The sequence below is a fragment of the Lichenostomus cassidix genome, chromosome 3 (assembly GCF_008360975.1).
Source record: "Lichenostomus cassidix isolate B80296 chromosome 3, HeHo_3.0, whole genome shotgun sequence".
In the NCBI taxonomy this organism is placed as follows: domain Eukaryota; kingdom Metazoa; phylum Chordata; class Aves; order Passeriformes; family Meliphagidae; genus Lichenostomus; species Lichenostomus cassidix.
The window spans coordinates 21,067,692-21,210,032 of record NC_139483.1 but is presented as its reverse complement, the minus strand read 5'-3'; the positions used below and the strand labels follow the sequence as shown (position 1 = coordinate 21,210,032).

The following is a 142,341-nucleotide window of genomic DNA, read 5'->3' as shown; positions in this document are numbered from 1 at the left end:
TTGGCTTGAGCTCTGGGAATAATGCAGGCTCATGGTTTGGAAGGGCTGTGCAATCCTTTACCTGTTCTGTGATCTTGGAGATGTTAATAAATTAAACCTCTCAGCAGCTTTGAGGACTCTTGCCTGTCAGCTTTATCTGTGCTGAGTAACAGTGTGCTTGCAGGGGGAGCTAATAGGACATGACTTTCTGGTCATTAAGTGAGACAGTGGAATCGGGCAAAATGAGTTTCACTCAGGATGTCTGTGGTGAACTGAGGCTATGGCGTTTCCAGCCATGGGATGAGTCTCCAGCTCTGCCATGTGGTCTTGCACTGCAGCAGCTCCACTGTCTCTGGGGCTGCAATTTCTTGGAAAGAATGATTTAAGGTTAAGGTTTTTCATCTGACTCGTCTCTGAATTTCACTCCCTTTACAAATTCATGGTCTGTAGTGCTGTGTCTGCGTTTCCTCTTGCCATCCATGACCTCCTGCTACAAACCATTGCCTTCTCCTTGCTGCTGTGGATGAATACCAGGAGCTGGAGGGCTGCAGCCTCAATCACAACAGCACTGTGCTTTCCTTTACGTGTGGTATCATGCAGCCCTGACTTCTGCTCTGTGCTGGGTGGGTGCCAGGATCGGTCCTCTTGCAGCTGGGGCAGGTATCAGGGAGGGAAAAATGTTTGGAAGGAGTGGGAGTGGCATGTGGCTCCCCCTGGCCTGGCTGGGGGCATTGTGCGTGTACTGCCTGCCCTGCACTGGAGAGAGGATAGCAGTGCTGTCCTGTGTGGGCTCAGGCTCCTTGCCTGAGATCTGGAGAGGCTTGGGCCTCCTGGTTCAGCAGACCTGCTGAAGTGACTGGAATATGTGCCAGCCAGTGTGAAAACCCTGGTTCTCTTTACCAGTCTGTGCTCTGGTGTCTGACACGATCATCCTCCTTGGATGATGTGATCACCCACCTTGGAGGTGGGGAGCACCTCACCTTGGGGTCCAAACCTGTCCCCTCTGGTGAGGGTGGCCATTGGGTTGCAGGAGGGGCTGTGTCCATTCACACTGGTGCTATCCCTGTGTGGGATGCTATCCTGGGTCCCACAGCTGGGTGAAGGCTGAGAAAAGGATGAAATCCCCACCTCTGAAGCAGTCAGGCTCCTCACTGGCTGGGGTTCCCATTACCTTGATGTGTTGTGTAAGTGCAATGCGTGCACCTAGAGCTTCTGTATCTTTGAAGTGAAGAATTGAATAAATTGGAGCAGAATTGGCCACCCCTGGGAAAGTGTGACAGCCCTACCATAATTCCCTTTGTCAGCTCCTTGCTGCTTCTGAAACTTGAGCCTTTTCTGGTATGTTGAGTCCAGGTCTGCCTCAGTGCTGGAAGGGACAGGTGAATAATTCATCCAGACTGAAGAGGCTAGGTGAGAAAGAAACCTGTGAAACCAAAAAAATGCCTCTAATGAAGAGCTTAGGCATGAAAATCATGATTAAGAAGCGCTAATGAGTCTTGCTCATAACTCCCACTGGTGAGAGGAGAAAGCCCATGTGTTGTGTGCAGGCATGCCTGTGCCTGGGTAGCACTGGGATGGCAGGAGTGAGCTGGAAGCCTTGCCATCTGCTTGCCACTTGCAGTATGTTTCTGTGTGCCAGCAGTGAGGGAGTCTCTGGTTTTGCTTTTCCCCCCCTTCTTTGAAGTGTATTTACTATGTGACTGTAGTAAATGCTGGGTTTTGGTCGCCTTAGGATTACCAGTGTTCACTCTCTGAAAGCAAACACACAATCGTAATGGAGGTGGGATCCAGAGAGGAAAGTCTTTGTGGCAGAGATGGCCCCATACTACCTGATCTTGCAGTTCTTACCTGTAATTTCTGACTTGAAATGTATTTAGAACAGGGATGTGTAATTTTATGACCTTCAAACTATGTTTATGATGATGTGGGCCTACAGATGCTTTTCTTTGCACCTTGTCACAGCTGCCCAAATTGCTCATTCCTGAATTTGAATCTGCATTAATATTCAAATAAAATGTTTTTTCCACTGCATTTGTGAGAATTGTGTTAATTTCTTTTTAGCCATGCTTCCCACTTTAATATCTGCTGACTCCCTATTTTGCATTCTCACCCCGAAATAAGTGGACCTAGGACAAGGATGTGCCCCTTTCCTGCATGGCTGCAGGCTCAGGAGCCAAATAGCTGTGGGGATTAAACATGGATTGAGGGCTCGCCTTCTTAAAATGCTTAGGCACAAGCAGATGTCTTATGAGATTTTGGAAAAATCCCATTATGTTGTCCGTCTATATCTTTAAATGTCTTAATGTCATTAAATATTTGGGTCCCAGGTGGTCTTCTAGGTACCATGCTCTCCCTCCCCAGCAAGCGTGCTGCAGACACATGGCAGATGGGAAATTATGCAGCCCGGGATCCTTGTCTCCTTTTATCTTTCTCTTGTGGTAAAGGAATCCAGAAATTAGATCTGAAATGAATTCCTGGGGGAGGGAGGCCAGTGGAGCCAGTATTGGGACTCTGCTCATCCAAACTGCCCTGTGCTGTGGGGGGGAAAAGGAGAAGCATAGGCTTTCTGTGCTGGACTGCCTGTCTGCATAGGGTGGTGCCTGAGGGATGCTGGCAGCTCTGATCAGCCTGCCATGGCCTCTCTGTGCAGGGACGGCGCTGGCTCTGGTGCTGGGACCGCCCCTGTGGTCAGCAGGATGACTTTGCCTGATGTTGGAGTTCACGTGGGGTTTAAGCCATCTGTGCTGCCGTGTTGTGTTGCACTAAGCACATGCCGCTGCTCGAGTAAATCACTTATCTGCTCTGCGGGGAGCGCTGGCTGTCTAACCTCTTTATCTTTTTTCTTGTGTCCAGCCCTCAGTGCCGCCAGTGCCATACTACAAGATCTCCATGTCAATCCCAGAATGGCTCCAGGCAATACAGACCTACATGAAGATGCTGCAGTATCCTTCTCGAGCGTGTGGTCTCTGGAAAGAAGGCTAACTTGTGCCTGGTGTGAATTAACAGAGCTTTACTGAAGCATTAGCTGGTAGTGAGGGCTTGGGATCATTTGGGGGTAAAAGGACACCTCCAGGGATTTGTGATAGCACCAGCAGCACTGAGCTTGTCATAGCAATCCTCTGGGAGATGTAATTAACTTTAAATGATACTGAAAAATTTAACTGAAGTGATGCTGGTGGGAATAGAAGTGCTTATTTTGAGGTTGAATTATGAGGACATTATGATCGGATCATGATGCCTGGAGAAATAATATGGCATCTTGTCATAAAGCCACTAAGAGAGGGCCAGTGTTGTGGCAAACCCTTTCTCCCTCTGCCTTGGCAGGCCCTGAGGGCTCCCTAAGGATTGTCTGTGTGCTCAGCTTGCAGGGAGTGCTTGTCATTGGGGTGAGTGGCACAAGCAGCTGTCCTGACCCCAAGGTGGGCAGGCTTGCCTGTGACATAGGAACTAACCAAAGGAATCTCCCTTCCAGGTGTCCCACCTTGCCTGGGGAGTTCATCAGGGATCCACATATCTGGCTGGCCTCTCTGCCACTGCCCCGTGCCCAACTGAAGGTTGGGAAGAGAAGGTTGCCGGCCCAGACGCTGCTTCTCCATTTCCCATTTTCCTAAACTCTCCCTTTTTGTGTGCATGTGTACATGTGTGGGGGGAAGCTGTGGGGATGAGGAATGAGTGTGAAGTCCTGGTAAGGATTAAGAAAGGATATGGGTGGCAGCTGGAAGAACATCCAAAAATAGCAGGCGCGGTTGGCCTGCTGGGGAGTTGTGGTTGGGATCAAGGCAGCAGCCAGGCCTGGAGCTGCAGCAGCTGCCGTGGGGAGGGAGGCTGGGGCCTGCCTGCTCTGCAGGGGGACAGGGCATTTCTCTTCTGTATGTCAGCCACTTGGCCAGGACAAGAGGCTTATTGCTTGCTGGAATTGTGCCAGAGAGGATACCATCTCATGCAGAGCTCCAAAAATTACATTTTTCCTCACCTCAGCCCGTAGTGGTTTTGAAATCCTGCACTCTGCTATGCGGCTGGAGCAGGCCTTAGGCACAGGGTTTGGATCTGTGTTCAGAAAAGCTTAGAAGTGGGCTGGGGAGCAGCGTCTGGGCTTCCTTTGAGGGCTGAAGGAGGATGTGTGCTTTGTTCAGAGCACCCTGAAAGGGCCTCATGAATTAGGTTTTGAAGACAGGAGGGAAGTAAAGCCTTGTTTGTGGGGAACTCTGAAGTCTGATTGAAGTCAGTTCAGAGCATCCTGGTGTGAGCTGGAGTTTTTATTTAGGCCATGGTTATACATTCAGCAGCTGTGCTATTTGTGCCTTGCAAGCAACTCTTTGCTTCCATGGGGTCACCTGCTTCTGCCCTGGTATCTGCCTTGGTATTGCCAGTTTTACTGGCATGAGCATTCTAATGGGAATAGAATTTGGGAACTAGGTTAGGAAAGAGATTCAACTGGAAACATCACCTAGCAAAAGTAAGGATAGTTTTTTTTGGTTTTTGGTTTTGTTTTTTTTTACAAAACTTTGTTGGGTTTTTTGTTTTGTTTTTGTTTTTACTGAACAGATTGATTTCCTGGTCTGATTTATTGCATCACTGCTGGAACAGCAATGCTCAAGGGCAGGGAAGAGGCTACTTTTGGTAATGCTGCTGTGTTAGCTTGTGCTTCTAGGCAAGTGCTGTTGAGATTTGGTTGATTGTCAGCTGGCATAATTTGTGATTAACTTTTCTCCCATCCTCACAGTGTTAACTAACGAGCTTGAGTTACAGGTAACTAGTTTTCACTTCAAGTGCATCTTACTGTTTAGAGAATGATTTATATTTCCCAAGTGTAAATGGCTGGACCTGCAATGGTTTTGGTTTACAGGTCATATGTGAGCCATGTGGCTGATCGAGTTAAAAGAATTCTAAAGGAAATAAATTTTTTCAAACCATGAATTATGTTGATTAGTTTGGGTAGGCTATGAAAGGTTTCTCTTGCCCAAGTGGGAGACTTTTGTTCTAACTTTAAACTTAGTAGTGAGTGGGACCTTGAGGAAAAGAGGATTTATAACCTTCAAATGACAAATTTGAGTGTCATTTTAGATGGACAACCTTAATACTTTACTCTGCACCTAGTGCTGGTTAATAGGTTGGATAAAAAGACATATGAAAACATGTGCTTTATTTCACATGCCAGCATTTCATATTTAAGGGTCAATGGCTTTTACTGCTTGTTTTGTGTTTTTGCAGGAGCTCAAAACTGAAATTCACCTTTTGAGCAGTGTTATTTTATTGTTTGACTGTTCGAGTTACTTTCCTTTAACAGACAAAATACAGATACAATCACACAGGAACACAGTTCTTTGAGATCAGAAAAACCAGACCTCTAAGTGGGTAAGTATCACTGGAATTGGTCTAATGCCCTTGTCCCTGATCACCTGGCATTTAAGCACTGCAGCACCATGGTGTGGGAGGGCTATCTCTGTGCCACAGCTCCTCTGGCAGGGCTAAAGCTGCCTGTGTTGCTGCTTTTGTGAGGACAGTCCCAGCTTGCTGCTGGGTGGCAAATGGACCATCGAGAGCCAAGAAGTGGAAGGGCTGGTCTTGCTCAGCAGCTGCGTGGGATCTGCTTGGCTGCAGGCCAGAGCTGCATGCACAGGAGTGGGAAAACTCTGCTTGTTGGTGTTGGGATGGGAGGGCTGGGCTGTTTTTCTGAAAACTGAGGAAGTCCTGATATTCTGGTTGTGCTGTAATGCCCTTCGCGGGTGGTAGGAAGGAATTAGCTGTGCAAAATGCAGCAGGAGTTTTGATATCCTGGGCACAGTCATTTTCCCTGGAGGCTCACAATGGACTGTTTAAGTTGTGTCCATGCTTCTCCCATTGCTGTTCATCTTGCTGTTCCTTCCATGTGGTGGACTTTTGCTGGTTGGTGATGAGTTGTGCAATGCAAGTATGAACATGTGCCCAGGGAGCCTGGCAGCAGAGGACTGGGGTCTCTTGCATGTCAGAACTGCATCATACTTGGGACAGCTCTTTAACAGAACCCAGTAAATTATCAGGTTGGGGCAGGAAGTGGTGTTGACAACATTATGCTTTTATTTTAGGGTGAAATTTAGATAAGCAGAATATAATTACTCCCATAGACTGGCCTGTCTCTAGCTCTTCCCAGCTCTCTGTCATTTATCTAATGATCCCTTACTGTAAAATTCCAGTTCCCATCCCAGCTTTGTGCTTCAGGTTTTCATCTTGCTGACAGCAATCTTTCTCACCTCCTTTATCTAATGTTCACTGCTCTGGTAGAACTAGTTTAAAACAAATCTTGTGCCTTGAATGATAGATGGGTTTACAGAAGCTTAAACCAATTTTCAAGCTGCTCACTCATTTTTAAATTTGTCCCATTACTTTTTTCAAAGGAAGTGAAGGGTGAAAATGAATTATGCTCAGCACTTACCACTTAAAAGGTCGTCATCATCCTGGGCTGGATAAAAGCCTGGCTTATGAGGATGGTGCTCTTTCCTAGAAGGGAACAGATACAGTGCTTGCAGCTGGAGATGTGCCTGTGGCTTTGAATCCTCTCCTAAGTGGAACCATTTCCTCTATTTGTCAGCCTTAGTGTTTGCTTGGGGATGAGTGTTTGACTCCTCTCTTTGCCTTGTTATTGTTACGACTTCCATGCGCAACTTGGAATGGGGTGGCAGGACTTCTGTGGAGTTAAGGAGGGTGCCCCTGGAAATGGTCCAACCCCTCAGGGGCTGCCAGCTTTCCAGGCACAGGTGCCTGAACATGGTGTGTGCTGGACTTGAACAGTGTAATGTCTTAAGGCCTGTGCTGCTTTGCTCCTGGATTGGGTTGATGGGAGTGCGGGGAGGAGTGGAGCTGTCAGGAGCACATGTTGCTGCCCAGATCCTGTTGTACAGCTGAGGGGCTCAAACACTTGCCTGGTCTTGGTTTTCTCCAGTTTTGAGAAGGGGAACACATGCAAGGCTGCCTCAAGTTCCTGTCATTTTTATGAAATCAAAATTCCTGTTGGTTTTATGAAACTTACAGTTTCTGGTTTAAATTTCAGATGTTTTTAAATTTACCTGGCCAAGTGTCAGGAGGATGAGGCCAGACTATTTTCAGTGGTGCCTGGTGACAGAACAAGGAGCAGTGGGCAGAAACTGGAATACAGGAAGTTCCACCTTAGTATGAGTAAAAAAATTTTTACTTTAAGGGTGACAGAGCACTGGAACAGGCTGCCCATAGAGGTTGTGGAGTCTCCTTCTTTGGAGATATTCAAAACCTACCTGTGCAACCTGCTCTAAATGAACCTACCTTAGCAGGAGGGTTGGACAGATGATCTCCAGAGATCCCTTCCATCCCCAGCCATTCTGTGATTCTGTGTGAATAATGCATTGATTGCTCTGTAATGTTGAGGTGTGCCTGCCAGCTTTCCTTTCCTTCATCTGGTGTGCAGGCCAGTTTTCATCAAAGCTGAAAAATTGCCTACACCTGCAAGTTGTTTTTTTTTCTGGGAGGTTTGTTCTACTTTGCAAGAAATCTGCTCCCAGCATGGCAACAACAGGCATCTTGTGCCGAGGTGACAGGCACTGCTCTGAGAAATTTCTGTGGTGTGAAAGGCCTCACTTGCTGCAGCACTAAGTTTGCATTTGCAAGTTGGTTGGACAAGATGCTGAAAGCCTCCAATTGCCACTGGCTCTTAAAATGAGGCTGCTCCCAGAGCTTTATTGACACTAAACATATTGCTGATTTCATAATGTGAGGGCTCAAAGCTAATAAAAGCATTGCGAGATCTTTGGCAGTCTCTCTTCAAGACAGCACTGGCTGGACACAAAGAAGCTGAGTACTAGATGGAAATTGAATATTCATAAATTCATGTGAAAGTGTCCTAAAGCAGCTGGGGCATATTAATGAGTTCTTCTGTTATGGAGGGAGGACTAGATGTTTAGAGATTTACTGCCAGCATCAGTGTGATGTATGACAAAATAAAAATGCATGGCTGAGCGTAGGAAGAAGAGCATAAATTATCTGTAGGAACTCATTAAGGGATATAGTCTTGCTATAACTTAGTATTTACAGTCTCTTTAAGAAAAAGTCACTCTTATTATCCATTTAACTTTTAGAGTGCCAGACACCATGTGGATTTGTCTAGACTGGAGAGAGCAGTTTTGGAAATGTTAGATTTCTGTTGCTGTAGCTGTGTGAATCGGGGTGGCAGAGCTGTGAACCTGTGAACTTTGTGTGCTGTTCTTGTTGTTCAGGCAAGCTGTGTATGAAAATGTGTCTGGTTCTCACCTCGCCTGATTTGGCTGTATTTGCACAAAATCCGAATTTACAGGTGTAGCTACATCCACCATAGGAGTGCTTTGCTAATGGAGCATACAGGTATCCTGACCTAGGACCGTGCCCTTCAAAGGCTTCATGATGTACCTTTTTGTACTAAGTAGGTAAAGAGCACCCTGTCAAGTTCAGCTCTGCTGATCCATGTGTGTATGCATGTGATATGAATGCTTCAGACACCAGTGGGACTGGTTTTGTTTTTCCCATGCAGGACTATGCTGGCTAAACCTATATTACGACTTTTGTTGGTACAACCAGTCTGATAGAAAATGGTACTTTTGACTGACATAGCCATTCCTGAGCTTGGATCATGTAATAGCTTTAGGAAAAAAATGTATGTCTGGCTATCTAGTAGTATCTGTAACTGTGAATTCAATGTCAACAAGCTGTTATTACTGGGTTTACAAGGAGTGATAAGCCCTCTGGAAGCTTCTGTTCTACGATGCAGGCGTGAGGCACAGTGAGAAACAAATCTTTGTCCTCCACAGAGTATTTGGGCAGGTGCAGTATTGCACTGTTCCCTCCAGTTAAGTGCCAGCTGATCGGGGGACCTACAACTGAAGCAGAGACTGATGTTTGGGTAGGTTCTGTCTTGGAGAAATTACAGCCCAGAATCTGCTCTATGAGGAAGGAGGGACATTCAGTGGCTGCAGATATAATGTGTAATCGATTGCAATAAAGGAGTGTGATAGGAGCTGTCACGTGGCAGCGATGCAACCAAATAACAGGGAAGGGGAGATGGGAAATAATACTGCTTCCACACACCATGTTATTAAGGAACACTGATGGGGCTGTGAAGAAAAATGGGCCCATACCATTTGCAGACAATAGACTGCAGAAGGCATTTGAACATCTGCTTCTCTCTCACACAAAGGGGGAATGTTACAGATATGGTGTGGTGTTCAGCGTGTGGTGGAAATGCTTTTGCTGTTGGAACACTGTTTTTGAGAAGATTCATATGATCAGTATCTGCTCTGCTGTTATATCTCCTTTTGCTCCTGTTGGTGCCTTTTGCTTCTCCCTTGGCTTCATTATCATGAATGAAACTGTCGGGAGGCTTAGAAAAACTCAGGAGAGGGGGATTTTACAGACCTCGTGCAAAGTACATGGGTCTGGGGAAGGAGAATTTTGTGAAAAATGTGCTGGAGGATCTCACTAATAAAAAATTTCTTCAGTCTTGTAGGAGTCTTTTTGGTGAAGGTAATGGGGAGCCTCCCCTAAGCATGGTCATCTCTGAAGGGACTCCAGTGTGATGGGTGCTAGCTGGTGAGATCCTCCAGTTTTGGGCATTCTAAAAAGTTTTCAGATTTTTTGAAGATGTATATAAAATTGAGTGTTTGAGTGAAAAATCTTTCAGCAAAAGGAATTCACGGTTCCCATGAGTTGTCTGCAGACACTGCTTTTTAATCAGAAAGCATCCTAAAGAGGCAAAGCCAGCTCCTCTCAGGCCCTCTCTTACTGCACAAAGCAAGGGAGTTAGTCCAGGTGGGCTCCTGAAAACACTGAAAGAAATTTGAATCAATTAACAATGAAATGTCACAATCTGCCAAGGACTAGATCTTGAGGGAGGAACAAGCAGCATGTTCCTGTTGGTTACATTTGTTATAGGCAGAAGTGTTCACTGTGCTCTGGAGTAGAGATCTGCCTGGCACACTTCAGATAGTGGTGTAAATGCTACAAAGAGGAAACTGGAAGGTGCTTGTCTCAGACTGTGGCAGTCTCTATGGAGTTCCTGGAAGAGACAGGCTGCCTGCCGTGCCCATTGGAGTGTGTGGAGAGGGGGACTGGGTGCCAGTTCCAGCTGTCTGATATAAGACTCTGAAGAATGGGCATATATGTGAAATCTTTTCAGGTAGCTGTCAAGATTTAGAGAAAATCCCAGAAGCAAACCCTGCTCAGGCAGGGATTTGAAATGCTTGATGCTATTTTTTAATTCTTTTCCACCTTCCTTAAATCTCCTTTCACAGGTTTGACTGTGCAGACTTTCTGGTCACTGTTAATGGCTGAGACAGCGTGGTGAGAATTTAGGAGTGAAAGAAAACAAAGAAAGGACAAATCAAAGAGCACCCATAATGAGTTATTTTCAAATAAGCTGAATGCTCTGTCATTTGCCATAGGTCATTTCCCACATGTCCCTTAGAGAACTGGCAAGCAGCCTCCAATCATTAATATTTGTGTTAGAGAGCGTGGGGAGGGTGGGCGCTTGGGAAGGCAAAGATAGCAGCCTTTAAAAAGAATAAGGGAAAAGATAAGTCTAGGAACTTTCTGAGTTTATCTGCAGTTCAAGGAAAGGGAAAGGCAACATGAATATTGTTGGGCACAGTTTGCTTCTGAGAATTTCCTTGTGTGAGGGTGTAAGTGCTTTTGTCAGCCGGGGAGAAGACGTGGATGTAATAACTCCTTATTTTAGTGTGGCCACATCTAATCTCTACAGATAAGGTAGGGACCTTGAGCCTAAATAAAACTGTTTAACATAAAGACCCAAGTTGGTGAAAAGCAGCACATAGAAAGTGGCACTTTACCAATCTTGTCTAGCAGAGATTGTCAGTTGAGCTGTGCAGTGTCTGTCCCAGCTCAGATTTTTCCTGAATAGTATGGGTAAAGCTAACTGTTTGCTAATGGATGGTTTGCTGTCCAGGCTGGATGGGGTGACAAGGCTTTGAAAGGTGAAATTGGGATATTCAGAGTGATCTCTTGGGCTGGAACAAACAGGAAATAATTTAGCAAGGGCAAAAGCAGAGGATAGCTGCATTGAGAATAGCCAGCTGTGGAGAACAAAAGGCTAGTTTTGCAAAGAAGAAGCTGAACTTAAAAAAATAAAAGAAACCAAACAAAATTCACCAAAAAAGCCCAACCAAAAAATTCCCACCCCTAACAAAAAAACTCCCAAACGACGCACAAAAAAACCCCACCAAAAAAACCCCTCAAAAAACACCAGAACCCAATTCAGTGTGGGCCAACAGGGAAAAGCCAACAGCACACTGGCTTGGTTACAAATATGTACTGAAAGATGGATTCACAAGGAAATTGGTCTGTTTGTACTGTTGTGGGCTTAGCCAAAGGACTGTGAGAAGTGAGTTGGTTGAAGGGATTCTAAAACTGAAAGAAACAAATATTGTCCTAAAATCATAACCAAAGGGGCAAGCTTTCAGGGGGAGTGAAGGAAGAATTAAATAAAAATTGGTGTCTGCTTTCTCATGTTTACAGAGGGAGAGGGTAGATTACAGTCTTTTGCTTATACAAATGTCTGTGGCAAGAGGAGAGATAATAAATGGTCTCCATGCCTACTGTGGAGAGCAGAAATAGCTCGTGATTTAATTTGCAAAAAGGGAAGGATTTAGTTTAAACATTAGGGGACCTTCTTAGATGCAAGGTTAAGTACAGGATAGATTAGCTGGTGGGTTCCCAGGCTTTTGAGAAGCCAGTTGAAAGTAGACTGAAAAATAATCTGTGAGGAGTGATTTAGATTTGGCTTGTGCTACCTTGGGCAGAGCAGTGGCTTGGGGATTCTCCAGAGGCCCTGCTTCCAATGCAAACACAGGGTTTAAGGCCATGACTCAAGCTTGTTAAAAGTGGAAGAAAAACTCTCAGTGGCTCTTGAACTGGGTCATGCTCACAAACCCTGTGGTCTGTGCTGTAAATGCAGAGAGAAAGCAAACTGTTTGCAGAGGATTTCCCAGGATTCCAGGATGGAAGTGTGTGAGGGCACAGCCTGCCCCGTGGGTGCAGGTGGACACTGCTTTGCTGACCACTGGAGATGCCTCCTGAGCGATGCTCCCCTTGCAGAGCCCCTCATCACTGCCCTGCTCCAGAGGTGTCTCTGAGCTGCCAGGTCCTGCTGCAGCTCCTGGATCCAGGTGCAGGTTACTGTGTGTGCCTGAGGAGGAGATGCTGGCCCTCCCCTGTCCCTCAGACCATGTCAGCCAGGCATAGGTCACACTGTAAATGGCTTGAGATAAATAACTTTACAACTCGATGTTTTACCTTATGATGCACATTCATAACCAGCTGTCTTTTTTTTTTTTTTTTTTTTTTTTTTGTAACTCTCATGTAGTTAAAAGATAGGAAATTCAATGGATTATCTGATTATCTTGTTTATGGATACCTCCCATGCCTCATCTTCACATAACACTTCTGAGACAGAGGCAGGGCTTTGCAGTGGCCACTGCTGTGACCAGCACTGGGGAGCCTCTGTGGGAGATGAAGGAGCCCCATTGTGTGCCCTTGCCGGGGCTGCTCTGTGCTTCCAGCAGTTCTATGGGGTTCTGTGGCTGATTGTGAGTGTGTAGGAGGCAGGCAAACTCTAATTAGTCTTCTGTACTGCAGGCAGAGTGTAAGGGGTGGTTGTTTACAAATGAAAAGATAATTTCTAACTTGGATAAATGGGACATGGAATGGCTGTGACAGGCTGTAATAGCAGTGGAAGCTCTGTTGTCACTTGCACTCAACAGAAGGTTTAAAATACATGAGGTGGGTGAATCAGAAAGTTGGGGAGACAGACTCTGATGGTTTCAGATGCATATTTTCATAATCTTCTCTAATAAAAATATTTTTGTTGTTTAATGTTGTGTTTCCTTAGAGTAGGGATCTGTTTACAAAGCTCTTCCCAGGGAAAGGATATGGCTTAGTTTTAGTTTTCAGCTGCCTTTTTTTTTTGGGGGTGGGGGGGCGGTGTTTGGATGTGACTTTTATTTTCAAACTGTCTGAGATTTCAGGATCTGTTTGTGGAAAGGGATAGGTTACCTTGTAGGTTAATAGTGCAGTGTCAGTCTGGCACAACAGCATTTTCAGCTGACCTGAGGTTGCTTGTTGCTTGTCACAGTGTTGTCCCTGTCAAATAATTGTACTCCAGAGATAGAGTCTAGGTTGTACTAAACTTCTGTAACTAAAGTTTGTGAACATGCAAAATCCTGGGCATGCATAGTTTCCTGCACCCCTGCAGGAAGTTGTGTGGATTTTGCCACTTTCCCTGTCCACAGGAGGTATGGAGCAGCAGCAAGACAGTAACTCAGCTTGCATTGGTGTGAAGTGTCTGTGTTGTTCTGGTCTGCAGCCATAGCTATGGGATTATGGAGGCACTTGTTTGTAGCTTTCAGGGGGCTGTGTAACCATGCTCTCTCCCCTGGTTGCTTTTTTTTTTTTTTTTTTTCTCTTCCCCGAAGGAAGAGCCAGGGTTATTTTGAAGATAAACTAAACTCAGTTCTTCTCTGGGATTTGACATGATTGCCAGGTTGTGCAGTTCATCAGGGTTTTGTGTTACAGTCTGAAGTGGTGCTGATGGAGTTGCTGGGAGATGCAGAGAGGACTGCATTCCTCCTGTCCACCTTCAGAAGCTGGAAGGCACTGGGATGCCAAACACCTTTTTTTCTTTTGTCCCTCTCTCACTTTTTTTTCCCCCCAGTCATCCACCAGGACTCTGACAAGTCACTGAAGGGGAGACTCAAGTTCACCAGCTCTTGCTGAGATAAGAAGTGGAGGTGCCTGGCTCTCAGTCTGTGAGAGAACACTGATTTCTGTCAACTGCTCTAGCTAGAAGGACTGAAAACTGTTTTGTTTCTGTTCTAGGTTAATGGAGACAGCAAGAGAAATGACCAGGGAGTCCTTACCTATCAAATGCCTTGAAGCAGTTATCCTGGGGATGTATCCTTTCACATGCCTGTGACTTTTTCCACTGCAGCTCTGTTAAATACATTGTCCCTCCAGGATGGTGTTTGACAGGGTCACAGTCAAAAGTGAGTACTTGGGGAGCTGCCCTGGTATTCCTCACCAAATTGCTGAATTGTCTGGGCTTGTAGGTGCCCAGTTCACAAGTGTTATAATTTGGCCATGCAGGCTTTGCCTCCTGCCTTGCTAATCTGCATAATGTCAGGATCTGACCCAAAGTGCCCAGATAAGTACCTGTCTACACAGTCCTTGTTTTCTTTGCTAGCATTTCTCTGTTGGGTGTTGTTGGAGCTTGGTAACACCTGAGGAGTGTGGGTTCTGTTCTGTATTTGTCTGATGTTTACATGGCCAAGTCATGTTAGCTTTTGTTTCTCAACCCACAGCTGTACTTTGAGCAGAAACATGTGTATTATAGTTTAACATTTAAGCTTCACATTAACATAATGCTTGCTTCCTACTCAGTCTTCAGTCATTTAGACAAAGTAATTTTGCTTCTCCGCCCTCATGTGCTGTCATTGATAAATCAACCTGCACCATCCTGAAACACTGGAGGAGGGCAAGGCAGGGCTGCAGGAACAAGTTGCCAGTCACATCTTGTCAGAAATGATCGTGTTTCATTTAAAACAAATCCCAACCCAGAATAAGCCCCGAAGGAAATCATCTCCTGGGATGTCTCTACAGTGTTTTGCTGGCTGCTGCTGCCCCCTCCCGTGGGAGAAGGAGCCGGCAGAGCCTGGCAGATAGTGCCTATGGGAGTTGGGTGGCTGCTGAGGGGTGGGAAGGGGATGTGGGCTGAGCAATGTGTGCCAGGGATAGGCCTTGGGTCTGAGTCTGAGAGTTGGCTTTGGCTTACAGGGCTTCCCCTGGGAATGCTGACAAGCTCTGCATGCAGCTAGAGCGATTGAGATCCTAGGGGCTTGATGTCAACAAGATACTCAAACCTTCTTCAAAGCCCTTCCAGAAAGAGAAACCAGAATCATAGAATATCCTGAGTTGGAAGGAGCCCACAAGAACCACTGAAGTTCAGGCCCTGTTGTCCAAACACTCCTTGAACTCTGTTAGTTTGGTGCTGTGACCACTTCCCTGGGGAGCCTGTTCCCAGTGCTCAACCACCCTCTGGATGAAGAACCCTTTGCTGATAGCCAACCTAAACCTCCCCTGACACAGCTTCAGACTATTCCCTCAGGTCCTGTCACTGTTCACCACAGAGAAGAGATCAGTGTCTGCCTCTCCTCTTCCCCTCAGGAGGAAGCTGTAGACTGTAAAAAGGTCTCCCTTAGTCTCCTCCAGGCTGAACAAGCCAAGTGACCCCGGCTACTCCTTGTGTGGTTTCTCAAGGACCATCTTCATTGCTCTCTTTTGGATGCTCTCCAATGGCTTAATATCTCTTTCATATTGTGTCACCCAAAGCTGCCCCCAGCACTTGAGGTGAGGCTGCCGCAGAGCAGGACAATCCCCTCCCTTGCCCAGCTGGCCATGCTGTGCCTGATGCCCCCCAGGACAGGGTTGGCCCTCCTGGCTGTCAGGGCACTGCTGACTCATATTCCCTTTCTCTGGTGCTGCTCTCCAGCCTCTCATTTCCCAGTCTGTCCTCACAACCAGGTGTGCCCTGTTCCAGGTGCAGAATCTGGCACTTGCCCTTGTCAAGCTTCATACACTTAGTGATTGTCCAACTTTCTAATTTGTCGAGGTCTGTCTGCAGGGCTTCTCTGCCCTCGGGGGAGTTAGCAGCTCCTCTCAATTTTGTGTCAGCAAACTTACTAAGTATACCTTTGAGTCTTGCATCCAAGTAATTTGTGAAGGTATTGATCTGGCCTTAAAATGGAGCCCATGTGGAACCTCCTGTGCCATGATGCCTGTGCACCATGAGGGGTTTTGGGAGGCATCTTTGTCATGGCATGTGGGGAAGTTTGCTGATTTTTGTCAGCCAGCAAATTTTGATCTTCAGCATTGCCCTCTGGATGCAGACACAGTGAGGGCAGGAGCATTCCAAGGTCAGGTGGTTTCTCAAGAAGATGTGCTTATCCTCTCCTGCGTGTCCAGCCACTCAGGAGAGGATAAGTACATCCTTCACACAGGCCTGAGCTGAGCAGCCCTGCATGTGTTGACCTCTGATTCCATTCCATGTCTCTGGAAATAAGGTACTGCTTGTAGTTTGTGTGCTGGCACAGAGGCCTTGCTGTGTTGCTTGGATACTGCAAAAGCACAGCCCACTCCAGCGGACCCTCGGTGTGAGCCTCCCTTCAAAGGCCAGCTCGCGCAGAGCGGCTTAGCGAGATGTCACTTTAATTGAGCTGCTCGCTGCCTTGTGCCATTGCCTTTTTCTGTGTGACTTCTTATAAAATGCTTCTATAATCCCTCTTGGTGCAGAATTAAGTTTTGCATAATTGCCTATGCATTTGATCTTGAAGCCTTTTTATAGGGCAGTGAGGTAAAGTACTGAGCTACCCTGTCTGCATGCACCAAGGAAGCAGCTGCTCTGAGGTGGCTGAAAGCTCAAACAGATCTTCCAGTATTATTTTGCAGCAGTCTGCACAGCTCTCTTCCTCTGTGTATCTGTCTGAACTGGCTTCATATCTCTCTGCTAACACGCTTGTCAGTGCCTAACCAGAAGCATTCCTCCTGCTGTCTTCCCCAGGGCATTTCTCAGTTCAGTTGTAAATCAGCTGAGTAATGGTGCATTCAGCCCACTCTTTCTGAGCAAAGATCCGGTTGATTTGAGCTCATGAAAGGGAATAGTAAACCAAAAAGTGCCAAGGGAATTTTATCTGCGCTGCATGCACTTTATTAAAACGTGGAGAGCAAAATATCAAAGGGGGAGAGGGAAGCTACACACTGCATCCCTCCTCAGGGAGTCTTGCCGAGTGCATCCGCATTGGCTGAACATAACTCACTCCTTGCCTTCAGCATCCTCCTCCCAGTTCATGTGAGGTAACGCTTGGACCCGTGCAGGGTATTAGACCCCCTGGCCAATAATATCATTAAACAAGGAAGAGAGGAGCAAAAGTGTCTCAGGAGTGAGAAACTGTTCAATAGCTTCTGCACAATTCCTTCTGTGGATGCAGTCACTGGATGATGTTTATCATCACTGGAGACCTGGGTGTACCCAGCTCCTCCAGCCCAGCAGGTACATCCCTGGACTGGGAGCAAGTGTTTTCAGTGAGGGGGAGAGTGTCTTGCAGTCATTGCAGAATATTGATGTCTGTGTAGTGCCTCCTGCATGCTTGTCTACAGCTTGACCCACTTGCTAACTGAAATATGGGAAAGGAGGATCCTGCTGCGTATCTGCAGCCCCTCTGGTAGCCGTGAAGAGCTGGGAGAGAGCTTTTAACTGCTTAGATTGTCATGGTCTAATCTTTAGATTGTCACCTCTGACTGCAGCCAGGCACTGGAATGTAGGTTTCTCAAAATGAGGGATGTCAGCCTGGTAGTCCTACTTTGGGAAGCTGAACCAGCTGCTTGAGCCTTTCCTGCATGAACACTGGAGCTGCCAGGGGGACCTCTGGACCCTCTGTGTAGACAACATTCAGATGTGGGATTGGTAGCACTCTGCCTCCCACTAAGCAATCCTGAGCCTGTGGGAAATGCTGTCTGATTCCAGTTGGAAACCTCTCTGAGTGTTTAATGCTGGTGGTTGGGGGCCCTCTGAGCAGTTGCTGGGTTCCTTGGAAAAACAGCTCTTCTGGTTTTACTGAAGCCTTATCAGATGGTTTTGAAAAGCAACATTTTTTTCCTCCTGCTCCACATCCTGCTCTGTGCTAGCAGCTTCAGCACTGCTGATGGAGCTAAAGCTGCCTCTTTGCTCCTCAGCCTGTTGCCATCCCTCCAGCTCGCTGCTGCCTTTGGGTCCTGTCAGTGGTCATGAGGAAGTTGAACACCACAATGTTGTCTCCCCTCAGTCTCCTCCAGGTTCAGCCGCTCCTCATAAGGCTTCCCCTCCAGACCCTTCACTATCCTCACGGCTCTTCTTTGGACAATCTGTAACAGCTTCATGTCTTATTTATATGACATATTATATGACATATTTTTATTATATGTCTTACAGTGTCCAAAGCTGCCTCCAGCACTCAAGGTGAGCCTGCCCCAGTGCAGAGCAGAGCCCTTGCCTGGCTGGTGATGCTGTGCCTGATGCCCCCCCAGGACAGGGTTGGCCCTCCTGGCTGCCAGGGCATTGCTGACTCATGCTCAACTTGCCCTTGACCAGGACCCCCAGGGCCCTTTCCATGGCAGTGCTCTTCAGCCTCTCATTCCCTAGCTCATACGCACAACAAGGGTGGCCCCTTTCCAGGTATAGCTTCCAGCACTTGCCCATGTTAAACTTCATGTGGTTGGTGTTTGCCCATCTCTCCAATTTGTTGAGGTCTCTCTGCCCTTGAAGGAGTTGACAGCTCTTCCAAATTTGGTGCTGTCCCCAAACTTACTTACTCCTTTGAGTCCTCTATCCAAGCTGTTAATGAAGATGTTGAAGAGACCTGGGCCAAGGATGGAGCCCTGCAGAACCCCTCTAGTGACTGGACTCCCGGCTGACGCTACTCATTCACTAGAACTCTTTTGTGCTCAACCTGTGAGCTTCTTGTGCATCAGTTTCTGCCTGTTGCCTCTTGTCCTGTGGGTTTGCACCACTGAGAAGAGCTTAGCTCCCTCATCTTGATTGGCATGGGGACCCAGGATCAGGAGGCCACTGAGTTTTTGCTGCAGCTGCTTTTGCCCTCTCCTGCTCTGCACTGCTTCTCTATTGTGGCACGTAATTTACTCCCTGACTCTCCATCCTGCAGTTATCCTGAGTCCCAGCTCAGAAGTGTGATTACAGCTGCAGCATTGCTGTGTGGTTGCCTTTTGTTTGCCACAATACAGCTCTCCTTGAGCAGAGCAGAAAGGAAAAGCTGTAATAATGATGCATGGACAGAGGGGAAGATCTGACGTGCCTTTCCAGCCCATTTGCTGTGTATTTCATCTCGGGTGGGGACTCTCATTAACCAGTCCCTGAGCAGAAGCAACCTGTACCTAAAGGTTAATTTCCACAGCAGTTGTTGCTGGGTTATTTGATGGTGGGTAATTTCTGCCCTCAAAAGATTCTTTTACTCCTACTAAGTATTTAATGAGATTAAATTGCAACTTCTCTGAGACCTTGTGGCAGAAGTGTGTATGTGTGGCAGGTGGCCACCAAAGCTTTGTATGGACTTAATAGAAAGGCACTCGGGGAGCAGAGAGAAAACCCTTTCATAATGAGGGGGAAAAATAGTGGTGATGTTTGAAAGCTTCATAGGTGTTAATAAAAGATAGTGCTTTTTCAGTTACACAGAATGATAAATACAATGGGCTTCTGCAAGAATCTGTCGGTAGGACACAAATTATTGTAACGTCACTTTGATGTACACAGGATGCACCTTTTAAGGCCCAGAGCAAGGTGACCTTTTAAATGAGGTAAGTGTGTGCTGAGTTTTCCAGTTGACATAATGGCGCTAGGCCCCATTCTGCCCTTGCAGTGTATTTATAATCTTTAATTATAAATCATCTCCTGATGGTGGGGTGGAGGTATTTTTCTTGAAGAAGCTAGTCCTAAGGCAACAGTGATCCAGGGAGATCACCTAAGGCAAATAGAGCTGTTTCTGTTGTGTGTTGGTGTAGATGATGCTGGGGTGGGCTTTGACGGTCGCTGCAGTGTGTCTGTGTTTGATGGCAGTGGGGCAGGAGGTGGGGGTACATGGCCTTGGCTGGGTGACAGGGGCTTGTGGTAGGGAGGTCTGTGCTCTACTTTGCAGTCTTCCAGACTCATGGTCATAGAGACAGCGAAATGCATCGTGAGCTGAGCCCAGAGTGTTGTCTGTTCCTTTACCCTCTAGTACATTTTCTCCAGGCTGCTAAAGCTGATGACATCTAGCACTGAATGCAGCTAAACATGTTTGACATGGAACCAAAAAGCTTCCCCGGAGCTGTTCTAAAAGTTTTTGCCAATGCGTTTTTCTTGCCTTTTTTTTCTTTTTTTGTATGTTTGTGTAACTCTTTGCTCTTGACCTCAGATTCTGGGCAGTTCATGAACCTTTTATTAGTTGCTTTCTGCATTTATCCAGAGGCCAAAAGTTTGAATATGTGAAATTCAACAAACACTGGGTGAAATATCCCCCTGAGAAAATGATTTGGAGATGAGAGCCACTGGATGCTTTTCATGCATCCCTGTAGAATGAAGAGGTGAAATGTGGGGTGCAGGCAGGAGTCAACATCCTACGGAGTCACACTGGTGGTGAGGTGGTAGCATGTCAAGCTGGGCAGAGCCAGAACTGAGCCCAAACTGTGTTTTACAGTCTTTATACAAAGGCATTCTGTGCTCTCAGTTTCTCTGCAGCTGTCAGGCAGCCGTGCTATGCAGGCAGGGGAGGAAGGCTGGTCACAAACATCCCAGGATATCTCAGCTGTGCAGTAGCTCTTGTTTCACTGCTGTTAAATACCTCCTTTTTGGGCATGAGGTAGGGAGAGGAGTGGATGGTGGAGATCCCCAGAGCAGAATCCTGGTATGAGCAGGTTCCTGCAGCTTCAGTGGGAAGTGTGCCCATTCCTCCATCTGTCAGGATGCCCCGACACTGTCCTGGCAGTGCTGCCTTTGGCTGGTGTATTTTGTAGTGGCAGCACCATGACAGACTGCCTCAGGGGATGGCTTCAGGGTTACAGCAGGTGCCTCTGGATGGAGTAACCCTAGGCTGGAGTGTTTTGCTACAGCCTTTTCTGGTCATCCCTCAGGCGTGGGGTGGGGGCCTCAGCTGCAGAAGGGAAGGGCACCTGCTGTCCCAGGGGCCAGGTGCCAGCACGTGGAACCAGGGTGAGTTTCAGCTGTCCAGGATTAGCAACAGGGAGCTGCATGCAACGTAGGTGCTGACGCAAAGCTGCTTGAGTGAGGGATTCTCAGCCTGTCCTTTCCCTGGCATGGGCCAGCAGCCTCCCAAGGAGGTGTCCTACACGTAGTTCCCCTCTGAGATCACACACACTACACTGTTACAGAGCTTGGTCCTGGCCTCTGCACGTAGTGCCCTTGAAATGGCCAGTCAGCGATTCCAGGGACGGGGTTTGCTTTTTAAAAGCGTTGTTTCTGACCATGTCTCTGTGTTTATCTAATTAATTATCCATCTTGGAGCTTTCCTTTGGTTCCTCTCAACAATATGTTACAAGGGTAACATGCTAAAACATTGTATGAGGAATGGCAATGTTGAGGGCCAATTTACAGCAAAAAAGGTAGACTGTCACTTTGGAGAGGAATAAATCCAAATTTCTTGGTACTATTTGAAGACATGAGAAAAGGAGGCTCTGTAAACTAAGTTGTATCAAACCCTCAAGAAAGGGAGGTAAACACTTTTCCCTTTGGAAGCGTGGGAATTTGCTGTTGCTATCAAATGGGGAATTTCCACAGATCAAGGGAGGGTGGTCTCTCTTTGGGTGTGCTGACCCGAACAGTGTTGTGGTTTTTATCTTTCCCCCTAAGTGTGATTAAGAGTCATGCTCTTCCCTGTCTGAACCATTGCATCTTATTTTCCAAGCAGTGAAATGGGCTTTGGCAGCACTGGCTGTTTCTGAGGGACAGTGAGAACAAATTTGTGTTTCCAAGAAAGCCCTTTGTCCTGGCAGTTAAAAACCCCAAACCCGCTGAGGATGTTTTACAGGTGTTACTGTACTGCTGCTTTCCCAGCACCGTTATTGCCTTGATGCAGTGCACCCCAGCTACTTAACAAACGGGCAGCCCTCCGTGGAACGATTCCCCATCAGCTTTAAAACCCACTTCTCAGGGAACTATTTTCATCACGTGGTGCTTGGGATTTACTGCAACGGCCGCTATGGCTCGCTGGGCATGAGCAGGCGATCGGATCTGATGGACAAACCTCTCACTTACCGAACTCTGAGCGACCTCATCTTCGAATTTGAAGATTCCTATAAAAAGTACTTGCATTCAGTCAAAAAAGTCAAAATCGGATTGTATGTCCCGCATGAGCCGCACAGCTTCCAGCCCATAGAGTGGAAACAGCTGGTCCTCAATGTGTCCAAAATGATGCGCACAGAAGTCAGAAAGGAGCTGGAGAAGTTTGCCAGGGATTTGAGGATGAAGGTAGGTCTGTGCACATGGGGGATGGGCTTAGGAGGCGGCTGTGCCTTGGCCCATCCTGCAGAGATGGGTCTTGCTCTGTGTCAGCAGACTCACCCCAGCTTGAGATCACACAAGTGTCACATGGGCTCGGGGTGTGCTTGCATCTGTCTTGGTGCTGTGTCCCCAGGATTTGGTGTGTTTGCAAGCCCCAATAGCTATTTAGTTGGAGGATCTCATCCTGGGAAATACTTCAACCCACACTTGTCCCTGGCCATCAAGGAGCCACTTTGCTTTTCTCAACAACTCCAGAAGGAGGAGGTTGGGAAGAATCAGCATGGCTGGGACTGGAATTGGTGGGAAGAGCAGCCTGGTTGCAGGTAGGGGTTTCTGCTTTTTGCACCTGAGCTGCAAGATGTGCCACGGGATATCTGTGTCCTCTTCATGGCCTCTCCTGGCAGGACATACTGGGGGCTCATGTCCACCACCCTCAGCTAAGTCACAGAGCAGGTTATGGGGCAGGGTGAGTAAAGTGACTCCCTGACAGATTGGTGCTTCCCAGCTGGCTGGTTGGACTGAAGAGCTCATTGGGAAACAACGTGGAGACAAGGCAGGCTGCCAGGGGCCGGAGGGTTTGGCTGCCCTTGGGGATGAGGGGTGTCCCTGACCGTGCCTCTGAGCCTGGCATGGGCGAGGAGCTGTTTGTGGTCATGGTGGAAGCAGATTTGGTGCCTGTCCAGCTGGCTGCCAGCAGCGAGAGCAGAGCAGGTGTGTTGCTAAGTATGGGTCTGGCTCTTGTGGAGAGGTATGTGGCTTCGTGTCCAAGTTATTCTGGGTTCTCATCCCCTTCCCTGCTCCTACGTAGCAGCCACGTGCCTTTTTGGCTGAGGCACCTGCCCCCTTGCCCTGACCTTGGGGTGAGCCATGCCAGTGGCATCGTAGCCCCTATGTTCTGCTGCCATCTCTCCTGCCCTGTCAAGGAGTTTTGAGGGCCATCTTGTACCATGCTATCACCTTAAGCATATGGGCTTGATTACTGGTGGGTGTAATTGTTTGGGTTTTTTTCCTCCTTCACTATTCATACACTTATAATACTATCCAGAGAGCAAACAGGTGAAGCAGGCTGGAGTTGAAGAAGTCCATGTGGGTGGATGATGACTTACTGAATCTTGTACTTGCTTTTAATAGAGGGAGCAGCTCTCTGTGTCCTAAGCTGTGACACTGGATCCAGTCCTTGTGAGTGTCTCAGGGCCAAGATCACATCCCTGAACCCTTGAAGGCTGAAAGCCCTGCATGTGGCCTTTCCCTTGAGTTACTACAGAGTCTGAGCTACATGGGGCTTCCATTGTGAGTGGGCTGAGTTTGGAGGATCAGGTCTTTAAAACAGTCCAGAGTGTGAGTGTAATGCTGATGGCCCTCTGAGGTTGGAGGGCCTGGAGGATAGGAGTGAGTTGGAGACCTACTGAAAAGCCTCATTCTCAGAGTTCAACTGCCAGCCTGAGAGATGGTCACCTCTTTTTGTTGAGAGAAAAGCTGGAGAGGGTGATTTGGCTGCCTGAGTTTCTTCCAGCTGAGGCTCAGAGTCATTTTTCTTATCTCTTGTTGTTGCTAGCTCTGAAGAAAGCTGTGGATGAGACAGTATTCAGCTGGGAACTGAACTGGTGACACCAACTAATTTTTGCAGAGGGCCCCTGAACAGCTATCGCATGATAACAGCTTTGAGTTCCTCTTAACCTGGGCAGGGTTTGAATAAGCCCCAAGGGACTGAAGGCTCTTTGCGTGCTACCCCTGCTACTGTATGAGGCCCTTTATTTTAATTTTTTATTTGCAGTGAATCATTGCCTTTATTGAAGGCCACTTCCTTCCCTCCCCCACCTCTCACAGATTCTGAAACCCGCAAGTGCCCATTCTCCGAAGAAGGAGAGATCCCGGGGTAAGTCGCTGTCCCCTCGCCGGAGGCAAGGCAGTCCTCAGAGACGTGTCTTCAGGAGAGATAAATCGTGAGTATTCCTGCCACCATCCTTGCTGGGGCAGAAAGGGAGGGAGGGAGGGTGGTGATGTGTTCCTTTTGCTGGACAAAGCTCACATGCTCACTGGCACATATAGGAAAACTGCACCAGGTACCTTAGTTACCAGAAAGGCTCCAGAAGCTGCTGGCACTGCTGATGTCCTGGCATTCCTGCTGGGCTTCCTGCTGCTTGAGGGCCCCTCCATGCAGGGTCCTTGGACTGTCCAGCTTACAGGGATAGTGGAAAAGTAACCCTTTTCTCTTTCCACAGTGAAAATATCACTTGGATTGTATTCTTTGATTTTAATCAGCTTAAAAAAACCCCAGACTACTTTACTTGCAGCTAATAGTTGTTGTTTAGCTGTGTGGGGAAGGATGGACTCACTGCGTGCAATACCTCTAAATGGAGAAAACAACTTCCAGATCCACAGGCCTTTTAAAGCCACTGGCAGTTCAGACTCCCTTACCTTAGATGTGGAAGAGTTGAGTTTTAGCTGTGCTGCTCCATGCCAGAAAGCTGACAACTGTGAAAGCCTATACATAACCCAGATTAGTCACATATTTATGATCATTGCTTTTTAAATAGGCTCCCAGACTACTGTCTCAGCATTTATTTATTTATTTTAAAGCAGCTAACAAAGACATTAGACTAACCTTCTAAAGATAACTTCAAGATATGTTAGCAGCAGATGATTTCACAGCAAGCTTTTATTTTTACATGTTCATTCACACTCAGTCCATGATGCTATACTTTGGGCTTCATCACTGAGAGCTCCTTGTTTAGTGCATAGATAATTATAGTTGTAATGGGCTCAGCTGCTTCAGGCTTCTTCACCTCCTCGATTCTCTTTGAGGGATGGTTTCATTTTGGGTTTGTGATAGTGCTCCTGCAGTTGCTGGAGTGGATCATGTATTTCTGGAGAGGAGTGAGTGTCACTGGGCTTGGAGACTCTCCAGTTGAGCTGGTTTCCCGAATGAGCTGCTGGGCATGTGGCTGCTCTGCAGTGACTGATCCCTCCTTGGCAGCTTTGCTCTTCCAGGACAGAAAAACAGGTAGTGTACAGGTGGCCTTGCAGTGGCTTCAGCACCTGTTACCTGCTCAGTGGTTCTCTGTATCAAGGGCAAATGATATGTTACTCTAAAAGAAACCCTGGGTCACCATGATAGAAAATCCAGGACCCAGCTACAGCATTATGAGCTCTGAACCCTGAAGGGGGAATGGTATCCCCTGAGCAGGGATGAGCTGAATGAATGTAGCAGAATGTGCAGCAGTTGACATGGGGTGAGAAATACACGAGGATAAATTGGGTGTTTTCTCCTCCATATTGATGGATCTCTGGGAACCTGATGGAGTGAGAGGCCTTTGTGTTACACACACAACAGGAAAGACTCAGGTTTGCTTGGCTTTAGGCTGGAATCCTTGCTAAAGAATGGCTGTGCTTATCAACACCATGTTTGGTTTCTTTGTGGATCCCTTACTCACATGCTGTAATTACAGCTTTTTTGAGCTTGCTGGGGAGGGGGAGAGAAGTATTTTGCTCCCATGAGCTGGCAGGGGCTGAATAACACATCCATTTGAAAGGCTTCCCCTGATGACAAGCCATTATTATAGCCTGGGTTTTGTCAACAGTGAAATTATATGAGCCTGCTGGGAGAAATCTCCCACTGGAGAATATGTGGAGTGGTGAACTTGAGTGTCTTTTCTGGATTGTTTATGAAGGACAAAGGCTGAAACTGTGCTTAAGGATGGAGGAGGATTTTACAGCCTCAAATGTTTAACTTTTCATCCTTGTTCCTTCAGGTTTACTAGGTAAATGTTAGTGGTGGCTGCCAGCAAGCTCATGATAGTCTTTTAGCCTGGAAATGCAGCTGTAAGGCAGGTGGGGCACATTGCAGAACAGGTGGCAATGCAATGCCCAGTGCATGCCTGCATAGGAGGCTGCTGTGTAGTCAAATTGAAGCTCGTTAACTGAGCTATGCAGCAGTCCTTGTGCTCTTAGCTCATAGCTGGTGTGATCCTGCATGAATACAGAGGATATAGATAGGGTGGTGTGAGTCTCTCTGGTAGGTCTGAAGCTTTACTGTGTGCACTTGCCCATCCTCTGAAGTCCCAAAATGAGGGGGTGCAGTAAATTGCAAGCCTGTTCTGGAACAGGCAGTGCAGTGTTTCATCCTCATTAGGAGTGCTTGGAGCTGGAGAGCTTTGGGAAGTTGCTGAGTTTGGAAGGCAGGGTCATGAAACTAAGCTGTGTCCTCTCTGCCTCATGCATCTCATTAAAGAATAGTGGGCAGTTTGGCTGAAGATTCTTCAAGCATGATGGGGCCAGATTACATCCCAACTACCTGGAGGCATCAAAAAGCCTGAAGTGCTATTAGCTTCTTGTTTTCTGGGTTGCTCTACTTCTCCCAGCGATCCAAGTGTGGTGTCCAGGGGCTGCCACTCTTTAGGAGCAGCCTGGAGAATCTCTGCTCCTAAATGTCAGTTCACCAGATCTATTTCCTTTCAATTTCATGTTGAGGCTTAACACTTTTATGCTCATGAGTGTTACAGCAACACTGGCCTTGTGTGCTTCCAGCCCAGTGTAGCTGCTGCAAGGGAAATTCTGTTAGTCTATTTCATTAGGATGTGCAAAATCAGGCAGATGCAGAGAGCTCATGAATACTGTGTGCCCAGCAGCTGGGCACAGCTTGCTCCCCTGCTCATAGTTAGGGCACTTTGGACAGGAGGTGTGATCTGATGGGTACAGCAGAGGCCCCTCGCCTCAGAGGGCACATCTGACATAAAGAGTATGGGATCTGTGGTTCCTCTAGTCCAACCAAGTCTTGTCTTTTCATGAAACTTATGGAGGACAGTCTGTTGGTGGCTACAAACTACAGAGAATTACGGTGGATGAGTGGAAATGGGCATGTCACCATGGATGTACAGTGACTCCTCATCTCTCTTGGATAATCAGAGGAGGCAGAAGCATCCAGGCATGCTTTAATTAAAACCATATTCTGACTTTAATTAAAGGGAGGGAGAAAAAGGTGTGAGGAGGATTCCTAAATTGGAGGGAGGGAGGAAGGAAGGACACTGGAAATTTCATACAGTGCGTCTCTTGCTGGGTCCTATGCAAGCTCTGAGGGATGCAGCTTGTAGGTTGTTTAGTTGGTAGTCAAATCCCATCTGCCATGAAGGAAGAAAGTGGAAAAGTCCAAACCATCTTAAAGTGATTTAAGTGTGATCCCTTCCTGCAAGCGAGAGAGACCAGTGAAGACTCCTTCACTTCTGTGAAGTACTTAAACTGAGACAAACACAAGGCAGGGTCCAGGGCAGTACTGCAGTGAGGATAGTAGTATTATTAGAGGTGCTTGGATAAGTGGCAAAGCAACAGGTTTCATTCAATGTGCCACTAGGCAGAAGAGCATTAGCTGTCCACAGCAATGTCCCCAGCTCTCAAATGCTGTGCAGATTCTCAGCAGGGATCTGGTGTTAGCAATTCTGCTCTTAAAAATTAAAAAATTCTTTCTTAAATCAAGGAATTAAAAAACATTTCGTATGTTCTGTTGCACATGTGTATGTGTGAGCTATACACCCGCAGCTCCTGGGGCTGCAACAGTACAGCTCTTCCAGTGGTGTGTGCCCCAGCAGTGTGCCATGGGCAGGTCTGGGCTTTCCCTGGTTTTCAGCCTGCCTGTGGCACTGCTGCCTCTCCAGGGGTCCTGCTGCCTGCCCTGAGCAGCTCCAGTGGGAATGGGCCAGCAGCCTGCAGCAGGGAGATAAGCGCCAGCCTGGCTGTGCAAATTCAAGGGTCACATCTGCTGCAGAATGAGCAAAGAATAAGCACACAGAGCTGGAAACTAGAGCTGAGGAGCTGAGAGCACTGAGCCATGATCAGCCTCCCATTGTACTACTGGGGCTTTAGCTGGGTTTCTGCTGTAGAGTATACTAGAGAAATGTGTGCTTTAAACATTGTCTGTCTTTAGAAAAGCAAACAGACGGCTTAGTGTGAACACAGCCAAGAGCCTGCAATAAGCTCTCAGATTAGACACTTCCATGGACTATAAATCAGATTGATTGTTTTGGTTTGACAGCTTTGTTGCAGGAGCTTTTTCACTGCTTGCTAAAAAGAAAGAGACTGATAGCTCTAGGTTGCATTTGGTCCAGGCTGTTGGTATACTTAAATGGCCTAACAGCATCCTGTGTGTGTGACTACTCAGGGGAATGGCTGGACTGTATCATAATGTTGGATGCCAGGAGACTGAAGGGAGTCACCTTGTATTTTCTGTTTGGCGGGCTCTAGCCCTTCACACAGACCCAGCCAAGAGGAAAGGGCAGGCTGGGAGAAACACCAGGCAGTGACCATGTGAGAGGCTGTGCCTGTTTGCTCTCAGCTGCTTCAGCTTTATTCTGAAAGCTGGGGTCTTGCTCTGGGGCAGACTGGGGTGTGTCTGGGCTGAGCTACTCATTTAGGCCCTCTCTCAAGTCAGGAGGAGGGAGTGCTTCCAGGCTCACATGCTGGACCCCAGCATGGCACAGCTTGTTTCCCTGGTGCATGACTTCAGAGGCAACACACATAGCTCAGTCACAGTAGTTCCTGGGGCAGATTCAGCAGGACTGTGTTTAGGATGACAACATTAGGTCCAGCCAGCCCTCCACTGAGGCAAGCTTTGCCCTGTGTGACTGCTGTGCCCTCCAGCCCTGCACGGCGGTGCAGGATCGCTGGTCAGCAGCGCCCTCTTCCCTCCCTTCTTGTCCCCTGTGCACAGGCCGGCGGTGGTGGACAAGAAAGGAGACCTGGCTACACTCAACGAGGTGGGCTACCAGCTCCGCATCTGACACAGCCATACCACGGACTCCAGAGGGCTTCCTGCTGCTGCCGCTGCACTTTACCTGCACTCCCTTGGAAGGACAAAGGAATGGGACTATTTATTAACTTATGTACTCCCACAATAAAAGTTTAACCTAGAAAATAGGGAGTAATTTTTTTTTTTTGTGGCAGTATTTATTTCAATTTATAGAAAGGCATCAGTGAAGAGAACCTAAAATTAGAATTGCCAGGATATGAGATTTTTTTTCTCTCCCATCATGTAGCAGGTGACTCCAGTGGTGTGAGTTTCTTCAAATATCACTTCCCCGTACAAGTGTTAATTGAACTTGGCCTTGTGCTGGGTGGTAGCATTGGAATAACTAAGGAATCATATTCTTAGTGTTAAGATGTGCTGGAGTGCAGTGCAATTTAAAAAATCATATTCACTATTAATCTTTAATTCAGCAATAAAAGAAGTGGCGTAAGTTTTTAAAGTATCAATATTACCTCACTAGACTTAATAGATATGCAAAACTGTCAGTATTACTGTTTTCTAACTGATTTGTACTGTTTACCAGCATTACTGGGAGTATTAAAACAGCACTGGATGTTTTACTGCCACCTGTATTATTATTTTTTGCATGTTGCCGAAAGATGTTAAGTAATAGTAATATGCAAGTGTATTCTTAATACTGACATCTTGTTAGGCAAGATACGAGGTTTGAGGTTTTTTAAATGATGATAATTGATGAACAATGAATTTTTAAACTTTCATAATTTTTTTTATACTTTTGTCACAAGCTTTTAGTCTTTCCAAACTACACCGCTGAAGCACAAAACATGGAGATTACTGTTTTGTAGAGACAAGTCAGCTTTTTTCCCATATATGTAGTACCTGGAATAATGGAAAAACTGTCAGAAATACTAACCTGAGTCTATGTGCTTTTCTCTCCACATTTACATGTAAATTTGAACCTTGTCTTTGAAAGGCTGAGCGGTCTCCGATGGTGATGCCTTGACATCTTGTATTAAATCAGACATGGCAGCCTGAAGTCAACCTTCTGCTATGCTGTGCAGGGAATTTTTCCTACATATATTGTAGTAACAACTGCTTAGTCAGACTTTAGTAAGGAAGTATGTCTGAAAGAGATGAAAGTCAAGCTTGTCTGCTTCCTCTCTGCTCAGTTGTTTCGTTTTAAGACTTGGCTAAGGACCTGTGATGGACAGCAGTGTTCTCAAGTGATGCGGTAAGACTCGCTGGGGTTCACCATTTGACTTAATGAAGTTCTTTGGAAGCATTTGAGTGCTGCATTCCTGGAAATGTTTTATTAGGTGCCTAAATACAAACTGGATTATTGTACAAGTCCAGCCTCTACCCTTCGTGCTGTGCTCATAAATGATACTGCCATGGGCCTGGTGTATGTCCCCTCCTGGGCACTTACTTTTTTGGGATCTCAATGAAGATGGATGCTGTTACAGACTGACAGTAATGCTTACTCAGATTTAAGCTCCTAGAACACCTCTGTCAGCTATAAAATGAATGAATACAGAAGGAGACACTTGCCTGTACACAGACCTCATTGCTCAAAAAAGTGAATTTCACCTGCCTAGGACAGGAAGAGGAAGCCAAGACCCAGCAACCTTCTTCAGCCAGTGAAAGGCTTTCTACTAATTAGACTTCAGAAGCTCTAGAAAGCAAACTTCTCAAATGTGTGACACTTCTTTATCCAAGTTTACCATATCAATTACAGGAAGGCCTTTCCCATCCCTCTAAACTTTTCCACTCCTGTACTCACAATAAGGATTTTTTTGGTTAAGGAGTGAAGCTGAAGAGAGAGAAACACTCTTTTGGTAGAAATTTTTGTGTAATTTGACATCAGCTGCAGAGTTTCGGTTTTAAACTTTGTGCTGCCCAGTGTCTTGTGACCTTAACAATTTTTTTAATGATTCCTCATGGATAAAATAATGTGAAAAAACTTTTGATCAGCTGTATCCTGTAGCACAACATTACCTGATATGTTGCAAGTTTTTCTATGAAATCATGGTTTACTTCAGCTCAAATAATGGTTGTATATAGTTTCTACCCTTGTCCAGCACAATTTGAGTTATTTTCTCTTAACTGATACTGAAGCTTTTTAATGCTGTAGAGGTGTGTGACAAAATGCTTTTGGTTCTTGTTTTAAAGTTCTGCTGAAATATTCTCTTGAAACTTGCTTATGTTGGCATTTGTCTTAAGTGTGGTTCAAGTGACAGCAAAGTGGTCAGATAGTGTAGAAAATGTGCATGACTTCTTGGACTTTTTCTCATCACTTGTATATGCACAGCATGAAACTTCAATAAAAGTATCATGGTAGTCTTTTTTTCTTTTATGACTTACAGTTTTTTTGTCCTTGCTCTTAACAAGGGTTGCTACAACTGAATGTTTTGAGCTGTAACATGTCTGTACCCAGAAATTTGTTGCATCTAGTTAAGTATGCTGGCATCTGTGAGATTACTTAGATACTTGAAACCAGACTGCATCCAGTATCAAATAGGTTGTCATCCTCAGGATCAACTTGACTGTTAACAGGTAGAAGAAAGATTTTTATTTACAACTACGTATGACAAAAGTAGCCCACCCCAAATTCTCAGCAATGTAAGCTGAATGTTTTGGTAGATGGTCACATTGTGTAATGGAACACTGAGGAACTTTTAAAACTCAATGAGTTTCATGATTACTACCACTGTACTTCCTGCTTTATTCTCCAAGCACAAAGGAATTGCAGTTGTCTGCAGTCAGGGAGAGGGAACACAAGTGAAAATTTCACAAGTGCTTCTAGGAGACAAATGTGTCTGAATGGGATTTCAGGATCATGGGTGCAGGCTTTCCAGTACTACACTGAAAGACAACTCTGTTACTTCAAAGTTGGTTTTACATATCCACATGTAGTGTGACCAAGTTACAAGATTTGTTTCCAGCCCCTCTAAGTTTCCTATTCAGGCAGGCTGGTGGTTTTTTAATTTCATTGTAAATTGTATTTTACACAGAATGTTTATGAGTGCATAATGAGAGTAAATATAAAATCTTAATCATTTAGTACCTCAGGATCTGTCAAGATACAACCTGGCATTTTTAATAACTAAATGGAAAAAAATTGCACCCTGTCACCTGTTGTTCAATATGTATGAAGACTCAAGATGTCAAGGGCTAATTTTTTTTCTCCTATAATAGATCAATTAAGTTTCCTGTGATGTTGTACGGTCATTAAGCTTGGCTTTATTTCAGGTATTTGTTAAAAGTTTTCAGTGAATACTACCTATATTTAAGCCCTTAGAATTTTAAGCAGCAAATTCTTAAAGCATAAATGTTTGCCTATATGCCTTTCTTCCTCTGAAAGTTCAATCTTGCAGCCTCTACACTGACAACACTGAGTAAATTCCTTTGCAGAAGTGTTAAGATAGAAGTGTCCACCTTTGTAGAGTACCTTTGTAGTAAAACATTTTCTACTCATTATAAGATGCTGCAGGCACACAAACACATTCCCCTTTGCTTGAAGAAACACACAGTTTTCAGAATAGTCCTTTTTACTGTGATTTACAATAAAAATAATTTACCACATATCCATGAAAAATAATGCCATTTTGAGTCTGGCACAGATGTTTTTCCTTTATCAAAGACGAAGCTAATGTAAAACCTTTTCTTTTTCTCCTTAAAAGACTTCATAAAGTAAATGAAACATTTTTTGTAAAAAAAGAAAGTCCCTTTAGAAAGTCTGCTTTACACAACACTAACAAATCAGCATGCAGGCAAACTTATTTAAACCGGACCAGCAGTGCTTGAATTAATCTTTTAAAAAAATAATAATCATCCCATGAAGAGAGAAGGTAAAGGGAACTTTACCTACACAGAAAGTCCTTTGGCTATTACCGTTCAATAAGCCTGAATTCCGCTAGCAGTGGCAGGTGGTCAGAAGAGTTATTTTCATTGGGAAGACCATTAACAGTCCAAAGATCTTTCTCTGTCAGAAGTGCTAGCCTGCCAAGAAGTTTCAGACCACCACAAAAAGAATCCTCTGCTCCTGTTAAAAAAAACAAACCAAAAGGAAATGTTCATCAGTGTGGGCTAAACATCACATGTTCATACATATGTAGAAGGAGGAAAAGAGTATTGTGGCAATAATCCAAAGTTGTTGTTGTTCCATGCAAAATCACCAATAAGACAGTTCAGAAATTATTTTGTGACTGAGTATAATCACTAGAGCATAAAGTATTCAGAAGGATGCTATTTTGCACAGGGATAAATGGAGGTAAAAAGGAAAATGGATTTATTTGTTCATTTTAACTCCCCTGAAAAAGCCTCGCATAATCCAGTCCTGTACTTTAGCAAAACAGCATTGCTAAACAGAGCTGACATTCCATTATGTGTAAAGTTTAGATTTCCTGAGCAATGCATTCAAGTCAGACAACTATTTAGCAAACCTACCTATTGCTTTCAGAGCGCAGAGATGATACTGAGCAAGTTGAGTGCTTTCAGGACCAGCACAAACAGCAGCTGTAACTTTTGACAGAAATACTTTTTGTGTGAAAGTGCTCAGCAAATTCAGAACCCCCTGGCTGAAACTTGTACTGGCTTACTATAAGACATAGTTTAAAGGACTATCCAGCAACTGCTGAACTCCTCAGAGTTCAACAGCTTCATCCTTTGCCATCTGCCAGCTTTCCAGCCCTTTAACAACCCTGCAGCTGTTTGCTGCTCAAAAGAAAAGCTTTTTTACTGCAAAGATCTCTTGGCAGCTCTAGAGCACAAATCCACCAGGTCTTGAGACAAATTTATCATTTGGGACAGCACCTGCATATCTACAAAGGAGCAATTTATTGCCACAGAGAGCTTGGTCTGCATGCAGTGATTAACGTCAGCTCAGAACACTCTTGAACCAGCAAAACTGTGACCTGCAGGACACAGATCCTGAACCCTTGGTACATGCAAGTCCTGAATACCAACCCAAATATTTGGCTAAACATTACAGAAGAAAGCATGAATATTTTAAAATAAAACCCTTTAAATGGAAAAAACCAATCAGTCAGCCTAAACCACGTTTAATATTCACTTGTTCAGACTCTGGCAACTTTAAATACAGAGGCCCAGGTAATTAGAAAACTGAAAATCCAAGCTATCACTTAGTTTCTAAGAGCTCATGAATAAAAACTGTACCAGTTTAAAGTAGTTGGAAAATTCAAGTTTGGTCACATTCTGTGCTCTGATGTGGGAACAATCTATTTGAAAAACAAGTGCAAAAAGAAAAAAGTGCTGTATCTCTGCTGGGGCAATGATGGTGCAAAAAATATATGAACAGGTGAATTAGGATTAAATTTTGTGAAGTGACACACTCTGAAATCACACAGCACTCTATTAAATCACATGGCATTCAAATGTCATTTAAATACTTCCCATATCCTGTTTTTTCAGCCAAAGCTTTTGTATTTGCTATTTTACATTAAGGTAGCATTTACTGCACATGTTATGACAAATGAGACTTTTGTGAATTAACTCAATGAATTTTAACAATCTAGTCTCAAGTTACGAGAGATGAAGGTGGTGTTTTCATTCCAGATGCTGAAAACAATGTAATTTGTAAAAAAGTCAGTTGCAATCTACAGTGGAAGCAGGAACAGAATCCAGGTTTCTTTGCTCCAAGTCCTGCAGAGCCATTTACCTGCTAGCTCTGCACTGTGGAATGATGTCTGTTGATGGCATAAAACACAGAACTCACGAGGGCATGGAAAGCACACTGCTCAGAAGCACCCACGGAACTCCCAGTGCAGTAAAGGATAGATAAGCAGTTACCCATCACGAAATTCCCACAGAGGTACTGCGACTTTCTTGCACCATCTGGTGACTTTTAGCTGCAACTGCAAACCAGAGAGGCACAGCTGGGCCTGTGCCAGTGACAGGGCTCAGAGCAGAGGACACAGTGTGTTACTAAGCAGAAATTACTCCAAGACAAGCTGAGAAGCAAATTGCCAAGAAACAGTTCGTTTATCGGTTTTAATGCACATCATAAATTGCTGTTCACCATTGTGTTGATTAGGTGACTGGAAATATTGCCTTGCTGTAGGTCTGGCCTGCATTACTGACAGCAGTATTTCTCAGGTGCTACTTCCATTGCTGCTTTCCTATACCTCCAGCTTGTCTCCATGCTGAGATGGGAACTATAGAAATGTTCAGTCAGATGAAAAGGTTTGCCCTGTGTGGCACTCCTAGGCCAGCTGTGGTGAGCTGACAAGGCCAGCCATGTTTCTCAGGTAACGGCTGACATTCAAAGCACTACCAGGAACCTCTGAGGTACTTCCTATGGACTAAATTATCTTACAACAGCTAACAAATATTACTGTTTAGCATTCATGAAAAATAATTAAAAGTTGGTTTCTTTACCTGGCTGGGCAGCAGTGTCATCGTTTGCTGCAGAGTAGAAAATATAATCCACGGTGACAGCACTTCGGGAATGACAAGTTGTCACTTCTGGTACCCCGGTTTCAGGGAAATAATGAGAATATACTGAAGACAATTTAAAATGGTGCCGCAGCTTTGAAGACAACCTAAAGAGAAATCAAAGAAAAGAATTTAATTTTCTTGCCTTACCAAGAAGGAATAAGCAATGAAGAAATAGTTCCTGGTTACAAAGAAAATTAATTATCTGGATATGTAAACTAGTGTTTCTCTTTCGCAAGCCATCCCATAGCCTTTTGGTGAGAGGCCTAGAACTCTGAAGGCAAAATGCAGGCAGCATTTTCAGGTAAAAGAGCTGATCAGAACTGACTTAAATGACACTTTAATTATAGGTAGCTTTCACCTCCATATACATTTTGTAAGTATTCATGTGTCCTCATTCAGCAATTTCTCCCAGACATACAAGCAAATATGCCCATGAAAACAGCTTATATGAAAGCAACAAAGCACAAACTCATCCAACCAGGCCCTTCAGCATATAGAGAAATTCAGATTTTTAGGGTTTTTCTTCTCCCCCAAACTAGAGCTTTCAAGTGCTTTCAAGTTAGGCTATGCCTCGTCATCTTTCTTCTACTCAGGCTCCCATTTTCTGCATCTCCATTGTGTGTTCCTCTTCAGTTCAGCCCATCTTGTCTTACCTGTCTTTTTAATCTTGAAAACGAACTGCAAAACTGAACCCTTCAGCAAAAGAACTCCTGTCTCCCAGACATTTGCTTCCATCATCTCTGCAAATCATCCATCCCTCAGCTGTATCTGCCTCATCTTGCATTTTAAACCTGAGCTGCAACATGTTCTGGTTTAAACCCAAGCAATTAAAAAAAAAAAAATCAGCATGTTACCTGCCTGATTCAGAGCAAATATGCCAGTTGGTACAACACAGACAATTAATAATTTCTGCTTTTGTTACATGACATCCCTTTTAAGATGAGAGGGAAAAACCCCTGCAAGAAGCATTCAGCATGCTATGGATTTAAACCCTAGCATAGGGCTTCCTGTTTGTTATCTACTCCTTAGACATGCCATGACTTACCTTTTTCATCACCAAGAGTGATGATGTGAGTATCTGCAGTGATACCAAGATCTCATTTCTGATAAGAAATGTCTGACTTGGAGCCTGACATCACATATATACATTTAGGGCAATTTCCTTCATCTATGCCTTACTTTATATGCCTTTACCAGTTTGGTAAATGCAAATATATTCTTCCTTTCAAAAAGCAGTTAAATTTTCCTTCTCAGCATTCTAGCCATGGCTTCCTCCTTCAGTTTAACAAGCAAATGTTTTGATCTGAGTGAAAGTTGCATTACCAAATCCATGGTAATCTATATTTCTCGGACTCAAGGAACTTAAATTCTCCCACAGAACTCATGACAAAGAAGATTTTATGACTTTTCCAGTTCCTTTCCCTCCTTCATCCTAGTTTCATGCTGTATGATAAGATTTTGCTACATCCATAAACCAGTGTATCAAAAACAATAAAAAGAGGGAGAAGTGCCAACACTTAAGCAACTGGACAACACTGGCTTATTCTTTTCCTCTCCCTCCTTTAAAAAGATGGCTTCTGCAACTGGACTGAAGTTCTCATGTTTCTTGCAGTGTCACTGCAGAGCATGATGTCCTGTTTATGTCAAGAAGTCACAAAAAATGCCAGAAGCATTCCTTTAATGAGCAGACAGAAAGTACCCTCTAAATAGCACTGACACCTCACCCCTGCATTCTGAAAAAATACCTGCAAGATCCTGAAAGAACACACACTCCATTATTGCCAGTTCTAGCCTTTTGCTGTCTGATAAGCCTTTCCATGTTTAAATGGATGATGATGGTTTTGCCAAAAGGCAGACTGGGTTGACTGATCATCAGGTATCCACAGCTAGAATCAGATACCAATTTGGTCTAAAACCAAAACTAACCCCCAAGGAACCAGCCAAAGGCTTCCATATTTTTCCCCAAAACATACTTTTGAGGTGCTATTACAATCTCCTGAGTGTTGTCTGGTTTTGCTGCTTCCAATTTTTCTCCTGCAAAAAAAAAATAAATTCAATTTACACTTAAAAATAGTACATAAGTGACACCAATACTGAAGAGCTACAGAAACACTACAGGAAAAAGGTAACTACACTTATTTTTTGCAGCAGGCAAGAGACAATTCACAAAGCTGGATTAAATTCTTCTGTTTCATTAGTAACATCCCCTCTAGACTCTTTTACATTATTTACCATTAATTTAAAACTGTTTTTTCTGTCAAAGAAAAGTGGATGAAAGATGCAGCCATACTCAGCAAGGAATCACTTGCTTTTTCCAACTGTTCCATGGAGAGCCAACAGTATAATTCATAAACACTGAGGCAGAATGCAGGTTCACAATACATCCATGTGCTGCATTCCTTCACCTCTCCCTTCTCAGTCACAGCACAACTGCTTTCACGATGCAAACACAGAAATTTAAACATTACACACCAACTCCTAATGGTAATTTCTAACTATTATCTTATAAAGATTTAAATTTGCAAAGTTTACCTGAATAAATCACTTTACACTCTAAAGAGCTCAACAAGGAAGTTTTGTAAGCTCAAGACTCATTGTTTTTCCCCCACTAGAAAAGAATGTATGGTGTTCAGTACTACCTGAATGATACTTTCAAAGGTTCACAAAAATTCATTAATCCAAAAACTGACCTGCATTTTCTTCTTTTTGTTGCTGTTTTATTTCATATACACAGTTTTGGGAAATACCTAATTTTTTGGGCCAAATTGGAATAGATAAGATTCTCTGTCCCCTTGGAAACTGTTCTTGTCCAGACACCTGAAAAACACAACATGAACTTATTTCAGACAGAAGTCTGATAAAAAAACCTCAAAAAACAGCAAACAAACCTGACATAAGTGAACAGTTTTTGTAAAGTTTAAAGAAAAAGGTCCATATGTACACCTCCTTTGTTTATTCTGAGCAAGTTCTTTGCAGCTACCCGATTTTTTCAGACAGTTCTTGTGACACTGAGAGACTTCCAAGGACACTTTTGGCAATGTGACAGGACTGGTTCAGCACACAGAGCTACCCAGCAGACACTTCAGCTTCAGGATGCTGGTCTTTCTGGGAGCAAGTCAAGTCAAATGGGGGCTTGAATCAACTACCCACTAGCAAAGAACACCAGCAGGGCTATTGTTTTATCATGTTTTCTCATTTTATGTAGTTCAGTCACTCCTATTAAATAGCATGTGACACATCCAACAGCTGCAAACAAGGGCTCACAACAAGACATCATTTAACATTAAACAGTTGAGGTTCAGCATTTAATTGCAGCTTTGCTTTTACAATTACTGTAGCCACCAAGTTTATCTAAAGTAAGAGTCATCTTCCCACAGAGCACACAGTAGGTTTTTCATTAAGTAGTTATTTTACCCTACTTAAAGACTGGGACACTTAAACACAGTGATCAAATCATCCAAACACAGTGATACAATCCTGTGGTGAAACCCTGTGGTTTCACTACATTTCAGGAATGATGGTTGGTGAGTTTTTCCTTTCAGAATGCTGGAAGAGGATACAATGTTCCCTAGGGTACAGCTAATACACCCAAACTTATTTGAGTAACTGTGCAGTAACCTTTGCTTTGCAGGCTGCAGAGAGGGCACTAAGATAGGCACGGCAATGAAAACAATCACAGCACCAGTCAAATACTTCTCTTTAATCAGCATTAACCATTTTTTTTTTGGTGACAAATGAGAAACACAGCCTACCTTCCCTATAGCAAGTCCTTCATAATTTAACTTTCCTTCCTTTATAAATCTGTACAATGGAGAGCCAGGAACAGAATTGAAATCCCCACAGATGATAACTGGGCAGAAGGAACCATCCTTCTGAGGGGCAACACTGGCAATCTCTGCCAGGAGCATTGCAAGCTGGGTCAGTTTGATGTCCCCTCTCCTTGGGTTGTATAGCAGGTGTGTATTGGCAACACAGATGGCAGCACTGGCTTTGGAGTGAAATCTGGGCTGCAGCAGCAACACCAGTCCAACGTTGTCCCTGTCCAGGAGTGGGATATCACGGCGAAAAAATTCCACAGGGTTTGAGGAAATCAGGCTAAATTTGGAGGTTTTGAAGCAAATGGCACAGCCATCAGGTTTTCTCCCTGTCCTCATTTTATATTCACAGTGATACCCTGCAAGAAAGGCAATTAAAAACATAAAATACTGTTGTATAAATAAAGATATCAAAGCAAAAAAATGAGAAAAATCTCATGCTGCTTTTCTTACATAATAGTCAACAGCCAGTCTGAAGCACCAAAGTCTGTATGAAGTTTACATAGTCTCATGTTCACTTTTCTTTCTGCCCTAATTTGAGCTGAAGCAAGGCAGGACAGGAAACCTGGTTTAATACCTTTTGCAATGTGTAAACATTGCAAGATACCAGCTATGTTCTTATCTCCTTGTGGGAAAAAAAACAAACCAAACCAACAAAGAAAGCCCACAAGTGACATAAAAGTGGCCTTGTGCACTGAAGATTTTTTTCTGGATGTTACAAGAATGGTTTAGGAATAATACCAGTGAAACATTACCAATCAAAAGCCTTAATCACGTTAAGTCATTAGTCAATGTCTACAATGATTTATAGAACAAAGGTTTCAAACAGATTTACATAATTATGCAATTATCCAGTGAGCAGCAAGTGGCAAGCTTTCACCAAGGAAACAGAGACACTTATCAAATGACAGCACTGGAGTTCAAACAAGTCCATGTAGAAACAGTGACTTGTCAATTTCTTAATTTTATGTAGATATGATTTAAACAAGACCTTATCTACATAAGAAAAAAACTTTAGATCTTGAAACAGTATCTAGTTTTTGCCATTTTTAAATGTTCTCTGCCCTTCCCAGACCACATGAATTCATGAAGTACAGCCTCAGTGAAGTAGGCTAAGTTGACCTGAGCTCACACCAGTGCTGGAGCAGGGGATTGGGAATCCCCCTCTTCAAGATTCAGGCCATGTTGCTCCTGCCCTTGTTGCAGCACTTATTGCTAACTCAGTAAGCCAGCAGAAAACTAACCCAGAAAAATAAAATTAGTCTGAATAGTATTCTGCTGGACCGGTGGATTTTACTAATGAGTGCCAGAATTAGCCCAGGATAAGGGGCAGGACATGCATCTGGGAGTTAGGGATGTGGAAAGAAAGAGCTAAAGCAAACTCTAGATGCTCCTGTACAGTAGCTAGTACTCATTTGCCCACACAGGCCTGGCCTCACAGAGTTGTTTCATGTTTCAAGTGGATTTCAATCAGCACTGCCATTACTCTTATCTTCTTTGCAAACACTCAGTTCTGGAAGCTAGACTACCTCAACTAACCAAGAAAGAAAAAAGTATCAGACCAGTGCTGTTCCCTCACCATGTCCTCCTGGCACCAGACAAGAACCAGTGCCAGGATGGAAGCAGGGCCCTGGGACTGGGAGGCAATGCAGGGCACAAGAGATTTAGATCAGTTTAAACCACCATGGAATCAAACCCTTACAAGGTGTTCCTTCCAAAATCATGTGAGGGAGAGTGACAAGACAGTCTCTTCAGACTGACTGACAGCACTTGTATAAATACTGATGAATATATACTGACCATGGATAACATTTAGTGCTGATATCTGGAAGGTTTCAAGCCAGAAAAACATGCCCTTGAAGAGCTACTCAACAGAATAGTTGTAAAAAAAAAATCAAGGTAGTTTCAGGAGAGCACTTCATGAATTTATAAAAGAGGATACACAACATTGTTGCATGTGATGGCAAAAGACTTGATTCCATAATCTGTGAAAGTTTTTTTCCAGGAAACTAGTACTGAATTCTGAAAGGGTAACAAGTTACCCCTGCAGGGGAGAAGACAGTGTTTTGGTCCTAAGAGTTTTATCATACCCAGGGATTCCAAACTTGACTTGATCTCTGTCCTGTAGTGGTCTTCTTGGACTTCTTGTAAGCAGAGCACCTAAGGCAAAGGTTTACAATTAAAATGTATTAGTAAGTACATCAAAATATTACCACAGCATATCTCTGCTGGCCAGTCTGTACAGGTATTAAAAAAAAAAAAACCAAACAAACTCAAAAGCTTTTTGACTCCATAATCCCACAAAAGAATTCACTCTTCTATAGAAAATGCTCCTTAAGATGATGAAGAAGGCTCCTCTTCCTCCCGCCCTCAGATATACATTTTCAGTGGTGAGATTAAATTTAATCAAAATAGTAACCTGCTACTACATTCTCAGCAGTTCAGGGGAATGCTCAGTGCCAGAGAGAAAGGATGAAGAGGCCATTGGCATACTACAGGGTGGAAAACAAGCTTCCATATTATAAGAACCTGAACCAAAGATCAAACTCAAAATATTCAATTAAGAGAGTTCACAGAGTCACAGAACATTTTGAGTTGGAATGGACTCACAAGAATCGTTAAGTCCAACTCTAGTTGTGAGCATCTTTGAGCCTTCTCCCTGTAGACTGCAGTAACACACAGATTTACAGCCCCTTAGCACTGGGATAAAAGACAGGGTTCCCAAAGGGGAACAAGTTACCTCGGCTTGCTGAACTGCAGCAACACAGTCCACTTGGCCAGCTGTCATTAGCTCATTCAGGGTCCCAAGGGAGAGTCAAATCTCAAGCAACATTCTGAAGTGTCTGCTCCAATTAGGGTTACAGTTCCAACCAATGAAACAGTTAAAAATCTATGTCCTTCAGCAAGGAATTTTTTTGTGGAAAGGGCACCTGCACCTACAAGGGTCTGACAGCAGCTGCTCCCCTCAGAAAGCTATTTAAGGTATCCCATTGTAAAGATATAAGCATGCAGTATGTATAAATTTATTAGGAAGAAAGGAAGAGCTTGAAGGGGACTTTAATTTCCAGATTCCTGGATACATACTAACATAACTGCATTTTTCAAATGGTACAAGGCTGTGTACCATTCTTCTGTGGCTTCCCTAATACAACTACTTTTATCCAGTACTGTTTTCCGACACAAACAGGATGGATTCTATCACTGAACTTTTTTTGGTCTGAACAATGACTGAAGCAAAATTTTACTGACTTGACTTCCTGATTAAGACTTAGAATACTTTATGTATCCTCAAAAACAAACAATAACCTCTACAATCAACCAAAACCACAGCAGTGTTTTTTCAGACCCCAATAGAGAGTGGCAGAATTTGCTACTTCAGTTTATCAGTTCTTAAGAAATATCCATATGCTCATTTTCTACTCACATCTGCATCCAGCTCTTTGATTTCTTGTAGGATGTTGGGAAATCTGTATGTCCAGAATAGCAATCGCTGTCTGCAGTGTTTGTACAGATGAGAGTTGTCTTCCAACAAATTCTGTGAGAGAATATTGTAGGACATGACTGTAAAATCAAATGTTGCCTCACTTTCTGTACTGCTTTGGTCAGATCTTTTATTTTCAGCGATTTTCATTGTTTTACTCTGCTGACAGAAATACTCCCAGTGTCTTTTGATGGTTCCTGTTAAAAAAGCACATGAAGCAAAAAAAGTTATGTACTAGACAATGACTTCTTACTGCTCTTGGAAGTCATTCTACTGACAATATTTGTCTTTCACATTGCTTAAATAATTACAAAAGATTATTCAATTAGTGATTTAGACCCTCTGTTTAAGATGAATTTTATATCAGCATCAGTAAAAAAACCTAAAAACGAGCCAACAAAAAAACCCAAAAAAACCCCAACCCCAAAGGAAAAATACAAAACCATTACATACCCTGGATTTCAACTGCTTTGAAATTGGGAAACTGGCATGTTCTAAAGAGATTGTTGCACTCAGACTGTACTCCTGCTCCTGTAGAAGGACTGTCAAACTGGGAAGCCAAATCCAGTCTGTTGAGAGTCTTATGCTGCCTTCTGCCACTGCCTCCTCAGCAGAGATGGTGTATGTCAGTTTGGGATACACTCTTTACAGCAGTACATGGGCATCTTGTTGATCTCTCTACCCATGACTAAACAAGGGTTAGGAATCAATCAATCACCTACCTCTAGCCTGTGCACAGTCTGTAGAACTCACCCATAAGCTGCAACAGGGTCTACTACAGGCATCCCAAAACAAATACTGAACACCATTTTCCTCAGTGAGTTGAGAAATTTAGAAATTAGTAAGTCTCAGAATTACCAAGAACTTCTGAAATGGCCTCCTTTGCCCTTCTGCCATTTCTAATTTCATACTTACTACTAGTACAAAAATTCAAAACCACATATATGCCCATTATTAAGCGTCCAATTACTTTCTAAGAAATGTATTTTTCCACTTAAAAACTCACCAACAGAAATGGCTTTCACCCTTTACATCTGAACATATCTGAGAGCAAGCTGAGGCCCAGTTACCTGTGCTAACAATCAGTGGTAGACTGCAGCTATAGCTGTTAACATTTGTCCTATTTGGGTAGTAAATTTCATTGCTGTGCTCAGATTATTTGAGACTTTATAGTGTTTGAAGTGAATACAGCAAGGCTTTAGGTTCTGTTTCTATGGTGAGAGAGAAGCCACATTGCTCCTCAGTAAAGATACATTAAATGTATCTTTAATTACCATCACCTTGCAAAGGGTGACTAAGAAGGACCACAATGCCAACCATGCTCTCAGATAAACATATGTCAAGCAGAGTTAAGTGAGGACTCAGCAATAAGGGAACAAAGCAAACTCCCCTCCCTTGACTCCTGAAGATGGATATGATGTTTCTAAGCCTTATGGATATCTGTGTCCAAAAATCCCTTTGGGACGCTGATAGCATGTATTGCCCCCTTTAGCCATAATACAATTTCCAGGTTTTTTTGCTAAGGAAGTGATTTATGCAAGAGGGCCATAATTTTGACTGTGTCCTTCTATTTGTTTCACAGTAGACAAAACTGTTAATATGCACAAAACTCAGTAAAATATTTGGATGCTATGTAGAAGATTGTATCTGTAATAAGCTAACAGACACTCTGAAGTTTCATGGAAGTTTGTTACTGAGCCCAGTAGACAACTCTGCACTTCTTCCTGGATAAGCACACTTGCTGCTTGCTCTGTCAGATGTGATATGACTCAAAACTTGCTAACATGCCAGCGGCAGAATGAAGTTGTAAAAACAAAATCACACAATCACACTGGAAGCAAGCACTGTCAAATCTCAGTCCATTAATTCTCAGTTTTCTAGGTCACAGATAACTCAACTGGTCTGGAAAGAAACCACTTCAGGTCCAGCAGGGCTTATAAACTCAGGTAAAGTACAAGCAATACAACTGCCAGCCCAGCTGAGCCCTACAGCAAGTCAGCCATATCTTTTTGGTTTTTAGAGTTTCCAAGTTTAACAGACATGATCTGGTGACAGAGACATGAGAGAGTGGTCTGAACCAAGCCCTGGACTCTCCAGGTTGGGCAATCCTTCACAAAAGTAACTGTTCTACTGCCAAATGCAGTGAACCTAGCTCTGGTAGACTGTTTGACTGCACAAAAGACAAGTTTACAGACTAAACAGCATTACAAAACTGGACCATTTTTAAGACATGTTTTCCTGACAGGGGTGCCAAGAAAAACAACTCAAAAAGAGCAGGCCATACTGCTCGTAACTCTAACTTGTTTGGTGTATTTAGCATTACAAATAAACACGGAAAATGAGCAAAGAGCATCTTTTACCTTTCTTGCTGCCATGTTTTTCTTCATTCCGTGCTACAGAAAGACAAGATACTTCCTTCTGATCAGACAAGTTTGTTTCTTGTTCAGGAGTTGAAGTATCATCCTGGCCACTGAGTCTTCTCTTCTTCGTCAATGGCTCTTCTCCCTCAGATTTCATACTGGGGTTGGGTAGGTGAAACCAACAGCTTTGTGTGTAGTTATCAAGATGCCAATTAGAGTTCTGAAATTGTCTCCAAGGTCCAAAAAATGAAGGGAATCTCCAGTTCGCTGAGAAATCAGCTGAAATAGGAAGTGGAAAGGAGGCCCAAGGAGGATAGTGTCCGGCCCATCTCACACAGCTGGAAACTGGGCTGTTCAAGGCTAGGATCTGGGAGCCATTCCAGTGGGTGATCCAGTCTCTGCCCAGCCTCTGCACATGGCGGGGCAGCATGGAGTGTCTGCCAGAAAAGCACAAGTTTCATTACTTGCACACAACTACAGCCTCCTGTAGAATGCTGTAGAGGTAAGTCATCAGAGCAGGACTTACACGAGATATTCTTCCTCTACAAGTTAACATATACAAGATATTCAAACACTTATTGATATATACAAGATATTTAAAAATTTATCTAAATGATATGCAAAATGGGACTTTACAAAGTGACCTTGCATCCATTCCTCCCCCATCATATTTACAAGTGCCATTTAGTGTCCAAACCCTTTCTATCTATTTACAATTTATTTCCTGCCTTGTTGAATTCAAGTGTCAGATCTTCAAGCACCCAGACAAATGATCCTTACAAAAGGTCATTTTTGCATGCTGCATTAACTTTATCATAAGGCTATTCATAAGGAATCAGAAGATCACTTTCCTGCAAGCAGTCAGAAGTTTGTTTTGAAAGCCACTGGTTTGGCTCAAATCCAAATGCCAACACGACAGGGAAATAAAGGTAGTAAGTCTCAAAGCATCACTAGCACCAGCTTAAGACTAAATTTGTATTCTTATTTCTTTTCCAGAGAGGCAAACCACAGCTCAGCAACTAAACCCATGAAAAAAGGTTTGGTGGTTTTTTTTGTGAAGAAAAAATAAATCTGTCTCTCAATAAAACTGCAGGAAGGAAGGCTGAGTGACAATAATCTGTCTCAGCTGCCTCACTGTTTAAATAAAATGGTGCATTTTGAGCTTAAAAGGAAAAGATAGCAAAGTCTGGTGTGCTTGAAGTTGAAGTGAGAACATCCCAGCTGCCACTCAGCTGAGCAAATAAGCCGAAATACAGAATCACTGAATATGCTGAGTTGGAAAGGGCCCACAAGGGTCATTGAGTCCAACACCTGGCCCTGCACAGGACACCCCAAGAGTCACACCATATCCCTGAGAGCATTGTCCAAACACTGCTTGAAATCTGCCACGTTTTGTGCTGTGCCCACTTCCCTGCAGAGCCTGTTCAGAGCTCAGCCACACTCTAGTGAGGAACCTTTTTCTAATACCGACCTAAACCTCTGCTGTCACAACTTCGGACCATTCCCTCGGGTCCTGCCACTGTCACCACAGAGATCAGTGCTGCCCCTCCTCTCCCTCTCACGAGGAACTTGTAGACTGTAATGAGGTCTCCAGGCTGAACAGACCAAATGACCTCGGCCGTTCCTCACATGGATTCCCCTCTAGATCCTTCACCATCTTCCTTGCTCTCTTTTGGACATTCTCTGATCGCTAAAACAACTTTCAGCAAAACCGGCTTGTCCTGAAACAACCCTTTTCCGCCACAGCGCACCACACATAGTCCGGCAGACACTCAAACCCCCAGGACATCACAGCATTACTATAGAGCAGAAAGAGGAAGCATTTTTTTACAAAAACCTCCCGAAACCCTTGCTTTGCAGAACAGCTCTGAGAAGCTGCTCCCTCCTAAACCCGCAGCCCCACCGCTCCCGCCGCCGGCAGCAGAACGCCCCACATCGCGCCGCGCTCTGTTTACCGCGGCCTTGCTCGGCCTAACGGCGGGCATTTAACACCGGCGTTCCCAGCCCCGGTTACCTCCAGGCGGGCCCGGGCCCGGCCCAGGGGGGCCCCGCTCCCGGCCCCGCGAAACCCCGGCGCCCCCCGAGGGGGTCAGCCCAGGGCAGCGCCAGCTCCGCCCGCCGCGCTCCGGCCGCCCCGCCGCCGCCTCATCCCCGGCACGGGCCGCGGCCGCGCCCTCCCGCTCGCTCCTGGGACTTGTAGTCCAAGGGCCGCGCCCGCGGCCATGTTTAGTCGGGGCAGCCGACGCCGAGGCCCGGCCGCCATCTCGGGTGCCGCCCCCGAGCCCGCGCTCCCCTCCGGGGCCGCGCCCGCTCCAGAGCGCAGCAACAGCGGCGTGAAGGCAGCCGGACTGCGGGCTTTTGAAGCGCTTAATTGGATGTAACACTGTGTTCATGCAGTAGTTTCTTCGCCCAGAGGGTGGCTGGGCGCTAGAACAGGCTCCCCAGGGCAGTGGTCACAGCACCAAATCTGGCAGAGCTCAAGAAGCATTTGGACGACGCTCTCAGGCACATTGTGTGACTCTTGAGGATGTCTGATGCAGGGCCGGGGGTTGGAATTGGATGATCCTTGTGGGTCCTTTCCAACTCAGCATATTCTGTGATAGCTTTCATACGTGGTCTTCTCCCTGGCATTACCCTGTGTTCTTGTAGGATCAAAGGCGCTTAGAAAGAGCTGCCGTACATTTCAAGGTGCCGTATATTTCAAAGTCAGCAGTACCATCCTTAATTGTTTGCAGAAAAAACCCCAAATCCCACTCACCCAAGCAAATACTTCAACATTGTCAGGTTTTAAAGCGCAGCTGAAGATGCTCTGCTGAGGAGACCTGGCCTGAGGGATGGGTGCGAGAGCTGCCCGTCCTGCAGACCCTGCTGATAGACCCACCGCTGCTTACCAGCTGCAGAAACAATCCTCTGGCTCTGCCGATGGTGCTTGAATAAGCACTTAAAACGCTTTCTCGAGGTCTTCTGAGGACAGAGTAAATGCTGGCCCTGTTTACTGTAAGGAAACGTAGCACAACGCATATGAGAAATTATAGTGCTGAATAGTGCAGATGCTGTGCAGGAACTGCAATCAAGTAAAGTATAGTTTCTCTGCATTCCTTTTATATGTGTCATAAAAGTGACTTTAAGTAACATTTGAAGTTTTCCCAGGGGTAGTAGGGAAGACTGGAATTGAAATAATGCAGCGATGAGCACGCTAGTTAGGCAATGTGTCAAATCCACTTTGGGTTTTCCATTTCTTGGACACAAGTTACTGGTGAAAGGTAAAAAAACCCATCCATTTTCTGTTCATTTCTTTACAATATAATACGAGAGAGAAACTACTAGCCCTATAATACATGTGTAGTAAAGGATCTTCCAACTGTATTTTCAAGACCATCTTGTTTTGGTGGTTTGTTCTTTTCTGAATTTTTGTATCCTTATCTTTAGATGTATTTCTAGGACAGAAGACAGTAAGCCATAGCTATAGCAACAACAACAGCTGTTATTTCTAGGAGCAGAATCTACACATAGCATGCAGTTATTTTCTCTATTTTGACCTACACAGGACACCCAAATTGATCTGTCACTTCAAAGGTTTTTATATAGTAGTAATCTCAGTAGTGATGTTGAAAAAAAAAAAGAAATCACTGTAGCTTGGGGTTTTAATGAAAAGGAAGATGTGCTGAAAAGCATAAAAGTTGTGTAATAGACAGAAGATAAAAAAAGGATTGACCTATTAATATAATGCAAATTGTCTCTCATCTCAGTCTTGCTAGATTTTCTTGCCTTGACCTAGAGAAGTCTTAATAACCCAATAACACTTAATTGTGGATTTTTTTTATTCTTGTCTAATTACTATTTTGTGCTGGCTATACCATGCAAAAAGATATTCTTCAGAATTAGGTATCTCCAAATTCTGATTTGTAAGTAGAAGCCAAATTATTTTATGAGTCATTTGAGCTTTTGAAACTCCCCAGTGAATGGAGGCTACTGACTCACTGAGGGATGCTTTGATTGATTACGCTGCACATAAGAACAGCCACGGTGGCTCAGATCAATGGTCCACTGAGCTCAGTTTCCTGCTTTCTAAACGTGGTTAGCAGCAGATGCCTAGAAATGTGCAGGGGCTGGGCAAACTTCAAATGAACAGTCTCCCTGCCTCTTGCTTTTTTCAGCTCTGTACATTTCCTAAGCCTGATGTGTTTGTCTCTTTAGTTACTCACTGATTCTCTCCCCCATGTACTTGAATTTGCAAACTTCTGACAACTTATGTAACTTCCATGAAGTTCTATGAACCAGCACAAGATGTAAAAGACACGTTCTTCCTCTCTCAGAAGACAAGTGAGAGTGACAAGTGACCTGCTAACAACCAATGTCCTCTTTCTTCCCCCTTCCTTGAGAAAATGTTCCTCAAAGGAGAGGCACTTGCTTGCTATGAACTTCAGTATAAGAGACTCTCATCTTTCACAAAGACATGCAATTTAAGTATTGTTAAATACTTTATGTCAAAAACATGCATGAGACCAGATATTAACAACATGGCAAGGAAAAGCTGTTTTTTTAACATCTGCAATTAAATGAATGGAAGCACAGTGACTTGAAAAAAAAAAAATCTTAACAGTTCATATAATCTGAAGTGTGAGATCTGCAGTGGTGTGAATCCCACTACAGACAAGAAATCTAAGGTAATCAATCTTATGAAAGCACAAAGTTATGCTCCTTAGAACTGAAGCAATGCTCCTCAAACCCTGGAGAGCTTCCTGACACTGAGGTGTTCCGCAGAGCCGTGCGTGCACGGGAGCCCATCCGCGGGGAGAACTCCAGGTACAGCTTTAAGAACCTGGAGGAGACACAGCACACATACGTGGTGACTCAATAACCATCACACTTGCCTTTCTGGTAGCATTCCTCTTTAAAATTCGTGAATCATTGCTGCGTTACAGGCCTATGGATTTAGGGCAGCACAGCTTAAAATAGCCCACGGCAGACGCTGGGAGCCGCGTACCAGGGTCTCACTGCGGATTTGCAGAGGCCGCGGGCGCCTGTGTTAGCACGGTGCTCGGCGGTCAGTCCCCCCAAGCGTAAATCCCCGACGGCCGTGCCCTCGCAGACACCTGGAGCGGGGCCACCGCGCCGCCGAGCTGTGCCTGCCATGTCTGGGCCGTGACGCTTCGGCCTCATCCCCGCGGCGCGGACACTCAGCCTCGGGGAAAGGCCACGAGCAGGGGCTCCTGAAACGCGAGCATCCCGAGCCGGCCGGGCGGGGCTCCCCGGGCCGGGCCCCCGGCACCGCCCGGGCGGGGCGGGGCGTTCCCGGGCGCCGCTTCCGCCTGTGCGGGGCGAGCGGGAGGGCGGGCGGCGCGGCGGGGGCAGCGGCAGGATGCTGAGCCCGCGGGAGCGCGGCGCCGACCTGGCCCGCTTCTACACGGTGACGGAGCCGCGCCGCCACCCCCGCGGCCACACCGTCTACAAGGTCACGGCGCGGGTGAGTCGGCGGCCGCCGCCCAGCCCCTCGCCCCCGCGGCTCGCCGCGGCCGGCCTGCCCCGCAGTCGGTCTGGAAAGGCGCCGCTGGGTGCGGAATAGCGCCCGCGGCTGCCGTGCCCGTGCGGATCCTGGCGCGCCCGGCCGCGGCGTGGAAGCCCCTGTGAGGGACACGGGTGGGAGGGAGGGAGGGGAGGTGGGACACGGTGGCCCCTCCGAGCCCAGCCCCTCTCGCCTCCTGCAAACTTGTAGCCCCACAACGTTGTAATGGCCTGAGAGGCGCTTTGCAATTAACTCAATTTCCTTGCTGTCCGCTGCAGAGCACGCGAGAGCAGCTGAAAAACAAACAGCTCGTTCTTTTTTCCCCCCCGTTCTTCTGCCCCAAATCTCGTGGCTAGCTTGCAGTGGGATCGGCCAGCCTCGCTGGCAGCGCAGCAGCGCGCTCGGGAGGAGCCTGGAGGGAGCGGAGTGCGGGGGCTCAGCACGCCCACGCTGGCAGCGCCAGCCGCCCGAGCCGCACATGGAGCCGGAGCGTCCCCACGAGGGTCCGGCGGGGCTCGGGGGGATTCAGGCCTAGTGGGGAAGCAGGAAAGCTGCTGCAGGTATTGGGAGAGCTGGTGTGGCGCTGGCTTTGCTGAAAGCTCTGTCTGTTCGCCTAGGGAAATGCCTTGCTTCCTTTTCTCTTCCACTTTCCTATTAAGCCAAAAAAGGGAGGAGAGTAAGTAAATATGTGGGGTTAGGTGCGAAAGGAGTGGGAGTTTAACTCACAGGTGTGGTGGGACATACTGAGAGCATCAGAAAGTGTCACAGACAGAGTTTATTTAAATAAGCTGTGATCTCGTAGTTACTGCAGCTGTAGATATCCTGCCTGTGACAATAACATGTGTTAAATGCACCCTTCTCTTAATTCAAAGAATGCAGTATTCCGTATATGTATATATATTGTAGTGTCGGGTTGTTAGACTATGATCAGTTTGTATGACTTGTAAAATTAAAAATATTTTGTTAACATTTTTTTGGTCGAATCTATAGATATCCAAGTTCACCAGACACAAAAACGTGACAAATACGTTTAAGCTGTTCTTTTTAGTCCAAGAGGAAACAAGAGTTATTTTTTCCTATGATGTTTTCATTTAAAAAGTTTTTCCTGAAATACAGGCTGAGGAGAACAGTGCCATCAAATCTTTCTGCAGGAGCTCTTGATGGGCTAAGTGTACGTAGGTACTAAAAAGTTGTGTCAGTGCAATAGGGACTAATAAGAATGAGCCCTGACTTCTGCTGCGTATTTTACTCTGGTGACTTTGTTCTTATTGGCTAAAACCAGTTAAATTTGTCAGTGATGATTTTGAACAATTCTACAGAAACCAAAACAAGTTGTGGCTAACTAGTTAGGGTTGTCATTCTCTGTCCTTGTCCCATAAACTGGGTGCTCTGGTGCCTTTCCAGGCGAGGCAGTGCAGAATCAGGTGGTGTGCTGACCACCCGTGATTTAGCACAGAGCAAGGAGCTGATTAATCTGTGAGCTGTCCAAATTCAACTGACCTAACCAGAGATCATCACTTCTATGCAGTGTTTTGATAGCTAAAATCCTCAAAGTGAAAAATTATCTCTTTTTTTTTTTTCCAGCAAAGAATGCTTTGAATTCACAAATGCAGAAATATAAATCACTTTTGTTTCAGCAAGGCTCTGACTGGTAATCTGTTGTGTAGTACTTGAAGTGAGGATTTGGGAAATTGAATAAAATGATTTAAAAATGATTCAATGTACATATCAGGTACCCTTTCTGTTTCTTTCCCCCTATTCCTCCCTCCTGTTCCTGCGGTGATCTGGCTCCATAGTTGATATCACAGCACTCCAGCTGTATTTGCTGAGCTGATGCTCAGCAACTTTGGGGGACCGCCAGGAAAAAAGTGAGGTGAATCTTCCCATTGTGTTGAATATCATTCTGGCTGAGGTCTAGACTAGTCAGTATGTGTTAGTGAAGATTTGTGGTTCCTTAGTGTGGTACATGAGTGAATCCTTTGTGAAATGAATTTAAAGGAACTTTCTTTTTCAGTGTAATGATAGATAAATAATCATGGATGAGAAAGCACTTGTTTAGCTTGTCCTAAACATCTGGCCCAAGGCATAACTCCCCATGCAGTCTCTTCTGAGTGCTAAGGGTGTCTATCCTTATTGCAGTTTTATTTCTTAAAAGTTTTGTTTGTATAGCAGAGAATATATATTTTATTTACTTGTAAACTGTGGCATAATTGTAAATGGGGAGAAAATTAAATGAATAGTGGCTTTTTAATACCCATTTCCAAATGCTAAGGAACAGATAGAGATATTAGCAAGTTGTGATATGAGCAGTGTTCTTTAATGAGACATGAAAATATAGGCCACTAATAGAAGTTTATAGAGAATTGGGAAGATTAATATTATTAATGATAATTAAAATTCTGAGGAGTTATTTTGGATATCTGCAGGTCAGATGAAGAATGGGATAATCTGAAATACTTGTGAGGTGGTGAGGATCCTTGTAGGATCTCTGTCTTCAGAGCCTAGTGCACTAATTACGCATTGCTTAGCTCATTGGTGGCTATCCTAATGATATTTTTGAAAATAGGTTAAAGTTGCTTGTGTTACAGATTTGCAGAAGGAACTGACGCATTGATCCTTGTGGAAGGATTAAAAAAAATACATGGAAAATTTGGGGGATTGGGTCATCTTTGCCTAGTCTCTAGGTTGATTATAGGTTGCATGGAAGGGGCAGACCTCTTCTGAGACTGACCTTCAGAAAAGGATGTGAAGAACAAAGTAGGACAACACATAAATTATTACATACTGACTTAAAGTTGGCATGGTTGGTAGATATGGAAGGTGGTGTAACATAAGAACAAGTGTGAAACAGGGCCTCTGGGTTTTATTCCAGATTCTTACTAACTGGCTGGGTAATTACTCATCTCTCTGGGTCTCCTTCTGCCCATCTGGTAACTTACCTGGCTGCCAAAACTGTTGCAAGGCTTTAACTAAAGGTGAACTGCAAAGCAAAGCAGTTGCTGTCTGCCCTTTGGTGTTCTCTGTGATGTGTAGCCATGCCTGTGATATTTTCTTCCCCCAGCTCTACAGGCTCCTTGCATCAAGTATGCCAGCTACTAGAAAAGGAGGTTAGAAATATTTCATCAGTTGTACTTAAAAACTGCCAGGTAGTGAATGAAAGAGCAACAGCCACCAAGGTTAACATTTGGTAAAGTTGCCAAACCTTAGATTACTCAAGAGTGAGGGAAAGTGGAGAAGGGTTTTATCAATGTAGACTACGCTGGAAGAAGAGGACTTTGGTGTGCAAGGTGAGAGAAAGAACTTAGACTTACTTGTGAAGGAATATGTTTCAGGTCTTCTGGGAGATTGCTAGAGAAGGTAATACTTCTGTTTTCTGCCTTGTCTCTTCCACAATGTGTCAAAGATGAGTGGCTGGACTGTAGTAAACTGATGGTACAAAATCTGTACCGCAGGCTTTGGCAAGAATTCTTGAAAAATGGAAGAGAGAAAGATGGCTAAGTTTGTGGGGAATACAAGGGGTGTGTTATTGTCACTTAGGAAGAGGGAAGTGTGGATTCAGTGGCTTCCATCTCAGAGCAACAGCTGCATGGTGTTTGCAGTACAGCGGCATGGTGTGTGGGTCTCTGGGGTGCAAGTAGTGTGGGCTCCCTGCGCTTTCTTACACGCATCACCTCTTCAGGGCATCAATTATTCCAGGGTGTGTCGCTGAGGATAGTCTCAGTTGGATTGAGAATGCCCTATTTTGCTTTAGCTAACAATAGACTAATTATTTTGTTAAACAGCTTTGGCTCTTATGATGAAGGATATACTGATTTGCACAAGATAATTGCAGTTATGAATTATAGATGTCTCTGTTTGGTTTGTATGTTTGTGGGGATATGCTTTTATTGCTGTTTATAAGACCAGTACAAAACTTGGATTACAAAGGCTTTGGCGATCAATATTTATTTAAAGAAAAAAAAAATCCTGACGAAATAACTGTCTTCTTTATGGTGTGCAGCCAAGCCTGATTTTCACTGCAATCTTCCCCTGGACAAAGTCATTTATAATTAATTAGGCAAAGAGTTTTTAAGGAGAAACAAATACGCGAGGATAGTCAGACATGTCTGCACTCTGGGGATTGTAAGTAAAGTGGAAATACTGTCTTACTAAATGCAAATCCTCACATTCACAGTGAGGTTGTGTGCAGCTTGTATTAAGCCAAGTAGCCTTAATAAGCTCCTTTTGTTGGGAGTAATGTGGCCCTCATATGAAATTATAGGAAGAGACTGGAAAGATGATAGGAGATGTGTTCTACATAGCTTTGCTTTGAGAGATGCTTTTTGTGTTATTTTGCCCAGAATATATGTCTTTATTTGTGATTATGACTGACTGCTGCTGAAATCCATGACTGTGTTGTCGCTGGGTGTTAGACTTCTCTAAAAGTAAATGAAAACTTTCTGAGTGCACAGGACCATGCAGCTGCTTACGTTTTCCCAGATTTTTCTCTTCAGCAACAAATCATTGAATGTTACTCTTTAACTTTTCCAAACTGAACATCCAAGCACTTACGTGGTTTCACTTTTGTTTTGCTTTTCAGATTGTTTCAAGAAAAAATCCAGAGGATGTCCAGGAGGTAACAGTTTAAACTTGTGCAAATGTCTTTATGTATCACACTATGCCTTTTGAAGCATCTTTGATGTAATTAAGCAGTTTCTGTGTGTTTTGTCATTGTAATTGAGCAAACGGTTTTCGTATGTTTCCATTTGTCTTTAGCTTTCATAGTTAAAAACAGTAGCTAGTATAATATGATGCATTTCATCCCCCAGTGATGAATGGTGACTTGAAACAAAGTCTTAGGGAGTAAAGTGTCTTTTGATGACAAAACTGCTTTGATAACTTTGCAAGCTCTTTTCTCGGGGCTGGAATTGGCAAATTGGTGGTTACTTAACTCCTACTGGTAAAATTAGAGATCAGTCCACAATCCAAGTCTTAGGTCTCAGCTGTAGGTATTCTTTTCCTCTTTAACCAATACTTCACTGAAAAGCCTTCACCATTACTGTCTATTAGGGAAGAGGGAAAATGGAGGAATGTAGGAGTAGTTGAGGGAGATTAGACTGCAAGTCATATATGTTATGCCTATCTCTCTGAGGCTCCTTTAGTATTTTCCAGTGATATACTTAGATAAAACTTTAAAATTGCTTATTCTTTGCCTGTCCTGAAGAGGCTATAATAAGGGTCTGCTCTATTCTTGTGCCTCTTAAATACCTCAAAAGTGTCACAGGAGCCATTTATTGAGAGAGAAAAATGCACCACGTGTGTGTGTGTTTTGGGTTTTTTTTCATTTGTTTGGTTTTGTGGTTTTTTGGTTTGTTTTTTTTTTTTAATTAGGAAACCTTTTTCTTCCCCTCTCTTGAATTTTTTTTCTGGATTAATGACCTGACAGCGTTTAATTATACTATGTACCTGCAAAATCTTCCCCCAAAAGCACAACCTTTATGGCCTTTCAGACATCGTGTACCATATGCATTTGTTCAGTTTCTGGTGCAGTCTCAGTTCCTACAGTTGAGGAGAATGTGCACAGTTGATGAAAGAAGAGCTCATAAATGAATTAATTGTAACCTCTGCATGGTCAAACCTGAGTTACTGATTAGTGGCTTGGCAGAGGTGAGAATTGGCTAATACATCTAACACCCCTTTACTGCGTCCTTCTTTGAAATCTTGAGAATCAGGCAAGCATGAGCATTTGTGCTTTTTGCAAATTTTTTTTTAAATCTCTAGGAAATTAAAATAATCTATCAGAATCAGAGATGGTCATGGATCTAGTTTAGAACTGCATTACTGTAGTTTGTAGCTTGCTGTTCACCTTTTCCAGGGAGACTCCCGAATTGAACCTATCCATGAGCACATTCTGCCATTACCTTAATCTTCATTTGTGAGGAAAAGCACTTTATAAGAGCTGTTGATGAGTCCATTCATCAGAAAAATATATTGTAAGTGTCTTTCAGCTAGTGTATTGCATGAATATATGTTAAGTAGTTTTGGCACAATAGCAAAACCGTATCTTTTAGCTGTTGCTTTGATCTGTGGCTATAGGTTACTCATGCAGAGTTTCACATGCTCTAGACAGACAATAAGAGGACATAAATATGAGATAAACTTCTTGATAGTTGCCCTTTTCCACCCTGCGTTTTACCAAATTAATTATTGTGCATGTGATAGCATGTTAGGTGTGGGGTGATTCTGTTATAAGCAAGTGTCTGAAAATAGTTGATTATCACAAGGAATGTCCTAGATGGTAGCTGCCATAAGGGGGAATTGTAGTCAGAAAACCCTATGTGTTGAGAGCTTTTCTGTAACATAGCCTCTTATGATAAGGAAAGAACTGTAGGCAGCCTTAGAAAGAAAAAGAACATGCCACTCACCAGCTCCCAGCTGAAAATAAATTTGCCTCACTTTTCCAGAATGCTCAATTAGAAATTGAAGAGAAAATTGTGTGCACACAAGCACCCTGTTGCGTTAGGATGTCTTATGCAACCCACATCCCACATCCATGTAGGACCACTTAGCTGTGCCTGCCTCCTCCTTCAGGAGTCTCTGAATGCCGCTGCTGTGATGTTAATATATTCATTACATATGTGCAGCTGCTCGTAAGGCTGTGTGCTGTGACCTCAACTCTGCTTGCAGTTTTCTGTCACCTCTTTCGGCTGCCCTTCGAGACACAAGTCTTTTGCTACAGCACCTCTCCCACTGCAGCCAGTTACTACTCAGTGTAATCCCAGTTGTTGGAGCAGGAAGGAAGAGAACCTTGTAAGGGCTTCCTTCTTGAAAGAAAGAAAGGAAGAGATTCATGTGAAGTTTTGTGTGGAGGAACAGAAAGGCCCGTGGACCTAACTTCAATTTCCTTGCTGACTGTGGCGGCAAAGTGGCGTGGAAGGCAATTGCATCTAGGGTAGTCCTGTGTATTTTTTTGTTTTTATTTAGGAGAAAGACTTGTTCATTGTGGAACAGATGAGTTGCATGAGTTAATAGAGATCTACTGGCTCTAGCCATGACAAGCACCTTATTGCATTACAAGTCTAACATATGTTTTGTGATACACTTGCTGTGCTTCGCTGGGCTTCAAAGTACAATGTGTCCTTCCTCCAAATCTAATTTCTAATGACTGTGTTAGAGTGGGAACTTTGCTAACTTTGCTAAGCCACGTGCATGCATGTTTTCCATGAGCTTCTGAAAGGTTTTAGGATAACCTTTACAGCTTTTGCTATGCAAGTTACTTGTGGATAATTATTTTTTTCCTCTTGACTATTGACTTGTAGCAGTGAAAAATGATCCTTTTTTAGTGGATTGAAATCTCATGCTCTCATATTCTGGCAGCTTTTCATGTTGTCTCCAAGTACTGACAATACATTAACTTAATGTTTAAAGAATTCACCATCTTAAGCAATTTTATGTTCCATATGCACACTGCTCAAGAAGTGCTAATCATCCACTTTCGGGCTATTGCATTAGATAGAAATACAGCATTGAAAAATTATTATTTCTGATAGCAAAATGACTAGTTTGCCTTCTTGAGATTCCTCACTTGTGTGTTACACTTCACTGAGTACCAGCTGTAATTAAGTAATGAAAATGTCTGCCAATAAGGGAGTCTGAATCAGGACTGCTGGTATCAGCATAGCTGAGTTTATAAGGTGGGCAGAGTGTCGCCATACTAAACCTTTGCATATCCACTGCTAACAATCCTCTTACCTTACATCTACATTGTTCTCTAGGTAGGACTTGCATCTGCTGAAACTTAGAAGGCTTCTGACTGCCGTATTTAAAAAAACCAGCAAAAATGCTTTAAATCTCAGCCTTTTGTTTAGCTCTAAATCTGGTGTACTTGAAAAAAATCGACTTTTTCAATTATGATTTCTCATGAGAAGGCAACCTGTTAAATAATTCAGAAATAGTTGGAATATTTTAAGTTGTGGTTAGTTGTCTTAAGTTAATTGAGACATTTGACTGATGCAGCTGTGGAATCAGCTGCTGAATACATGCAGTCTCTCCTTGGTTTTTTTTTTTCCTTCTGTTCTACTTTAATCACTTTGCATTAGTGTTGAGATTTATTGTGATGGCTTAGTGAGTCTGACCAAAAAATGAGGTCAGGATATAAAAAATCTTTGTTATTTTTTTTTCATCCTGATAACAAACCTGTTAGCAATCAAGCATAAATTTTTTTGGTTACTTCTTTCCTTGGCTTAGTTTTTCTACTCGGTTCTCTTTTCTTTAAAGGAAAGAATGGGATGGAAGAAGGATAAGGTAGATATCTGACTGGGAGAAGACTACCTCTATCTGGAAAGGATAGATCAGGAATAACTGGTGTAATGAACCAATGATGTCTTTACATTCCTAAAATGGAGTTTTCGTCTAGATTACAAAAGGAACATACTCTTTTTTTTTATTGGTGTTATTACGAAAATCCATTTAAAATGGGGGCTTGCATTTACATCTGACCAACACTTTAGATACACAACTTAGGAGCTGTTTTGTAGTCCTGGGTGCTTAACGTACCATTCTTTAAAATCCCTTGCTTGTATTGATTTCTCTTCCCTGGCTTTTTCTTTTACTGTTCTGTCTCTTGCCCACACCTGTAGCTGCACCAGGCACAGTGTGCTGTTGAATGTTGGATAGTGCAACACTCTTGTGCAGCATTTTTTCCTCTCTTACTGGCTCTCTGTGTAGGTCTGGATCTCACAGTGACTGAAGCAGTGCTGCCTTTGCTCTCCTTTCAGCTTCTGCTTAATTTTTTTCTATGCACTCTAGTGTTGTTAGCCAAAATGCAGGCTGGGGACAGATAATGACAATTTTTTAATGCTTGTTACAGTTGGCAGTTCAAATTGTATATTTTTGTTAAATAAATTTGCTGATGTTAATGGTCTGATGTGATTAAACCAGTGTATTTGTGGTGTGATGTGATATGAACAATGAACCTCACTAATAGTTCTCTCTGGTTTCTCTGCTCCAGATAGTTGTTTGGAAGAGATACAGTGACTTTAAGAGACTGCACAAAGATCTCTGGCAAATTCATAAAAACTTATGCAGACACACAGAGCTCTTTCCACCTTTTGCCAAAGCCATAGTGTTTGGTAAGCATAATTTCTTCCTGACCTGCTGAAATTCTTTGATAACTCAATATCTATAAATACATCTTGTTATGTAGCTGTATGGAAGATTTTCCATGAGCATTTACTACTCAACTTGTATGTGTGCTGGTATCATAACTTGATGTTTTTATTTATTTTTGTAATGTATAAGAGATATTTATGTGTTTGCCTCCATGTTAGTGGCTATTTATTGATGCATATGTTCTGTATCTTTACAACATGCATACCCTGTGTTCAGGAGCATAGAGTCTGTGTTAGCTTTGTGAACAGCACTTGAGATGAACAAAATGTTTTACATATGAGCTGTCTGATTTTTAGTGATGAGCTGCAGTAAAGCATTAAGTGGTTGTTACAGAAAAGAATTTTTATTTTAGGCATTGGATTGCTATTGTCAGTTTTATCTAGCTAGGCTTTTGAGAGGAGTTTTACTCATACCAGGCTAAATATTTCACCAAAACAACCTGCAAGAGGATTGTGACTCTGCAGGAAAAACAAGTGACAAAAAGGAGTTAGCTCTCTTATAGGTGTTAACTTAATCCTGATGTGTATGTCCTCATGAATGAGCTAGGTGGACTTTCTGTGAAGGAGTGTGACTGTACAGAATTCTACCTACCACACAATTTTTTTAGCAATGTTGTGTTTATAAAATAAACTTCTTTTAGTGTGTGTTCTTCATGTTCAGCTGTTTTTTGGTGAACATATATATCACACAATAACATGCAATATCCATTGGGTTTTTAAGTGTTTTTCAACAATTTTTTAGTGTGTTCAGCATGTTCAGCATCTTTTTTGCATGCATCTACTGCATGCTCTCTGAGTGTTTCTGAATTTTGAAGGTGTTGCTGACTGTTGCTTTCTGGTGTGCATTTACCACCTGCTTGTAGGCAAGCATTTTAAAATTTGGTTTTTTTTTTAAGGTGTTCAACGAGTGTTTGACATTTGTTTACATGCATTTGGTCTGGTTTTGGATGAGCTTTTTGGTTTCTAAAGTGCTTTTGGGATTACTATGGCACTTGTTGTTTTAGTGAATTTTAGTTTTTTTAAAGTGCAAAACCTGTGGTGGTTGTGGTGTGTGGGTTTTGGATTTTTTTTTTTTTTTTGTGGTTGGTTTATTTTTTTTCCCGCATAGTTTTGAGCCTCTAGCATGTAGGGTGTTCTTTGGAAAACATCTACCATGTGCCCACTCTTTTGGCAAAGTTTTTGATGTAAATTCTTTGATTTTTTTGGCAAGATGTTTGGTTCTTAATGCATTGCTGCAGCATTTTATGTGGGATTTTTTTGCTGGATGCACCATTTCTCAGGTGTAGCAGTTTTCTTTTCGTGCATATACTGCAGGTTGTTAAACAGTTTTTACCATTTTTTTAGTGACTCCAACATGTTTAACCTTTATTTGGCATGAATTTACTGTGTGATTTCAGGTGTTTCTGAGGAATTTCTAACTCTGGAATGGGTTTGGTGGTACATTTTAGTTTGTTGTATTTGGGGAGTTGTTTTTTTTGTTGGGTTTTCTTAATGTCCAGCTTGAGTTTGGATTTTCTTTGTGTGCATTTAACAGAGAGAATTATTGGTAATTTTAACAGAATTTAAGCTTTCAATGTGTTTGGTGTTTTATTGGCATAAATCTACCACATGGTCTTTTTCTGTGGTTTTTGTTAGGCTTTTTGGCTTCTAAGGCATTTTTGTTGGACTTCTTGGTTTGTCAGATGATTTTGGGGTTACTAAGGCGTTTCCATAGAGTTTTCCAAGTTAGTTTTGCATTATTTTTTTGTAAGTATCCAGCCTGTGTTATATTTTTGTATGAATTTTCATGATGTTTAGTGTCCAGCATGTTTGGTGGTTTTTTGGCATGTGCTCTCTTTTTGGGCAAGGTTTCCAGTGTGGATTTGGAGTGTTTTTAGGTGTGGCTTTGGTTCCTAGAGCATCTAGAGCATGGCTATTTCTGTCCAGGATTTCTTTGGAGTTATTTTTTTGCACACATACACAGTATGATTTTTCAGTGTGCTTTTTAAAGAGTTATTCAGTGGGATTTTTTTGTGTTTCTGATATATTTGGTGGGTTTTTTTGCCATGAATTTGCTGTGTACAATTGTTGGGCATTTTAATGGTTTTTAATCTTTGGACATGTTTGGCATTTTTTTGACATGAGTCTACCAGATGCTCTTTTTTTAAAAAAAAAAAAAAATAATGTGCTTTTGGGCAAGGTTTTCAGTTTCTGAGGTGTTTTTGGGCAGGCTTGTCAGTATCTAAGGTATTTTGGGGTTATTAAAGCCTTTTCATGGTTTTTACAAGTTGTTTTAGTTTGGTGGCTGGTTTTTTTTTTCTTTTTTTTTTTTTTTAAATTAGCATTCAGTCTGCGTTTATGGTTTCTCCGTGCACCTTGTGTGGTGTTTTGTGTTTGGCATTCTTTTGAATGCACCTGCCATGTGCTCTTGTTTCTAGTCTGGGTTTTGCATGGTTTTTTTGGTGTGGGTTTTGGTTCTTACAGAGTTGTCCCAGTATGTTTGGCATTACTGCAGTGGTATTTTGGATGTCCAGTAGGTTTGACATCTTTTGGTGTGAATTTTCCATGTGCTCTTTGATTTTTTTTTTTTTTTTTGGTGGCGCTTTGTGCACTTTTAAAAAATGTTTTTTGTTTCTTAGGCATTACTGCAGTGTTGCTTTCCATTGCCATGTGTTTCAATTATGTTTTGGTGGTTTTTTAAACATACAGCACACTTCAGCATGGGATTAGCTTTTTTTTTTCCTTTTTGAATCTTGCTACCGCTTTTTTTTTTTCTTTCCTTTCCTATTTTTAGCATTTTTTGCCACACCTGTAGTTCATGTTTTAAGTGTATTTGCAGTTTCCATGTGTAGGGCCTGTTTTTTGTGTTTATTGTCATCCATGTTTTTGCAGGGTTTGGATGTGTTGTGCCCGTTTTAGCAACCAGACAGCGTTTGGTGTGTTTTGGTGCATATCTAGTGCTGATTTTTGCTGTGTGGCATTTTTCTTTGTGTGGCATTTTTTTAGCAGTGTTGGACATTCATCCGGAACCTATTTTCCCAAATTTTCTGTGTGTTTCGGATTGGTAGGTTTTAGCATCCAGCATGTTTCACATTTGTTGGCATGCATCTGTGAAGCTGATCTCTGATTTTGTGGTTCTCTGCTGAGAGCTGGGTAAAATTCCTGGTTTAAATTGGTCTTTCACACCAGCCAAATTATACCCATCTTTTATGTAATTTTATTTTTGCATATTTGTGAAGTTGGAAGTGGTGTTAGTTTCGGTGCTATGTCAGAGCAGGGGCAATAATGGTTAAATAGAGAATGTGGTATTAGTTTCATTCTGACAGGATTTTATATCTGATTTACAGAGTAGAGTTCTGACAAATTATTTACGAAGCTAGTATTTGCGAAGGATAATTTAATTACAGGTGGAAGATATGATAGCTGTTCATAGGGGAGAAAAGAGAGGGGTAAAAGAAAATCAGAGTGGGAGAGAGTATAGGCTTCTAGTATCTTAAATGATTTAAAATTGCCAAAAATGCAAATAAAAGATTTTTACACCAGCTCTCTAAGCAAGGGAAGAATTGAGTGAAATCCCTTCTGAAAAACATCCTTCTACTATTGTATTTAGTGAACAAAAGTGACTGCAATGTACATTGTAACACAAGGAAATCCACAGAAACATTCAATGCAGTTATTTATAAAAAAGCTCTTTGAAATTAAAACTAAATGAAAACGAACCCCTAGGCGTTTAAATGAAACTGAGCCACAGAAGAAGACAGAATAGTGGAGGCAGTGTAAAAACAAATTTTAAAAGATGGGTACACAGCTGAAAGGAACAGAACTGTCTGGCTCTACAATTTAAAAATTACTTTTGAATTTACAACATAAAATTTTACTGTGTATCCTTTCATCACAATTCTACACTTAGTAACTGCCATGTGATTTATTTTAATTTAAAGCATTTATTTTCAGAAAAATTCTAGTATTTTTTTGTACTGGAGGAAAAGTACAGTCTTAGTAGATAACAAGGTTTTGATAAACTTGTTTTCAGTCTCATTCTGTTAGTGACCTGCGAGGCCCATCTCTCTCAAGATCTTTTGTTTCCACACTGCTGTGATGGAGCATTTTTGCAGTGTTTCTTCCCCGTGGTGATGTTACAATTGTTGCAGCTTTTAGACTAGGCTCTAATTAAAATTTTGAGGAGAATTGCTGTCAACTGGTGGGTTTTTAATTTTTTTTGGGTACCTGTGCTTTAAATAACGTACGTACCTGCTGTTTTGCAGAGAGTGTGCTTTGCAAAATGAGCATTGATGGTTCTGTCAAACTTAGTTGTAGTAGAAGTGTTAAACCTGAGCAGCATCTCCAGCATTCAGAGTTTCAGGAGATGGTGTGGAAAACTGAGATGTGTTTAAAAACAAGTGTCATGCTATGCTTCCGTATTTCATGCAACTAAAATCTTGCCACAAAGTGTGTGTATTTTTATGCTGTTGCAGTAGAACTGCTTGCATCAAAGCAGGAAACTTGCTATGGATGGGAAAAAGAAACCATCTGACTTTTTCTGTACTTCGCTTGAACCTTTTCTCCTCCCATTTTATAGGGGAAACCTCAGTGAACTTGATCATGCAAACCTAAAATGCCCTAACATATCCAGCTGCTAAAATTATGATACCTGTATCTGGGACATGATTACTGTCCTACCCTAATATGCATCAACCTATTTTCTTCAGTACTTTCAAACTACTTCCTTTTTGTTGTTGGACACTTTAAAGTATTTCCATATATTGACTATACATGGCATTTTACCAAAATATGGGTAAATCTGCATGTTTCGTATCTAACAACTGCAGAAATGTACTCCAATATAAAAAAACACTACACCTCCTCCGCCCCACCAAAAAGGAAACAAAAAACCCCCAGATATTGACAACTTGTTAGCAGTGAGTCAGGAAGATGACTTACATTATAAAGCTCACATAAGGATGCCTTTTGTGTTTGAAGATACTGAATGAAGTAACATATTTATGAATTTGGTGTCGTGTACAGTAGGAAGTCTTGTGAGAAACTAACTGAAGCATGAACACAAACCTTGCTGGGTGTTCTGCTGTTCAGGTCTGCTCCACACAATTAATTGTGAATTCTTTTTACAGAAATTTACATTTGGTTTCCATGTAAATAGGAAATTTTGAATGGATCATCACTGGAGGAATAACAACTGTGTTATATGCTAAAGTTGTAGTTGACACTTCTTAAAAATCTCAGAAAGATGTGATCACTATAATGAAGTTTATGTCTGGGAGATTGTAAAGACTAGCAGAAACAATTTTGATTTAGATGCAGAATGACATCCTGATAGAAATGTTTGAAGAGTCAGCTAGCTGTGTAAGCACCTTTGAGCATTTCCTTGAGAAGAGTGATTATGAAAGTGTTGAGCAATACAACATTGCTTGAAAGTCTGAAAAAAAGAAAAGGAGAAAGAAGTTAGGCAGCATTGCCTGGGAATTAAACTGCCAGCCAGCAAGATGCCAGGTGGTCTGTGAACTGAACCAGTACTGAATTATGTTCTTCCTTCCCCCAAAGTCTTATAGCTCTAGAAGCAGTTTTCCTGGTAGTGCATCATGATGCTAACGGGCTGGAAAATGTGACAGTGACTAATGTTTTAACAGCTCTGTTCAAACGTGTATTTTTTTTTTTTTTAGCTCAGCTTCCTAAGAAACTAAGGCTTGTGTAATTGTGCTGTTAGTCAAACCTTACTTGTATGGCTAATATCAGCTAAATTTGAGAGTGAAGGTGGTTGCAAATGTAATTATATTTCTGCAAAGTCTGTGAAATGGCAGCTGAGTGAGAAGGGAGCACATGCTTTGGAGCTGCTGAGGGCCAGGCAGGCTCAGCTCATACCTGTGAGGTTTGCAGCTGCCTGGCAGTCAGTGAATGCACACTGGGCAGCCTGGTAGGGCTGCTCCTGATGTGTCCTATCTGGTGCCCAGTGGAAATACTGGGAAGATGTGGATAAGGAAAATTACTTTTTATTGAGTTTGGTGAAAGGAAACAGGGACAGATTCTTGACAAATGAGGAAAAATGTCTTACGGAATTACTTTCTTGCAAAAGTTGTCTGTTTCTGGTGTTGTTAGGTGTTTACTTCTTCACAATTGATTTTCTATTGCATTGTATTGGTATGCATGGGATTTTGTAGATTCATTTAACTGGCCCATGCTGCGGCGCTTTGCTGAGGGAAGTTGTTTTCTTTCCATGATGTCCAATTTTGCATGGAATGAACCAAGAGCCCTAATGCACCCCCAGGGTTGCTCTGAAGACTTAGGAAGTTTGATGAGCAGTTTAATAGGCCCTGATTTCAATGTTGCCACTCAATGTGGTAGCATTGCTTTTGCCTTCTTTCTGCTTGCTTGTTGCTCGCTCTTTTGTACAGCTGCTCCTGTTTGTACAGCTGAAACGGCAGGGTGAGCAAGGCACGGAACCAATCCAGCTGAAAATTAGCTCAATGATGTCTCTTTTTTTCTTTCATGGGAAAAATAAGCCCCAAAAGCTTTGTTTGTGATCTTGCGAGTATGTGTGTGTCTTTTTAGTTTTATTTTCTTTTTTCTGGTACCGCATGGGCAGGAGCTATTTACTTGAAGAATTTCTGGAAAGAATCCTGCTTTGTTACTTTCTTCTGGGATTATTTTTTTGCTTGCTCTAAGTATAAATGAATTTTGCTTTTGTATTCAATGTTTCTTTTGTCCTCTTCAAAGGTTAATGCCACAGAGCTGTCACAGGTGGTTCTTATTTTTCTGGTCATGCTGTTATAGCAGTACTGTTTCTTGAACTTGTCTTCCCAGTCCTTTTTTCCCCTCTGTATAGCTGTTGCAATATCTGTTCTATTCTCCTCCAATTATTACTGTTAACCTCTGCCCTTTTTCTTTTGTAAACTTGTAACTATTTCAACAACAAAGTGATGTTGATATAAAAAGCTAAAATAAGTTGTGTGCAATTGTGAAGGATGTGAATTTAAGGTAGCAATCCAAGGGTTTTCTCCTGAGAAGCAAATCTCTTCAGGTGAACTGTGGGATTGTTTTTTAAGTATGTTTTTTCTAATTGGAATGTTTTGGGTGCTGGGTAAAGAAAAAGGAATGTTCATACATTTTAGTAAATGAGCTGCCTCCCAGCTCTGTTTACCTCTTGAATCCAGAAGGAGATGAGACCCTGTCTGCATGGAGCTACTTCAGAGGAAAGCTTCAGTGCCTGGTAGCAGGGCTTCACCATCTCCCCTATACTTTGTCTCCTCCATAAATGGCACCTTGGAATTGAAGATCTGTTTGGGGGCTTTTAGCAATACTTTGTTTACTACCCGCTCATATTGTGCATTGTTCTTGAGAATACGTGAAGATTGCTCAGCTCCTTGCAGGATTTGGGCCATAATCAAGGCTGACACTGACTGGCATATTGTCAAATTGTGCATGTATCATTTATTGTCAGATAACACTGGACATCCGTTAGTGTCTCTTGGCTAATCAAGAGTGTTGCCTCACATATTCTTACGATGAGAGGGCGAAGGATTCTTGTCGTAGCTGCCAGCTTTCATCATCCGAGTGGATTGCAGAAGACGGGACTCTAGGGACAATTGAGAATAGGAAGTTTGAAGATTTGCTATGTTCTCCTGAAGCGTTGGAGTGACTTTCATAGACTCAGGGCATTGTCTCCAGAAGGTTGCTTTTGTCTCGTTTGTTTTCTTTCCTTGTAGTTATTATTGCAAAATAAATGTGTAATTATTTCTAAAACTGTCAATCTATGTGTCTGTTCCAGGGCGATTTGACGAAACTGTGATTGAAGAAAGAAGGCAATGTGCTGAAGATCTCTTGCAGTTTTCTGCCAATATCCCTGCTCTCTATAACAGCAAACAGCTGGAAGAGTTTTTTAAGGTTGGTTAGTATTTGCAGAAGTATTTGCTTCTTAACGACATGACTAAAGTACAGTGCTGATTCTGCTTCATTTTATAAACTATGGAGTTACAGTGAGCTGGTCTGACATGCTTTGTGAAGGGACTTGGACTTTTCCGTTCACTTTGGAAATGTGGCTTTAAGAAAACCTATGCCACACCTCTACAAGGTGGAAAGTTTTACAGGAACTTCAGGTGAAGGGATTTGAAATTTTTTTTATTGAATGATGAGCAAAACCTGTGATGATAAATCCAGGTGTTCAGTGGGGAGGTAATAAAAATATTATCACTGTTCTGTATTTTAAGTAGGTATTTATAGTTCCAAACCAAAGGAGTAAAGACTGTTTACACTGTTTCCTTAGGGTCTTTTAGGGACTCAGGTCCACAGCAGCAAATTTGGCATGTAGTTAGTCCTACATGCTGGAGTTTGTGAGAACCAGTCTCCATAAGAAATTTTAGGACAATACATTGATATGGGCTTCCTCTTTATTACAGCTGAAGCAGCTTGTTTTCCATAGTTCCTTCAAAGCTCTTTATTTTCAGTAGCTTGGTCTAATGTTCTGCAAACTCATGAGCATAAATTTACATAAACTTATGATAGTAACTCTCTGTAATTAAGGATATGTTCATCTGGCTGAGATGGGACTTAAGCATATTAATGTGTTAAGTGTATTTAAATTATATATATGCAAAAGCAAAATTACATCAAAGCTTAAACTTCTTCACTTGTTTTCATGATGAAGTTATTGCAGTGTTCTTTAAAATACTTAAAATAATTTTCTTAAGCTTTGGTGGTAATAAATGAGTGGGAGACTGAATTAGACTATCTTACTTCTTGATTTATTTACATTTGCATTTTTTCAGTTCTTTGGAAATACTTCTGTGGTTTTGGGTACTTTTTCAGACCTCTCTTTCCCTCCTTTTCTTAATAAAAGTATTAATTTTAGCCTCCCAGTGGACCTTTTCTGGCTTTGCAAGAAAATGAATAAAACTGGAAAACCAATATATCTTGAGGAGAAACTATGTCTTCAAGGGGAGTTATGCAAATGCAATAATTTAGACTCATTTGTTAGCTGCTGTGGTGTCATGTTTTCCTGTAAGATTGCCTTGGGTTTGGTCTGTCACCAGCTCAGCCTGTGTCCTTTAGCTCTGCTCACAGGTGGTTTTGTTCCTTTTCAGATTTTTGTGCAAATAATTGTGGAGAGAGAGATTTGGACAACGAATTCTTAGAAACATCTGAAGGGAGTGCTCTCTGGATCTATTTATTATAAACTTCAGAAGAATGAGCTGGCTTGTGTGAAAATGTGCTGGGCTAGTTCAAGACAGATTAGCAATGCCAATTTGTAACATGGCCTTGAAAATGGTGAAGTTTCCGTTAAAGTGGCATGGAAAGTGTGCACCTGATATGTGAAGCACAAATTTAAAAAACTCTGAAAACATTTAGGTGGTTTCTAGGGCTATTTGTTGTCACTTCTCTTACCTTTGATTCCTTTCAGGCTTGGAAAGGAATGTCCTCCTTGTATCTCCTCTTAACTCTCATCTGTGACTGAACTCAGGATAGTGGGTCATGGGTGGGACATTAGTTTGGGCAGTCCTGTGTGAGGGACCTGCTGAGTGTGGGAGCACCACTGAAGAGCACAGGCTGTATGTGACACAAGACATCAGGAGCATTACTGTTCTCTCCCTGTTAGACTTGGGTGTGCAGGTCTGTGTGGTTCAGAGCTCTGAAGCTTCAGTAGGCTAAATATTTTGATATCTAGACAGTCTGCGGCAACCAAACGTGGCTTATCCAAAAATCCTGGTTTAATTTACAGGCTTATATGGTTTAATTAAATGCATTAACTCTAATGGAGCATTCACTGATAAGGAAATTTAATTTTGGCTATCACATCTATACAGTGAGAATTTCCACAAAGCACAGCAGCTGAGTAATTCCTTTCCCTCTTTCTTTTCAGGGTGGAGAGGTGCATGATGGCTCTGAACTGATTGGTCCTGTTGAGCCTCTGTCTGACTCTCTGACTGACAACCTGTCTGACTGCAGCTCTGAAGGTTTGCTTTCTCTCCTCACATAACCCCATAGCATGATCTGTTTTCAAGCAGCTCATAAATGAAAGTGTTGTATTTCTCCATGGAGCGTTGGCATGTGGTTTGTTTGTTTGGTATGGCAGAAATGCTGAGCTGGGATGGACAGAAGAGAAGCTGGGCTCAGTAGAGCCCTGTCTGCACTTCTGGAAGTTTGCTTCTAAAGATGCACAAGCTGACCTGGATACCATGTGTAGAGTAATTTTAGTGGCACTTCACTTGCACTGAACAGCTATGAGGAAGGGTCAGTCAGCCCAAATAAACACTGTACTAGGGCTTCTTGCCTGCCCCTTCAGGCTGAGCTAGCTTAAGTAACATCTCTGTACCATGCAGTCTTTTAGATATTTATGTATTTTTGAGTTATGCTTGGTCCTTGTGATTTCTAGGAAATTCTTCTCCAACCCCAAAGTTTTCCTTCGGAACTGTTTAGCCCTCATGTATAAATCCACATTATTATACAAACACGAAGCTTATTTGGAAAGAGATTTTTTTCTTGACTAATGAATTTCCTTTGATCTTTCTGGCACAGAATTTGCTTTGATAAAACAATTCTTGCATAAGAAAATCTGCTTTTGTCTTCTAATAGTGGTTGGTTTATTCTTTTTCTTGAGGTTGTATGACTTGCCACTGGGATCTCTTTATGCCAGTAACTTTGTGCTTAGCTGTTCAATGTATTCTATGTGGGAGGTGAGCTTTGTATTTTATTTTGCAGTATCTTCTAAGGTGTTAATAAACTAATGTCCTCAAAATATTTTTTTTTCTGTGAAGGGAAAGGTATAGAGCTGTTTAGTTGCAGAGAGTAGTTATGATAAATACCACTAACTAGTTTTGAAGGGTTTTAAAGATTTCTCTGAAATATAACATTCCAGATTCTGACAATGTACTCACTTTACACTGTGCCTTTTAAAATAAAGAGTGCTTCTAAAAGTGCTTAATGTGAACATTTCTATTCATTATTCACAAGGGTCTCATTTTTAGCAGAAGAAAACCACTTCCTTTATGTCAGATAAAATACTGAAAAGAAAAAAATGCTGTAAAGTAGAAAAATTCTTTGATACCCTTCTGAATCGGCTGGAGAGCTTTTACAGGATACTTAGAACGACTATGAGCACAGGATTTGGAGATGCTGAATGTGACTTTTGTGGAGCTATATTTTCTAAAAATCTGTGTGTCTTCCAGCTCATACCTTCTTATATTTGACAAGCAGATTTTGGTGCGGGGGAGACTAGAGACAGAGGAAACATCTGTCTGTAAAGCCTCTAGATGGCAGTGGCAACACTCTGCCTTGAGTCCTCTCCCTGCCTCTCCTCAGGGCCTCCTGCTTGCATCTGGTTTTCCCAGTCTGATTATGGCAGTTAACTGTGACTGGTCACTGTGTTACTTTCTGTGAGCATCCAGGGGCCTCCACGTGGTTACTGCTCCTTCAGGCTGCTGTACTGAGAAGTTGCAAATCCAACCTTTAACAGGTGCTCCTGTTTGCTTTTGAGGGTGGGTTGTGTTTTCTCACTTTTATCTGTTCTTTCCAGACAAAGTTCATTTTGCAGAAGGTGTGCGTATTAGTGATACAAGATGCAAATTGACAGTAGTAGAAATGTTTTTTGTACCAAAACAAGCAACAGTTATCTTGCTTGTAAAAGCAGTTTGGCAGTTCATGCTTTGATAAGAATCTGCTTTTCAAGAGGCCAGGTTACCCAGGCTTTCCACCAATTTTTGGAAACTGTGTTTACCTCTTAGATACCTGGTGAAATCTCACAAGGCAGAGACAAGTACAGAAATTTGTGTTCAATTTCAGCATCATTATTCTCATCTAATATTCCTGACAACCAGTCATTTTGTTGTCTTCTCTGAGTACATGGGATGATGTTCAGATGTCCAACTTTCTCTTCATAAGTGTTTCCATATCACTTACCTTACCAGTTTCTTTAGAGAACTTAATCAGGAAGTTAATTTTTTTTTCATTCCCTTTTTTCCTCTCTCTTTCCGTTTTACCATGTACACATTATCTTCCCAGTAATAAGCCTGTGCACTTGAGATGCTTCCTACCCCATAAACTGACTGGATGCTTCATGACTGTTGTTGTGTGGTGCCAGCTCTGGGCTCTAAACCTGACCTAAAGAAGAGTTTATTAGCTCAGGCTGTGTGCCATGCTAGCTGTGTTCATACAGCTTCTGGTCCAGTTGGCTACAAGACAAGAGCAAATATAGTTTTGTTTGGCCTGCAGGGAGAGGAACTTGAGTCTGTGTGAAATCTGCTGTGTGGATGGGCTCTAACTCATCTAATCTGGGTGGCAAGAACACCCTTCCAAAACCCCCAGCTTTTCCATACATGCTCTCTCTCTGCACTCTTTGTCCATCAATCTGCTCTGCTTCCACCACCTGATTCCTCTAAATGGTGTTTAATAAATGCTCAGTCCTCCATCCCCAAATTTGATATTGCTGCCCTTAAACTGAGCAGGTGAATGGGCCATTATTATTACACTAGTTAATGAATTCTCTATCTTCCTCCAACTTTTCTGTTGTGAGTTTTCCTTCTTTCTTGCAGGACTGGGGGCTACACAGGCAATTCTCTTCTCTGTATGAACACTTCACTTTATGTCCCTTAAATGAGAACATTGGGAGCATTGCCTTCTGTGCACCCTGTCCCTTCCTCTCAAGTAGGCTAGTGTCATAAGTATCACTGACCATTACTTTTCAGACAAAGAGTGGCTGGTAATTTGTTCCTTCATATCTTTATCTTCTCACTCATGTTAAGGAGCTGCTGGCATTTAGAAACACAGTATTTCTACAGTGCCTTCTTACTCTTCTTCCATAAATTGAAAACTCTACCGTTGCAAAAGGTAAAAGAAAGTTTGAGTTAGTTGCCTTTGAGTAAGCTGCTTGCTGCTGCCACGTGCATTTGAAAATAAGTCAGAAAATGTTACCTGGAAATGTGGATAAACTCTTCACTCTTACAATAATAGAGGAGAAAGCAGACACCAGGTTTTAGCTCAGAGTTTACTTTTCTCTGTGCATGCAAACAGCTAAATGTCTTGACCTTGTTGCCTGTTTTATTGCCCTGGTGGGTACATGTGCCAAGGTGATAAAACAAACTGCTACTTGATATCCAGGTGGTACTGCCAAATTTGTGGCTTGCTCCATATGTCTCATGCAGGGTACTATTCTGGAATGATGTTTTTGAGACTGAAAGCTGGCTTTCTTTTTTGTTTTATCTTGGTGTGTAGGTCCCAGCTTTGAAAACTTTACTGTGTTAAGTCTCCTTAGCCATAAATTGTCAGAGCAGAGAGCGATGGGGATTACAGTCTTGCTGCTGTTGAAATTAGGTGGATTGGAGTGTGAGGTTTGAATAAGCCCCTTCCCAAGCAAGGACTTGTGTTTTGTTTTTAAATCTTGTAAGCAGTGAGAAATGGCAAACCTAATACCACTGTCCCATTTTAATGGTGTGTTAACAAATAGATATCTGTAATAGCCAAAGAGCAGTTTCATGTAATGTAGTTTTACCTGTAGGAGGGTCATGCTCTTTTGTTCTGATGGCAAGTGAATGTGTAATCTGTTGTACAAAAGGATGTCAGAAACATTTTTGTCATTCTTGTCCTTTCCAGTTCGAAAGGATTTAAGCGGGCTTGATGATGTGACACTTACGAGCCAGTCGGAATGTGGAGGTGAGATCTAGAAGTTGTTTCCATTACATTTGTGGAAATCAAATAATTAGGAAGTCATAATTGATTGAATGCCTTTAGTGGTTGATAATCCTTAGGAATGATATGCTATATGTGTAAAATACCTTGGTTGCCATTTATTCCCAAATAACCATGAAAAGTTCCTGTGGTTTAGTTACTGAAGGTTAGCTTGCAGTAAGGGTATGGTGACTTATGGCAAACGTAAAATAAAATGTGTTAGCTCGAATTTGAGTGAAAGAGGTGTTAAGTAATTTATTTTACCACATGTTAGCAATGAAAGAAGGCTGTATGTGTTAAATGTGAGCTGAGTGCTGCATAATACATAAGCTGACAGTAACTTGTGTTAATTCGATCTCCTGACTTACTGTTTTGAGGATGCTTCATTGTACTGATTTAAAACAGTATGTTGGGATGTCTTGCAACAGTAATTTGGCTCCTGCTGATTGACTTTTCTAATAGCACTTGCATGGCTTTAGTTTTGTAATTTCCTGGAGCCCGATGGTGAGCTGCTTTGAAAGTTTAAGTTGGGTATTAGATGTTGGTCTCTTCATTCCCAGTACTGAAATGAAGACCAGTTGTTCTGCAGAGTTTGTAGTTAATTTTTAAAAATGTATTTCTAAGGGTACTAAACTTTTTTAAGACAGCATGACAATCAGGGAGTTTCTGTGGGCATTCTGAGGAAGCTGCATAAGTGAAAAGAACTAAATTTTTTCATGGGGTAAAGAATTTTGGAGGCTCTTAAAGTATATGAGAAATACTGGGTAATGGATGTCTTTCTGACTTTCAGGCTTCTCCAGTGACAGCGACCTGATCTCTCTGACAGTCGATGTAGATTCTCTTGCTGAGGTAGATGATGGAATGGCATCCAACCAAAGTTCTCCCAGTAGAGCTGTTGGCCTTGGTGTTACTTCTGAACCCCCAGTACAAAGCACACTGGCACCTGAGCAGGAGTGGAGCAAACCGGAAGGAGAAAAGGAAAGCCATGGTTTGTTTACTGGAAGCTTAAAACCCAAGCCAGGCAAACAAGATTACTTGGAGAAAGCAGGCGAGTTAATAAAACTGGCCTTGAAGAAGGAGGAGGAGGAAGATTATGAAACTGCCTTAAGCTTTTATAGAAAGGGGGTTGATCTGCTTCTGGAAGGTGTTCAAGGTATGGATCTTCCCATGATGTTTGTCTTCTCTTTGTTTATGTGTGTTTGTTTATGGCATTTCCATGGGTAACATCAGCTTACTGCTTTTCAAAGAAGTGATATGAAATTCAGAATACAAGTGCTTGGCTTTCATGTACTTGATAGCTGTGTGCATATGAGAGAGAGAGAAATCTTCCTCTCTGAGATGGAATGATAATTTAGGGTCTCATCTTCCAAGTGCCCAGTATCTCCTCTGTTAAAATTGCTGCGCAACCTTCAACTTGCAGGTAAGTAGCAAAGTGCTCTGCTTTTGCCTCTTTCCTTTTTATTGCCTAGGCTTTAATTAATATGTGGCACTTGCAGCACTGTTGAAACATTATTTAATTTACATGGTTAAGTAAGGATTAATTATCCCCATTTTACGCTTGGGGAGAGGCAGACTCAGGTTAACTTCCCGATCACAACAGGATTAGAACTGCTCTTGTCTCTCAGCCTCTTGTTTCTTCCACTGAACTGTTCTCCTTCTCTAGCTAAAGGGTGCCTGGAAACTTACATGCTTGCATTGCTAAATGAGAACAGGGTTTTTTTTTCTTTTTCAAAAGACTTTGGTCTGTCAATATATGTCTGCAAAAGCTGTTAATAGACTGGATGCAGCTACATGCAAATTTGTGCCTCCTTGCACCTTGTCAGTAAGGGAGAAAATTTTTTCCCCTCCTCTATTTCTTGAGAATCTCGAGTGATAAACTCATATATTTGCATTTTGTCCAGCAGTGGCTTAAAACTGTAAAATACAGGGAAAGATCTGTTCTTTCCTGGAGTGATTTCAGTGTCTGTGTATTGTGCTTCTGTCCCATACAGATCAAATGAGTGAGATTAGAATTGTGGCTTTGTTTGACAGTGTACAGCACAGGTGCATTCTGCTGCTCCAGATCTGGACTTAGACATGAATGTACCAAACACACACAAGCAGAAGCCTTTGCTACAGCCCAGTGGGATGCACAGTAGTGGTCCAGACCTTCTGAACAGTTCTAGCAATGGAAGTTACCTGCTGAGCTGATTTAATGGGGCCTGGCAAAAATAATGGGTAGGTTACTGATGAGAGCTAGAGGTGTGGGCCAATATATGTGCATAGCCTTTGCTTAAAGTGTCTTATACTTTTTGGCGAAAGTAAATCCACCTCTTTTCATGCCTCAGTGATGTCAGTAGGGTTGCTGCTTTGCTGCTTGTTGTGGCTTTTCAATAGCATCCTATCTTTCCTTGCCTGTGTTGTCAAAATGTTTTTCATTCTTAGTGTTGAATATGCTGGCAGTCCTTCTGTTGGAGAGCCCAGCTATTCTTTCTTTGCTAGTACACTTTTTCATAGACCTTTGGGCCATTCAGTTGTGATCTTCTGAAGGATATCCTATTTTGTCATAAACACTTCTGTCTGCCAGCCATGATGCAAGGCTGCCATGATGCTGTTTTGAACGACAGTTCAAAGTTCAACTTCAAAAGCTTTCTGTATTAAAGAGTTTCAAACTGTTAGGGCATGAAAACAAGTCAGTCTATTGCACATCAGTTTTCCTGTGGTAATTATTGTATATACTTGAGTTGTAGCAGTGGTTAAACATGTTGGCTTTGAATTCATGGTAATCCTTATGGTAATATGTTTGCTTGAAAGTTGTGAAAGACTTCTATTGCATGTAGGTGACTTGCTCAACTCATGCGTACTAACTTGTTAAACCAGAGTGGGTTGAACTTCTTACTTATATTTGCCAGAATTCCCTCCAAGGACTTTTTTGCTGTTGACTAGCCACTCTTCCAGCTGCTTCAGATAGCTGTTAATCTCTCACCCACTTATCCCTGCCTTTCAGGCTAGGAAGAAATTCAAGGAATCTTAGAAAAGTGTGATGCTATTCTGCCTGGTTTCTTGATGCCACTCAGTACAGTGGGAGTTACTAATACATTTTCAGTGATGGTGCTTGTGGGGTGTGTCTTGGTGTTCCTTATGGATGAAGAGGCGTGTAGCCAGCACCTGCAACTTTTTCTTTGCAGTCCCTGACATTGCATCTGTCTAGCACCCAAGAGGGAATAATGGGAATGAGTTGCATTTTAGCTGGCATCTTATCCCTTGGGAATGTAATTGTACACCGGGTGGTTCCTAGCAGTCAGGTCTTTTTTCACTTCTCTGTGTTACCCTGCATAGCTGTGAAAGAATGTTCATCCTTTGCTGAGCATTCACACTAGATTTGGGTAGATCCAGTTCATTTTGTGTCCCATTCTCCTTGAAGCTGCTGCAAGGTGGCAGGAAGACACTGATGCCTTCTTTATGATGACAGGGCTGGTCCAAATGCCTTCCTTAAAATATGTACCATCTCATGATCTATGAGGGCAGTAAAAAAAGCCAAAATAATCCCCAACAAAACTTCTTAATGTAGCTACTTTGTGAAGGTGGTGTGTCTAGCGTTGATATGTGAACATTCCATGTATGTTGCAGTAAAAAACCACAAACCCTCAACCCAATCACTTCAGTTGTTTAAACACCCCGATTATATATTTCACATGGATAATAACCTACTCCTTTCAAGGATAGGGATGGTGCAATTAATACAAAATGCTTCTGGTCTTCTGCCACTGATTATTTTCAACCTATTGTATCTACATAAGAGTTCGTAACAGCAGAAGGTGAAACGCAGTGTTCGTCGATCCTTACACACGCGTGCAGTGCCATTGTCTCCCTGTTCCCTCTGGAACGGGCCGCAGGTGGCTTTTTCCCTGGAAAACGCAAGAATACAGTAATGCGGTAATACAGACTTTGGCCACGAGGTGGCGCCAAGGAAATAGAAATTGGCACCCGGTGCTTGGAACCAGGCAATGGAAAAGCAGCGCACTGAGATGGGGGAAGAAATATCACCCATCCTCCGGGCTTCGAAGCTGGGATTTGAAACAGTGCACTGCCTCAGGTATGAGCTGCTTAGGTGTATCTGAAAGGTGAGGCTGTGTCTCTTACCAGTCACTCGTTCAGGGTCAGCACAAGATCTGCTGTCCAAGGCTGCCTTGTCAAAGTCATGTACTAGTAAGTGAATTGCTGCAAGTTTAGAGACTGTGCTGGTTAGTTTGACGTAGGTGGCTTCCCTAAAGGCGGTTGAGGACACTTCAGCCTGTTACGTCCTCTGAGCTGCTGGCACTAGTGCTGGGTGAGGCAGGTGTGATGTGTTTGAGAAATGGCCCTCTTGACTTTGTTTTGAGCTGTGTGCACATGCTCTCAGATGTACAGTGGTGTTAATTATTCTGAGCAAGGTGCCTGTGTATTTTCTTTTGCTAGTCTCTTGCAGAGTTTAGTACTGAATCCTTTCATGTGCTATTCATAGTCCTGCTCAGAGACCCAATTTATGTCCCTTGGGGAATGAATGCTGCCTGCACACTCAGAGACTGGTGTATACCTTGGACTCTGGGCATTTGCTTGTTATACATGTTGGGCCAACTTCTGCTCCATACATGTGTTTAATATTAAGCATTTATCAGTGGGAAGAAGAATGAATTCTTGGACTGGCAGTATAGCCCTTGAACTGCACTTCTTGTGCTTTCCTATTTCATTTATAGCAGAGCTGTCTTGCTTGCAGTTACAGGGAGTAGCTGCCATAATTTCCTTTTTCTTCTGAATACCAGTTCTGCTGCTCCTCTTGTCCTGTCTGGGCATTGCTGCATTCAGGGTTTGGAAGACAGGTCTGTAAGGGTTGTGTAGGATGGTTCAACAATTCTGTAGGAGCTGAAACCTTCTAGAATTCAAGCTTTCTGCTTTTTAAGCATATGCAGTATGCTAACTGATAGAAACTTCAGCTCACAATTATAGGTGTTCCTTTGTTTTGTTAGCATGTCAGAGCGCTTTGAGGTCAGTGCATTGCTTCAGGCCTAGTGATGGAAAAAATGCACTAATCAATAGCAAGCCACCAACTTCTAGCTGGAAGTTAACTCTGTTTTATGCAAAGTAGTGCATTCCCTGACTTTGGTATAGGGCATAGTTTATGTTAGGAACAAACATCATGAGGCTGAAATTATGGAGAGTTTTTTGTATATAAAGAAGAGAGTCCTGTTTGTATAAATTTCTCCTCTTTTTGCGACTCCAGCCATTCTTTAGTTACATCCATTATGGATCTGGGCAGTCTGAGGTGTGTGATAAAGAGAGTTAACACTATTGCTTATTGCTGCATTTCAATAATAGCTTCAGGCACGTGAGGAAGCAAGAATGCTGTGCAGCATGGCCAGCCTAATTCATGTAGAACGGTACAAGATCTCTTCCATGTGCTTTAGAAAGCAAATGTGTTCATTGCTGGTCTGTTCATGTTGCACATGAACATCTGAAGGGACATGATCCATTTACTCTGTTAGAGTTTTGGGATGTTTATTTTCACATGTGTAGCAGCTGCGGCTAGGTGGAATGAATATTGATTTAGTTTAGGCAGCATGAACCTTGTTGCATGAAGTATGTGATGCCTCTGGAGTGTCAGCAGCCACAAGCTGTTTTCCAGGTATCTCTGTGTTGTGTTTAGTATCTGCAAGTTCTGAATAAGCTGCTGGTGTCTTTGAAAGCAGGCTGTGAATGTCAGTTTTGCACTGCTCCGTGCTATTTTAATGTTTATCCAGTAAACAGAGCTGGAACAAAAATTACACAAATTACTGGAACCTTGCTAAAATGACTTTGACTTTTAACCCAGAAATGCGTATACAATGAAATGCTGGGAATACTTTGGACAACTAGATGATATTTTTGGATATACTGAAAACAAACCAACTTGTGTCTAATTACTGGGATTATGATGGGCTATGATTTGAACTTGTGATGGAGCCAGGGATGCAAACAGGAGCATGGTTGACAGAATGCCAAGAAGACAGTACTTTATGAAAAGGGAAACAGCCATGGCGTTCCACCAGCGCGTTTCTGGCTTCCTTTGCTTGTTTGTTGAATGGCACTTATGAAGACAACTTCTGTTACCCCACAGTAGCTATTTTAAATTCCTTTGACTTGTTAAGTCCTCTGAGTAGTGTTCCTCATTGATTTTAACAGTTTCTGAGCTACCCAGCAAATGTGTCTGGTTGTGGCAACGTCTTTAAGGAAACAACAAACCTGCATTCTGAGAAGGTGCACTGCTGTGTGAGCTGATGTCTTCAGGGAAGCCCTGAGACTTGTGCTGGGCTCCACAGGGGAAGGTTGGTGATGAGATGACTGATGGAACTGTAGTTCTCCCCCACTTGATCTTACACTTCTGTGTTCCTGTGTTGTTTGCTGTTGTAGTTTTATGCTTCCACTGAGGCTGGAACCAGTCACGGCAAACAATTCCTGCCCGGGTTCCTGCTGAAGGAGCTGAAAACTATTTCAGTTTCCTCTTACTGGACGGTGAGGATGCTATAGGACTGTTTGGGGTGAGCTTTCTGAACAATGGTACAAAGTGCTCCTTCTCTTCTAGTGTTTCATACAACCTTGGAATCACAGCTGCTGCTTCAGAAGAAAAGTTTGTGAGAGGACTTGCCTGTTGATTATCAGCTGGATTAAGAAGGGGTGTTGGAAATACTGTGGTTGGTTAAAAAAAAGTCATATCTCATTGTGCTGCCAGTGATGCTGATACACATGCTAGTATGGACTATGAACTGTTCATAACTGGAATGTGTTGTCTTCCAAGCCCATTGCAGACCATACAGAGCTTTAGAGCAAATTAGTCCTGTAGGATCCATCACTGTGCAGTAGATGCTGGATGGACTACCCTGAGTGATGTCATTCCATATGTGAAAGTGCTGGGTTTAGACACTTTGTTGTGGCAAAGCAATGAAATAACAGCTTATGCCAGTAAGTATGGTTAATGTATGTAGTTAATGCCAGAAGCTGGTTACTGTATATATACAGCCAGATTCACCTGTGTAAAGGAGCACTCAAGGCAAAGTTCCACTTAAACTGCTTCTCTACACCAGGAGGCTAATAAAGGTCTGAGGGTTTAGTACCTGCTGCACAGCTTAGAGCCTTGCAATACATGTGAAGGTGAATTGTAGCAATACCTGCAAGCCAGCGTGTGGGGTGTCATGCAGAGATGAGTCTGAATGTGGTTACTGAACATGTGGCTGTTAAAGAATTAATAAAAATGTGATCTGGTGAGCCTTAGAAATCTTTTCTGTCTTCCCTCTTCTGAGGGACCCAGCTAGCTGCATTGACTTGGTGTTGATCTGACCTTTCCAAGATTTGAGTCTTTCCTCATAGCAGTTCCTTGCTAGGTTGCTGCCTGTACCTGGCCTCTTTGACAGACATCTCTTCCTGCCTGCACTGCCTCTTATCTCAGCTGTTGTTAGCTACAACACTTATCTGCAAAGTGCAGGAATCTTTGTGTGACTGTAGCTGTGTGGGGTTTCTACCTCCCATCAGAAGGCGCAGTAGGGCTGCCACACTTCTTGCAGCATGCAGGGTAGACAGGGCAGACTGATCTAGGTTACAGTGCCGCTTCTGTCCGCAGGTGAGAAATTTGAAGTCTCTGGCTGCAGAATTCAATGCCTCAGGCACTGTAGGTGAATTGAGGCAAATTACTGGCTGGAAGAGAAAAATTGCATAGATCTGTTTAAGGGCATGATGCTGCATGATAATCAGTGCTCTGATTCTCCCCCAAATAGTTCTTGCATGTACAGCTTCTCTCTCTTCACATCCTCCTTTTCTCTTTTCCTGTCCTCTTTCCCTCTTAACTCTTCCAGTATCTTAAAATAGCCTCTTTAGCTTCAGAGCTGTGTGGAAGGACTAGTATAGGTTTGATCTATACAAGGCCTGCCGCTGGCTCTTCTGTTTTAGAGATTTTTTGTGATTGCTTGGGGAAAAATACCATTTCCCATAGCAGTATATAAAAGTACATATGAATTGCATTTAATACATAAATATGAGTAGTATTAAACTGTCAGGATTTATGAATCTCATAATTTGGTTTTTTTAATCTGCCTTTTTCTTTCTTTTCCCCTGCAGTACTTTACTTCAAACTGTTCTTACTTGAAGGGGTAGGTGTTTGTGTGCCTGGGTTCCTTCTGCTCTGAAGCAAGGGATGTTTGTGGATGCTAATTCTAATTTGAAATTGTCCTTTCAGTTAAGAAGAAAGAGTGCAGTGATCTTGGAAATTTTCCTCTCTCCTGTGGTGGTGGCCTGTATAACTTCTTTCCTTGCTCTGACTGTCAATGCTCGTCCCCTCTTCCCATGGTGCTTGTGTTGGAGGACCTACTGCTGCTGTCACCATTTTGTTTCCTTCTCTGTGCTGGAATGCCACCACTTGTCCTTCTGTCTTGAAACACTCATAGGGTTTATTCCCTTTTTAAGTAGTTCAGCAGAAGAATGTTCAAGAATATTGAATTTATTCTTGACTGACTCTTATTTTGGTGAAATGCCTTTCAGTTAAGACTTTAAGTTTTAGCAGAAAGAAGTTAGGACTTTCCTCTCTGAAATACTGGGTGCTGTTCATTTTATTTTTTCCAGGAAGTCACACGCACTTGAAAACCCACCACCTTGTGGGTTTAACATGAGAGTTTCTCTTGAAGCAGCTGTTTGTTGGTTAGCATTTCTGGCAAGTTACGTTTCTTATCTTCTGTATTATTGACTCCTGCTTTACTGGTCACTCAAACACATTTCACCCACACCTTTCTTCAGTGTAATCTTAACTCTGGCAAATATGCCAACTTCTTTTTTTTCCCTCAGAGAGATGTTTACCTAGACATTTACATAACAGGTGTGTAACTGTAGGTTTTCTACAAGATGCAGAACTGGCAGCGTCTTAGGAAATGTAGATCTGTAAGGGTTTCAGTCAACCTGCAGTGAAGATGATGTATGTAACACATAGACATAATAGTTTTGAGCACACTGGCAAGTTGGAAGAAGAATTAGTAGGTGTTCACTCACTGTCACAAAATTTGTGCTTCAGCTTGAAAGGTTTAACTTTTAGGTGGCTTTTCTTCTTGGTTGAGTACAGTACCATCCTGAATCTTCAAAAAAGCAAGAAAGAACGGCTCTGATAAATGTGTTGCATCTTAATAAATTTTGACTCTCTCAAAATGTTAAGGGAAAAAGAAAGAGGAAAAAAGATCATTTCAAGCTGTTTTACCATAATGGGCTTAACCTTTGTCTTATTTTTTAATATTTACAGTTTTTTTCAGCTGCAGAATTTGATCAGCACCTCAAAGGAACTTGCTGTTAATATAATGTATAGCATACTAGAGACGATGAGGTAGTGGGCTTATTTCACAATTCCAAACCCCCACCTGCTGCTAAAATCTATAGCTCTTCCCTTGATGCTGCAGTATTCGTCTACCCCAGCACCTGCCACATTTCACTTAAGTAATTGTTTGAAAATTAAAGGTTACCCACCCTCCTGTGAAAGTTGGTGGAGACTCGTTCCAAAATCAGCAGCTTTTCCCCTTCCTGAAATAAATTTTGGGGTTATAAAACTGTGTCCAAAGTCATCACAAACCTGTGCTGGATTATGAGTCGCATTGTCACTTACGGTGTGCCTGAGCTTTTGTTTGGCTAATATGGACAAAGGAGTCTGCTTCACATGATGTAAGAAGTGTTTGCCCTAAGAAGAACAGAGGTCCTCTTGAACCAATTAGGCAAAAATAACAGCTGGGCTACCCACTAATAAGGAAGGTGCTGCTAAACCTCTTTTCATTGTGAGAAGAAATAAATCTTTTAAGGCTTACTCCCTTGCATTTTTATAGAGAGCAATTCTTTGAAAAATTCAGCAATCCAGCTGGGTGATATGTGCAGGAAGACTGTGAAGAAGATAAAGAAACTTTTAAAAATAAAAAATGGTATTATAGCTGTTAGATTTGGCAATTATAAATGTTTCATTGAAGATTTCAGTATTTAGAGAAAGTTTTACTGTTTAAATTGTTAAGAACGTGGAGTTTAGGGCTAGCACAACAGGCAGTCTCACACAAGTTCCTTGTAGCTTGTTCTGCAAGAGGACATTCCTTCCTGGAGCAAATCTCTTCTGATATCTTCTTTAAAGGAAGGCAGCCCACATGTATTTTTAGTAAGTCTGAGAGAAAAGCAGGAAGAGGAGGTCATAGAGGATTGGGACAGGTAATGCTAACTTTATGGCCTTACTTTTTCTGTGAAAATATCCCCATCCTGGCCAAGCACCTACTTAGGTAGGGAGTGCACCCATGTTGCCCTGACAGATTAACTCTTCCTGAGGAAAATCTCTTAACACCTTAAAAGGGATGATTTGAAACTGGTCAGGCACAAAGAAAGGGATATCTAGAATTCCTGAGTGGGTGCTACATATTGTGATCTACTGATTTTTTTTTTTTAATTTTTTTTTTTTTTTGTATATGTTAGTGGCACGTGGCAGCTAGAGCTATTCAAAGAGAAATGAGAGAAATGCATCTTCCCCATGACTTCATCCTGGCTCTGTGGAGGAGAATAGTTCTGGACCAGAGCAAGTTTGACGGCATTTCTGTGTGTCTGAGATGTGTTCTCTTGGTAGTATCCCAGATTATTTGGGGAAAAAGGACAGAATTTTTTTCATGGTCTTTACTGACAACGTTTTTTTTTTTTTAATTTATTGAATGTGGTGCCCTTTCAATTGCTTTTTGTTATTACTATCTAAATAGAAGTAATTTTCATGTATGATAGAACTACAAAAGATTTGATGTGTGAATAAGCAGTAAACTGAGCTGAACACTTCAGCTTTGAGTTTACTGATCTCTCAAAGGTGTGTCCCCTTCTCAGGTACTGTGAGGTGTGAGTAAAGACTTTCTGAGCAGAACACAAACAAAAATACTGCTAGTATTCCAGATGCCACTGCTGTACACTGTGAAGTGCTGCTGCTTTGTGTTTCTCATTCATGACAGTGGACTAAGGGCAAACAATCAGGCAAGTCGCAGAAGAACTCAATGGCACAATTATTGTGATATTTGTGGTTTTTCTCTATCAAACTCTCAAAACCATTTGAATGTTGTTAGGAATGTCTGTCTTTGCAAATACATTTTAGCTGAGCTGTCTTTAGAAATATAAATTAAAGAGCAAATTTTAAATCATTGGCTGCTGTCCTAATGTCCTGGCTTACTGTTACTTTGGTCAGCGGGTGGCCTGGTCAGCCTTTCGAAAGCCAATTTTCATTTTAAGATATTTTTATTTCTTTGAAATAAGGAAAGCCTTTGGAAAATGAGGGAGCAGCCTGGTTGGTTGTACTTGTGTGTGTGGATGAAGGCTTATATGTACAACAAAGTAGCTGTAGAGTTTTTATATTCTGTTTGCAGTAATAGTAAACAGAGCATCTAAAATAACCACTTGCACATTGCAACAAACACATCATCATTTGCTTAAAAAGAGTTATAATTACAGTTGACGAAGCATGGACACCATAAAAAATGCATTAGTTTGGCTTGACACATTAATTACCTGTTTTTGCAGATGTTTTTATATATTGTTGTGTGAACAGTTTACAAAATAATTACAGGAAAGTCATATGGAAAATAAACTAAGTGGGTGGTTTCTCGCCTTAATATTTTCATTCATGTGAATCTGTGTGAGGCACAGCTGCTCTGTAGCAAATGCAGAGGGAGAGAGAGAGATGGGGAATCTTGAGGGGTTTTTATTCTAAGGTCTCTATGATCAGCCTTGCTACACTTTTATATCTTGCTTTAGCAGTGTAGTTTTTAAAAGTGTAAAATGACATTGCTGATTTAATCCCAGTGATCAGGCGGGGGGAGAAGCTTTGATCCTGATCAGATGAAACATAAATCTTCTAGTATCTAGGAAAATATATGAAAAATCAATATTATTTTAAGCAGGATGATCCTTTATGAGCAGTTGTAAAGATTCATCAAAGGCTTTGACACAGTTTAAACATTTCCTGTTTGCTGCCATTTAAAGAAAAATGCCTTTCAAGTTTAAATTGTAATTAGAGAGATACCTCTTTAGATTGTTGTGGGCTAACCACAGAATGGAACTAGAAGCTCAATATGCTCACACAATATTTAAATCAAAAGTTCTTATCTAGGAATAAATTATTATTACTAATTTATTATAAAATAAAACTGGTTCTTTTGAAAATACACATTTTGCATTACTAAAAGAATATTTCATGGCAAAATGTAACATTGCATTTAAAAAAATGCACAAAGTCTGAATCACAGCTTTAACATCTGTCAAATATAAGGATTTGTTCTAGTACTGTGTTTTAGTGATTTATTTGGTTTTAAGTGAACAGTTTTATGACCTCGAATTTGGCATAAATGCTAAAGATTATTTTTATCTTAATGGGGTCTTTATTGTTATTCCCTGTGTTTGAGGCTTTTTAAGTAGCATTTATTTGTTTGTTAAATTTATATCCTGTATTTATTTACAGATTTTTGTGAGATATTGGCTGTTTAAATGGGAATTTGTATTGTAATATAGTTTTTTACACTGTCTTAGTTAAAATAATGCAAAAAATAAAAAGCCAAAATCCTATTTCCATAAATGGAATTCTCAATCATCCACTTGTTAAAGTATTCAAAGGCTGAACTGTTTAATGATCTTATTCACGAATTCGATGCAACAACTTGTTGAATAAATGTTGTTTTGTGAATCTGCACCCTTTTTTATGGCTGAAGATTTTAATGAGGAAACAGTTTGCAAAGGTTATTTAACAAATTACTCAGGAAGGAAAAGTAGAAGGAAAACTGAAATTAATGTCTTGTGAAAGTAGGGAGAACAAAGACAGCTCTAAGGGGACATGCTAGCTGGTTTGCGTTAATTACTGTAAAATTACTGAAGCATTGGAAAAAAGCAATAAACATCCAAACTAAATACACATAACTAACAATTAAAGCAGTAAGCTTGACTTTTGCAATAGCCTTAGACACTAACCTAGCAGATTTCTACCAGCCTGCTTGAAGGAAATGCTGGCTGAAGAGTTTATTGTTGCTGTGCAGATGTCTTGTTTTCCCTGAGCGGCTGCCACTTCATGTGTCTGAGAGAATGTGGGTGCTCACCAGTGCATCTGTACGAGAAAGTTTTATGGTGCTTTAACATTACCTACAGAGATGAAAGAAGAGTGTAACTCCTGTTTTAAGAAATTGCAACACACGCTTATTAAAAAAAAAAAAAATACTGTGTCTCTACTTTCCTTTGATACTGCCAGCTTCAAGTTCAAAGAGTGAAATGATGTTACTTTTTTTAAATCCTAGATGGTAATAAGACTGGCAGTCTCACCTAAGGGAATCTTGGTAAAAAGTTCCTTAGGTCTTTAGAATGAGAGGAATTACTGAGAAATTGATATATATCCATAATATTGTATGCTGAAAGTGCACTGAATTTCTGACTGTCCCAAACTGAGTGTAGGGAAAGGTTTTTGCAGAGCAGTCTGTGTCTATATCCAAGGAGGTGACAATCACTTTTCCCTCCTGCTGTGAGGTGGACAGTAACATTTACAAGAGATCACTTACCACAGATCTTGTAGTAGCCCCAAAGTCTTTTCTGCTTACACTTGATGGAGTCTGGGTGTGATGGTTCTGTGTGTTTAGGTGGTCTCTAGCTGTGATATGAAAGGTGTAGATTGTTTTAAAATAGAGACTCCCTTATTTAATTCTGCCCTTGAAAAATCTTACGATGTCTTACACATTGCCACAATTGCCCCCTGAACACCTCCCAGAGTAATTTCTGAATGCAAGCATTCACACAGTTAGTTCTCTGTCAGAAATTCCATAAAAAACTTGCTTTTTTATGAGACTCGTTCTTGATAACCCGCAATAATCCTTTTTTTTTTTTTTTTCTTATCAGTGACAAAGTTTCTGGTTGAACTCCTTCAAGGTTACACTGGTTCCTTTCATGGCCCGGTGTCTTATGAGTTCCAGTCTTTGTTATTGTCTGTTATCTGCCGTTGGTTGGAGTTTGTGTATTTGTGTGTTTAATTTATTGCCTCTCCTGTTCCTTGCCTTGTCTTTCATGTGGAGTAGCTGTTGGGCAGATATCCTTGCAGTTCCTTGCCCTGTTTGATCATTGGTTTGAGAGGTTTGCACCTGGCAGTGCAGAGCCTGTCACAGTCAAGGCTTTCAAGTCTCTGCTGTCCTTCAGTCTTCTTCTGGGACAGTTGTCTCTATGGTTTCTTTAGCACAGTAATCTCATTTCTCTGCTACAACAATTGCGTCTAACAGTTTCCTATCTTTGCTTGGTGGTTGACTGGTTGGGTGTTGCCATCACAAATTGAATCTGTTATAGTAATATATCGCTCAGGATGTAAATGCCTAAACATGAACTGAAAGCTTTAGAGTGAATACAGAGTTTGTGTGGTATCATGGGATTCTCACCAAGAGTTTGGGTAGGTTAGAAATCCAGATGGTTGTTAACCGTCTGGAAAGTGAAGTAGTGGGTGCAAGTGCTTATTCCTTTTGTCCTATGTTATCCCAAGCCAAGAGGCAAGGAATGGCTAGCATTGGAAAGCTATCAACAGAAGTTCTTAGTGTCTCTCCTCAGTTCCCTTCTTGCTTTTAATAGCATTTCTAGACTTCATGTATGTTTAGGAGAGTCCATACTGGAAACCTGAGGAAAAAATAAGTTTGTCGTTTTGTTGTAAACATCTTATTCTGTCTTTCCTAATTGATTTTGCTTTTAGGAATGCAGCATTTGGATCAGTGGTTTGTTTCAGTTCTTACTTACGTTACCATAGGAACATATATAAAATCACAGAAATATTAGGAAAGACTTTTTATTTACCTTATTCTATAGCAAGGCTTAATTTGTTATTTTTATAGAACACTTGAGATCATAGTATTGGATATTTAGAAGATGCATGTCTTTAGGATTGATTATGAATAACCCAAAGGAAATCAAAAAGGTAGAATCAAAGTAGTCATGTGCTTTGATTACTTAGTACCTCTCTCTTTATAGAAAACATAACCTTTTTTTTCTCCATTGAGGTGAATCAAGTCCAACTCGTCGAGAAGCAGTGAAAAGGAAGACTGCAGAATACCTTATGCGTGCTGAAAAAATTTCCAGTCTCTACCATAAAACCTCTGAAGATGCATCTGTTTCTATGGTAGGCTTTAATTTGTTTTTCTGAACCACAGTTTGGTATAATTAAGTGGCAAAGCATATTCAAGCGTAAGGTTCAAAAACTGTCTAGAATTTCTCTTTTGGGAGGCCTGAGGAGTATTTTGATGTTGGTGTTTCTGTTAAGTAGCCATTCTGATTCCTCATAACATTATGAGGAATGCTTGGTTTAATATAGGACTGGTTTTCACATGCTTTCCTACTGCTCATGGTTGATGATATAGACATTTTTCATCATGCTGAAGAACCTAAAGGTTAAACAAGAAACCACACTAGGATGTAACATTTCATTTGACTTTTCCATGAGAATGTTGCTTGGTCCTGTAGGGAGTGAGAAACCTGTTGGTTTCTTTAGCCTAGTACATAGTAATGTATCAGAAGTGGATCAAGAACAGGGTAGAGGGGATCAGATTAATTTTCCACAGAACAAGTACTTAATAGAGCAAAGGTTCTTCCTGATCCTTTGAAAATATTCGCTTGGGTATGCTCTTGGGATCAGCTCCTTCTTGATTTTTAAGAAGTTTCTGTGCTTGTTCCCACTTTCTTGAGCAGAAATACCCTTATCTGTACTTGTACAAAAGACAAACAAAGCTTGTTTCAAGATACCCTCAATAAATATCTACCTTGCCCTTCCTTAAACAGTTCCTTTGGGTTTATCTGTTCTTACCTTAGACTTTTACTGCAGTCGTGTTAAACTATGTGCTATTGTCAATGACTGCCCTATTGCAGTAAGTATATAAGTTCCGAACTTCCTGTCTGTCTTATATCAAGGGAGAACAAAAGGGATAGAAGATTATTGTGTCTTACTTTGCACAGATCTAAAAATGCTTTAAGGAGACAACTGCTGCAAAAATGGGAAGCCTTCTAAAAGCTTTCTGTCTAATAAGTGAGTTTAAAAAGCAAAGACACTGATTTTTTTAAGGGTAGATTTTTTCATGTTGAGAGCCCACAAGTACAATTTTGAGGATGTTCCAAACAGGATATATTTTGTGAGGCTTGGAGTCTTGCTGTTGCTATGAACTGTACTTTGAACAATTTAATATTTTGGACAGATATGAACTCCTACTAGGTATTCTTTCTTTGGGTCAAACACCCCTGAAAATGGGGAAGAATTTATATTGAATGGAATCCTCAGTATGTTTGGAAACTGAAGAACAAGAGAAAAAAACCCACGAACAACCTATTTTTGCCCTTTTATAAGTTTAAAAACTAACTGTGGTTGGGAAGGAGGAAGAAATAGGTTGCATTTTTGTATGTGAACTTGAGAGGTAAAGTATTTCCTCTTTTATGCTGTACTGAATAAGACACATGCCTTCTTTGCAGATCCGAAGAAGATCAGATTTAATTGGGATAAGACAAGAAAAAAAAAAAAGCAGAGAGAATAAAACCATTCTCCTTCTGTGTTGAAACTGAAAATTGACAAATTATGGCAAATCTTACTTTGCATGAAGTGTTCCACCTGGCTGATTCTCCTGTTTACAAAAAAAGGCCAGGTTGCCATGATTTAGCCTTGTTTTTTTCCTGAGTTTGTACGTGTATTTTAATGTCTTTTATTTGCTGCCCTTCATAAGGCATAAATTTTACTTTTATCTTAGAGCTTTGGAATTTGGTGATACCAAGGGCAGATGGCACTTATGGGTCACAATGGTTGTGGCGAGGAGCAGCTTGTCTCTGAGTTCATAGCTGAAAGTTAACTGGGGGAAGGACTTACCTCCCAAAATTATTGTCAGGGTAGTGGTAAGGACCACAAAGAATTGGCATGCTTTGTGCTTTGGCTTAGTATCTTTAAGAAAATGAGGAGTGTGACTGATCCTCCATGTTGGTTGCTGAGCAGACGTGAATTCTTACACCTTGGTTACTGCTTATTTACTGCCTAAGATAGTTTTATTGGAGTTTGGATGAATTATTCCACCCCATGTGGACAGTGATAAGTGCACTGGAAGAACCTGCATCCACATACAATGTGATTCGTGGGAGCTGCCAGAGGAAGTCTGCAGATACTTTGTGTCCTTCTCATAAAGGCATTAAGTCCATAGTGGGCAAGGTTAGTGCAGTAGCCAGACCCCTGTTAGGACTGGCAGAGTACAGTTTTGTTCTGGAGGGCATGGTTCAGTGCAGGGAATGCCATGGGCAGTGGGGTGCTGAGACCATTTGCACCTTGGAGGAAAAGGTCTGGCTAGTAAGTGAGTGTAGGCATTTAAGGCAAAGGGTTGTTGTTCATGACCTGGTGTCACAGGGCAGAACTGCTTTGTCAACCCTATCTGCTGTAGGTGGCTTTGTGTTTCCCATTGTGCCCTTAAAAAAAGCAGTCATGGAGATTAGCAGCAGAACTAGGCTGATCTTGTCTTTCTCACACATGGAATTTTGCTTCCTTCTCCTCCACCAGGCCAGAGAACTGTCCAGCAAGGGAAGGGGTTAGCTCAGAAGTGCAGGTTCAGCTATTGTCCTGCAGTTGCCAGCCTCTCAGATCTCCCAAAGGCTTGGGATGCCAGCCATGTGCTGAGCCACCTGCAGTAGTCTCAAAAGAATATGCCCACTAAATGTGCCCCAAGCTACTCCTCTGCCATCTGAACACCACATGAAGGTAAAGCACAAAGGCTGACTTTTCCCTGGGGGCTTGGGGCAGGAGGAAGCAAGCCATTCTTTCGTGGCTGGAAATCCCAGGCCCTTGCCTCTTCAAAGACCAGATTTCCCCAAAAAAGACAAAAGTCTGGTATTTGAGAGCTGAGAAGCAAAATTGTCTTTGATACCATGGTAACCAAACAAAGAACACCAGTACTTTATTACTTTTTAGCAGTGTCACCCTCAAGGATAGCATCCTTAGCAACCACCCTGCTGCTGGCTAGTGCAAGTGGTGAAGAGCACAAGAAGGTGGTGTTTGGAGAACCCTTGGCATTATTAAAGAAAGATTGTGGGTAGGGGGCTTAAAAGAAACATAAGGAACTGACACAATTGTGACCTTGAGCTGGGAACTCATCTGAGTGTCTTGTAAACAGTGAGAATGTGACCCATATGTGCTGTGACCCATAAGAGCAGGAGATATGGAGGCAGCTTCTCGAACTCTTAAACAGGCATGTGGACCTTCTGGAAAAACGGGCTGCAGCAAATGTTGTCCTTTTCTTCTTCTTCCTTTGGTGCAGCACTGGAGCCTCAAGGACTGTCTCTTGGGCAAGTGCTCCAGCGTGCTGTGTAAGAGCAGCACTGGGTCATTTTGCAGATTCTCAAGCCACATTTTCCCCCTCTGACCCTTTTTAAGTAGCATCTCTGGGGGAGCCACCTCCAAGCCTAAGTGGGAGCTGCAGCAACAGCCTCTGAGCCACACTGGATTGACCATGAGAAAGCCGCAGTCTTTGTAGCTGTCAGCTGCAAAGTCCAGCTCAGGTGCTTGTACAGGCTGTGGGGCCATTGTAACTTGGGTAGTTTTTATAAAGCATATTTTTTTCCTCTTTGAAATTAGTTCTGATTCTACTTACGCCTAACTTTGTATATTCAGAGTTGTTTCTTTTTGCACCGTTATGAAAGCTGTTGTCTTTTAGAATGTCAATTATTTTTGATTTTCAAAGCAATTTAGTAGCAAGAGGTACATGCAAGCCTGATGCCCAAACAGAAGCAGTCTTTGTGGTTTCCATAAGATATCTTCGTAAAACTCTCATTAAATGTGCATGAAAATTACATGAAGTATAAAGAAAATGCAGTGCCATAGTTCTGTGAGATACAGATTTAGCATAAAATAAGAAATTGTCTCATGGCTTCTAGGATCACATCCAAGGTGTGTCCCAGCTTCAGGAAAGGTACATTCCCCAGATGGTGCTCACTGAGGGCCTTCTGAAGCACAATATAGTTCTGTCTGGTTCAGATGCAGGCAGAACTCCAACCTGGTTTTCTTCTGGTGCAGAGAGAGGAAGGAGCCAGGATGTTCTGCCAGACCAGGAGAGCTGGAGGCACTGTCACACCCATGAGGCAGATACCAGTGTATCTGCATCAAAACAAGGCATCTCCTTGCTGCAGGGGAAGATCTGGCAGTGCTACAGGTAGATAGTTATTGAAGTCATCAGACTCAGACCTCTGAATGGCAAGGGGAGGTCACATTTTTATATACAGATCTGCAGTGGTGTTTATGAAAGTTCTCTTATCCGGAGGATCTGTGGTGACTGGTGTTAAAGGTGGCAGTATTAGCAGTTAAATTAGCAGAGCTTTCTGAGTGAAAAAATGAAGAAGTGAAAATTAAGGTCAAATACTTAATTAGAGGGAAATTTAGGGAAAACAGCAGTTGTGCTGAGAAAGCTTTGAGAGACCAGTGCAAGGGCCATCACTGCTTGAGCACGTGAATTGCTTTGAGCAACCGAGGAGGGACCAGGACTCCACCATTCCTCATGTTTCACTGCATCTCAGGATGTAGAGGGGTGTGGGGAACCCCCACAACAGATGCTGGGGTGCCCTCAGCCTGAGATGTACACATGGTGTGGCTCTTGGCCAGGAGAAGTCCAGGAGCTGGATGTGATGATCCTTGTGGGTCCCTTCCAGCTCAGGATATTCTATGATTTCCCATCAAATGGTATTTGTATCACTGAGCTAGGGATAGTGCTCTTGCCTTAAATGAAGCTCACACAAGGTGCCCTTTGTATTACCTGACTGGTGCTGTACTTCTGTGTCTCTCTCTGCTCTTCTACTTGCTGGTAGTGATGCCAAAGCTGAGGCAAGAGCTGTGGCCATATTCCTTGTGTAGCTTGCAAAACCAGAACTTTCCAAACAGTGGCCACAGGTTGCTGAGTCCTTGCAGGATCACCACAATCAGCATCATCCTTTCCTACTTGAAATTTACACATGGTTACCAAAAGGTGATGGTAGGAGAGGAGCTGGTGTCTTAACTCTGGATAAATCCAGAGTGTAGTCTGGAAATAGAAAGGGCCTGACCAGAGGAGAGAAGTTCCTGGCATACCTGAGCAGCATGCTGAGCATTTGGACAGGCTGCTGAAAGCCTTCTGGAGGTAGCCTGCCACTTTGTTTAGAATATTTATCTCATTTCTAAAGGCAAATTAAGCTTTTGATTTTTTTTTTTGTTGTCCTCCTTCCTGTCTATCTTTTTGTTCCTCTGCTTTTTGATGAGAGCGGGGGTTTTTAGTTGTTTTTCTTATTGCTGCCTAGATGCTGAGCTTGGATTTTTACTCTATTCAGAGGAGCAGGCTTTCATAGAGTGCTTAATTACTGTAGTTCTGGGAATTGTTCTGGGAATTTGGAGTTTGCTTCCAGCCTGTTTTACAACAGAATGTGAGCCCCATCATTGGGCTCTTCTATTAGACTTTGAAACAGTGAAACCAAAGTACTGTAAAGAGCAAAACTGATAAAAATGGAGAGCCTACTGGGAGCTGTGGAGATGTGGATGTGATTGTAAATCCTTTTAAGGTAAGAAGTGACTGTAGAGCACATATATAAAAAACAGAGTGTGTATACAGTATTACTAACTGTGCCGCTATTGGTCACATTTTAGAGAAGGACCTAAAAGATACATATATATACTGGGGTTTTTTTGTCTCTTCGGACAGGATGGGTGAAGAAATCTGATTGTATAGCATTATTAGACAACTATTAACTTCTGTAGATATGTATGAACTTAATTCATGGTTGAAATGTTATTCATAAGAGAAAATTCTAAAAGCATGATTATTGTGGAATGGTTATAAAATGTAATAGCAAGCAGATAGAAGAGAAAATCTTTTATAGTAGTCTAGAGGATTAGGAAATGGTCTCTTCCTTTAAACGTATTCCTTAGAATGCTTTTGAAATCTTGTCATGAATAAACTGTGTTAGCACAACTCTTTGTTTCAAAAGGACTATTTCATTATTGCAGAAAAATTGCACACTCTCAAAATACTTTCACCAGCTCGCTGGAATGTGGAACTGAAATTAGGCTTGGAGAAAAGAAGTTCATGTAGAGTTTTCTTTTTTTATTCTTCTTGCTGTTAAAGCCTTTAATTTGAGATTGTAGAATCTGGGCTGTTTTCTCTTAACTGCTGTTGGTACTCCTGCTTGGCAGGGTTTACATGACAAAACAATTATCAGATCCAGACAAATAAATGAAGATAAATAATAAACTCTTAAACATTGAGCCCAGAAAAGCACACTTTCCTCCATGCTTTTTGAATGGGTGTTTATGGCCCTTTCTTTTGGATTTTGTGGGCAATCAGTACGTAAATAAGTACTGACTTTTACAGAGGAATATGGAAGGAGAGAATGTTGTTGACTGGCAACGTGAATGGGCCCAGTTTTGGGGAAGGCTTTGAGGAGTTGCTTTGGCCTTTGAGGATAGCACAGTAATGATGTCTGAGGGAGAAAAAATCAGGGGCAGGAAATGGCTCTGCCCAGTTCAGGATCTTGGAGTTTCTCATCACAAAGAAAATTTTTTTTATTTTCCCTGATAGTTAAACATTTCATCAACAGCATATTTGCTTACCAGCCATTTTCCTTTGTGACATAATTGTTAAATATTGCCTCAGAATGCCAACAAATTTGGAAACCAGCTTTTTTCTCTTAGAAGCCTAGAAATCAAGCACTTTCCTTTTCCTTTGCACCTTTGTGTGATAGGAATGTACTTGGGGAGGCCAGGTTATGCTTAAAAGGAGTTTGGCATTCAGCATCTCTGTAAATGAAGTTACCTTATTTGTGAGGAAGAGATCCGGGTCTGTGGTTCTAATAGAAGGTACATGTTGAATTTTTGGAGGAAGATCTAATGAATTCTCTCAGTTGGCAACTAGAAACTGCTGAAAACGTTTGTTCACACGCCAGAGGTATATGGGATGCTTAAGAGGTTGATCTTTGTCCCAAAAGACTTCCAGTTGAAACATCGTTCCCCCCCCTCTGACATGCAAGCTTTGGTTTGCTCTGAGAAACTACAAAACATAGTCTGGACAAACATTTATGTTTATTAGCATATTAACTACTTGAATAGTTAGCACCTGCCAATTTTCTTGCTGTGGTGTTAATTTCTAGATTAACGATACATAGCTAGCTACGTTTTTCTAAGGCAGCTTTAGGAATAATTTCTGTTGTGCACTTATTATTAAAAGGATTTCATAAAGCCCACCAGAGAGCAAGAAAATCCTGTTTATAATTCTATATTTTATGTTCTTCAGACTTAAAAAGCCTCTAATTTGCTTTCTCCTCCTCAGTGATCTCTGAATTATTTTGTACCCAGAATACCTGTAAGGCTTTGATTGATTATTATTATGTGGTAAGAACTGAGTAATCAATTGCTGGGTTCCATTAAGCGTAGAAAATATAAAAATTCATTGCTTTTTTCTTTTTTAAATTTTTGTTTTCCATGTTATCTTGACTTTTATTTACTTGCAAGTTGGTTTTTTTTCCCCCCACTAAGGACAAACAGAAAACTTCTCCTTTCATCTTCAGTCTCTCTGATTTATGATAAATTTAGTTTCCTTCGGCCTGGCATTTGCTTCAGCAGGCAGTCTTCCTTCAAGTACCACCCTGATTGATGTATAATCTTTGATATCTTCCATTAGCCTCCAGGATCACTAAGTTCAAGGCCCTCTTGGAACCTAAGGAGCCCTGCCGAGGAACTGAAGACCTTCAGAGTCCTTGGGGTGATTGACAAGGTAATTCTTCAGTGTCTCTTCAAGAATTCAGTCATAAATCGACTGCATGCTGACATTTTGTCTTTGAAGCTGTGGATCTTAAGGATATGAAACAAAAGGGGAAAATGACTCAAATGCATCTGCACTTTAAAATAACAAAAGTAGAAGAAAAAAAGGCTTTTATCTAAGCAATTCATGTAAGGTCATGCAAAATGTATTTGAGCTAAAGGATAAGGTACATGTTTGGTAGCATTCAATCGGATGAGGCTTGTTTTTCAAAAATGAAGTCATGGTTGCTGTTCTGGGGTAAGGACAAGTTGATACGTTTTCACTTGAACAATCTGGTGGATACTTGAAATATAGAAGGGTACAAATTCTTACTTTTGAACTCTTACTTGAAATGGGAACTGGGGACACACACGACTGTTCTCCTTCCCTGAGAATTTGGAATTTAAATCCCTTGCCAAGACAGAGATTCAGCAATGAAGCCAAGCTTATTTTTGAGTCATGCAAATAATGTCTTCCAAAATCCCAGGATAATACCCGTCTGTAAACAGTAAAGGACCATACGGATTTTTTTGCAAGCCTAATTAAGAGACCAGAAGAATTGTTGGGTTGTTTTGATAATGCTGATTAGTTACCACCTTACCAAATACTTTTAAGATGATGTATTATTCAGCAGCGTGACAGTGGCTAATGCAGACTGTAATGGCTCATTTCCTTTTTGCTGTGCCAAATCCCTTGTGCTTTTTGATAGTTCCTTATGTAGTCCCTGGTTTGTGCATGAGCTACTGATGCATGGTCAATTTATGCATTTGTAACGTGCATCAAAAACCTGTGGCTCATCCCTTGAGGTCTGTATTTCTTGGTTTCTTTTTCTTGTTGGACTGAACCTAGCTATTGGGACTGGTTTTTGTTTTTCTTTGCCTGTTTTGTTGTAATTGTGTGCATAAGTTGATAACTTCTCCTCAGAGGGCTGTATACATTAGGTATTGTGGTTGTTTTTATAGCACACAAGGTTTTCTAAGCTCTGACTTCGTATTCATTGTGTCTTCTTTCCTCAGTTGCAAGTACAGAATTTAGCCTGTATTCCACCAGAATTTAGACTGTATATGTATCAGACATGTTGGAAAGATCACCTATCTGTAGCACCTGTTAGGAGGTGCTAACCGAATTAGTAGCCACTAAATGGATGGAGTGGGCATGGATTTTGTGAATGAGTCTGACAGAATGAGCCTGCAGAAGTGGTGGGAATGAATCAAGACAGACTTTATCAGTATCTCCATTCTTGTGTAAGGATAATGAACAGCTACTGGAGAAGACTGGTTGATCAGAATGAAGCTTTTGGAGTCCTTGGTGGTACCACATCTCCTTAGCTCTCTCAGAGCAGTTTCAGTTAAGTGTCCCAGGTGTGAGCTGAACATGTCCAAATCTTTGGAGCAGAGTTAGGAAGAATCAGGATTCTAATGATGACAGAAATACAAGATTCTCAGAGTTGGAGATGCATGCAAGGAGTCAAAGTCCTGTGCATACAGCTGGAATGATCATACGTGAACAGTATCCTAGGGCTCAGACCTTGTGTTTAATTACTGTGTATGAAAGGGAGCTTTCAGGTGTCTTTGTACTCTGCGTTTCTACTTCCAGATTCTCCTTGTCACAGTCTTAGCCTTATTCTGAATAGGCTGCTCTTTATCATATATTTTCTAGGTGTTTGTAAAGTAGTGAGGCAAATGAAAATCTGCTCTAAGCTCAGAGAATGTTTTGTTTGGTTTTATAATGCATACACAAAAATGCATGTGAATATGAAGCGAAAATGTGCACATGTATCTGTGGGCTGGAGGTGATGCCCCTGCCTTTGGTTTAAAGCACCATCTCACTTCCTTCCTTACCATCCCTGTCATTTGCCTCCTTCACTGCTTCCATATGCCCTAAAGCTCTCATCATGGAGAAATCCAATCAATGTGTAAGTATCCTTGCTGGAGCCAAGTAGATGACATAGCGTGCTTGTTCCTGAAAATGGATTTTGATTTTCAGGGCCAGCATTGAAGATTCCATGCTTTTGGGCACAAGGCTGTAACTGATTCAGCACCATGCAGAGTTTTGCCTGAAAATAAGCTTCCATTCTAACCCTAAGGTAGCTGCTTTGGTTTCAGCAGAAAATGGGTGTGTGGGTAGTAATGAGCCACTGGCATTGTAACTGCTGGCTTGACTAACCCTGTGCAAGACTGGCTTAAACACACTGACATAAAAATGGTGTTGGTTGGTTTGCAGACTTGTTCTCCCAGTGCTGAAGCCCAGAGTGGTGTCTGCCTGCTACAGTGCTGCCTCGAGAAAACCAGCTGTTAACCTTCCCTCATTCAAATGCTGAAAGGTTCAGTGCTTTCCCTTAGAGTAATGTCACTCTTTGTTCTTCTTTTGAAGCCTCTTGAAGTATTTTGAATTGGCTTCATTTTCACAGACAAAATGCTTGTTGCTACCTGAAACTCTGGGATTTTCAAACTATTTTAGACTAGGCAGAATGATTAGATATTTAATTTTAGCCTAGTTTATTCCCAATGTGCAATCTTTCTTTCCCTGTCCGCCCTTTCCACCTTCCTTGTCACCTCAGTAATATTTGTTGCATTGATCCTTTTCTACTAAATCTGAGAGAGTTAGAGATCTTACCATTATTAAACTCCTTAAATTATTGTGAAAATTCAGTGAAGAATGCTCATATCTGCCTTGCCTCCCATCCTTCTGCTTTTGCTCTGTTGCAAAGGCTGTAGTATAAATCCGACTATTTTAGTAGACCAAAGAGGACTTAGGTTTTGCTTGAGGAAACCATTCTTTTTTCTTTGAGTTCTGGTGCTGCTGTGTTTGCTCACTTAATGGTGTCAAAAGTTAATGAGATGGTGTTTGCAGGTATTTTATATGTTTAATATGGAAAGAGTCTGCTTGTGAGTAGGTTTCTGAAAATAGAGGTGTAATCTAATTGTAAAGGTGGCTTTTGTCCTGCAAATGTTGTGGAATCTGAGGTGCTGCTATTTGGGTAGCGAAGCTCTTATTAGTGTTACCAGAGGTCCTGCATTGAAAACAAATACCTAAATACTGTAGCTGTTGGTTATCACTGACCACAAAGGATCAATTATTTTATCAGCTCATGTACTTTAAAGTAGAAAACTTCTTTTTTGGAATAGGAAAGAGTTTTGCTTTCAAAATTTGCCTAATTAAAAATCAAGGTTGCAGGTTCTGCGCTGAGTTTCTGCCCTAGGCAAATCTTTCTTTTGAAGCTACAACCAGCCCCTAAAGAAACGACTTTGTTATGGTGCTGCTGGATACTTTCACAATGCTGTTTCAAACCCAATTTCTTATTCTTTAGAACCCTCTGTTATTTAGATTCATTCAATTTAAAGATTCATCTTGAAAGCAGAGTGCATTAAGTAATAACTATGCCTCTGTAACCAATGGCTGTCTTTTATGTCTCTTCTATCCCCTCCCCTGGTCCCCCATCAAGGCACACTGTCTGTATTGGCACTGTTGTTGCTGTGTTCAGTTCTTTCACAGCTGCCCTTACATTTGAGCTTGTTGTTCAATACACTGTTAAGCTTTATTATGAAACTTAATAAAATAACATACCCTCATCAGGGCCTTGCTAAAATAATTTTGGGAGTTTCTGAGCTAGATGACTGTTCTTAGAAAATGGAAGCAATTCTGTTAATCTTGAATATTGGGGGTTTTTTGTGTCTCACAGGCTGTTGTGAGAAGTCTTAACTCTGGTGGTTGTACATTTTGGTGAACTGACTTTAAAACTATGTGAGAGAACCAAATCAATATTATTAATTATTTATAAAGTGTGATTACTACTTGTCTGCTTAATGAGTGAAAGTGCCAAAAAGTAGAAATATGTAGACTATATATCAACTTCACATGCATAATCTCCAGACCCTGAGCTGAATCCAAACAGGTTATGGCTAGTTTTAATGAAATTTAATGAGAGGGGTAGGAGGAATAAGCTCTTCTTATGGCAGCATGTGTTTTGTGCATGAAAACCAGACATAGCTAACTATGTCCTGTTAGTGTTTGTTAGTAACTTAAACATTCAGCCTTTTATTTTGAGGTGAGATTAAACACTGTTGCAGCTGTGAAACTGAGTTTACCGTAGCAGATATTTTCCCTTCCCTGGCTCTCAGGTGCACTCTGTCAAGCATCTTTAGATCATCTTATGGATTTGAATGAATTGCTGTGTGTGCCTAAGAGGTGTGGGGGAAAGGGAGCTGTAATGTTGATACAAGTGGGACATAATGGAAAGCAGCAGTGGCAAAAAGGGTGAAAATCTGAAACTGAGTAATAGTAGTAACTATTTATACAAATAAACTTTTAAGATCTGGTTTTATGTTTTGATAACCTTTTGGTTTCTTATGTGGCTTGCCAAATCCAACAAAATCAAATCAACTACAGAGTTATTGCTGAAACTGATTTCTTGGCTCACTACCTTCCTTTCCCTACTGCTGTGGGATTATTCCTAAACTACAGTCAGGTTTCAAGCCCCAAGTAACAAAGCTTGCTCAGCTTTAAAACGTAGTCTCTTTGCCAGCTAGAAGGAGTCCTGTGCCTTCTTCTCTGCCCTGAGATACCTGCTACATGTTTTCCTGAAATCTTTCCATTTATACAAATCTGAACATTTCTGAGTGTTTGTTGTTTTGACCCTTAGTTTCTCCCTCGCTTCTTTCTTGTTTGTCTCACTAAAATTTCTTTTGACTTGAGTGTGATTTTGTAGAGTAATGCAAATTTTGCCCTTGCCTTTAGAAAAAAGAAATTACATTGTTGGACATTCTTATACAGGCTGAACTATATGTATCTTCTGGCCTTCAGAAAGAAATAAATTATTGAGATATTTTAAGCCAAAATTATTTATCTTCCTAACTGTTACTAAGTTGCTTAGTACATAATTGGTGCTGGGCAATTACTCTGGGATGCCAGTGGCATTTCATATTGTAAAATGCTTTCACTAGTAAAACCTGCCAGATATATTTTCTAGGTTGATATTTCACCATTTGTAATTTATTGGCAAGTTTTTTAGTTTACTCTAAGAAAATGGACTTTCTTTGGTGTTACCAACTAACTCCAAAGTATTAAAAAATTCGAATTTGAATATATGCTGCTTTCTTAGCATTTTCATTATTTAAAGCTGCACCATTTGTCTTATAAGTACACTATTATTGCAAGTCACAGAATATACGAGCTGTAAGTTCCTTAGAATAATGGTTTGAAAGGAGGAATAATTGCAAACTGAAGATAATTCATATTGCACAGGTACAAGGATAAGGAATAATCACATTTTTCATACATATTAGCCAAATGTAATCTCTTTCTGTAACGACAGAGGGAGACGAGTGAGAGTCTGGGTGGTGTAATCTGAAAAGTGACAAGAATAAATCTGTGTTAAGTAGATCTTTTAATCCTGGTAGCCTTGTGACAGCCGGTACAGCTGAGGAGAGCAGGAGGAATTGTACCCCTGCTCCTGCCCATCAACACAGCTATGTCCTGAGTGCAGCACCCTGCTGTGTGCCAGCCCCTGCTGAGGTTTCCTTACACTCCCAAATACTCATGCCTAGGATCAGGTGGACAACTTGTCTCATTTCCTGTCATCTGTCACTACAGGGTTTTCCAGCTGGTAGGGTAAACACAAGAAAAAAAATCCTAGGTGATCATCTGATACATACTCAAGTTCATAGGACTTTTATTAGAGTATCTATCCTATGAGAAGAGTGCATTTGTTTAGCAAATAAGGACCAGAGCTAATAGGTGGCCCACTGGTGACAATATTAGATAATGTGTTTTCAGTGTAGAGCAGCAATTTAATAACAAAATGGAGCTGGCTTTAAAGTAATCCCTTAGCTCTGGTTTGTCTTGGAAACCTTTCTGCTGTCTGGTACTGCAGTAAGAGATCCTATTCCATTTTCTTTGATCAGGCAGGAGGTATTTTTCAGTTGTGTTAGTGAATTAAAGTCACATTTTTGTAAGCAAATGTGTTGATGTGTTTGTTTTGATTAGTGTTAAAAGCTGCTCCAGTAAATAAAAAGCACAGGTATGTCCTGAAAGACTGGAGACTAAGAAGAAAAATCAGTGTGAGATGCTGGGCAGGAGAGAAGGGAGGGGGGAAAAAAATCCCAGAAAAGAAAGGAACTGGGGAAGCAAGTGTCTGCAGCGTGATAGGGTTTATGCATTAGTGCTGAAGCCACCCGCAGCAGAGCAGCGCAGTTTAGAGCAGTCCTCAGTTCTCCCAGTGCTGTCCCCCGTGACCTTGGCTGGGTGCTCGGTGGGGTGACTGCTGGTTCACCATGTTCTTTTTTCCTGGTGACTTGCCTGTTGCCTGCCCCTGGGTCTGTGCTCCCCCTTATGCTGACTTCTGCAGTATTCCTTCAGTCTCTTATCTCAGGGCTTTGATGCATATGTTCTGAAGGTGGCCACCGTGACTTTGGGTGGCAGCAGATGGTAAACCTTCAGGCTGCCACCGGCTATACTGGTGTTAAGTTGGAAACTTCACGTTTGATGAAGAATCAGTAGTGCATATGAAAGAGCTTTTACTGCAGAAATATCTTTTAATTAAAAAAAATTAGCATACTGAAACATTTGCTAATTTCTGTGCATTTAAAGGATCTTAAAATTAACTGTTTTCTTAAAGCTAGACTATAGTTATTTACCAGGCAAGTTTTATTTTATTTTTCTCCAATTAATTGTACCTACTACATTGAATTGAATTTAATTTATTTTCCTCTAAGCTGTTGGATACACTGTAAATCAAATCTAAGAAGCTAATTTTTTTAAGTAGCTGCTGTCAGCATCAGAATTAACCCTTGACTTTGGGAAAAAATAGAGAATTCACGAGTAGGAAATCCTATTTGGCATCGCAGAGGGATATTGCAGTCTCACTTTAGTGAGATGCTGTCATGCAGTGCTACTGCGTTCACTTGTTTTTTGGAATGTGCCTGAGAGCTCCAGTGCTTGTACAGAATTAGGATGTCTGTGCTGCTGAAGACACTTATTTACGTTAGATATTTATTTGTGGTAATTGCTATTTGTGTGTCAGTGTTTTTGGCCATGTTGAGGTTGTCATCAACTCAAAAAAAAAAAGAATGAATAAGCAATAGTGCCATAAGAGCCAGAGTGATACGTGGTCCTTGACTCTGTTCATCCATTAGTTTTACAAATAGGATTTTGCCTTGTCTCCTTTTGTGTCACATTCTAGTTGCTTGGTGCCCAGGAGTGCCCCTGCTGTGCCTTCTTCTCCCTCCTCTCTGAGACAGGATGCTGAATGTTACAGCCAACAGCTCGTTGTTAGGTGATGTTAAATATTACAACTTACGTGGTGAAAGAGGTTGTGTCAGCTTATGTGGGCTAGAAGCAGCCTAGTCTAATGCCAGCATCTCTGTGTGATCTGCTCTGGGGAGTAAAAGAGTTCTGTCCCAGGGAATGCTCTGGGGAATCCTGTTTTGTCCCATTGTGCCCTTAGGGTAAGGACTTGTCACTTTGAATTTTAAAAAGAAATCTTAGAATTACAGAAGCACTTTTGCAATGGAAGGAATGCAAACAGGAAAGACTTGGTGCACTGCTGTCTATAAATTGGTTGTAAAGCGTGAGGTGTGGAGAGTAAGTTGGCACCTGAGTCAGTGGCAGGGGTACAGTTCTGCCCTTCTGCAGCAGCCTTGTAACGCATCCAAGAACTGCTGACCTTTCTCTGCTCTGGGTGAGTGATAAAAACTCTAGCAAATATACTTGTGACCCTCTCTTACCTGGTCTTACCCCTTCCTGAAATAGTTTTCTGATAGCCATGTGCCCATTCATGTAGTCCTTTAATTATTTGGGATAATAATTAAACCACATCTTTGTAATGTAATGGTTAAACCACATCTTTGTAATAATTCATGCAGGCTGCTTTCCCTTGAAACAAGTTTTTGGTGGGCCCATGTAAAGTCTGCAGTCTGCCAGGGCAGGTCCATTTGGACCATCACTGCATGAATTTCTAAAGTTACTTCTGTGGCTCTTCCTGGGCTTCTTGGAGTCCCTTTTTAGGTAAACAGTCTTGCCAAAGGTTGATACTGAATCAACAAAGAAATAACAGTCCCTAAAATAAAGTGGAGCTGTAAATGAGGTGTTAATCACTCGGGGAATGTAAGAGGGTTGATGGGAAGCAAAGAGAAAGGATCTGGGATCTGGTTATTTGGACTGGGTAGTCCATCGAGGTAGTTAACCTCAAAGGCACAGGGATATTAGTTGTTGTTATTGCAGGTATAAAACTGTAGCTGCTGCTTTCATGTTGATGCTGCAATATCCCAGCAGATGAAGTTACCCTACAGGGACCTGCTGCCTGCTTTATTTGTGTTAGTGGTCCTCCCTCTATACATCAACTTATAGGGCAAGGGCTCAGTAATCTCTTCTGTTGTACCATATGCTAATACAGTGCTGATAAGCAAGTGTGAAAAATGAAAGGGAGGAATACATTAATTGTATTTGTGCAATAAGGTATGCTATCAAAGGTAATTATTTCATGACAGTTTTAGTTATAGCAGTTGTTTTATCATGGAATAAAAGATGGCTTTAGGAGCCTTTTATTGGAAAGACAATTGTATCAAATTAGTACCAAATTAGATTTTTGTCTTTATAAAGGTGAGCAAACCCATGAGCAGTTTTTAAATTGGTGTCTTCTACTCTACAAATGAACAAATCCTGTTTGAGGGTTAAAGAAGCTATTATTCTGTCCTTTATGCTGACAGCTTCATTACTGATTGGCCTACTGTTGGTATTAAAAAAATGTTTGGCTCCTTATGATCTTTGTGCATGCAACTATAATATTAATACAGACCACAGAACTGTTCATTAAGAAATGACTTTAAATGAGGTTGATGCTTGTAAATCTGGAGAGATACAGATGTTAAATGCTGCCATTCCTTTTCATATACAGCCGTATGGCTAATAATTTCCAAGTGGCTAAAGCTCTTGTTAGCAAGAGTGCTGGGGTGTTAAGAATGGCCCTATAAATAACTTTTAAGAACTGAAGTTGAAGGTGCTTCTTTTAAAGACTATTGTTAACTAAACATTATTGCCAAACAGATGGAAAGCATTCACCAGCCTGATGTTTTTAGGTCTAATTATATTATCGCCAGTCCTGTACGGCTCAGTTGAAGAGGTGTATCCAGAGGCCAATTTATAATCATTTAGCCAACACCTGTTTGGGAGATATTGACAGTCAAAGGGCACATTTAAAAAAAAATCACATATGTTCTCGTATTTATTGGCTCAATGTGAACAGTGTCTAGTTGAAAACAAACTTGGGAGAAGAGGAAGGAAAGTGATTGTAAACACACAGATGTTTCCAAACCATTTTACCATCTTTTGGCACCTCTTGTAAAGTGGCTTTTCTTTTTCTTCTGTTTTGTTGGTTTTCTTTGGTAGGTTGGTGTGATTTTGGGTTTTTCTTTAATTTTAATTTTACACCTTTTGGTTAAGCAAGGATAACAAAACCAGTTTTACAGCTGCTATTTATTGAGCTGGTTTCCACTGTTTCTGGAAGGCCCAGGTAGCAGGTGTAAAAAGTTGTTTGGCAAACTCAGTGGTCTGGGCACATTTATCTTTCCTTACTATGCCCTTGACATGGAAACTGTGTCATTCCTTTGTCAAAAAAATCTCAGTCGCACCAACTTATGCTGATTTTTTTTTCCCCCCCGAAGAGATAGAAAAGCTTTTAAAATTGGGTACAACTCTTAATAAAAGAGGAGGTCTTTGAGATGGGGAAGAATCTGTCACTTTATTTGTTCTGGTGAAATACGTTGAGAGAGAAATGATTAGAAAAGACTTCAGCTCTCCTCCTTTTGTTTGAAATGCAATGGGGAGAGGAGTAAGTTTTGAATGCTACCATCCCAAAGAGCAAAGATTTATTTCTTTCAGAACCAGCAGAGAGCATGGATGGCTGCATTGCCCCTCACAGTAGGGAGGTAAGGGAAGCTGTGTATGGTGCTGCCCTTCTGCCACCTGATGAAGCCATGTTGCTCCTGACATGTCATTCCTCTGCAAGAAGTCTTTTTGGATGCAAGTGGACTTGGTCTTCACTGCACCTTGTCTGTTCACTTGGAGCTGCATCTTGTCTGTTAAATTCAAAGTTTGGTAACCCCAGTGCCAGCATGGGAAGGAAGCCTTTTAGAAGTAGGATTTTGCAGTCTAAATATTTTGGTATAACTGTATGTGAATATTTATACTTGAAGTTTACAATGTCTGCTGTAAATAAACAGTGAGGGCACAATTTTGTTCTTGTTCCTGGAGGAGGGTTGAGCTCGTGCTTGTGCTGCTCGTGTGGCTGTCTTGCAGCTGGTGCTTTTCAAGCACATCTGTGTTCTTAGAGTTTGAAAACAGTTAATTCCTGAGCAGAGTGACTTGAAGGAGGAGGGTTCCAGCTTTCTGAAGATGCTGTTTCCTAAATGTATGTACATGTATTTTTGTTTGTTTTGTTTTCGACACATAAACAAATGGAGCTTGCTAAGAGTGTAGTGGCTATTTAGTGCTTCTCTTATTGCTGTGTTTAAAGTGCTTTTAGTAGAGGTGATGCACTGCTAACAGAGATGTTCTTTGCAGCTCTAGGTATTCTCTCTGCAGCAAACCCACACTTTTTTCTCTAAACAAATCCTTTTTTTGTTGTTGTTATTACCTGAATACCAGAGATCTATATCCTTGGTCATCTTTGCTAAAAAAGAGGTTGGTTATCAAGTCTATGTGCTGCAGGGGTTTGATTTTTTTTTTTAAAATCATTGCTTATATCGCTCTCTTTGTAAGAATATTTAACATTAGATTTAAGATCTGTGTTTTATTAGCTTACTCATGTGAATCTTAAATAATTCTCTGAATAATTTTTGCTTAGGTTTTGCTTGTAATGGACACCAGAACACAGCAGACTTTTATATTGAAGGTGAGTAAAATCTTTTATTATTTGTTAATAATCTTTTATTATGAGGCCTCCTAAATTACACCACCACACAAAAATGAATTTGTATGTAATTAAGAGTTATCCCCGCAGTATATTGTTATTATGGTAATATATATTGAGTGCCCTGGAATTATTTTTGTCAGCATTTGGTTGCATTCCTTTCCTTTCTCTCTAACATCCATTGTGCTCAGATGTGTTGGTTTAGTCACCTGAGCTGTCTCTGGTTATTGAGGCCAACACTTTCACAGGCTTTGGTAAAGAATCACAGATTTAATATGCTGCTTAAAACATCTGTAAAGCCCTGGTGTCTCAGGGCTACTGACAAAGGTGAAAATTCTCCTTAATCCAAGCACATCCACTGCACTTTGTATCTGGTCTTCTTTAGCTGAAGAATATCATACTGGCCAAAGTGGGTTTCAGATAAAATGTATGACTGGTCTTCTTCAAATTAGTTTCCTTATGTTTTACATCAGTAGTCTGAGAAAACTGAGTTTAATGTTACTAATGAATGACATTTATGAGCAGTGAGTTGGTCAGGATAAAATTTTTCACGCTACTCTTACATGTTTCAGAAAGTGTTTAGATCAAGACCCTCAATACACAGAGAGCATCTGTGATGCTGAGAATAAGTTTAGATATGAGTATTGTTAATGTGGCCATTACTTCAGGCTCCCCTTGACATGAATTTCACTGCTCATGGCAGAAGGACAGAAAAAAAAGCTGTGTCCCAAACATGAAGCTCTAATTACTTGCTAATATTTGGTAACCTTGCTTCAGATCTGGCTTACAGGCCACTTTAATTTTGTGCATTGGCCTTTGAAATTGTATGTGCAGGACACAGCAAACCTTTTTGTTTCTCAGAAAGGTTTTTTGTGAATATTGTATATTAGAACCTCACATTATCTACTGACAGATAGGGTACCATTGAATTTCCCATGTAACTGCCTATGTTTATCAATATTGTAATAGGTCACACTATTGACATAATTTTTTTTCTCTTTCTCTCTCCCCCCCCCCTTTCACCCTCCCACATCAATTCTTTCACTTCTGGCAACTTCATCCCTGCGCTACCTCCCAAAAATCATTGCCTCTCAAGGAGACTAATCCTTTCCTTTCCTTTTTATTGTGGTGGCTGTAGTCTTTAGTAAAGTAGAATGGAAATGTGAGGATTACCTGTAAGGCTAAGGCGTTCTTTTGTCTTTAGGACTTGAATTAAATTTTTTTCATAGTATCTTTTGGTCACACGCAAAAATAAAATTTTAGAAAAAGGTCACAGGGAAATAACTGAGTGTCATCCTGATGACTTAGTTTGAGAGAGATTCTAATAAAAACATTGACCCATGTAATTGATTTTAATGGCAGCTTTGTGCCATCTTCTGTTCTCTGGAAATGCGCCAGATGCCATCAGCACAGCCTCGGGGGACCGAGGGGCATAGAGCAGCAGATGAGTGGTTTCTCTGAAGCCCAGAGTAACTCGGATAGATTAGTTTGGTTGATAAACACAGAGCACAGCAGGCTCCAAAGGCAACTGAGGGTACAACTGACCTTTTTGTTCTCTGTCAGGGTCTAAGGAAAAGTAGTGAGTGCAGCAGGAGCAGAACGACCATCATCCCCCGCTGCGTGCCCAACATGGTGTGTCTGCACAAGTACATCATCTCTGAGGAGTCTGTCTTCCTTGTGCTGCAGCACGCAGAAGGTTTGTCTCTTGTTTAAGCATATTGGTGAGAATAGTCAAAGGTTTTCAGTTTTAATCAATGGTGCACTTTGTTGTCAAATTAATCTCTCACACATCCAGTTAAAATATTTTTAGTGTGCCAGAGCGGTGTCATGTAAGACGCCCCACTCCGTTCCTTTGTCCCTCCCCCTTTTCCCTTCTCATTCTACAGTGGATCTGATTCCTGCTTCAAATGGCCTCAAATCCTGATGGGTTACTTGAATTGTAGCAATATTGAAAGCTTCCAACTGTTTATTTTCTACAGGGGAGGGAGTGCTTTGACTGCAGCAACTATCCGCATTATTTGCAATTAGCTCTCAGAGATAAAGTCATTGGCTACTTTCGAAAACTTTGACTGGTAAATCTTTTTAGCATTTTCTAGTTAAAATGACAAGTATTTGCACAAGAATTTAATAGCTCTGCTGAAACCCATGAACATTTTCCCGTTGGTTAATATTGCACTGATCTGGATTTTTAAGAAAATAGCTAGTGGCATCACACAGGAGTTCAAAGCAAAACCACAGAGTTGTGCCTTCAAACTATTTATAAAATTCCTGTTAAATGTACAGGGAACAGGTGGCACAAAATAATTACATTTTGATTTTTTTTGTCTAACACCTGGATTTAAATATTCCCTAAATGTAATTACCCATATTTGTTTAGAATGAGTGCAGAATATAAATTTTGGGATTGCTAATAGTTCTTTTTTTTAGGAAATGTTAATAACTCAGACAGAGTGGATGATGTGAAGGAGCTAAGTTGATTGATAGAGAAGATAATTTTATTACATTGAATATTATTTCTTTTTTCCCTAATAACTTAGATTTTGGCTTTTTTAATGAACAACTTGTCATATGAGGCCAGCTAAAGTTGACTTTGCAACAGGAATGACTGTTTCTGCAATGTGTGAGTTGGTTTTGCCTTGAGCAGTGATGCATGAAGAAAAGCCTCCCATTACAGTAGTGCCTGATGGTGATCTTGGGAGTTTACAGTGCTGCTCCGTACAGTGCTAGTTTTCTTGATGTGTGTGTATAATAATACATAGGATAATTAGGAGATTCTCACCTGAACTACAATTTCTACATAAGCTGGTCTATTTCGTTTGGAAAGAAAGCATTTTTAAAAACCCACAACCATAGAAACTCCAAAACAAAAAAACCCACCCACAAACCTTGTCAGATACCAACTGCCCTTAAGGCTAGCATAATCAAGAGATTTGAGAAGGGTTTACATAATAAATAAAAAATGTGTTCCTAATATTTCTGCAGTTTCTGAAGTCCTACCGTTTTGCTCTTCTCTTTAGGAAGAATGTTCTTCCTCAAGACAGAAGGAAAAGTGAGTGGAGTAATAGTGAAATTTTGTGGGAGAAGTGGTCAGATATAAGAACAAAAATTTTAAGCAAGGCCTAATGTGAGCAGTTGACAATGTGAGCTCTCCTGGAAATGTTAATTTTATTGTGGTAACAGTGAGAAAAATGGAGACATTGCTTGTCAGAGCTCTTTCATTTTCTTAAACCTACTGTCAAGGCTCAAAACAGCCAAAGGGAGAGTAAGAGGGATATATTCTGTTGTAAAGTGGGATAGCTGGGGTACAAAGTGATGAGTAAATTGCCTGAGAATGTATACAATAAGTGTATTGCAGATATAGGGCCTAATCCCAAATCCCTAACTGGTGCAATGGCCAGTGCACCTCACCCTGTCATATGAAACTGATGCTGGAAAGTGATTCAGGAGAAAGGCTTCTAACTCTGTGTGAATAAAGGATAAATAAAAACAGGGCTAAAGTTTTGCTGCACTATATGCAAAGACTAGCCTTGCTCACCCCACTGATGATGGTCTTGCTCAGATCAGTCATATGTTAGTAGCACTCATCCTTTAAATTACAAGGATGATAATATCAGGAATCCCTGTAGACAAAAGCTATCTTAAAATTTCATCCATCTCAGATCAGATATAAATAATGAAGGTCCTTGTAGTTAATGTTGGAAAAGGATAAAAAATTCTAGGACAGTACTTTTTAAGTGATAGTCTCTTGAAATTTTATTTCATGACTTTATGAATGCTCATAGTCCAAGTAATTCTGTTCCAATAAGAAAGAAGATTCTGACTGTCAGATTTATAAGTGGTGCTTATTATGATGTTAGGTATGTTAGGTACACCATTGGGAAGTTCAAGGGTAAAATATTAATTTAAATGGGTGGTGACTCATACTGGAGCAAATTTAGAGGTTTTAATGTTATGAGTGGACAACATGCGTTTGCTAAAGGGCTCACTGTTTCCTGTTCAGAGTAGATTTTAACTGTATTATTAAGTGGAGCACTATTGGGTTTTGTATGGAATTCTGCAAGTTTGCCCACAGACACTAGAAGACTTTTTTTGTTGATTTGTTTTGGTAAATCGTGATGCTGTTACATGCTCAGAATCGATCAGAGAGGCCTTGGGTTCTCACACAGATTTTTCTCCTGGCCATGGTCAGAGGCTTCAAAGATGCATCAGAAGCATGAAAGTCCATAAAGTTATCTTGTAGCTTTGTTGGAAAGCACTTGGCAAGTTCTAGTGTGGGAGAGAGCCAATCTGATGTTAATAAGGCCTCGCTTCTTCCTGGCACTACTAACTACAGAAATTTTAGAAACAGATGCTTCAAAAATAGGCTGGGGGGCTTCCATGGGACATCAAAGTTTAAGTGGCTGTTAGAAGCTGTCAAATCTCTTTAAGCATAAACAAGCTGGAGTTCCTATCAATCTGGAGAGCACTCAAGAAACTTCCCGCTGAAGAGGCTTGCTGCATGCAGCAATTGATAGACAACACCACGGTAGCGCTCTGGCTTGCAAAGCTGGGGATTTGTTGTTAGGAAAAGAGATAATGCTGGCAGCAAATATTTGACAGCAATCAGAAAATGTAGGAAAGGTGATACACTCCTTGGCAAGTGACTTTTTCAGGAGGCTGCTTTGGAATAATAGCTTTTGTTCCAAGTGCGTTGGGAAGTGGGAGCTTTGCCTAAACTAGCAAACTTTGCAGCAGAGATTCACCAGCAGCTCTGGAAATACAGGGCTGCAGATACAGGACTCTGGTGCTTGTAACTACTGTCATGTTAGAGATTAGGCAGGAGATCAGTTTCCCATTCATGTGGAGCTGCAACTCCACTGTGGCTGCTGTTGGGATGCTGTGGAATATTATTGTTGTACCATGGCAGTGCCTGCATGTCTGCTTTTGCTTTTGGCCTGGGAACTGTGCAGCCCTCATTTTAGATAGCCATTGCATTAACGTGATGACGTTTACCAGTAGACATGTTGCGACTGAAAAGGAGGACAGTGATTCTTTGAAAACCATAAAATCGTTCCTTTTCCAGCAAGGAAGGCTATTAATTCTCATGACGTGCGTGGTTTAGGATTGCTACTCCTGGCCATACACAAATTCTTATGCAGTGATGTAGAGAGTTGGGCCCAGTTTTGGAGAATAATTCAAGCACGTCTTTCAGCACTCTCTCTTTTTCTTCCCTATCAGATTACAGTTATTTGGAAGCCTGAGTTGTTCACTTTGACTTAGTTTTGGGATTTCCTAAATACAGTGACTGCTTCATTCTTAACTGCATTCCAGTTCTGCAAGAATTGCAGTACTTCATCCTTGGGAATAATTTCATGGGCCAAGCTAGCAAAAGATACTGATTTTTTTTTTTTTTTTATATGTCTCCTTAGCCAGGCAGTCTTGCAGGATGGGAAGCTGAAATGGGAAGTGTCTGAGCACTGGGTGAGGAAAAATCCAACTGGTCGTGAATTTTTCTTGTCAGCTGGAACAAAAACATGTTTAGGATACTAAATTTGCTGATCTGTTAGGTTTCATTTTATCCTGTCATATATACTATATAGTCTCTGTATTTTCTTTCTGATATTCCTGCATCAACTGCTATTAATAAAAAAACTGCAGAAATGTTTGACAGAATATAAAAGATTCCTAGTCAGCTTCACCACTTGGTTACTTTATGCTGAATTTCCTTTTGGTTATTTTGGATGCTAACTTTTTAGATTCTGCCTCTAGAAGCAGAGGTATAAGCTCCAGAATGCTGGAAATATGGTTAAGTATGGCTGCTCATATGAAATTTTTCATTGAATAACTGCAGAAGAATGTGGAACCTGATGATTTTCACGTGCTTATAAAACCAGAAAGATTGAACTTTCTGTTCAGTCAGGACTGGCTGTAGAATCAGTTCATAGTAGAAAAAAGCAAACTTAATAATTAGTTATGTTAATAATATACTTCTGAAATAGTATTAAATACTAGTAATCTTTAGTTTAATACTGTAGCTTTTATAGTTATTTAGTCTGTTGGACTATTTGACAGTGACTGAAGCTTACTTGTTTGGATTGATTTCTGTAATTTTAGTTTTCATAGATTCCTGATACTGTATTAGCATGGCTTGCTAATGGGTTTTCTTGATCTTACACAACACATGGGGAGAGGGGGAAAGATTATTAGTATGTCATTCATAAAGGCATAATTACATACACAGATACAAATATCACTTTTGTTTGACCCTGGATTGGATGCTTTCAAAAAGGAATAAAATTGTTGTTTTTCACTACAGAACACAATTATTGAATGGCATTTATTTACGTATTTCCACTTGACCAGGAGGCCAGTTTTCAAATATTTGTATGTTAACATATTTGGACATAATTTTTCTTTTGTTTTGCTTATTTGTGTTTAACTCTTAAGTTGAAGTTGCAGTAAGTACTCATTTCCACTGTAGTTTGTAAATACAAGTCACTAATAAAGTGCAACTTCTTTTTGAAAACCTAAAATAATAGATTCGCAAAAATAAAATAAGTTTTTGCAGTTCTCCCTGTTTTCACAAGTGGACAGTGGTGAATTCCTGAACACTGTAAGAATAAAGAGATTTGCTTTTTTTTTTTTTTCAAGTTTTGTGTTTACTGAACCTCTCAAATCTTCCAGTGATTTTTCTGTGGACTTTTGAAGGATTGATCCCACCATGTCTCTTTTTCTTTCCTTAATCCATCTTGGTCTCCTTTTTTAAGCTGCTCTGAGTAGAGGTCAAAATGTAATGGAGGCTGCATGAAATCTTCCTTGAAATGAGGTGGTGCGAGCCGAAGACAGGAGTTGTCCTGAGAGCAGCTTGACATGTCAATAGGTGAAAAACTTAAGTTGTGCAAGGATAATTCTTGCATTTTTCATATTGCTGAGCAGCCCAGCCCCTTCTTTCTTATCTTAGCGTAGTGCTACAAAACATTTAGGTCACTGAGAGCTGTTCAGGGGTCACATGTAAAAGCACACCTGGTGTCCAGTAATGACACAGGAAAAAAGGTGTGACAAAAAAATCACAGGAAGAAGGTTTTGAGCTTTGTGAATCGCTGGGTCAAAGCTCAAGGCAGGCCTCTGCTTTTCTTACTGCTTCCATCTGAGGAAGCACTGATGGTGCTCAGAGTTGCACTAAAGCCATGCCTGGAGGCTGAGGTGGTGTTACGCCAGGCACTTCCCAAAGTTCCAGAAATCTTATGTGAGTCTTCATGGGTCATGGTTTGTGAACATGCTTTGGAACCTGAGATTTATGTTTTTATAAGAAATTTGTGAAGCACAAATAATACATGCTAGTAATATGTAGATGAAAATATTTGACTTGTACTAATTAATCTGATGCAGGTGGCATGGGAAGACTGTATAATTTTTTTATTAAATAATGTGTTTTATTAAATACAGTAAGGACATGGTTGTCAAATGAGATTTTATTGTTTGGTGTGGGATGGACCTGAATAATTCCATGCCTAGTTAGTAAACTGTTCAAAGTTATTTTATTATGTTACTTGAAGTAATTTAATTGGAATTTTAACAGAAATTGTTATGGATGAAAGTGTGAAAAACTGGGTGAGTAGTTAAGGAGCCTGTGCCATACAGTGGTCAGTATAGTGCTTCCTGTCCTTTTCTCTGTGAGCATTGCTTCCCTTTGCTCCTCTTCATATACCTACTACCTGCTCTCATCATATTCTGGAAGGTTGCAAGGGTCATCCTGACCTGGTGCTAAATCCATTTGTAGCTTATGGCAGAAACCATGTGGGTTAACAGACCTAAATTGTCGTTTTAACCGTTGGACTCAAGCGGTTAGCATTCCCTCTTAGTATTTTTAATATACTTAGTTTCACCACAACCAGTGAGATACTTTTTCCCCTTGAAAAACAAGTCTTGTCTTAGCCAGGGGGATGGAGGGCAGGAAAACTCTACATTATATTATTCAGATTAATTTTTTAAAGTGTCAAGGTTTTTCTGTCTTTGATAAGTTTTATTTGAAATACCTGGGAATATAGAAAATCTGTTCCTAGGCAATGATAAATACTGTCTTCTTTTATTGCACTTTTTAAAGGAATTTTGCCTGATAGAGATAGTGTTAAAAAACCCCCAAACTATTAAAGAATGTATTTTGGAAAAATATAAAACTCTGTTTTATCCAAATAAGTAAAAAAACTCCAACAAAACCTCCACAACTTTGCAGATGCCCAGTGGGCTCAATACTTTTTTTTTTTCTTTTACAAAGATTTTGTTAGAACTCCTGCATTTTCCAGAATTTCTGTACAATCTTTTAAATTGAAGTGTCTTGACATTGCATTTTTCCCTAAGTTATCAAAGGAGACTTTCTAGCTTTAAGCTGAATTCTTTGGCATATGGAAGAGGTACTGTAACTTCTTGATTTATTTTGCTAAAATTATGTTTGGAAATCTGTAAGGTTTTTTTTTTTTTAATATGTGCAGCATTCAGAAACATAAAGAGTCCTGCTTTACATTTTTAAAATGTTTCTATTATTTTTGGAGATTAACTTTCTTAGATGCTGTGAAGGAACTGTTTGGCAGTGTAACTTAAGAGTATTGATAAATCCTTGTGTGTGCAGCAAAGCATAAAGTTTTTTTCAATTCTGACGTTAACTAAGTTAAATAATGAAGTTAAAGAAATATATCAATATTTAACTCAAAAACCCCAGCTTCTTCTAAGGGAGATATAGACCCTTAAAAAGTCCTGCTAGTATGAGTTAATTCCCTTCCCCTTACTGACCTGTTTAGTTTTCAGTCCATTTCTACTAATGTTACTCATGAGTTTAGAGCTGTGATACAAAATTATTCAGTGTAGGCAGAAGTGGTGATGGGCACTAAACCATTTGATCTTCCCTAGTTTTTGCTTCTTTTGAGACAGCAGGTGGAGAGTAGTGACCACTGTTCAACTTGATACACACTCTGAAATGAGACTTTAGTGAAGTTTAAAAACAAAAACCAGCTGCTTAATCTCAGATGCAACTCTTTAAATATTTATGTAATAATACAAATCTACATGAAAAGCAAGTTGTGGTCCCTGTAATTATTTCCTGCTGAGGTAGTGGATCCAACTAATTCTTTTGGGCATAAGAATGTGGTATATAGTGACAGTGAGGATATTTTCCTGTTTCATTAAAAAAAAATCTATTTTGAGTGAAACTAAGAGATCCCCTCTCTTTTTTCTTTTTTTTTCTTCAGGAGGGAAGCTGTGGTCTTATGTCAGTAAGTTCTTAAACAGAAGTCCTGAAGAAAGCTTTGAAATTCCTGAATCCAGAACATCCAGTTCAACTAAAATTTACCTGGAGCAGCCAACACCTAGTCCTAAAGAAACTGGTAGCAGCACCGATTCCAGAGAGAGCTATGGGGACAGCATGCTGAAGGTGGTCCCACTGAGGAGCAGCCTAACACCAAGCTCTCAGGATGACAGCAGCAACCAGGAAGATGGCCAAGAGAGTTCCAAGTGGATGGACTCTGCATCCAGCTCAGAGGAAGAGTGCACCACTAGTTACTTAACGTTGTGCAATGAGTACGGGCAGGAAAAAATTGACTCTGGCTCCCTAAATGAGGAACCAGTGGCTAAAGGGGAGAGTGAAGCGCTGCACACCAAAGAGAGGAGTTGCTTGCAGAAGTGCAGTGTTGTTGGCAGTGACAGCTTCACCTCCCAGATTGCACCTCAGGAACGAAAGCTGTTCATCGATGATGCTGAGTCGGAAATAGCCAGCCCTGCTAGGATATTGGACTCGCTAACTAGATCCAAGAACAGCCCCATGGAACTCTTCAGGATAGACAGCAAAGATAGCACTAGTGAGCTCCTAGGGCTTGATTTTGGAGAAAAATTATGTAACCTGAAATCGGAGCCTCTGAAGCCTTTGTTTTCTGTCCCAGATCATGAAAGAAGCTTGGATGCCCTGGAGAGCAAAATGGGTGTGAAAGCTCATGACACTGTGAGCAGGGGTTCAAATGACTCTGTGCCAGTTATCTCCTTTAAGGATGCTGCTTTTGATGATGTGAATAGCATTGATGAAGGAAGGCCTGATCTCCTAATAAACTTACCTGGCATGTCTGATGAAACAGAAGAGCCAGCTGTGTCAAGGCCAACAAAGTTTACAAAATCTGACAGGGACGTGTCAGAAGTAAAGTTGTTAGAAACACCTGATGTCTTGCAATTAAATAATTCTGCAGAGGCATGCAAAGAATTTGATCAAGAGCCAAATCATGTGGCACCAGAAGTGGGAGATCCTTCCCACGAGGAAGCAAATGAGCAAAGTGGTGTCACTCAGGGAGCTCTTGGGACCCTCTTTACGTCTGACCAAGAGGTAGGTGGTTCAGAAGATGGGGCTCTGTTTCAAGAGCTTGGGGCCTGCTCCTTAAGCATGACAAGCAAAGAAGAAAGTTCCTGTGTTTCCAATCCACCCTCAGGTGCTCAGGATGTTAGCTTGGAGAAAGACGGGTTAAGAAATGAAGGAGTGTCGCTGTTTTCCAATCAAGCTGAAGATGGTGGGAAAGAGGAGACAGACTCAGCTTTGTCACCAGCAGCTGAAAGTAAAAAGACTGCACCAAAGAAGGAAGACAAAATAGCAGGAGCTGGGCAGAAGGAAATACATCAAATTTTTCAGAACCTTGATGAAAGATTAGCGCTAACCTCCAGGTTTCATATCCCAGAGGATTGCATTCAAAGATGGGCAGCTGAAATGGTGGTAGCCCTTGATGCTTTACATAGAGAAGGAATTGTGTGCCGCGATTTGAACCCAAACAACATCTTATTGAATGATAGAGGTCAGGAACTTTTGCAAATGCATTTCTTTTTATTCGCTGTTGCTTCCAATTAACTGAGTAGGCGTTTTATCTTGTAATTAGTATCTTCATTTCCTGTCTAGAGCTTCATTATCAGTGCAGCAAATTCACCCCCAGTAATAGCTTCTAGTACTTAATGATGCCATTATTCTTAATGATACTGTTTTTAGCTACAAAAGGAGTAATTACAGTTCACTTCTGCAGAAAATGGAAGGGAAAAATGTTTTGATTTCTCCTGTCGTTTTGTTTTTAGGACACATTCAGCTAACGTATTTTAGCAGGTGGAGGGAGGTTGAAGATTCCTGTGACAACGATGCCATAGAGAGAATGTACTGTGCCCCAGGTTAGAGCAATCACCTACAATGTTTCACTTGGAAAGTAGATTAGCAGCTTTCATTTTCTCATGCAGTCTCTGTAGCATAGAGCTTGAGATTATGCAATATCTGAGTTTTCTTTGCTTCTTTTCCTTAATGTCTTAAAAAGCTACAGGGCTCATAACTGCTTTATTGTTGAGCTGTGGTGGTGTTTGTTATGTCTTTTCCATAATGTGTGATTGTTCTGAATGTCTTGTTTAAGCAAGTTTAACGAATGTTCTGTTTTCTTGCCATTATTTCCTGTGTGTGAGTACATCTTGGTAATTGGAAAGAGCAAATGAGACTGAAAAGGTGTCACTAAGACCCCTAAAAATACAAAAATTTATACACACAAAGGACATGGGGGGTTGCAGGGAGAACCACAGAGGCTTGAAAAATACAACCTTAATAGGCTCAGAGATGCCTGTGACATTTTTGATGAGCTACAGTGGGCTTTGAAATAGTTTAGAGAGCTCTTTTCTTAGAACTGCTTTCATCAATCATGAGGGTGATAAAATCAATATCTCTTGGGTTTTTATAGCAAGGATGGCACTTGAAACTGAGCCCTCCCTCTTTTCCTTTTACCAATTTATTTTCTGCTAATATAGTGGTCTGTGATTTTTGGCAGTGACAGCCAAAAATCTGGTGTTTCACGTACAGCTTCGTATTTTAAAACATATTTTAAAAATTTCATAGCTAGCTTATAAAAACTTGGTTTAGAGTTCAAATTACTATGTTTTTATTCTGACTTTGAAATGCCAACATAAATTTTTGCTGAGTGCGTGGTCTGGCTAGGCATTACAACTTGGCATGTAGGTAGTTGTCAAGCTCACAGTCTGCAAATGTGCTTAGAAGAATTTAGAATAAGAGTTACCAGCAGTGGAAGTTCTGAATTTAGTTTGGCATCAGGTGTTTCTTCTGTGTTTTTGTTCTGCAAGTTAAATGCAGTAACAAACTGCCTCTGTGAATAAAGGTGGTAGGGTCTCAACAAATTTTGAATGTCAGCTTCTTGAGATAAATAGAAAATAAAACCTTTTCTATCCAGGTGCAAGTCAAGAGGGCAGGTGTTACAGAAAATAATTCTTTTTACCTATCAAAGTAAATCTAACACCTTCATTCTACCCTCTTGCCACTTTCATTTAAGAACAAGATAATTGGGGAATCCCAGCAATTACTGTGTTTGTTAAATAGATGGTTGTCCTGGTTGCCAACATGTGTGACAACCTGTTAGAGGTGTTTTCCTGCCTCCCTAACCCAGACTCGAACAAAGCACTCCCCAGTTGAGTTGTAGCAAAGATGGAAGTGCAGCCTTTTCCCACCCTGTCATCATTAATGAGCTGTGAAAGTCAAAGCTTAATTTTTCTGTACTTTAATGAGGATCCAAAGAGAGGCTTTTTTTGCCCCCTAAGCCCCAGCCAGCCAACTCCTGCAGTAATGAAGTGTTTAGGGAGCAGTTGAAATAATATTTAGAAGTCCCCATATGCAAGAATAAAGTTTTCCACACGGTCATTATTTCCACCTCACAGCACAGGTGTAGGATCCATCCGGGCTTTTCTTGGTGAAGTTGCCCTCCCCTCTCTGCCCTCTCTGCCCTCTCTGCCCTCTCTGCCCTACCCCAGGCTGCATTTGTTTTGTGTGTCTGCAACTGGTGAGCTGCAAGGTGAAGATTTGCAAATGCAAATATTAGATATATTCAAGGTGGATGAATTGGCACTGCTCTCTGATTCTTGCCTTTCATATTTCTTGATCCTAATGTTATCTCTGCAAAGCGTGCTTGTACTTTAGTGTAGCTATCACATGTCAATTTTTGGGTGGGAGAGTAATACTTGGTCTAACTTAGCTGCATGAAATACATTTTGGAGTCAAGTGCCATTCTGTTATTAGGAATGATTCAGTAATGGTGTGTAGCTGAGTCCAAAGCAGCTTTCTTAGAGCTACCGCTGCTGGTAAATGTTGTTTCAGAACTTTTGACCAATGTTAAAAAAAAAAAAAATCATGTTAATAGGCTTCCTCTAGGTTCCAGTATACAAGGGGGGAAAAAAAGCTTCATTTGGATGATAATTCTTTTCATTTTGAGGCGTGTACCACATCCCTGGAACCCCTTTATCATGAAAGCATTGCTCCTCCAGCTGCTTGTTGGAATAAGGATTTTGAAATTATGTTTTTGCTTCAGTTCAGTACTCTAGGAACAAGTTTTAAGGCTTTTATATTATTTTTAAGTTGCTTTTTAATATGTTTCTCACAACTTGGTTTTCTTTTCTGCTGTAGAAATGCTGTAGTTTTGTAGAGGTGAACAATTATCTTCACAAAATTTTATCAGGTCTTATGATTTCTCACCGTAATGAAACACAGTGTCTAAAATAAGTGACTCAAAGTGAGTATTTGCTTTGAATTTTCCTGGTGTTTTCAGGATTATGTGCAGTGTTGCCCTGCCTCTGGGTAGTCAACCTTCCCTCTCCTTTTCTCTCCTGTCTGAAGGATGCAGTGAAACTTGGCTTATAAAAATTTTGTGTTTAGCTTGCTGTGTGTTTTAAACAGAGTTTGAGGTAGAATAGATTTGGTTAGGATAACTTGTATGCTACCTGATTTCATCAATTTGGTATTTAAATAAGTGCACTTTTTAAAAGTATGCAAGAAAGGGAAGGTGTCTTTATCAATAAATGTTGCTTTTTAGAGTCTGCAGTCAGAGGCTGAGAACAGTCTAGGGCTGCAGTTCTCTTTCTGCATTGATTTTTGAGGAGCAAATTTTGGAGGCAGAAAAAGAAGAGGATGAATGGGAAATTTAAAGAGACTGCAGGATATCTTCATTTTAAAATAGGTAGGAAATTGTATTGCAGAGTTATGTGACAATTTTAAACATGTATTTGAAACAGTTACAGGTTTTCAATTGATGAGGTTTCAGATGTTGCTTTTCTACAGCCTAAGTTATTACGTGATTTGCAGTGAAGTGCATGAAGATGTATTTAAATCTTAAGTTTTATTTGTTGAAGTAAAACATGAAGTCTAAATCCTGCAATTTATTTACGGAAAACTAATTGCTGGATGGGCTAGAGATAATAATGTATTACTGTGGAAGCTTTTCAGAGTCAAGGGAGAATAGAGGTCCATCTATGTGGAACTTGCTTGCAGAGTCTAGGATTTTGTGTTTAAGGCTTTCAGTAGCCCAGAGTGTAGCCTTGCATTAAGGCAAAGCAAGGCAGTGTTGGTACAGTAAAAATGATCAGATCTGTGCCCTGGCGAAGCACAGGAACTTGCTCAGCTCTTGTTATCCTACAAAAAGTGGAAAGGCAATTTGACTGCATATGTCAAAAAGACATTATGCAGTGAATATATAAAATAACAGAACAACTGCAACCATTATAAATGCAGAAGTGTCAGAAGGACGAGGGAAGGGAATAGTTTAAAAAGCTGCATCCCGTTCCCTGCAAGCAGGATAATTAGTTTTGTATGAAATAGCAATTGTCATTGTACATCGTGCATAAATTAGGAGCAGGGCTGCATCTGTTGCAAGAGTGGCACTTCCCCGCAGCCGACGGGAGGTGGCATTGCACCATTAATGGATGTTGCTGTCGCTCCGGCTGCCCCTGATTTGCTTAACTTCTCCTAAGGACTGGAGACGGAAGATGCGGCTCGTTTGTAATGATTTGCACATCAAGAATTGTCCTCGGAAGCTCCGAGTCGTGGTGTGTTATGGTGCTGTTGAATCTGGTGCTATGGCTGGGTAACTCTTCACTGCTGTATAGTTCTGCTCAGTTTAAAACAACTAAAGTTCCTGCTGAAGCAGCTCGGGCACCAGCAAAGCTGTCTGCAGATGCTTAAAAGTAGTGCCTGTGCTGTACTTTGATTAATGGCCAAATGAAATCTTTGCTGTTCACCTATGATAAGTCAAATGTTGTTTCTCTGATTCACTAGGGAAATGTTGGATTATAAATCATGCTCTATAAACTCAACACCACTTCAAGTAAAACTGTGGGGGTTTTGGCCAAGAATAACCTATTTGCTTTTAAAGAAGAAATGAAGCACTTGTAACTGAGAATTTCTGCTGTGTTAATATGGCTAAGGTGACTATCGTGATGTTTATATGGTTTTTTTTCCTTTAACTTTCCTCCTCTTTATGGTAATTTTGTTTTCTGAACATTTTAAAGTGTGCTAAGCAGCTGATGTCTGAATACAAAGTTATTAGCAGATCAGATGAGAATGATTCACTTCTGTTTAAACAGCCCTTTGCTCTCCATGCCCCCTGAGAACTCTTATCACATATTTGTCCAAAAAATCCCCACAAAAGCTAACAAAAAATCCCTTGCTTTATCCACCTGCCTGGTGGCTGATAGTATCAGCATGTATCTCTTTATCTCTTGGTTAATGTGCCTTGGTATTCTGAAGGGGGGAAAATTCCAGTAACAGATTCAATTTACATGGACAGAAACTTGAGCAAATGCCAGCCTAGCAGGGGGGCCATTATTCTGCTCTATAAATAAGTTTAAAAAAGAAACACACACATACACACACACACAAACCTGTGAATCAACATGTTTTGGTCTAATTGAGGGAAAAGCAAGATAGATGAATTTTGAAATGCAAATTATCACCTTCTGTTATTTTAAGTATTGGTTTTGCCAGCATTGTGATCTTAAATATAAAGAATTGTTAACTTTTAAATACAGTAATAATTGTATTCCATTCTTGACAGTCACAATTTTAAAAATCAAATTGGTAACTTTTTTTTTTTTAAAAACCCTTCTCAGTATGCGAGAAAGACAAAATTGTCTACAGCCATAGCCTAATTACAACTGTCTTCAGCCAAAACAGATTTAAGTTGAGGATTTTCTCATGAAGAGAAATCTTTAAGGTACTTTTTTCTGTCTAACCTGTGAAGTGTCATGTTGTAGAAGCGTCTTGCTGGTCTGACATCTTGTGTAAATATGATGTGTGAATGAGATGTTTTATTTACACTCCCCGAGTTCTTGTTCCAGCAGCAGGGATGGGTTCTGTTGCATCCCTGTAGTGTTTTTGGAGGACGAGGTTTCAGTACTGGGCTGCCTTTAGAGTCTTTTTTCTTTCTTGTTTAAACAACAAGTTTTCACCAGACTGTGTTTACTGAAAACTGGGGATTTGCTGCTTGAGGTCCTAAAGCCAAAGGGAGCTTAGCTTCATAGAAAATGTAAAGTAGGAAACTGGCCATCAGTAATGCATCGTATTATTCTGATGCTTTCATGAGCTGTGTGCTATAATCAAGCCTTATTTACACAAACTAGCCTTCACAGAAGCCTACACATAAATATATGGTAAATTTGGTTTTATGTAACCTGGTGTTACTTGTACACAGTGCAAAACCTAAGCAAAAAGAAGGCTTTGTGTATAAAGGATTTTGTTCGGAAAAAAGACAAAAATGTTTCAATGTGCAACCTGATTTTTATACTCCCAAATGAAGATGTCACTTCTGCTCTTAAACAATTAAAAATGCAGATGCAAAATGCAGCTGATCACCTAAAATGTATAGCATGAAAATAAAATTTGATAATTTATATTATTAGACTGCATGCTATAATTTTTATTTATTGAATAAGGAAAAAAATTATTTGCCTCTGTTTACCAAATAGACATTTGATGCCGAAAAACCTGTATGTTATTTGTGTATGTGTTTTTCAGTAGGAGTTTGCAGGCCCTCATTAAATCTGCTATCCTGTATTATAGTAATTTAATTTGAGTAGATTGTTTAAGAAGCAAAATAACTGTGGTAGATTAAAGTGCCATTGACCCTGAGAGATGTAGAGGGGTGGGCTGGTCTCATGGTTGTAGTGTAAGACTGGACTTTCTGCTTTTTGTCTTTGACTGTGTCCTAGATATTCGTGTAACAATAAGGACTGAGGATTATCCTAAAAAGAAAAGAAAAAATCTGGATAGGTGAAGAAGCTTTGGGCATCAGAGTCAGAAGGATTGGTGTAGCTTGATTTGAAAAACCCTGGCACTAGGAAACAGGATTTAACATTACCATGAAAAATACATGGCTGGTGTGAATAAGGTCTGGAGGTGCAGAAAAAGTACTCATTATTGTGACACTGGGAGTAACAGTTCCACAACAACTGTTTGGAGTGGGACAGCTCTGCAAAGACACCTGAGTGTCCTACAGAAAACAATGACAACTGACTGTTCCCAGAATAGAAAATCTCATGAACTTGGAGTTGGTGATTGAAAGCATAGGTTTGGGGAGAAAATCAGTTATTTTCTGAAAAGAATCTGATCTCATTTGCATTCAGGCTTGTTGTAAATACACTACAGGTTTCAGGTGATGTACATGGTCTTGTGTTTTTTCTTAGATTCTGTAACTAGAATAAGCAGTAAGATGTACCCAAGCTGTTGATTTGTAAAAATCTGATATTCTATTCTGGCTTACATAAAAGCCAGTTGATAACTCCAGAAGAAACTGTACTTTACCTGTGTTCATTTATGTCTGTTGTTATTATTATTACTTCAACAGATGGGACTAAAACTTGAAGATAGTATATAAGATGTGTTGTGAAAAGAAATGGAGCTAGCTATGAGGTTAATTAATGTTTGATTTGTTTTGATAACAGAACAGTAATAAAACTTTGTCACTTTTGCCACATGATTATTTTAGAGGCAGTTTTGATTCCATCTTGGGCTGCTAAAAGAAAGAAAGAACACAGTTCCCACTGTTATTTGTTGTTTGTTTGTTTTTTCCCAAAGAGGAACATAGATGCTTATACATTTTTTAATAACTTTTAAATGAAACTTCCTATTTGCATACTCCATTTGATATTAGCAAGTGTTCATTGGACTTGCCTCACTACTTTATTGTTTAAAGACCATGATAAAGTCTTATACTTAAATATAGATGGTTCAATACTGTGTTTTACAGATTGCTCAAGCATTTTAGGCAAAGCATTATGGCCAGATTGCATGTGGGATGTTTTATTTAGTGACTGTATCTTATGGTATCTTGGCTGACTGAGTCTGATGAGAGTGAATTAGGTTGGAGTTATTTTATTTGATCCTCTGCAAATGTTTCTTTACATATATGGATATCAAAATATGATAAAACAGTAATCTTTTAAAATTAAATGAGTGTAAAGTAAATAGAATTTCCAAAGTGTCTCTAATGGTTTTTTGTGCAGTGTTTATCTTAATGGCCACAGAAGGGGAAAACATTGTGTTTCTTTTCAGGATGTTGAACAAATCCAATTCCTCATGAACATTTTCAGACACCTGATAGTAGCTCAGATGAGTCTGCTTGCTTTCTTACTAGTGCAGAAATGGCACTTGAAATTCAGCTGTTTCTGCTTGAAGTGTGGGGTAAGGGTAAGGCCCTCCTCAGGTTTTGAAATTCTCATCAATCCACGCTTCTTAATTCCAGGAAACCATCTCAGTGCAAAGCTTTTCCTGACTCCTAGGTGACTGGGGAAGCACTACATCCACCTAGAGCCAGTGTTTCTGTGAGCTGACTTGAGATGCAATTTTTTCGGATATTACAGTTTGTTCTACCAAATTTTTGATTAAATTTTTGTTTTTGGTGATTCACAAGCCATCTGGCCTGAGTTGCACAGTGAATGTCTAAGGCCTCCTGTAAACCTGGCTTCTTCCATGTTAGCTACTGTTTGTGTGTGCTGGTCATGAGGCATTATTGTCAGCCTTGGAGGAAACTGTTTTCGGAAGAAAATGTGGCAATTGTGGTAGTAAAAGCCTTTGAAATCCTTCAGCAGGAAGGGTATATTTCAAGTTGGAGTGCTGTAGAAAGAATGAGAAAATGAGCCTTGGTTTATTGTCAATAGCTGTATTGAGAAAGTATGTTCAGGAGAGGTGAAGTTCTGCTTTTTACTTCAGAATTGACACTTCTGTTTAAAATACAGAGTGTTGCCAGCTATGTATCCCTTATCAGGAAGCAAGGTATTGCTGTGTATAATGCAAATATTGAGATAAGTATGGAAACCATAAAGAAATGGCCTTTCAGTTGAGACCAGCTGCTCTGGAAGAAGGACAGTGCAGGGTAGTGAAGGTGTTTACCTGTACCGTCTGTCTCTGACTAAACGTCATAGCATTTTACAAATCTCCTTCCCTTCAGTTGTCCCAGTGGCTGCTGTTGGAATTGCTTTGTGCAGGAATTTAGCATTGCTGTTGACTTGTGCTACTTGGTGCTGGATGTCATGGCATTGTTTTGGGAAGAGAGAAAGAGGGAAAGCTCTCCCTTTAATGAAATTGCACTAAAGCTGGAAAAGCTATTGACTTTTTTTCACCCTGCTGTACTGTTTCTCTGATTTTCTATTTGAGGATGATACAAATGTTTTTTTTTTGCAAACGTTGTTCTGCTAGTCCTAGAAGCACCAACACTGTGTACATGCGTACACATGTTTATTTTTGTACAAATCCGGGTAAGGTCCTTGATTTCAAGGCTCACGAAGGAAAGATTTGGCACAAATATCCCCATGTTATTCACTTAAGCTTATGTGTCACTACCATTTATTGTCTAAATTACTTTGCTGATGGATTGGGATGAAAATGTTTTCTTAGTGAAGGCAGATATTGTAGTTCAGATTTATTGCAATATTGAAGCTTTAAAAAAAGCATATGCCCTGTGTGGTATATTACATTAGCCAGCTACTCTGTGTCCCTCAAAAGCACTTCATAATCTACAGTTTCTAAATTTTCCCATGATGTTTAGTCAAGATAAAATGCAGTAATATTGATGTGGTATCCTGAACTTATTATGATCAGTGTATTGCATCAGAAGTCATGTGACCTGTTTGAAGTAAGGAAATGTAAACAACACATGGTTTTTTTTAGTATACCCAGTGATTTTTTTTTCTTTTTTTTTAAGGAAAACATTTATTTTACCCTGAAATAAGGAAACTTTGGAATTTAGGGAAATCAGTAGGAATCAGACATTGCATAATAGGAAAAGAGTTGAGCTAAAATTTAGTTTTGTCAAAAAGGGGACTCAGGTGTTGTCCTCAGCTGAGTTTTCCATTTTCTGTCCTATGTTGGTTCAGATGACTTGTCATGCAGTTTTTGCTGTGTTCATGAGAACCCAGGCAGAGCCCTTCAGCCCTGGGAGAAATCTGTGTTACTTGACTGTTCTTAATTTATTCCACTTGTGTCCTTTTGGTCATGGTCAAAAGTGTATGGAAGAGTTCAGTGCTGTTGTTGTCAGAGATCTGCAGTGACATTTATTTTGGCTTGGCATATATTGCAAGTGTTCTTACATTTGAAAATATGAGCTTGGATTTTGAGGAAGTGGACTCCGGTTTGCTTTTTGACTCTTATTTTGTATGTGTCCATTTTCTTTATCAGTACTACTTTCTCTAATGAGCAGTTCTGTGAAAGAGGGCAGCATAACTTTGGTTCTTCAGAAAACTGGATCATCTCTGATTGCCAACATGAAAGGAAATAATACGAAAACTGAGAAAAAAAATTTTTTGGTAGAATTTCTTTTCCCTGTGCTCTGAATTATGTTTTTTTTCACATTTAGGTGTTGGTTTTTTTTTATTTTAAATATTGGGCTGTAACTCATTATGCCCATTCTCACTGGACATCTTTAGGAAGAATGGATTATTTCCTTTTGTGACATTATTTTAAAATTTAAGATGTTAATATGGGATAGTTAATGGTAGTATAGGAACTGAGAACATGGTAGTCAATCTTATTAATTCTTGACTTTGCTGTTCTTATTCTGTTATAAGTGTGTAACTTAATTTAAAAATAAAAATCTTCACTTGTTGGGAATAAAGCTCCCTTGATCTGAAAAGGTGTTTCCATTTAGTAGGTTTCACTGAGAAATGCTATGAAAACTTTTCACCAGCTGGTTCATGTGGAGAGGCTCAAATTCGGGTTTTTGGTTTTTTTTTTTTACTTTTTTTAAAGGACTGTTACCTACAAGGGCTGCCTTTCCAAAGGCCTTTAAAATTCAATTGCAAGAATAATTTTGATTTTTACACAAATTCTCTCAATTTACCATAATTTCAGCTTCATCTGGGTACTTGCATGGGATCTTGAAACATTTAAAAAATGCATGTAGTTATGCTGATACATTTCCTCATGTGGTTGCCAGTACATCTTTGTAAAAGTTTCTTGGTGCTGATAGGAGTATTAATCTGTAAGGAGTGGAATAAATTCTGGTGTGTGGCACCCTTACAGTGATGTGTCGATTGTTCAAAGGCCATTAAGTACAGTAAACTTTTCAATGTGAGGGATGTGCTACCTAAAGAAACAATGTCTGAGCCATCCTTCCTTGTTGCTCTTGCAACAGCAGCCTCAGCTTAGTTCTGTAAGGTGCTGAGCCTCTTCCAGCTTGTGTGGCAGCTGCACATCCCTGTGCTCAGCATGTCTGTGCTTCCCTGCCTCTGGGGAGCTCTGGGGAAATGCCTCCCTCTCCCTGACCCTGGACTGTGACTCATCTGGAGCTCTCCTTGGCCATGCTCATGCTAAGCTCAGTAAAATGATGAGCAAGACTTTTCTGCCCATTCTGCACTGCTTTTCACAGCAACAGCTATGTGACTGTATGCTAATGGTTGTCCTCTGCTGGAGAGCTGGTGTGGCTTTTGCCACCAAAGCTATTTTAGTGCAGCTTCTGCAGTTTTTTGACAGTCAAAATGAAGATTTAATCTTCATTGCAATCTGGTTTTCTGCCTGTTTTAGAGCAGACGGTGTGGTGTGTTTGTATTTAATTATTTTTGTAGTTTAAAGCCTGAGTCAGTGAAGGCCAAGTTTTCTGCATGCATCATGCTATTGAGTACGTGTGTGTCTATGGCCAGGGACTGTCACTCCCATCTCCCCTCCCTGCTGTCCCCTGTGCATGTGCAGTGATAGCAGCATTGGGTGCTTGCTAGATGCAAGGGGGAAACAACTTTTCATACCAGTTTACAGTTTGGGCTGAGCTGTAGCAATACACAGTTACTGGCTGTGGTTATGCTGTGGGAAGCAGATTTGGTATCTATATGAGACCATTGTGAAAAGCCTCCCATGGTGATCCCAGTAAAGGGTGTGGGTTAGCCATGAGACAAATCCTGTTCTCTAAGACAAAGCTAAGGCATGCAGTAGACTACTACACCCTCCCTTGTGCTACTTTTATGGATGCTTTAGGCCACTCTGGTCTGTCCAGCTCTTCTGGCGAGGGTAAATTCTCTGAATATGCTTTGCTTTACTGTCTGTCACTGTCCAGTTTTGTCCAGTATAGAAGAATCCTAACTGTAATGCCTCCAAGCCTTGAAAGTGCCTATGTATGCATGGAAAAGACAAATTATGCATGAAATGTATAGTGTTGCTGTGTTTGAACAATGCAATCTGTAGGTGGCTAAAGGGCTAACTAAATTGCAGGCATAATGAAAGCTCTGTGGTATTTAGTATATGTTCTGTCAGCATTAAACAGTCACCTTGTAAATATATGTTAATTTTGAAGGTGTAACTGACCTTTTTAATATTAATTGAAATGTCTCATGTTTAGAGGTTGGTGCTATCCTAGAAGAGACAGAAGCCTGTGACTGGTGGAGCCTGGGTGCCATTCTTTTCGAACTTCTCACTGGCAAGGTAGGGCTGGGGGCAGGTGACTCGATAGAAGTGACTTCTTGGCTGGCAGTTTCTCACCAGTGGTGTGTCCAGTTGTGATTCTCTTGATTGTCTTTGTCAGATGAGCATTGCCAGCCTGAGTACTCTCAATTTGCTTAGTCTGCATGGGACCAGAGAAACAAAACATGCTCAACCTTCAGCAGAACAACTTAATAAAGCTGTACCAAACTAAGGACTGAAAAAACCCCAAAACTATGCTGCCCTCTTAACTACAGTGGAATCCAAGTTCTCTAACATCCCATCTGTACATGTACAAAACTTTTGCCCTAATAATTTCAGTATTATTTCCTGGGACTGTGTAGAAGCCATATGTTGCTGTTACACATTAATTCAGTATTTTGAGACAAAAGAGTGCTCGGCCAAATCAAACTGGTGATTGGTTGACAGCTCTGCACAAAGAAAGCAAAGTCCACTGAATTCCCAGGCTCTTCAAATTTGAGCAATAGAACAGAAGTTTTAATATGTAAGTGTTCTAAAACTGTATCTCAGGGAGGTCATTAGCACCTGTAGACATTTGTCCCAGAATCAATACTTCACATTAGGAAGCACTGAATTTTAGCTTTCTATGTTAAATTTGCATGGGTATTAGGAGATAATCCAACACTGCAATTTTGAAATTAATAAATGTGCCTGCTTGTTTTGATTTTCTTTTCTTTTTTCCTTTTTTTCTCCAGTCTCTGGTTGAGTGCCATCCATCAGGAATAAACACTCACACTTCTTTGAGTATACCAGACCATGTATCGAAGGAGGCCAGATCACTGATTCAGCAGGTAGGTGAGGGGAGAATTTGTTTTCTCTGTGTACATGTGTGGATGGGACAAATACTTATCTACCTGACTTGTTCTGCTGAAGTAAATGTAAAACCAGAAGGCTGCTGATAGGAATGTGGATGGCTCTTTTGTCAGCACTGATGAATTTTGCCCAGTTGTCTTGTTGCATCTGGAAACTGACTTCTGCTGCCGACTGTGTTTGTAGAAAACTGGACTGCTTTGCCATTCGTTCAAAGAACAAGTTTGGGAAATGCTTTGGAAACTCCTGCTGGTGATACCTGAACATTTTAGGAATTCTGCCCTAAATGTTCATGGAAACATTTGTAAAGAATTAAACTAAAAACTGCTGATACCAATTCAGCAAGATAGCTCAAAGTACTATGAAACCTGAAGCACACTGATTAGAAGTTATGACCCTGCTGTGGTTGAAAGTCTGTAGCTCTCCTCCAGGAAACCTTCTGGATGCCATTTGTTAAAGAGTACTTTAAATGGTGAATCCAATGACTTTTGTAGTCAGAAGATAAGCAGTATCTTAGCAAAGTATCAAAGTATCAAAAGGCAAACTGTAACATATAGACAAGCTTCCAGAGTGATACACCATTTTAAAATTACTGGGAATAGTATTGTTCGATGGTTTTAGTTTACTCTTAGCTTTAGGTCGTCATAACTTAGTACATTGTCTTGAAATTCAGTTAATGCCATCTTCCTTCTAGTTAATTTTGACGTAATTGTGGAAGTGGTGCCTAGATCTGACCTGTTCCACGTGAGAAGAATAAGTGATACATGTGAACCGTGCTGTTCAGCTTTGAAGAGGGCCTTGCTAGTGGATGCATAAATAATGGCATCACTTGGATGTAGTTTTAAATAGAGCAGAGTGGAAAAAGTAGTTCTTGAAGAAAACAAAGGAAACAGATTTTGAAAATTCAGTGAGTGAAAAGACCCAGTGACAGATTGATTTCTGTGCTGTTACTGTGAAATTATTAGTGGAAATGGAACTGTATGTTTGGACACCACCTATTTTGACTAGGTGACATGAAGTCACTGAAGGTGAAAGCACGTGTCTGTGTATTTCTGGCAAAGGTACAAAGGGAAATGACTGAAGAAAAATTCCATTTTTATATAATCTGCATATATGTAGTTGGATGGTAGCAAATTTTTACTGTCACCCACAGATGCTATAACACAGAAATGGCTGAGGGAAAGGAAAACTACACTTAATGAAGGGAATTCCTTCCATTAAGACTAAAAGACAAATGAAGTCGTCCAGTCCACATGTCCCTGCCAGTGTAGGATTGTTTTTTGTTGTAGACTAATGTATTATCTATTTTCACATATGCCAAAGAATGTCTCTTTTGCCACTGGTGGATTAAGTGGTAAGTGTATTTCTGCCACTCACAGCTGTGCTACAAGGCCATATCTGTTCAGAGAACAGTCTCCCCAGTGCCTGTTAGGTCAATCTGTCTAGTGTAGGGTGGTGACTTATCTGGTGGAGGTTTGGCTATATGAAGCAGTAAATCACATTTTTGTTGTGTGACTATCCAAGGAAGCTGCCATTCATTGTTGAGGAAGCCTTGTCAGGAAAAGGAAGAGAGCTCTCTTGGCATGGATAGCAATTTGTCATTGCGACTTTCCTTCCCCCCACTGCCAAGGGTAAACAGGTCAAAACATCACAGAATAACTCTCCGGGATCAGTGTTCAGCTATACAGAAAATTGTGTCAGGCGTTGTCTCCTGCTGTGGCTCCCAGTCCAGGTGACTTCATTGTAAACATCTTCTTCATTTAGCCAGCATCTAGGAAAACAGAGATCTGTTTATTTCTGGTGAAAGATAAAGTTGTTTTTGATGTTGGTTTGGTATTTTGCATTCAGGGTTTTTTTTCCAGGAACCTTCAAGTTTTACTACCAAAAATATGCAATGTGACTTTTCAATAGGTATCTGTTGCAGTTTGTGTTACATTAGTTTCCTAAGATTAAAGTTCTCCTGGGCCAACTCCAGAAAATAAGTGACCACTCTTGCTTTCCCTGTGCTGGTGCTACTTGTATTTCAGGGGAAGGCAGAGACACCCTGGCTGCGTCTGTGTGTGCTGGCTTGTGGGAGATACCAGAGCAGCACCATTCACTGTCAGCAAGCTACTTTTACTATGTGACACTATGACTGCAAATAGCAGAGCCATCTTAAAATGTGTAAATTCCTATGTTTATGGATGTAGACTCACTTAGATGTTGACTGCATCAAGATATGAATACACATTTTTCCAAGTGACAACTGGGAGAAGTTATCCTATTAGCTGTTGCAGAAAAAGCAAGCAAGAGATCGTGCCTTTGTACTGACTGTAATTGAATAGAGTATAAACAGTTCTTGAAAACTGCAAAATATGTTTGTGTGTCTTTATTAGTCTCTTTGGAGTTTACCTTTGCATTCCCTTTTATATGGATTGGTATCTTTAAACAGATGTAAATATTGTGATTTCCTTTTCACATGAATTCAGCATGTGATGTACAACTAAAAAGCAAACGAGGTACTGAATTTCAGGAAATTTCCATGAAGCCATTACACTGTTTTGTTTCTTTCACTGGGGTTTTGCTTTTTTAGTTTTAAGCCATTTGTAGGACTCTTTAAAACTTTTTTTTTTTTTTTTTAGGAAATGGAGAGCTGGCTATGTTATCCTGATATTTTAGGACCAGCTCACAATTTATGAAACGGAAAGTTACAGACCACTATCCCTGATGTAGCCATAACACAGTGGTGTGAGCAAAGGTTAACATGAAGCAAACGCAGCGTCCAGAGTTCTACTGATGCAGGCTCTGGCTGCTGCTGTCTCTTTTTAAAATGAGGTTACACTTAAAATGAAGTCCCAGTGTGCAGTGCTTCAGGGAATTGCATGCTGTGATCAGTAGTCTCTGAAGACTGTAAGACTGAGACTCAAGGAAAGGAGAGTCTTCTTCCATTTACTGGATTTTAGGAATTTCAAGTATGCTTTTGCACTCTTGAAAGTAATTCATAGAGCAGGAAAACGGTAGGATGTCCCTTACCTTAGACCTTTCTGGAACTTTTAAGCAGTTGTTTTTGTTCTTACTCACTGAATCATGTGTGTTTTTCTTTTATGTCAAGCTTTTGCAGTTTAATCCTGCAGAGCGTCTTGGTGCTGGCGTTGCTGGTGTTGAAGACATCAAATCTCATCCATTTTTTGCCCTTATAGAATGGGCAGATCTGCAGAGATGAGAGACTCCTGCCCTCTGAACAAACTCAGGTCAACTGGACAAGTTTCTCTGGCACAGGAGCACCCTGACTCGCTTCCTTTGGATGTCTCAAACCACTTGGACGTAATGGCTAAAGGATGCTGGAGCAAAGGAGCCAAAAGTGAACACTTTTAACAGGAATCACTGTTTGTACAGGGTGCTGGCTTATTTTTACCACAGCTGGTTGCTATGTGTGTGTGAGCCCTTTCATCAGAGGGAGCTTTGTGAGGCAACTCCTGGGCAGCATGTTTGGCACTGCCAGCTTGTCAGCTAAGCAGGAGCAGGAATGTCCTCTTGGTGCTTTGTCTGGTGATGGAAGTGTCTATAGACAGTGCCAGTTGAGACTATTTTTTTATTGTGTCATTAGACCATTTCCCTATGCTAAGTGCAGCTTTTGGGGGAGGGTGGGGAAGGAAGAAGCAAATAATTTATTAATGGTATATGCTAAAAAAAAAACCTAAATAAAATACTAAAATGCTTTATGCAAAAGTTGACACATTAAAATAATATATCCATTAAAAATTAAGAAAGCTGTTGCATAATACTGTGGAATGTGTCTTGAAAATAGCATATCATTTCCCATTCTGGAAAGAGCATATAAAAGGCAAATAATGCTGTCAAATATTGTACTTTGTTGGCTGGCAATGTCTGTTTAAAACTCTTGACTCTGTTGTATTTGATGAGCTACGTGTTAAAGTCACTGCAGAAAGGGAAGTATTTTCCTCAGCCAGATAAACACAGCTTTAGCACTCTAATAAGGAGCAAGAACACACAACACTAAATGAATATATAGATAAAAAAGGAAAAACTCTTCTCTCATCGCTGCAGCCACTGCTTTATCACTTAATGAACTTTCCTTCCTCTAAGTGTCCTATTTTTAGCTGGTACTTCAGGAAAAAAACCTTTCTGCTTGTGTTCTTGTGCTTGAGGAAGCTTCTGAACTCCCCTGTTTGTTTGTTAATAGTCTTAATAAATCAAAGAAAGCCTTCACCCACTCTGTTGCATGAACAGGAAGAAGCCTGGGATTTGCTCATGCCAAATGACTAAGTGACATCTCTGAGCAAACCCTGGTGGGTAAGACTTGGGCAGGAGCCAATTAGCTGACCTGTTTGTTTGCTAGAAGCGTCTGGAGAATGGGAGAAGAATATAAGACATGCAGAATATTTTGCTGAGTGCTGCTGTTGCTGCTAAGCAGCCATGCCTGTATAAGTTCCCAATGTACAAATGCTGTACACTGCAGCGTACAGATTATGGATCTGTGGGTTTTTTCCTAAATGTTCCCTTCGCTTGCATTCTTTTTTCCCCCTCTTTTTCTTCTTCTGCCCAGCTTTATCCGGAGAACAAAGGGCAAATTCCTTTGGGAGAGTGAGGTGACAGCAACGATTATTGAATTTACAACTCAAAAAAAAAAAAAAAAAGTATCCTTCCATTTGTATTTTAGCAGTGTATTTTATGGGCACTCCCAAAAGTGCATCTGTACAGTCTCCATCTGTTAGACACCAGGTCAGTGTATTCAAATAAAGTGGAAAAGGAAAATGCTTCACTTAAACAAAGGAAATCTGGAAACTTATTTTTCCTTTTTAAATTATTCCACTCCCCTCTTTTTTTTTTTTTTTTTTTTTTTTTCCCTTTCTTGTGATCACCAGGCCAGCAGAGGGGCTGTCACAACACTGCAGGTTGTAACCAGGTCACCAGTATCACTGCCTACCCAGTGCCGTCCAAGATTACATCACTTTCAGAAACTGCCTTTCAACCCACCACCCTCTGGCTTCATAACAGGAACTCCCTCAGGTGAGCCACAGGAACAACTTCCTGTGCCGAGCGGGTCGGAAATCTCTAATGCAGAGACCAAGCTGATCCCGAGCTTCCTTCCAGCACTGCCCTGGCTGTGACTTTGGAGAGGGCTCGATGCTCAAGGAAAGCCTCCCTCCCCTCAGCCACCTGACTCCCTCCCTGGGGCTCTCTAGCCCAGCCACCAGATAATGCCACTGCCTGTGTTGATCTGTCCCCTTGCATTTGCCTGGTGATAACTGTACAAAAAAGTCTTTTCCGTGTTACTTTGAAATGCTCTCTTGTTCAGGTTGTGCCTGTGTGCTGGCTGCAAGCAAAGGCAGGATAAGGTGGCACAGGAGCACAAGCTGGTCTCTGTGAGCAGCAGAAGGAAAACCCTGTTCTGGCAGAAACTACATGATCAGTCACTCTCACTGCAAAGCATTCGGTTCAGTTAATGACACCAAAATATTTTTTTTCCAAGTATGTTAGTAGTGAGGAAATCTAGATCATGGAGAGTGGAGGGAATGGGGCATTTGGCAATATGACTTGCCAGAAATGAGCCTTTGAGATGCTACAAGTTTTTGTAACATTACCACTGACTCAGATAATTGTTTTGTCAAGGGAAGCACAGTCTGGAGTTAATTACACAAAACCAAACCTGCTTCTCTTTATTTTTTTTCCCCTTGAACATGTATTATGTTGTATTGGTGTTTACATGTCTTTCTTTAATAAACAAAACATTTCAAGCCTAATTCAGACCTCGCCTTTCTGAAGTTTACATTTATTCTTGAAGACTGACCTTCTCACCTGCACAGTGCTTTTTGTCCTTGGCTTTAATGACTTGAAATGCTCCAGATACTTTCTTTCTGGTGCCTCTTACGAAGCCCTGTGATGCCCATCTCCATTTTGATGACTGTTCATTCCCACTTCCTTCTGTTACATTTAATGGCTAATAGCAAAACAAATCAGTGTCTTTTTTTCCACAGGAATTAGCGACAGTCTATGCAAAACTCACTAAAATAAACATAGATTTTCCTATTCTCCTGTGGGTGCTCAGGTAAGGCAGATGACGCACTTTAGGCATCTCAAAGTGGTAATTCACTGCACCCTGTGGAACCACCCTGTAATATTATGTGTTCTACTAAGAAAAACTGGGGTACAAAATGTTTGAAGGCTTGCTGTGAGGTGAGCCTGGGCCCCTGCTCGGACCTACAGGAGAAACTGCATCTCATGACATACAAGGGGCATAACTTTGAATGGCTGTATTCACAGCTTCTGTTCTTGTAGCACAGCTCCTGTGTCTCCTGTGAAAATCACCTCGCAGACAGCAGTCACTGTCACGCTGACTCTCGGCGCACCTTTGGGATGCTGAGTTGGCAGGGTTACCCGCGCTGGAACATCCACCCGGCTCCTCTCTCCAGTGCTAACCTGTTCCTTGGTGTGTCCCTGCAGCGAAGGGCACTGGGATGAAGAAGGCTGGGGAGGTCAGCCCTCTCTAAATGAAGCACTCAGCATAACAAGGTACAGGGAAGTGCGAAGTAAACCACTACGGGATTTTTTTTTTTTTTGAGTGGTGTCATTTGTTTTCTCAAGGACACTGAGTAGGAAGCTGGAGAAACAGAAACTTCCTCTGCGGTGAGATTTATGATAGGGATTTTAGCAATAAAATGACAGAGTACATTTGTTGATTTCTTTGGGCTTGTGCTTTCTGTGAGGGCTTTGCTGTGAGATGAGCACTGTGGCTCTTGGCTGCTGCCTGCTCCCATGCTCTGTGTGAGGGGCCATTTCCCCAGCCCTGGCATGTGCCATCCTGTGGCTGAGCACCCCAGTGTCCTCCTCCAGTCAGCAGCATCTCTGGGCCCTGGCCCTCAGCTCTGTGCACCTCAAGCCACCTGTGGCTTTCAAATCAGAGCCCCACAGCTTTTTGCAGGCCCCAAGAAGTCTGGTGGGTAGGATTTGTTTGCCTGCAGCAGCGCTCTGTTGAGTGTTGCCCATTCCCTCGCCTCTGCGGCCTGTTCCCTCACGTCGGTGCTGCTCTCCCTCAGGGCTGCTGCCCTCACTGAGTGGTGTCCTTGAGAGATTGCTGGAGATGCTGCTGGAGAGGCCCTTCGTTTAGCCAGGGCCTGTTGTTTCCCTCAGAGTGCTGTGGTGGCCCAGGCTTCCCTGAAGGCTCTGCTCTGCAGTGGTTTGTGGCGCATTCATCAATCCTGGTTGTTCGGTGTGTGCCCACCAACAAAGGGTAGGTTGGGGCATAGTGAGGATCAGATCTGGGGCTTTGGCCACCCTGGTGACGGTGGACTTTCTGTATGGTTGTGCCTGCAGGGCTGTACCCGCTGTGGGTGTCACATGGTGCTGCAGGGGGACGAGGGCTGTGGCAAGGTCACCAGGCTGGGGTGTAGCTCCTGCTTGGGGAATGGGTGTGGGGTGAGGTGGGGGAGTGAGGGAGACTGGGCCGAGCAGCAGGGGGGATGCCGGCAGCCCCAGCGAGGCCATGGGGTGTGCGTGAGGGGCTCAGGCAGCCCCCAGGACTGGGTGCCTCATGTGGCTCCAGCTGCCGTTTGGGAAGGGGTGGCAGAGCCAACTCCCAGAGGGGAAATGGGACTTGCTTAAAAGGTGCCGAGCAGCTGCTGCTGGCAGCAGTGGTTGAGACTGGCAGAGCAGGGCTGGCTGCTGTGCCGCGGGGCCGGTGGAGGGCTGGTTGCTGCCCGAGCCATCTGCATGAGCAGAGCTGGGGAGCCCTGGCCCAAAGGTAGCAGTGTCCTCAAGAAAATCCCAACTTGTGAGTGGCAAAGCGGTGGAAGTGATCCCACCGCCTGCTAGTGCTGTGTGGTGAAATCTCCTGCACCCCTGCTGCTGGGCAGAGGAGGCTAATCAGGGTACAGCAGAGAGGATGCTCCAGACTCCTGGCAGCGGGTGACAGCTTGATGTGCTGCCCCAACAGGACCTCACTGTCTCTTGGCAGATCAGAGGCTCTCCTTCTCCAAAGGCAGCTCTGTCTCCATCTTCTTGGCTCAGGGACCCATCAGGAGGGATTAGAGCTGCTGCCAGAGGACTGCAGTGGCTCTGTGATGCGCAGGAGGGCTGGGGAGGCATGCGACTGTGGGCAGCGGGGAATTGGTGTCATCTTGGGTAGGCTGTGGGTGGTCGCCTTTACGCTTTGCTGTTGAGATCGTAAGGTTGGCAAGTTTGGGAAAAGTCCTTCTGGGGGCAATAAGCTAGACTAGGCTGCTGGCAAGTGGTGGAGCTGGACAAAGATGGAGCAGACAAGGAACAAGCAGATGTTGGGGTCAGTGGTCCTTCTCAGCAGAGCCTTACTAACATCTTTTTGCTTTTTGCCTTTTTGCCTTTTGCCTTTTTGCCTTGCCTTGGTTTTGCTTTGGTACAGCTTTACTTGTGCCAGTTTCTCCCATTTCCTTCCATGAACTGAGCTGTTTATTTCCAGGGTATTTTCTAGGTTTGCTCAGCTCTCTCCATCCATGTCCTGTGTAACATCCTTCAGTCTTGGTCACCGATTTTCTTGCCCTTTCTGTGCCCTTGATTCTGAAATGCTGCCCCAAAATGCTGGGACACAGGAGCGGATTATTAGATGCAGCTGTTATCCCCATACACTGGTGAAGCAAAGAGAGAGGATTACTCCCAAAAAGTGAAAGCACAGGGGTTGTAAAAGTGTTAGGAAATTGGTTCCCCCAGCAGCGTGTGAGTAACGAGAGTTTTATGGCACCTCGTGCAGGGGTGGGATAACGAGGAAGGAGCATCCATGAGAGGGACCTGTCGTGTGCCATGATTTAGAGCACGGTGCTGGCCAGCTCTGCTCCACTTGGGGTCTTGCTTGTGCTCTGCAGTCTGACATTTTCCAGCTCATAATCTTCCTTTACAAACCAGGCATGGAGAAGAGCTACTTCAACAGCATGGATCATGAGCCAAGTGGCACATATCCTTTCTTCAGATTTTAAAATTTGCTACTCTGCTGCCTTGGTCTCCATTCTTTCCAGCCTCACGCCTTCCTTGCCCTCAGAGAACTCCTCTGCGGCCAGCTCCTGCCAGCCCCAGCAAACACAGCAGGGTGAGATGAGAAGGGAGTTCCCCTGAGAAGGACCCTGGCTGCTCTGGCTCCTCAGGCTCCTCACAGGCCCCTCGGCAGGTGCTCTGTGATTCTGCAGAGTCCTGGGTTAATCACCTTTCTAGGGTAAAGTAACTGCACAGTGTGAAGTCCCAGCCCCATTAACATCACTGGGAGTTTTCCCATTGACTTTGCTGGGGTCAGGAGCTTACCCTTCAATTACACAGAGGAGCCAATTTAATGGAAACAGGTATAGAAAGCTTGTTTGTTTTCCCACTCTAAGCACACCCATGTAGATTCAGTCCTGGTGTTAGTGAAATAAGCGTGGGGATTTTTTTGTTTGTTTCGTTTTTTGTCATTTGGTTGTTTGTTGTTGGTTTTTTTGGTGTTTTTTTTTTTTTAATGTTGTTTTGGTTTAATTTATTTGCCATTCTGGTGGGTGCAGTTAATATGGCTGTCCAATTACTGTCCCTGGCTGGCATGAGGTCTGCAAGTCTTTTCCCTCAGCCTTTGCTGTGCCTCTGATTTACTGTGGGGGCCTCCCTGTAAAACAGGGAGGGCATTTTGCATGGTGGCAGAGATGGGAAGAGTTAGTGAGAGCCTGCCCTGCGTTTTAAGGCTGAGAAGTCTTTGATAAGCAGGGTTGCACATGCCCCGTTAGGGTGACTGGAGCACAGAGGGCTGAGAAAGGCAGGCATCTGGTTTCCTCATTATTTCTTTTCATAAATAATCCCTTGTCCTTGCACCCTGGACTCTGACAGCATTTAGAAAATGCCGGGTGGGTTTTTTTTCTTCTCCTCCCTGAAACTTATTCATTTGGAGAGCAATGAAACAATAGGTTTTTGTCTAAATCTTTACCAGTGAAATTGTCAAGAGAGATTTCCGCCCCCCTCTCCCGTCTATCTTCCTTTTGTCTCCTTCAGTTGTCGGGGTCAGGATTCGCCGCCAAACGGAGCCCGCAGTTGCTTTTCCAGGCCCCAGATGCCAATATGTGGCAGCATCTGGCTGGTTGGCAGGCGCCGGGCAGTGGTGCTGGCTGTGCTGTCAGGCGGCGGTGGCGGCGCTTGGTGGGCGCCCTGCTTCTTTGAGGATGTGGTCCCAACCAAGAGAAGGGATAATAATTAAATCTGCTAAAGGAGGTGAATTATTGGGTAGGGCAGCTACCGTTGGAAGCTGCGCCGGCTCCCGGCCCCAGGTTTTTTTGTCCTTTTCGGCAGCATCTCGTGTAACCTCACCTTCTTGTGCTGTGAGCGTTTCAGGTGCCTTAAGGCATGGAGCTCCTTGAAAGAGAAATACAAATCACTAAAAATGTAGAGATAAAACCCTCTCCTTAGAGGCCATGTGTTTGGCATGGGAAACACACGATAACAGCTTGCTTTAGAAAGGTGACATTTCCACTGAAGGCTGAATAATAAAAAATGCATTAGACTTTTGTAATGAAGACAGCTTCTGGGACCGGGGAATCTACTGCTTCCTTGAAATATATGCGTGGGAGCTCTCCCTGGCCCTAATGGGTGTCACATGTGGCTCTGGCTACATTAATGTTGCAAGCTCTATTAAAAAGGATTGTCAGTAGCCCTTCACGTGTGGTGAATCAAAGCTGTCTTTCCCTAACTTTGCTTTAGCTCGGGATTGCGCGTGCAGACTGACTTGCCCAGGGTTAAGTCACTTTTAATATTAAGATGGATAGAAAAGGCTCCAATACTTTCTTTATTTTTTTTCCTCTCCCTTTTAATTCAGAGCTTGCTGGTGAAGGACTCTGGAGGGATGGGGAAGGAGGAGACAGCCAGGCAGCTTAAAGAGGCCTCTGAGGGTCATGTTGAGTCTGTGCTATTATGTTCCAGCGAGGAGAATAGCTTTATTGACAGACAGATGTTTGACTCCTGCAGCCATACAGTATTTGCTGCAGAGCTGCATAAATACCCAGCCCATGTTGACAAATTCCTCGTCAGTGCAAGATAGTTAAACCTGCTTGTTTAATCATTTGTGTGCTCTTACCTCTGCTGCTCTGAAAAGAACGAGCTGCTGTTTTACAATACAATGCATGAGAAACCTCTAAGTGCTGAGAGCTGTTTCACGTGAGGTTCTCAGGGTGTCTTTTTATTTAGACCCTCTTGGAAATACAGTACTCTTTTTTTTTTTGGTTATGTCAATTAGATTTTTCTCTTTTTTCCCTCTTTTTTTTTCTTTTTTTTTTTCTCTAGAAAGTATGTAATTTTTGGTTTTCAAATAATAAAAATCTGGCAAGCTGTCTTTACGATGGAGGTAGCAGCTCTCTTGGCAGACCTTAGGTCCTGTCTGCGATGTGACACCAGCTCTGGCACAGCCCCTTTAGGAGTCCCACACCTTGGTTTGCAGCATGTGTGTGAAAACACGTGAGGATTTGTGTTTTGGTTTGGCTTTTCTGGCACAGGGATATGGAACTCGTGCTACTGGTCACCTCCTGTCCGTAGCTCAGGGGGTGGCTTTTTGACCTCCCATCCATTTCACAATAATATCCACCTTCATACCAGCATACTATCTTGTCACATTGTTGGCCTCATCTCTGGAAATGTTGTATCTAAAATTAAAGATTTGTTTCCGTTTTGGAAATTTTCTGTTGACCTTTGTCACTTAAATAGGTTGAGCGGTGTAAATCAGGGCTCCTGCCACGCAGTCAATGGGAAAAAAAGAAAGATATCTTTTGAGATTTTCTTTGGACCCTCTTTACAGTGTGCATCTCTTTAATCCTTTCAAAATATTTCTAGTGTGTGATTTTTTAATCAAAAAGTGCATTATTGAGGGGTGACCAAAAGAGAAGGCCTCACTGAA

At 41.7% G+C, this 142,341-nt stretch overlaps 3 protein-coding genes and 1 long non-coding RNA gene across 13 annotated transcripts in view; 2 read left to right on the top strand and 2 right to left on the bottom strand.

Annotated features, from left to right (window-relative positions):
* VASH2 (vasohibin 2) overlaps window positions 1-31,174 on the top strand; it is a 34,007-nt gene extending 2,833 nt beyond the window's left edge. Inside the window, exons 2-7 of the mRNA XM_085054852.1 lie at window positions 2,833-2,921; window positions 5,278-5,334; window positions 13,846-13,920; window positions 21,652-22,033; window positions 23,894-24,009; window positions 28,767-31,174. Coding sequence (XP_084910978.1) covers window positions 2,833-2,921; window positions 5,278-5,334; window positions 13,846-13,920; window positions 21,652-22,033; window positions 23,894-24,009; window positions 28,767-28,836 — 789 coding nt within the window. The 3' untranslated portion in view covers window positions 28,837-31,174. The remainder of the gene's footprint in view (window positions 1-2,832; window positions 2,922-5,277; window positions 5,335-13,845; window positions 13,921-21,651; window positions 22,034-23,893; window positions 24,010-28,766) is intronic.
* ANGEL2 (angel homolog 2) lies at window positions 30,373-47,846 on the bottom strand. 6 transcript variants are annotated; one of them, XM_085054846.1, is made up of 10 exons: window positions 47,694-47,712; window positions 44,936-45,372; window positions 42,519-42,772; window positions 41,185-41,254; window positions 39,032-39,453; window positions 37,970-38,096; window positions 37,253-37,313; window positions 35,220-35,383; window positions 32,688-32,865; window positions 30,373-31,366 (listed from the first exon to the last, which is right to left on the bottom strand). In XM_085054846.1, exons 2-9 carry the CDS (start codon window positions 45,363-45,365, stop codon window positions 32,711-32,713), a joined length of 1,683 nt encoding a protein of 560 aa, XP_084910972.1. In that variant the 5' UTR covers window positions 45,366-45,372; window positions 47,694-47,712; the 3' UTR covers window positions 30,373-31,366; window positions 32,688-32,710. The 6 variants fall into 6 exon arrangements, with proteins under 6 accessions (XP_084910972.1, XP_084910976.1, XP_084910971.1 ...); XM_085054850.1 differs by lacking the exons at window positions 30,373-31,366; window positions 47,694-47,712 and adding an exon at window positions 47,827-47,846 and having other exon boundaries at window positions 32,354-32,865; XM_085054845.1 differs by lacking the exon at window positions 30,373-31,366 and having other exon boundaries at window positions 32,354-32,865.
* A 1,557-nt stretch (window positions 47,847-49,403) lies between these two features.
* On the bottom strand, window positions 49,404-50,193 carry LOC146439238 (uncharacterized). Its single transcript, XR_014850711.1, has 2 exons — window positions 49,923-50,193; window positions 49,404-49,757 (listed from the first exon to the last, which is right to left on the bottom strand). It is a non-coding gene; the product is annotated as an uncharacterized LOC146439238 (long non-coding RNA).
* Window positions 50,194-50,236: 43 nt separating this feature from the next.
* RPS6KC1 (ribosomal protein S6 kinase C1) lies at window positions 50,237-136,222 on the top strand. Of its 5 annotated transcripts, none has more exons than XM_085054839.1 (16): window positions 50,237-50,402; window positions 55,021-55,056; window positions 59,431-59,551; window positions 67,350-67,465; window positions 69,438-69,531; window positions 73,163-73,222; window positions 74,028-74,390; window positions 88,267-88,385; window positions 95,917-96,009; window positions 106,877-106,924; window positions 108,506-108,638; window positions 116,164-117,741; window positions 118,013-118,102; window positions 129,568-129,650; window positions 130,364-130,459; window positions 133,570-136,222. In XM_085054839.1, exons 1-16 carry the CDS (start codon window positions 50,298-50,300, stop codon window positions 133,678-133,680), a joined length of 3,246 nt encoding a protein of 1,081 aa, XP_084910965.1. In that variant the 5' UTR covers window positions 50,237-50,297; the 3' UTR covers window positions 133,681-136,222. The 5 variants fall into 5 exon arrangements, with proteins under 5 accessions (XP_084910965.1, XP_084910967.1, XP_084910966.1 ...); XM_085054840.1 differs by lacking the exon at window positions 50,237-50,402 and adding an exon at window positions 52,138-52,173; XM_085054841.1 differs by lacking the exon at window positions 118,013-118,102.
* Window positions 136,223-142,341: the final 6,119 nt, after the last annotated feature.

Coding starts and splice junctions, on each gene's coding strand:
- ANGEL2 (XM_085054850.1), bottom strand. CDS start 45,365: ATGCTGCCCCGCCATGTGCAGAGGCTGGGCAGAGACTGGATCACCCAC. Junction 38,097..39,031: donor AAGGACTTGCTATAGGGAAG/GTAGGCTGTGTT, acceptor TGTGTTTTTCAG/GTGTCTGGACAAGAACAGTT. Junction 37,314..37,969: donor ACAAAAAGAAGAAAATGCAG/GTCAGTTTTTGG, acceptor TTTTTTTTGCAG/GAGAAAAATTGGAAGCAGCA.
- RPS6KC1 (XM_085054839.1), top strand. CDS start 50,298: ATGCTGAGCCCGCGGGAGCGCGGCGCCGACCTGGCCCGCTTCTACACG. Junction 73,223..74,027: donor GAGCCAGTCGGAATGTGGAG/GTGAGATCTAGA, acceptor TCTGACTTTCAG/GCTTCTCCAGTGACAGCGAC. Junction 117,742..118,012: donor CATCTTATTGAATGATAGAG/GTCAGGAACTTT, acceptor TTTTGTTTTTAG/GACACATTCAGCTAACGTAT.